This window comes from Symsagittifera roscoffensis, chromosome 2 (genome assembly GCF_963678635.1).
Source record: "Symsagittifera roscoffensis chromosome 2, txSymRosc1.1, whole genome shotgun sequence".
Taxonomy (NCBI): Eukaryota; Metazoa; Xenacoelomorpha; order Acoela; family Convolutidae; genus Symsagittifera; species Symsagittifera roscoffensis.
Genome location: NC_087063.1, coordinates 59,802,617 through 59,946,795, shown reverse-complemented (window position 1 = coordinate 59,946,795; position 144,179 = coordinate 59,802,617). Strand labels below are relative to the sequence as shown.

Below are 144,179 nucleotides of genomic sequence, written 5' to 3'. Positions count from 1 at the left end.
CAGTTCTTCTCAGAAGCTTGCGTCCACTCAGACTCTTGCATCAGCTTTTTTGGAAAGGATTCGAAAAGTTCAAAACTCAATGTATGAGACTGATTTGTTGAAAAGAGTTGATTGTTTCATTGATGGTTATGGTACTGTAAATAGTGAGCGTAACAATTTTTCTATTAATATTTGAATATTTGTTTATAAAAATCTTGTTAAAAATTGTTTTCATTTAAAATGAAAAGTTTTTTCAACGAATAAATTTGTAATTTTCAACACGTGTGCAAAAATTATCTCAGAGTTTTTTCGCAAGATGCAATTTTTGATTTCATTTTTTCAACACGTTTGCAAAAATTTAATTAAACATTTTTACAAGATGCAGAAATTGTTTTGGTTTTTTAACAAGTGTGCAAAAACTTTCAAAAATTTTTTGTGTTAGATGCAAGTTTTTTTCGTTCGTTTTTAATTGTAAAAACTTTAATTGTAAAATTTTTGTTAAATTAAGGCTAAAATTTTTTCATAATTGATGACTTTGAGTGCTATTCCCTATCTTAGTACATCGTTTTTCCAAAATTTTTGATCAATATACCTGCAAAAAAGGGATTTTTTTATGATCGAAATTAAAACAAAGTTTTTCATTTATTTCAATTATTAACAGTGCAAGAAAAACCTCTTTCAGTTTTCTTTAAAATGCGAAAACCTTTCTTGAAATTTTTCGTATTTTGTGAGATGTTCTTTGATTTTTTGAAAAAGTGTGCCAGAAATATTATTTAAAATTTTGCATGGTGCAAAAATTAATGCAAATTTTTTAATATGTTTGCAAAAATGGTTTAATTTTTTTGCCATCTTTCTAACAAATTTCTGTAAAAGCATTTACCAGTTGCTTAATTAGTTTCATTTTTAACAAAGTTTTACAACAAATTTAAAAAAAAAGCTTTACCTTTGGAATTTCGTAACAAACTTTCTCATCTAGATGATCTCATCTCTTTGTTCCTATCTCTTTAAAATAAAATTACTAGATGCAAAGAAATTAAATTACAAAACACAAGACAATAACTAATTTATTTGCAAATCAAAGAGCTGTCGAGCAGCTGAGTTCTCAAAATTTTGCAAGTTCTCAATAGAGCGCAAAGCTGGTCTTGTTACCATCACTGGTGGTTCGCTGACTGGAGTTCTTGGCTCAGAGAATCCCTCATCCTCTTCGATGGTAATTGGGTTGTCCACAGATCCCGCTTCCCAAGGAAAGAGGTAATCGTTGAATGGTTGAGCCACATATCTAGAGTCAGGAGTTTCGGGGTAGTTCATTCCCACATGCTCCGCCACTTCCTCCATCATTTGCATTTCTCCAAGTTGGTTCACCGTAGGGGGTACTTGCGTTATATGATGTTCGTTGAAATCCCTGCACATCACCTCCACCATGTGCCAGACTTGGATTGGGATGTCCATTCGTGCCAGAAAAACTCCACAAACTATTTCTCACACTTGGATTTGTACTAAATCAGCCAAAAATTCTACCGAGAAGATAAGGTTGTTGTTTTGTACTGAGAGGATCATTTTGAGCAATAAGTTGAGTAAACGATACAGAGTAAAACAAGATTTACAGTTGAGAGGGAGGTAGTTTACGGTGGTTAAGTTGGAATTAATGTATTTAGAGAAGAGAGAGGAGGTAGTTGACGGTAGTTAAGTTGAAAATAAAATGATTTTTAGTTAAGAGAGAGGGGTACCTTCAACTGTGAATGTGTGGGTTTAACCAATCAGAATGGATTTTCCTTATTTGGATTGTAGTCGTGTCCAATCAGATTTCAGTTTCCTTTTCTGGAATTCTTATAGAAAACTCGTGTCCAATCGGAAACAAAGCTCCATTTTACACATTGTCGTTTCCAAACACAAAAATATTCATTTTTATTCAAGTTGTCGTATTCAATCAGACAAAAGGTTATCTTTTAAGGACTTAAATCTTCCAAATAAATAAAAATATACACAAATGCAATCGCAAAAATAAATGATCAAAAGTTGTTTGCTGTAAAAATAAGAAATATTGCCGATATAAGTAACAAAAGAAAGAAAATTCATAAAAGTAGCATCTCTGCAAGTCTTCTCATCAAGTTAATTGAATTTTTTGTATTTAATCCATGCGCAATTGCTGATTTTTGAGTAGATAGTCAAGTTCTTTGTTTTTGATGTAGATTTGAGAGGATAACTCAAAGTTGATGAATTTTTCAAAGCAAATCTCTGGAAATCTGATTCTAAACCTGATCATGCAAGATTTTAAACTTTGAAAAACTTTGAGGAAATGGAGGAACTAAGAACTTTGCTGGGGAGTTTTGACAAATTTGGGAGTTGGGTAGGGAATAAAAAGAGTCTTTGAAAATTTATCGTACGACTTTTTTTATTAACTTCAATTTTTCTAAAATAAATAAAACTTCTTTTCTAGTCAAGTGTAACTCAGCAGTAAGTTTATAGCGTTGATAAGCAATATGTGGATCAAAAACAAACTCTTTGGTTGAATAAGTTTCCCTAAAGAGACCTCTACTTAGTCGGAGAACTCTATTTTGGACAACATAAACGTCCAAAAAATTATGAAAAAAGTAAGAATCTACATCTATTTCATCAATAAGGAAATCACACAAAATATTTTATTTTTTCTTGTAATTTGAGGAAATTCAACTGTTTTTTAATTGACATTTTTCAAAAATGAATATTTTGGATCCAAAGTTATGTCTAGAAACTGCTTAGTTCTGATTGGTTGAAAAATTTTCTTGAAAATTCTAGAATTTTCGAAAGAATAACGTAGGCGATGACGTCATTACCATAAAAGGATTGTTGCGTGGGTGGTGACATCACTTCTAATTTTAGAATGTTGTCATTGCCATAAAAGGAAAATTGCGTAGGCGGTGACGTCACTTCTATTCAAAGAATGACGTCATTACCATAAAAGGATAATTGCGTAGTCGATGACATCATTGTTAGTATGAATACGCTTACTTTATTGGGTTGAATCATTCATTTTGTTTGGCAATCAGAAACAGTCAATTGAATTTTACTTCAAACTTTACATTTCGTTACTTTACGAAAAGAAAAAAGTAAGTATTTTCTTTCAATCGGTACTTCAAATTTTTAATTTTGGAACATTTGTAATGTTCTAATGTCCCAATTTTTTTAGATAATGCCTGCCCTTAACCAAAACGAGAAAGCGAAGTGTGAGGACTGTGCTCAGGAATACAGGAGAGCTGATGCTGCGAGACATCGAAAAAGATGTGGAAAACAAAAGGAACATAAGCGTCCAAACTGTCATTTTTATACAAAGAGCAAAGAGGAGATGGGTTATCATGTTGCGAAGAAGCATGCTCATCCAAGTTCAAAGCAGTCGACAGTTTGTCCTTTTTGCGAACAAGAGTTCCCAAGTTACTACTCTCTCCAACAACATCGAAGAAAGGAACATGGAGCAAAACAACGGAAACAGATACTGTAGCGGACTTGAACAAGATTGTGGAGGAAGAAGGAAAAATGGTAAAAAACTAAAGGAGGAACATAGAAGAGATGGAAAATGGGAGACATAAGGTATTTAATTTCCAAATGTCCAAGTTAGATACTAAAAAAATAAACGAGAAACTAGAGGAAGTTTTCAATAAGCTTGATTCTGCCGCTAAAATCAACATTGCTCTGGGTTTTGTTCTTCGAATAATTGAGACTGGTGAATATCGATATTTCTACGCCCATGAAAACAATACTCTAATGGAAAAATCCCACTTACTTTGTACGAAAGCGGATTTGATAACAATCCAAGGAAAAGTAGAAAAATTTGATATTGTGGAGCAATGTACCCAAGAACGCCAGAACACAAAGTTCAAGTTGATTACTAACTGTACAATTTTTCTGTTTTGCTGAAAAACATCCCCATGGGATGTCCGGACACTGTCTTACCGAACCTTTACTACGACATACGCAGGTGGACTGTCTGTTATCTAACAAATACAAGGAACCTTACAAAGATCATTTGTGTCTTTTCCGCGCATTGGCTTTGTACATGAACGGACATAATGATCTCGATTCTGACCTTTCTAGATACTTTACAGAATTTATATCAAAGTCTGGTTATGATCCTAAGAGTTTTCGTGGAGTTTCAGTAGACGACTTATCTGTTGTCGAGGAAATTATGCAAAGAAACATTTTTATATACGATTTCGATATCAAAGAAGGAGATTATGTAGGAGAACTAGCTCGAAGAAGTATTGGAAGATTTGATAAAACAGTTAAGCTCATGAGGTTTAACAATCATATCATTCATACAAATGATATTGATTTTTTCTTCAAGTGTTTCCGGTGTCCTAGCTGTGACACTTTCTTTAATAAATCCGACAATTTTAACAAACATCTTCTGAGATGCATGGACCGAGTGAAACTTACTTACCCAAAGAACGTCTATGAGCTTCGCGAAACGTTGTTTGAAAAGCTAGAAGAATTCAATCTTCCAGTTTCTGAAGATAACAAGCTTTTCAATAATCTAGCAATTTTCGACTTTTCAGTCGATTTGTGTTCCTACCTGGATCGCAAAACATGTACCAATTTCAGTCTCTATATCATCAAATCTGATTGATGAACTCATCTTTTTGTACAACAAGGCTCCACACAACTTGATAATTGATTTTGTATCCAACCTCGAGCTGTTGACTGAACAAAGTAGGCTGGAAATGAGAAAAAAAATTTCAAAATATTGAAGTAGCTGTGAATGAAAGAATGAAAAAGATCTTTGATCAGCTGAACTAACGTGGTAAAAACAATTCAAGTAATAAATTTGAGTACGAAGACGAATGTATTGAAGATTCGGAAGAAGCAGGAATGTCAACACAATTCTTGCGAATTCAGAAAAATCAACTCATTGATTTGAAACAACATCTGAAGAGATATGTATATACTTTACCGGTTTTTGGATTTAACAGCGGTAGATATGATTTGAATTTGATCAAGTCATACTTAATCCCTTTTTTAATTCGCGATAAAGAACAAAAAACATCCGTAGTAAAAAAGCAAATGACTTTATATCTTTCAAGTTTGGAGATGTACAATTTCTCGACATAATGAAGTTTCTGGGAGGGGCAACTACTCTGGACTCCTTTCTCAAAACCTATAAAGCTAGCAAAACGAAAGGATTTTTTCCCTATGAGTGGTTTGATAACCCAGACAAACTTGTTTTTCCCGAATTATCACCATATGAAGCCTTTTTCAGTAAACTTAGAAACAAAAAACCTCTGGAAAAAGATTTCCAGGATTTCGAGAAGCTAAGAAAGAGTGGTTTTGACGAACAAAAGGCACTTAAAAAGCTTCAAATCAAGACTGTTCCTCCATCTGGATTGGATAGTTACAATTACTTGCAAAAGACTTGGAATAAAAACGGAATGACAGTGTTCAATGACTTTTTGAAGTGGTACAACAACAAAGATATAGTCCCAGCCCTGGAGGCAATGCAAAAATTGATTCAGATTTATCATAATACGGGGATGAATATGTTGAAACTTGGATGCACACTTCCAATTCTAGCAAACATATGTCTACACAAATCTACAAATTACAAGTTTTATCCATTTTGCGAACGTGATAAAGACTTGTGTGAAAAAATTAGGGGGGCATGACTGGTGAACCTTCCATTGTTTTCACTCGAAAAGCTGTAGTTGATGAAACATACATCAGAAATTCATCAAATGTTTGAATTTGGAAAATCATTCGTTGGAATTGATGCAAGCCAGCTTTATCCTTTCTCAATGTGTCAAGATATGCCAACAGGACTGTACACGAGATGGGAGTTTGACACTGATATGCAGAAATTCAAGGCTAGACATAATCGAACTCGCAACTTTGAGAATATGCTCATGTCTTTATATCAAGAATCAAGACCACAATGTAAAATTGAGAGCTTTTTTACATCTGGAAAACAGAAAAAAAAACATTTGTTTTAATGTTGATGGTTACTGCGATCACTGTAAGACAGTGTTTGAAGCAATGGAATGTTACTACACTTCTGTTCCTGTCAAGAAGCTCGTCCCTCCTTAACAGATCAGGACATTGAACGAGGTAACAAGAAGAGAGACATGGATGATATGAGACGGGAATACATAAAAGAGAAAGGATACAAAGTTGAAGAAATGTGGGAGTGTGACTGGTGGGAAAGTTTAAAAACCAATGACAAAATCAAAAATTACGTTAGAACCCACTTTTTTTTATAGAGGACTTCTTTCTACAGACTCCCTTCTAGCAAAAATAAAAGATGGATCTCTTTTTGGCTACGTTCAGCGCGACTTAGTTGTTCCAGATGAACTGAAATCAAAATTTGCGAATTTTCCTCCCATTTTCAAAAACACTGAGGTTGGAAGAAACGATATTGGAGACTACAAGAAGAAATATGCAATCGAGAACGAAATGTTAAAACATCCTCAGAGAATGCTGATATCTAGTTTCAAGCTAGAAAATGGAACAGTTATAACTCCTCTGTTCAACTTTTATTTGGAACTCGGCTTGCAATGCACCAAAATTTACCCTTTTGTTCAGTATACTCCACGGAAATGTTTCAGTAATTTCGTTCAATCAGTGGTTGATGCTAGAAGAGAAGGCGATGAAAACCCTCTACCAGCAGTTGTAGCAGAAACAATGAAACTTTTGGGTAATTTCTCGGATGGATATCAGATCATGGATAGATCGAGACATACAATCACAAAATATCTGAACGATGAAAAAACTCACAAGGCAATCAATGAATCATTGTTCAAAAGATTGAATATAGTTGAAAAAGACTTGTATGAGGTGGAATTGTTGAAATCAACCATCGAACATAGAGAACCCATCATCCTTGGAATTTTCATACTGCAGTATGCGAAACTGAGAATGTTGGAACTCTACTATAACTTCTTCGACGAATTCTGTGATCTAATTAAATTTGAAGAGTTAGAGATGGACACAGACTCGCTTTACTTAGCTCTTGCTGAAGAAAATTTATACGACTGTATCAAACCAGATAAGAGAACTGCTTGGGAAAAAATGAGGGAAAATGACAGTAGAGACTCTTTCAAGGCGGATGCAAAATCTAATTTCTTCCCTCGAACGTGTTGCAGTACGCATTAAAAGTATGATAAACTGGAGCCGGGACTTTTTAATGAAGAATTTAGATGTACAGAAATGCTATGTTTGTGTAGCAAGACATATTGCTGCTATAAGAACAAGTCAGATAAGTTCAAACTTAGCAGTAAGGGATTAAACCAGCGAGTTCTCGAAGATTCTGGAGATGGTCCCATGTCAAAATACAGGAGTGCATGATGAAGCAATTAACCTTACATCTACTAACAGAGGATTCAGAACTATAAATCATATGGTAGCCACATTTGAACAGACAAAGAAAGGACTATGCTATTTTTATCCAAAAAGACAAGTGCAAGATGATGGAATTCATACAAAACCATTGAACTTATAAGAACTGATCTGGTGTAGTAAATTTATTCATGATGTCGTATTGTATTGGTTTTTTGATATTAAAATGTAAAATTTTGCGGTAAATTTAATATACAATGCAGTAATTTATATACTTTTTTTTGTAATTTAATTTTTTTCTCACAAAATTTAGTTTTTTTCGAAGACTCAGTAGGTTTTAGAATAGATTCAGATAAATAGAAAGTAGAAGTATCTAATAAATTTTTATTAGCTAAAATTATATCAAATCTTATCGTGTTTAAAAAATTTTTTGAAAAAGTTTCAACTTTTTTTGATAAAAATTCCAAGTTTTTGCACAAAAGCTCTTACCATTGACTTACCATGCACCAAAAAACTAAATACAAAACCTTCATTCTCCAATCTACACGTAATTAACAATTAATTGTTCCCAATTAGATAACGCGCGCCAAAAATTTTGCGAAAAAAAACATTTCCACACAAAAACATTTTCTTACCCTTATCTTACCATCGCACAAACCATAAAACCTTACCATCGGTATTACCTATCTTAATACATTGTAGACTCTATACCAATCTTAATACATAGCATGGCGGACCGGAAATCTATAACGTATTTTAATACATGGGGATCGCCATGCACCCCCCCCCCCCCCCACTTCAGCTCCAACATCTACTACTAACAGAGCTATTTTTTACTCGAGTCGGTCAAAACACAACTCGAACGCTTCAACCCGGTTTCGAGCATACTGGAATCTTTTTAAAGGAACAGTGTGCCAATTTTAGGTAATATTCGCTAGAAAACTTGAGGTTTTCGTTGACTTAAAAAAACGGTTATTTGTCCTTTTAAGTTGATTTGACAGGTTTTCTTCAAAAAGCTTGTTAAAAAATTTATAGTTTTGTAATTTTTAACAAAATTATCCGACAAAACTTGAAGTTTTGAAAAATTTCGAACAATTTGAATTGCATTTGAACTGTCAAAAGAGCAATGCAAATTGATTGCGCTTTTTCAGAGACAACTAAGTTTGAATAATTTCAAAACCACTTTTTGAATTAATTACAATTTAACAATAATGTGATGTGCTATGTTTCAGGCAAAAAAAAAACGAAAAAAAAAAACAACTCAACACGAAGGCCAACACGGATCTTCAAAATATAATTTCAATTTATTTGTTGGAAAGTCAAAATTACTTCAAAATGCAGAACGTTTTCCAATAATTTTGTTATTGTTAAAGAGTGCTGACTTAATTTAATCGGACAAAATGAACTAAGTTGAAAACGTAAACGCGTTTTCCTCAAGTTGGGTTGTTTTGAGGCAAAAAACGATGGAGACAAAACTCGCTCAAAATTTCGGCAAAATTAATATAGTGCAATATTTCATAAATTTTGGCTTTTTAGTCCATCACAAATTACGCAACAGGTATCTTGTCAATTACTAACAAAGACTCTATCAAAGTGAGCCTCTTACCTCACCCAACAAAACTAAAGAACAGTACCATTAGCTCCAAAAATTACGCAAAACATTTTCAAAAATTGTTGTTGAATGAAAAATTGTAGTTTTATTTTGTAAAAAAAGACATTTTTGGTTATCAAACAAATATAAAATTACAAACTTTTGAAAACTATATTTTTATTGAATTTTGTTGAGCTATGTAAGAGGCTCACTTTGACATAATTTTGTTGTTTTGACAGTAATTAACTTGGTACTTGCTGGAAATTTTTTGGTTGACTGAAAAATCCAAAAACTTTATAGCTTAAAGTAAGCTTTTGGAGCCCAGGTTTGCAAAATAAATTGCAGTATATTATTTCTGCTCTACTTCTGAGCAAGTTTTGTGTCCAGTATGTTCTGTCTAAAATCAATTTGTTTGAGAAAAACTTTTAAATTAAAATTTCGACTTTAGTTCCTTTTGTCCGGCAAGTTTAATGGAGAAGGTCTCCATTACTGCTCAAGGTCACCGATATTTTCAACAGTTTAATACGTTGCACAAAGTTTAAACAGACAAAAATAATTAAAAAGAGCCAGTTGCCAATTTGACAAATTTGCAAGCACATTTTAAATTATAATTGAATTTGAGACATACTTTCTGTCAAAAAATTTAGCTTTTGCATGCAAAACTTGTCTGAAATATGTCATTCGTTCTTTTTAATAATTTTGTCTGTTCTAGAGAGTTGCAAAAAGTTCGGACAGACAGAGTTAATTAAAAAGATCAGCTGTCTGGACATCAACGGAAATTAAAACTGAAATAAACATAACGTCGAAAGTTCATAAAGCAGAGTTTCGCTCAAAATCTATAATTACGCTGGGCAATTGCATCCGAAGCGTCGAATAGTAAACCTTGAAATAAGAAAACTATTGCTCAGAAAAACTTATGTTTTTTGCGATTATTTTCCAAATTTTGAATGATTTGATCAACTTCACTTCTGTTTTTTGGGGCGTCCTAATCAGTTTTTTTTTAAACTCTAGATTTCGTTTTTTAACTAAATTTGCTTACTGTTTCATAATAAAATCTGAAAGTTCATCGCAGTATTTAAATATTAGGCACGCATAATCATCGGATAATCGACGATCTCGCGTTTTGATCTTGATATGACAAAAAAACTCAAGGTCGTTCATCTTCAGATTTTGCATGCAAAAAAAGCGTCGAAAAGCACTGATTGCTCATTTTAATTAGTTCTGTATGTCCGAACTTTTTGCTACTAATTATCCCAATTTTTGCAATTCTCTACAATTCTCTGAAGCTTCAAGTTTGCTCTTTTGTCGGCATTTCATGCGTTGTTTTCGCTAGAAAATTGCAGGCAGATAGTCCTAGGGATTATAGCAGACCGGTTTTTTAGCAGACCAATCTTTTAGCAGACTCAGAACAATTGTAAAAGTGTGATAGCTAACTTCAAACGCGGCATTGGCGATTAGCGAACGCTTGCTCCGCTTCAATTCAACACGAGTGTTTTTGTGCGCGTAGATCTTTGTTATGGCGCTAATTTGGACTGTTTTGTTTTTGAAGTTGCTAGTTTTGTTGACAAATTGCGAGAAATCGAGAAATCGTGAGCGTCTTTTTGAGTCTGTCAATCAATCATCCATCATGTTTCTACGTTGGTCTGCTAAAAGACTCATTTTTCACTTTTTATGCTAAAAGATTGGTCTGCTAGACGATCGGTCCTCCAGGCAGATCTAGAGTTGCAAAAAATTCGGACTGAGAGAAATAACAAAAAAGAGCAATCGTTCCATTTTGAAAAACTTTTGCATGCTACTTAGATTTTTGCGACAGCCTTGAGAGACAAATTGGGTCTGATGATTTGGATTTTGCGTGCAAAAGTTTTCCAAAATAGGTCAATTGCTCTTTTTAACTAATTTTGTCTGTCCGATTTTTTTGCTACTATCCATAGCTGCTCTGAATAAAAATTGTTTTGAATTTATGGTCTTGAAGTTATTCAAAAAATTGGCGTCTATATGAAAGCGCAATCTTTTTGCATTGCTCTTTTGACAGTTCAAACGAATTTTTGAAAACTTTCAAGGTCTCAAGGTCAGAATAATTTCAAAACTTAGAAACTCATTTATGGAATATTGGATCTCAATGGGTATGCATGGGTTGCATGAGTGGCCTAAGTTTTTGAGCCTCGCCAATATTTCGCTAATGGTACTACCCTTTCATATTTGATGTCAAATATTATTCTACAAACCAAATGCACCAACCATTGATAAGCAGTGATTATAGAATGTAAACACACCTTATCTTGTCTTCACATAAGATGTCAAATTACTCAGCCTTTAAGACTGTTTGGAGTTGAAATTAAATTGTAGTTTTGCAGTTCAGATTTGAGGCCCGCTGTCCTAATTGTGTTCATTTCTAATTATACATTATTAGTCTTTGGTTCTTGCAAAATATTACATTATTAGTCTTTGGTTCTTGCAAAATATAATTATGGTGAGAATATTCTGAGTAAAAATTTTTCGAAATTAATTTTTTTGGCCGTTTGCGGAAATAATAGTTTTCTGCAAGTGGGCAGCCACTAAGTCAAAAAGTATAGTCAAAGTTAAGTTAAATGGTGAAACTAAATTTTTACCGGCTGCTCATCGAAAAAGTACTCTTACAATTTATTTTGTGCTTCAACCTAAACATACAGCTTAAGTGTGAACCTGATTGTTTTCTTGAGGCAATAATGCACCTACTTCAAATTGGGTCCATGGAACATCATGATCCCTTCTCAACATAATACTTTTCCTATGAATAAACTTCCCTCTGTCTTTCAGTCGCCTTCTGTGGTGATCAGAGGAGGAAAGGTGGTCAATCATGACTTCACGGAGAAGGCGGATGTGTTGATTGAGGGAGGTAAGATCAAAGAGGTGGGGCATGATCTACCAGTACCCAAAGGAGCAACAGTGCTAGATGCCACTCACAAACTAGTCATTCCGGGTAAAAAATTTTCTATTTAAAAAGTCTGCAGTCCCATTGTTAAGTTTAATATCAATGAAACATATTTTTCAACTAGTGCTGATTTGAATCATCCGGACAAAACAAATAAAAATTGAATTAAAAGATTCTGAATTGAATTTAAAAAAATATTGAAGACAAAAGATATTAGAGTTTTAGCAGAAAAGAAATGATGCGAATTTATTTTGCAACATTTGGGCATCATGAGACCGGAGGGCCATGCCTTCAGTAGACCAGAGATTGCAAGCACCTACACGAACAAGCTAGCCGCCTAACTATCCCAAATAAAAGTTAAATTTGAGCAATTTTTATAAAATCATGATGAAAATTTTGGGCAAAATTATTTAAAATTGTGAATGCGTTTCTATGCCTAATAACAGATATATATATTTCAATTTTATCCATGTAAAACTTTCAGATAGTGGTTTTGTTGTAGGCATTTTGAACAAAAAATTTTGAAAACAACAATTTTTTTCAAAAAACCTAATTGAACGCAATTAAAGGTGGATTTTTATTTTGGAGATCAACATAACGTTTTTCTTCTAGAGAAAACCCAATTTGATATAAACGCAATTTAAATTTCATTGAAACTTTTATTCAGTTTGTCCGGATAATTTATATCAGCACTGTTCAACTTGGTTGTCGCTTCATTGATCTTCGCCACGCTCTTTGAAATTCAGGCAAATTTGAAAACAATTTATTAAAATGAACATTGAAAGACGAACATGCAAGCTCTACAACTGGTATCATTCGGGGTGCAATATCAAGTCTAGTAAACGCTGTTTTGTTTCTTGAGCTTGCGCACAGCCTGATGAATCGAGTAACCCAATAGTGCTGAGCAAAATATATAAGAAATGACCGCCTTAAAAAATCTCTAAGCCCCGGGCTGAGGTGATCGACTCATGATTCGACCGAAACGGTCGAACGATGTCCGTTTTCGACTTTTTGTCTTTCGTGCAAAAGAATGATTTTAATGTGATTTAGGAGGTATCGATACCCATACCCACATGCAATTGCCCTTCATGGGCCAGGTGGCCATAGACGACTTCTACTCCGGCACCCGAGCAGCAGTGGCTGGAGGCACCACCATGATCATAGACTTCGTCATCCCCCAGAAAGGGGAGGGGCTACTGGGGGCTTACGACAAGTGGAGAGGGTGGGCTGACCCGAAGGTGTGTGTGGACTTTTCTTTCCATGTTGCAGTCACGTGGTGGTCGGACGAGGTGAAAAGAGACATGGAGACACTGGTTAAGGAGAGAGGTTACTAGTATTTATATCCTCGATTTAAGATTTGATTAAAATTTGAGCATAAAAAGGCTAAAAAAAATTCGTCAGCAGAAAAAGGCTATTCTTCAACTAAAAACTTCACTGAAATAATTTAATGGAATGATAAAGTTGACTTCCAAGCAGGAAATTCAAAAAATCTGAGCTCGTTTGTTGAAGGGGTCAAATTTTTAGATTCAACTATTTGGAACTCAATACTTTCTTTCATAAATTTTTTTCTGTAAAATTCGATTTTCATTATTTTCATAAATCGATTAACTTAAATCAAATCCAGTTACTTCCCGACCATTTTCAAGATTATTTTGTGAAATAAGATGCATTCGTACTATTAAATATCAACTCGTACAAATGCATCCTACCTTACCAGTGGTGCCCGAGTCCGAAGGTTCCTTTAACTCAACTCAATAGGCGAGAATGTTCAAGGCGTAATAATATATGAATATGATTGGCTTCTAGGTGTGAACTCGTTCAAGATCTTCATGGCGTACAAGGGTGTGTTCCAACTGGACGACTCTCAGATGATAGAAGTGTTCAAAACATGCAGGGAGCTGGGTGCCCTGGCCATGGTCCATGCGGAGAATGGGGACATGGTGGCGGAGCTGCAGCAGAAGATGAAGACACTGGGCATCATGGGACCCGAAGGCCATGCACTCAGTAGACCAGAGATTGTAAGCGCCTACAATTCTAACTAAACAAGGTGGAATAAAACTTGCCTCTCCAAACGGGCTTGTCTTTGAGTGGCACTGTCAGGAAAAGATTGTGAGGGAATTTTGCGTCTCTGTTTTTTTTTAATATTGCAGCTGTTTTAACTAAAATTGCAACTAAAACATAACACTAAATTATTTCCCCTGGACGATGATCAGTTTTTTTTTAATATTATTTTTTAAAAAATACCGTCGTTTTTACTGTTCGCTTTTCTTCAGGTGGAGGCGGAGGCGGTGAACAGGGCAATCATGTTGAGCAACCAGTCCCACTGTCCCCTCTATGTAGTGCATGTCATGAGCAAAAGTGCCGCAGACTCCATCACACTCAACAGACAGAAGGGTAAGAAAAGAAGAGACTGGCGTGAATGGTTTCATTTTTTCTGAAGATGTAGGCTTAGTTTGTTTTTAAAAGCGTCTACAGAAAATAATTTACTGGAGAAAATTTTGTGAGTTTGAGCCATATTTTGCGAAAGTTTGCACTTTTTTCTAATAGCTGGCAAAGTCTCCGTTTTTTTTCTGGTGAGGTAGGTTTAGTAATTCAAAAATCCAAAGCATAAAGTGACTAATTAGGGAATACTTTATGAATTTGAGCCGCAGGCTTTGACAAACTTTGACCATTTTCGGAAAGTTTTCCAATCGCATTGCAGAGATAGCGATTAACTCAAGCAAAAATGGTTCAATTAACGACTTGATTCAAATACATTTTTGGGAAATGTTAACCCGAACAAAGTCACGGATAATTTTGAACACTTGGTTATTCATTGAAGCTGCATCCTCAACTCAAACAAAGCGTTTGAAAAATCTATGATTTAGTTATGGGGGTTCGAAGCTGCAAGAGGACGTTGATTAAATGAGACAGTGTGTTGGAACGAAAAGACTTCCATTTCAGGCCAAGTGGTGTTTGGTGAGCCGATTGCGGCCAGTCTGGGCACGGATGGCACCAACTACTTCCACAAGTGTTGGGCACATGCAGCAGGTCACGTGCTCAGCCCCCCTTTGAGACCAGACCCCACCACACCCATGTACCTCATGCAGCAGCTGGCCAAGTGAGTGGGGCTAAATACTTCAAGTATAATTTAAAAAAAAATAGTTTTTGTAGTCAAATTTTGCAGAAAGTTGATTTCGAAATCAAATTCAACCATAAGCTCAAATTTCTCATTTTTATCCAATCTTTTTAAACAACTTGCAGCTAAGTTTTCGACTAAAGTTAACAACCGTTCAAAACAAGAAAAGAATTGTTTTTTTTTAGCGGCAACTTAGACTGTGTAGGCACTGACAACTGCACATTTAACACCGCCCAGAAAGCAGTAGGGAAAGACGACTTCACCAAGATCCCCAACGGCGTCAACGGAGTCGAGGACCGAATGTCAATCGTGTGGACCAAAGGAGTCTGTGCCGGACTCATAGACGAGTGTAAATTTGTGGAAGTCACTTCGTCCAAGGCAGCTAAGATTTTCAACCTGTACCCGAAGAAGGGGCGGGTGGCAGTAGGGTCTGATGCGGATTTGGTGGTGTGGGATACATCGGCTAGCAGAATGATTTCAAAGGACACACATCACCAGGTTGCTCAATCTGGCTTTCATAGAAAAAATTTTGGACAGGATTATCATCTGCGATGCAAAGCATTTTTTTTCAAAGTTTAGATTTCTTCCGGTGAATCGTCTCCTGTTAGCACGCTTTCACTCTCTTAGCGGCCGCGGAGTTTATCCCCTTTATACCGTGTAAAAACGGGGGACACTAATACACGATATTATCCACAATCCCGAAAGGATTGTGTTGGTGGTAAGACTAAATCGGCCGATCAAAGGATTAGGCAACTTCTCCCTTTGATTTATGCTCTTTTCGGCTCTCATCTTGCGTTTCTAGCTAGCTCAGCAAATTGTGTGCACAATAGCTGAAAACAATTTGCAATGCCCTTAGCCAGCTAACTACTATTTAATAACTTCTATAACGAAGCCCGTATTTCGTGTCGTTCAATCGCTTCGTTAACTCACTCTTTAGTTTTCGGTTGACTCGATTCAAAGCTAGCCTACTCCAGCAGTGCAATTTGATAACCAAACTAATTCAACCCGGTTCGAAACTCGGGTTCAAGTGCAACTCGCTCACACAACTAATTCAACCCGGTACTAAACTCGGGTTCCAATCAGCTAGACTAATTTCTAACAATTGGGAGACACAACTAGCCTCGCTTCAAGCAATAGCTTCCTCCACGGACCAACTATTGCTTCTCGGCTTACTCAATCGTTCTCTCTCTCTCTCTCTCTCTCTCTCTCTCTCTCTCTACTCAATCGTTCTCTCTCTTACTCAATCGTTCTCTCTCTAGCTGAACCGATTATTCGGCTCACTAGCAATAATCGTTCAGACTCTTAAAGGATCTCCGGTAGCCTCCAATTACTTATCTTTCTTTACACTTAAGTTTGGTTAAGTCACGCTCTTCCCTATCAATCCTGGCTTCAACTTAAAGCAACCGTCTGCACATGTTTTAAGACTATTTATCTCCCCCTGTCAACTCTGTCAACATGTGCCAAACTCGGCTTCTTTTATCAATCTTTTCACGCTTATTAGATACCCAGGTAGTTGTCACATTTTGACCAAGAAAACAAATGTCATACGATTCTAATCAACAAGTTCTTGCCCTCCATGACTTCAGCTTTTCAGTTCAACTCAACCTCCAAACCATGCTGTGTTTACTCAGTGTCACTCCCAATGTCTTCATTTTAATTATTCCGTTAACGTTCCGACCTCCAAAAGGTAGGGGGAGAACCTTTTCATGGGTAGGTAGTTCATTTCAGGCATCTAAAGTAACTATCTGTACTCTATTCAAATCCCGACCTTCTAGCTTTCAGGGGAACGTAGTATGTCTATTAGGGGCCAAATTGAACCAAAAAGTCACCTCCCGGAATTCAAATAAAATCCCCATCCGTTCATACTATTTAGGAGACTTATTTCTCATGCTGCGTTCCTAATACTATCAATTTCTTCTGGGACTACTTTTTTTTTTTAAATCTAATTGAAATGCTATTAATAGATCATTTGCCACCTTAAACTGAACTCAATATTTATCAAGTCCACTTTGAATTAGCTCTACTACTCCAAAGTTGCAATGGAAAAGTTATATTGCTATCATCTTGTGCTCTAGTTCTCGAATTTTATGTTCCCTCCCAATTTTTAGCAAGGTGACACATTCGCTTTTTCAGGGGCTGGGCTGGTGAACACGCCTTGTTCCAGTGTTTTTCCTGGGGTTTTCTATGCATTTTTGGGGTCAAAACGCTCAAAGATCAACTTAAGATCACATAGGGGTCAAACTTCCATATTTGGGTTTAGAAACTTATGAAGGTCCTAACTAGCAAGTTCCATCCATATCCCATTAATACTTTCCAAGTTATACCATTTCTAGGGTCCATTGCCACTTTTCCTGGAAAAAGGCTACTAACACCGGAAGGAGTTGCCGGAGGGGTGTCACTCACAAGGTCTTTCTTAGGGGTTCGTATCTTATGTCGATTGCCACAATGAAATCATTATACCACCGTACATTATTCTGGGTAAATTTCCTATTTCCGGTCTAATGGGGTTTTTCAAAAGCTAATAGCCTCCGATCCACCCGTTGGAAAAAGTTGAAATGATAACACGATATGTATCTTACCACTACCTATCATTCCGCAAAATTTTAGCTCCTTGCATTCATTGGAGGCCGAGAAACGACCTTCGGAACTTAGGGGTGGGTTTGTATACTTAAGACATAAAACCAGAAGTGGGGTCCTAGGGGTCTGGGGTTCCAAATTTAAGTTTCCCTCAACAAGGCCTAGAATATAATTAAATTTGAGCCCAATACCTCCGCTAGTTTCAGAGTTATGATAGGGCCATTTACACTTCCAGGGAGCGTTATCACTTGCCCCCCCCCCCCCCAACAGTCTGAGGGTTCCCGTCTTTCGTATGCCCGGGTCAAATCATCTCTGGTATCGCTCCTCTGGGGGGGGGGGGGGGGCGGCGTAGGAGGGACAATATATTCTGGCGTAGGAGGGACAATTTTATTTTCTGGCGTAGGAGGGACAATATATTCGAAGATTGATTTTTGAATTATTTCGAGCTTATTGCTAACCGATCGTACACACAGGTCACTATAGCATGTAATTCGGTAGAATCGCCAATTCTACATAAAAGATTTCATTACTGATTGAAATGGGTTTAGAAGGTTTCAAAGTTTTTAGATTGCTTTTATTCGCTTTTGAGCATACCTCAACTTTTTCTGGCAACTCAAAAAAAAAACATTTTTAACGGTTCCCCCTAAAAAAAACAAACCGTGATTTTTTTTTGTTGCCATGAAATGGCTGAAACGTTTTCAATTGAACTTGTCATTTACAGCGTTTTGGGCTTGTGCTAAATTGTAGTCGGGTTGTTTTATAGAAAGCACCTGACCTGTGTTCTATTATTCAGCTTTTAAAATATTCAAAAAATGCGAAACTCAAATGAGAAAACGTAACGAAGACATAAATTGATACCAGTTTTGCACAGGCTGTTAACTTCAATATCTTCGAGGGTCAGACAGTTTTTGGAAAACCAGTACACGTGATCAGCGGAGGTCACGTGGTACTGCAGGATGGAGAGCTGAAGGTCAGCAGAGGTCACGGCAACTACATTCCAAGACAGGCACATTGCAGTCACGTGTACAATATACTCAGACACAGGGAAAAGGTGAGTCAATCGGGGAAAACTTTACCAAATTGGCTGCATATTGTGACAATCGCTCTTGAAAAACAAATCAACTCGGGGTTTCTGATTCGGTCAAAAATTGATATAATCACGATTGAAGACGTTATAATTGACCGAAGTACTACTTCTTTACACAAACATGAAAAATCAATGCAGAAATCTGAAAGCTGTAAATTCCTCAATTGCAGTGGCATGTGCAGATTTTTAACCAGGGGCGGATCTAGGATTTTCTCGAGGGGGGGGGGGGGGTGAGGTTTTTCTAAAAATTTTCGAAAATATGGTCGACCATTTTTTTGAAAAACAGGCCAAAAAAGGCGTTTTTAGGCATTTTTTTGGAAAATTTCTATCAAAAAATTACGTTTTTTTTGCGCGCTCCCCCTTCAAAATTAGTATATACTGGCGACGAAGGCGCCTTCAGAAAACTTTTAGGGTCCGTCACCAGAAATGGATATCACAAAATAGTATAAACGGGGGTCGGTCGGCTGGGGGTCGTATAACTGAAGGGGGCGTTAAAAGTTCTGACGAGCCATTTTCTTGATGCCGAAAAAGCTCGGAAACTGTTTGAAATTAGCATGAAATTTTTAGCAGTCGAAGATTTGTATCTTTTTTTTAGACTGAACAACCAGTACCCGTCACTAGAGGTCCCTACACTGGGCCTGTTGCTGAACCCGCCAAATAGGTGAACACTCAAGAACAGAGTTACTAAAAACTGATTATCAAATAGCCAAGCCTAAGTTATGTAATTTAGTATGTTTATTTTATTCGTCTGCAAAATATGCATAGTCCCAAATCTGTTTTGAGTCGATGAGACCTTTGATGCAACCAAGGTGAAAATAAATTGCCTTTTTCTCAGGTATAGATTTTACAAACTGAGACAAATTATAAATATTCAACACTCCATCCAGTCTTCCGTGTAAAGTACGCTGAAAAACGAAAACACTGAGACAAATTAGAAAATTTCAACACTCCATCCAGTCTTCCATGTAAAATACACTAAAAAACGAAAAAGTGCAGACCCATTTTTTTTCCTCACAGCACTTTTCTAGACCTTTTTTGAAATCAGAATTATTCTTAACCAATCAGTATCAAGGTATCACACTCGATTCTATGTGAACTATTCTTGATTCGATGTGAACTGGTATCTAATTAGGAAATGATAGTCAAATTAAGAGTAAATAAAACGCAATTCACAACAATCTACAATGCAGGAAAAACCTATTTCTGACGTATATGCTCAGTATCGAATCATACAAACTTCTTTCTTCCTTCACCCCACGGGAAACAGGAGTCTGAGACAAAATAACGAGCTTAAAAATCACATAAACATGGAGATGTTATGGTCAAAACTATACAGGCTGCATGCAATTCACTACAGATATAAACATGTCGGTAATGTGAAATTGGGGTTGTGTATATGAAAAATAAAACAGTAAAATGCAACTAAATAACTAATCTAGACTAATGATACGAGATTGGAAATTTTTCAACGGGTGATGTATCAAATGTAACATTAATAAAAAACAAAATGAAATCGATTTAAGCACCAATGGGGAAATATGGTTGCTTTTTAGTTTTGAGTTGAATGAGTTAAAACAGGTTATGTTAACTTTCTTATCGAATAAGTCGGCCTCCGTTCTTGTTTCGGTATCTAGGAAGGATGAGATGTTGCTTTCTTGGTCTTGATCGTATATCTGTGTTTCAGTCAGTTGAAAAGGACCCCTCCATTACAAATTGAGATTCCATCGAGGAGTTCGGCATTGTGGAGCAGTCAATTGTTTCGTCCATCAGTGTAGGCTGAGATCCAAAGTCGCTCAATGGTGTCAAAATTGCGGAAGGGGGAATCAATTTTAAATACACCCTGCCCAATTTTCCGTGGTGTCTTGGATGGCGATACCATTGTTATTAGTAGTTGTTCTGTCCCTTTGTCCAGGTTGAAGATAACCACTGGAGATACCCCGTCAACAAAACTCCTTTCTCCATAAAGTTTGGGAGGACCCGCGTTTCGTCTGGGGTGAGCCGAGCTGCACTATCAGATGGATGACGTGTTCTCCTAGAGTTTCTCTGGCGAGCTATCTATTGAGATGAGGTTTTCGCTGCTTTCTTTTGGGTGGGCCTGTGATTGTTACGTCGTCGTTAATGGTGAGCCATGAAGGACCTGAAAAACCTCCAAAAACGACAGACTTTTAAGCTGGGTTTGCACCCAAATCAAAACCAAGTAGTCGTCAAATACGTTATCCCAATGGTATAAATACAAGATTGAGGCATGTTCAGAATTAAATGAAAAAAAAGTTTTCAAAGAACAATTCTCAGCCTTTCGTTTTTTGGGCGATACGAAGTTTGCGTTTTTTATCGAAGATGAAAGTTTGAGATACATATCGAGTTTCTTCAGTGAGAATTTTTTCATACTCTTTCCTGTTAGGTTATCATGATTACATAGGGTATTCATTTCGCCGATGAAATTTTTTGAAGCCGTTGGGTTATGTTGTCTGAAGGCGAGATCGGATTTTCTGAGGATACGTCCGTTTTCGAGAGTTATCGGGCGTCTAGAATCCGCTAGAACCCTCCTTTTTAACGTTTAAAAAAAATTTGACCCTCTTTCCTACGGACAGGTATCCTAAACCAGTTACTTCGTTTGGTGAAGGAGTTCGACAGCGAGTCTCTGGGTCAACTGGTCTTGCCCTCTCCGTTGGGTCGCTCTCCTGTCCTTTTTAGTATGGTTTTGTCTCAACTTATCAGTCTTCAACTTGTCATTCACTCCCCAGTCTTGTGCTCACGACTTGACAAGACTATTTTCTGTTTATATAATTCAATTGCGCGTGAAACGAGGTTTTTTCAGTAAGTGTTGGAAGATCTTTTGAAAAAAAACTTAAAAGGTGTGCACTTGATTGATGGTTTTTTGGATGAACGAATGTTTCAAAAGGTTTTATCGATTCTTGAGGTTAGTGTTGATTTAGGTTCATTGAACAACATTGCTAATAATTTTGCTTTTACTGTGTAAATTAAGTGTTCTACTACTGCATTGGATCTATGATCCCCCAATATACATGAAATTAGATTACCATTGTTCTTCTTGCATAAATATCGATATTATTGAAATAAAACACGAACTGAGGTGTGATTTAACAATTTCGCCAGCGAAATTTTTGACTGAGGCTCGATGCGTACTAGCAGGTGTATGGATGAGCCCCAAGTTTTGTCCAACGGGCCAGCTAAAACCAAGTAGATTTTTATTTGGGCCCCTCGAGCTTGGGTTGGACGCTCTTGGAATAACTTTCAGTTTCCTACCGGCTTCTATGCACTGAGAGTCCTTTCTGCCGTAATGGTAGGTTTCCATGTTGAGATGGGGGCACATCTCCGCGGAAGCTTTCATGCCGGATTGTTCAGGATGAGTTTCGGGACAGAGCATCTTGAGCGGAGATTTCAGTGCTGCTAGCGCTACAGCTACAACGGTCTTTAGTGTGCATATCCCGTGTGAAGGCTTGCAAGTATGCTCACACTTTTTCCAATGGTTTTCCATCTTCGACCACGTTCTTAATTGCCCTTCGGATTTTTTCGTCGTTTGATATAAGCTTAATAAATTTGTTCGAGTTATGGTCGCTAAATGCGATTGAGAGGGTGGTACCATGAGCTCCCTTTTGTATTTGATTAACAACTTCAAATGGCTTAGTGACATTTTATGGTCCACGATATTCAAAATTATTCCCTCGTTTTCGACTGAGATTGTTATTTCCTCTTGAATTTTCAAATTAACTCAAGACAATTAACTCGATTTTATCTGCTTGGCATATGTTTGATAATGTAATCAATGAAATACAAGACTCTGAGCGCGAGTAACCGGAATAGCGGATTAGAATAATAGCAAAGAACGACCGTTGGGTGTGTAAAAGTATTTTCACACTTTCTACTCGACGGAAGTATGTTCTCAGGGTAAGATATACTATTACACTATTTACGTGCAATGGATTGCTTATGTACTACACTTTTTATTACAGTTCTTGTGTTTACAGCATGTTTTGACAAATAATTTTTCGGCAATTTTGTTGAAATTTGCATTTGCCGTCAAAAATCTTGTGTAGTAATGAAAAGTTTGAAAGAAGTTTGAATGTTAGTCTGTAAATCCCTTTTAATTTCATGGGATGTGTCTCGTTTTGAAATTAAACTGTGTCAGTTGTGTAACTCAACCTGTCATTTTACTGTGCATTGACGCGTTTTCATTATTTGCATTTAGTGCGGACAGGAGTGCTTTCTGATCGGTTATTAAATTGAATTCCGACCCTTACGATTAGTTTTTAAATTTTTCAGTTGCCCAAACTACCTCCAGAAGTTCGAGTTCGTTTTTTGAGTATATCTCCAAGTCCGCAAAAACCGGTGAAAAACAATGTTTGCTTTAAAAACAAAAATTGCAATGTTTGCTTGATTTTTTTGCATATTTTTAGATGACAGTAAGAATTTTTTAGGTCAAGATTGCATAAAAACTACTCGTTTGATTTTTTTATTAGTGAGTTGTAGCGCAATATTGTCGATTAGTTTATGAATGTTGGGACTTGATATTCAATTATGAAAGTTTGATTTTTAGCAATTTCGAATCAAATGCCAATTTTATTGCGCCGTCGTTTTTTCTTGTGATCACTGTTGAGCTCATGAAACAGTTTTTGCCAAATTTATCTAGTTTTAGTTTTATATTCTCCCTTACGAACCGTTTCATTTTGATGTTCACACTCTCTAGTGAATGAAGCTGGTCGAGTTCACTTGAAAAATTACATTTAAAATTGCTTCCTCTCACTAAGTCCAAAAATTGAGTATTTTTTTCGTGTCTCTAGGCCATTATCGTCGCAGATGGTTCTGAGGTGGAGTACTAAAAAAATTGTCGATTTCACTGATTCCCTCTTCTGTCCAATCGCCTATCACCAACAATTTTGCTTTTGACTCAACTGTGGTTCCGACGGGGAATATTAGCAATTTTGGAAGTGTAAGTTTTTGTTTAAGAAAATTACAGCCAGTTTTTTCACCTTTGATTTACGTGAAGTTCGCAAATGGCCTTATATCTACAAACATAACAGGTTATTTCTTTCGCCGGAGAAACGTTATGATGACCCTTGGTAATCGCATTACCATATTTCATAAATGAGCTGGTTATTTCTATACTCAGTCTTTTTTCTCTTTTTACAGGGTTGAAGTTTTGTACACTTTGCCATTGTGGTTGGCTCTTGTCATGTTTGTAAGTTTAGGGTGGTTAAAATACCCTTTTTTATCAATAACCGCCTAACTCAATACTTCCAAAGGAGTTAACATTTCCCATAAAGTGTCCAATGGAGGTCGCAATTTCTCATGTTGAATGTAAAAACGCCTCGTTTCCAACAATTTTCTCCCTGAACTCTAATATCGCACGATATTGCTAAATCTGATAAGGCTTTAAGACTTTCGCTCCTTTTTCTTCCTGCTCATCAATTTAGGCCGTTCAAATTTGATTTTTTCTAATAATAGAAAGCGGTTTTGAGCAGTTAGAAGACATCTCCAAGCGTGACGAACAAAATGTTCACCCGAAGGTGTTTCTTTGAGATATCTTTTTTCCATCAAATTCTAAAGCCAGGTACAAATTTGAACTGACTATTTTGTCTGATTCTTCTTTTCTCATGTCACCGAAATTTCGTTTTTCCTCCGCAATTCTACTTTCCTCTGCGATTTCGTATACTTGCGTAACGTCTTTATTTCTGGCCTCCCTAGCTTCCCTCTCGTGATCATTTTCTGCATCTTCGGAACCTTCGAGGTTGGTATTGTTGTCTCCAACGCCAACGTATCCTGTCGATGTCTAATTTCTATTTAACAATGTTTGCCAAAGGAAACTGATGATCCAGTTTGTCAATTGGGTGGGAGTTCTATAGTCTGATTTGGCCAAAAGTCGGGAATTTCCTGCAGATTCGAATGAATTGGTTGCGCCATGATAGAGAGTGATTTGAGACCACTGGTACCCTAAAATGTTACTAATTATTTGTTAAAACAATAAACAGAATGAAATCGAATTAAAATGGATCTTTTATATTCAAACTAGAAAATTTCCGCGAAGACCAAGTGACCTAGACACTAACAGGTACCTAATTAAAAAATGAAGGTCAAAAAATAATAATTAAAACTGAACTCACAACAGAGGGTAACAATTGTTAAATTTCATATCAATTTTCTCAAGGCTGAAACAACTTTTGGGCAGGTTTTCTTTTCAATTGATATCACGATCATGGGCTTGGATATAAAATTTAAACCTGACGTTCTACAAACTTTTTGGGGTTGTTGGAATTGAGAAAAAATATCCTTGAACATAGTCCCCCCATTTCCCGAGGAGATCAGAACAAGGAGAATTGGTCAAATGCATATCTATTAACAAAAATGGTTTGAGAAGCATTCCTTAGAAGGCATGAGATGATAATTGAGATACTTGAAATGAAAAAATTTACCGAACAAAAAATTGAAGCTCGATGCATACTAGCAGGTGTATGGATGAGCCCCAAGTTTTTTCCAACCGGCCAGCTAAAACCAAGTCGATTTTTATTTCGGCCCCTCGAGCTTGGGTTGGACGCTCTTGGAATAACTTTCAGTTTCCTACCGGCTTCTATGCACTGAGAGTCCTCTCTGCCGTAATGGTAGAATTCCATGTTGAGATGGAAGTATGTTCTCAGGGTGAGATATACTATAACACTATTTACGTGCAATGGATTGCTTATGGACTAAACTTTTTATTACAGTTCTTGTGTTTACAGCATGTTTTGACAAATAATTTTTCGGCAATTTTGTTGATTTTTGCATTTGCCGCCACAAATCTTGTGTAGTAATGAAAAGTTTGAGAGAAGTTTGAATGTTAGTCTGTAAATCTCTTTTATTTTCATGAGATGTGTCTCGTTTTGAAATTAAACGGTGTCAGTTTTGTAACTCAACCAGTCAATTTACTGTGCATTGTCGCATTTTCATTCTTTGCATTTAGTGCGGACAAGAGAGCTTTCTGATCGGTTATTAAATCGAATTCCGCCCCGTACGAGTAGTTTTTAATTTTCTCAGTGCCCAAATGACCTCCATTCTATGCCTTTTTGAAAATGTATCAGTTTTCCAATTTATCCGCTGATAATTTTGTTCTGGAGATTGTTAAATATTTTCTATCAATTGGTTTATGTTCGTCTAGTGACAATTTCAAAACTAATAAATTGTCATCGATGTAATAGTTAGTAAAGAGGATATCCTCTAAAAGTGAATCAATGATCCGTTGGAGTTCTCTTGGCATATCTCCAAGTCCGCAAAAATCGGTAAAAAACAATGTTTGCATAAAAAACAAAAATTGCATTGTTTGCTTGTTTTTTTTGGATAGTTTTAGCTGACAGTAAGCGTTTTTTAGGTCAAGACCGCATAAAAACTACTCGTTTAGTTTTTCTTACTGAGTTGTAACGCAATATTGTCGATTAGTTCATGAATGTTGGGGACTTGATATTCATTATGAAAATTTGCTTTTTAGCAGTTTTGAATCAAATGCCAATTTTTTTGCGCCGTCGTTTTTTATTGTGATCACTGTTGAGCTCATGAAACAGTTTTTGCCAAATTTATCTAGTTTAAGTTTTATCTTCTACCTTACGAACCGTTTCATTTTGGTGTTCACACCATTTAGTAATTGAAGCGGCACCCTCCTACGTTTGGCTTGGATTGGCTTAAAACGGGAATGAAAGTGAGCGATTTCCCTGTCCAACAGGATTTTCCCCATTCTGTTACAAAATTATTTGAAATGTTTGCAGCCACGAATACTCTGGAGTAATGAAAAGTTTGAAAGAAGTTTGAATGTTAGTCTGTAAATCCCTTTTATTTTCATGGGATGTGTCTCGTTTTGAAGTTAAACTGTGTCAGTTGTGTGATTCAACCTGTCATTTTACTGTGCATTGACGCGTTTTCATTATTTGCATTTAGTGCGGACAGGAGGGCTTTCTGATCGGTAATTAAATTGAATTCCGACCCCTACGATTAGTTTTTAAATTTTTCAGTTGCCCAAACGACCTCCAGAAAATCGAGTTCGTTTGTTGAGTATATCTCCAAGTCCGCAAAAACCGGTGAAAAACAATGTTTGCAATAAAAACAAAAATTGCAATGTTTGCTTGATTTTTTTTGCATAGTTTTAGCTGACAGTAAGAGTTTTTTAGGTCAAGACTGCATAAAAACTACTCGTTTGATTTTTTTATTAGTGAGTTGTAGCGCAATATTGTCGATTAGTTTATGAATGTTGGGACTTGATATTCAATTATGAAAGTTTGATTTTTAGCAATTTCGAATCAAATGCCAATTCTATTGCGCCGTCGTTTTTTCTTGTGATCACTGTTGAGGTCATGAAACAGTTTTTGCCAAATTTATCTAGTTTTAGTTTTAAATTCTCCCTTACGAACCGTTTCATTTTGGTGTTCACACCCTCTAGTGAATGAAGCGGCACCCTCCTACGTTTGGCTTGGATTGGTTTAAAACAGGAATGAAAGTGAGCAATTTTCCTGTCCAACAGAATTTTCCCCATTCGGCTAAAAAATTACTTGAAATGTTTCTATGGGTTTATATTTGTGCTTGCAGGGACTTTTCATTTACAGAAATCTGGAAGTGTCGTTTAATTGATCGGTTAATGGCATTGTTTCTGAGGAATCTCACTGCCAGTTTTTTGATAAGTTATCGTTACCTAGGTTGCTTTTCTTGTGACCTGAAGTGATGAAAAATAAGTCCTGTTAAAAGTCCACCTAATGGATTAAGATTTCACAAAATTGCCAATAATATCCCTTGTCTCGTTGGTGAGTCCATAATAAAGTGCTCGGATATTCTTGTCGACTGGTAACATCCTCAATAGGGGATCCCTTAGATTCAGTTCATAAATGTTGTTTTGTTTTAAAAACTGACCGGGCTGGTCGAGTTCACTTGAAAAATTACATTTAAAATTGCTTCCTCTCACTAAGTCCAAAAATTGAGTACTTTTTTCGTGTCTCTAGGCCATTATCGTCGCAGATGGTTCTGAGGTTTAGTACTAAAAAAATTGTCGATTTCACTGATTCCCTCTTCTGTTCAATCGCCTATCACCCACAATTTTGCTTTTGACTCAACTGTGGTTCCGACGGGGAATATTAGCAATTTTGGAAGTGTAAGTTTTTGTTTAAAAAAATTACAGCCAGTTTTTTCACCTTTGATTTACGTGAAGTTCGCAAATGGCCTTATATCTACAAACATAACAGATTATTTCTTTCGCCGGAGAAACGTTATGATGACCCTTGGTAATTGCATTACCATATTCCATAATTGAGCTGGTTATTTCTATACTCAGTCTTTTTTCTCTTTTTACAGGGTTGAAGTTTTGTACAATTTGCCATTGTGGTTGTCTCTTGTCTTGTTTGTAAGTTTAGGATGGTCAAAATACCCTTTTTTATCAATAACCGCCTAACTCAATACATCCAATGGAGTTAACTTTTCCCATAAAGTGTCCATTGGAGGTCGCAATTTCTCATGTTGAATGTAAAAACGCCTCGTTTCCAATAATTTTCTCCCTGAACTCTAATCTCGCACGATATTGCTAAATCTGATAAGGCTTTAAGACTTTCGCTCTTTTTTCTTCCTGTTCATCAATTTAGGCCGTTCAAATTTGATTTTTTCTAATATTAGAAAGCGGTTTCGAGCAGTTAGAAGACATCTCCAAGCGTGAAAAACAAAATTTTCACCCAAAGGTGTTTCTTTGAGATATCCTTTTTCCTTCATATTCTAAAGCCAGGTACAAAATTGAATTCACTATTTTGTCTGATTCTTCCCTTCTCATGTCACCGAAATTTCGTTTTTCCTCCGCAATTCTATTTTCCTCTGCGATTTCGTACACTTGCGTAACGTCTTTGTTTCTGGCTTCCCTAGCTTTCCTCTTGTGATCATTTTATGCATCTTCGGAACCTTCGAAGTTGGTATTGTTGTCTCCATCGCCAACGTCTCTTGTCGATGTCTAATTTCTATTTAACAATTTTTGCCAAAGGAAACTCATGATCCAGTTTGTCAATTGGGTGGGAGTTCTATAGTCTGATTTGGCCAAAAGGCGGGAATTTCCTGCAGATTCGAATGAATTGGTTGCGCCATGATAGAGAGTGATTTAAGACCACTGGTACACTAAAATGTTACTGATTATTTGTTAAAACAATAAACAGAAAAAAATTGAATTAAAATGGATCTTTTATATTCAAACTAGAAAATTTCCGCGAAGACCAAGCGACCTAGACACACTAACAAGTATCTAATTAAAAAATGAAGGTCAAAAAAGAATAATTAAAACTGAACTCACAACAGAGGGTAACAAACGTTAAATTTCATATCAATTTTCTCAAGGCTGAAACAACTTTTGGAAAGGTTTTCTTTTCAATTGATATCAGGATCATGGGCTTGGATATAAAATCTAAACCTGACGTTCTACAAACATTTTGGGGTTGTTGAAATTGAGAAAAAATATTCTTGAACATAGTCCCCCCATTTCCTGAGGAGATCAGAACAAGGAAAATTGGTCAAATGCACACCTGTTAACAAAAATGGTTTGAGAAGCATTCCTTAGGAGGCATGAGATGATAATTGAGATACTTGAAATGAAAAAATTTACCGAACAAAAAATTACCGAAAAAAGTTTACCCAACGTAGATTCCGTTCTTATACATTCAGTGAGTGACGATTTTGCTTTCAATTATCAGAACAACCGATTTGCGTTTCAAGGGTAGCATCAAACTCATGATGAATTTACAAATTCATTATGAAAAAACTTCGAATTCATAATTCATAATATAGAAGAAACCCATGCATTGAACCAGGGTAACCATGGAAGAAAACATTTTTGCAAACCAAGTCGATGTAGAAGTGGAGTTTTAGCAGTGATTTTCCGCCAATGTTATTCCCATATCTTTCCAAGTCATTCAAAGTTTACATTGAAACATTTTTTGTAACCTTCGTTAATCCGACCATTTAAAATGGCGAGGAACTTAGTAATCGGAACTATGTTTGACCTGAGATAAATTTATTTATCAGCTTCTGGAACAATTATCACTTCGATCAAAGGGACTGTTTTTTGAACTATTTTTGGGACTGTTTTGTATGGGACTGTTTTTCTTGTACTTAGCTATGATTTTTCGGAATGTTTCGTTATGAACTGTTTTGTACAGACACGTGTTTGGTCTATTCAATAATATGCTATTTGCGAAATATAACACTTTGTACTTTGTCTGCACTATTCATTGAAACCAAAATCTAAGATTTGGTAGGTTAATTTTTGCGAAAACGAAAAAAAAGTCAAATATTCCCTCAACAGACATTTTTGAAGACTGTAGACAAAGGGGCAACGCAAAAGAGACCAGAGAAGTATGCAGGCACACAAAGACTTAAGCAGTCTTTCTATGTTTACCCTTTTTTGAAACTCAGTAGACAAACTTTTTGAGAAAGTTTTTTTTTGCAAAAAACGATCAAATCGAAAGATCCGTCTCAAAAAAATGAAATAAAAAACCCAATCCCATACATTTTCAATAAACCTATTTTTAACAAACAGTAATTCTAGGAAAACATGTTGTCAAGCTGGACATTTTAAAATCAATTTAGCTACTAAACAAAACTTGAGAGATGGAAACAAGGCCGATAATTTTTGATCAGACATCAGTTGAGTCGAAAACAAAACTGATTTTGTGAAAAATTTTTAAATATTCCAAATCCCCTCTGAAACTACCCTGTAGTGATTATTACCCACCCAGTAGTTAAATTCGAATTTCAGTGAAATTGAGCATGTCAGGTGCATATCAGCAGGAGGGGCCTTTGTTTGTAAAAACTATGTTTGGCAAAATTAAAAGTGTTAAAATTAGGCGAAAATTTTGAATCAAAAAGTGTCTCTTCTAGCAGAAGCTGTATGCGATTAATTTCGTCAACCCAATGCTACATACAAAATACACGTAATATGGTTCAAACAGCAAATCAACGGTAAAAAAGTGACCGCTGCATTCGCGCCAACGTGTTGCGAGCTTGCCAACAGAGGGTATGATTCTGTACAAAAATTAGGGCCTGTTATCGCCGCGAAGCGGCGACGTACGCGTAGCGCGCCCAGCGGCGACCTTGAACCGACAAACAGCTTTGTAGTATTTAACTGCTTCCTGTCCTTGTCGAGTGGAAAACTGGAGGGTTTTTTGCTAAAATATATTTTATTACCAAAATTTTCGCCTAACTTTAACACTTTTAATTTCGCCTAATTTAATTTTCGCCTAAAATATGGAGCCCCCAGAGCAGCATCATAAGTGTTTCAACTGATTTTGTTAAACTACTTGTGAACACGAAAAAAGTCAACATTCCGATTTGATACCGCTTGCTAACTAAATTGACTATAACTTTTAAAGCGCTGAAGTGAGTGTGAGGTAATATAACACAAGAAAAGCTAGGCAGGAGATTATGAGTGTTTCAATTTCGTTGATACTTTAAGTTGCAAATAATATGATAATAAAGTTCGAGGATAACTAATACCTCAAAAAATTTTGGACACAGCAGTAGTCTTAACTGTTACAACGCAACAAAAATATTAGGAAATGACTATCTGAAATACTTGATTATGTAACACGAAAAATGGAAAAACTTTAATTTTTGTAAACTTTTCAAATTAATTAATCAGAACTTCCCATCCAAAGCACAACGAATCAAAAATAAAATAACGTGAGCAAAATAAGTTGAATGAATTGCTTCAAACTTTTTCCGACATAAAATCAGACGAAAAAAGCTATGCATGTATCAAGATTGAGGGGTTTATTTGCAATCAAAATGTAAATTTTTTTTTTTGGTTTATCGGACTCAGATCCTAAACATAGCAATACACTCAAAAGTTTTTCTAGCATGCCTTACAACCTCACTAATTTTTTCAAATATAAGCCAACGGAATGATAGCTGAAGATTTAAATTTTCAAAAATTTTCGTCAAAAAAACTCAAAATGTCAAAAAAATTGAGAACGACATTGCTCATTTTTAATTTTCTAACTTTTAGTTTGCTTTTGACCCTTGAAACAAATCAGCGAGATGTAATTTGAATATTTGAAAACTGCTTCCAACGCAATAATTTAGTCCGGTTTAATTATAAATATAGGATATAAAAAAAGAAAAAAATCAAATTTTGTGAATACACCTGCAAAACTAAAGCGGTCACCCAATAAAATAACAAACTACCAAAACTTTTTGTCGCGCAAAAAATTCGCATTGAAAGAATGCTGGAAAAAATAGACACTTGAAAAAACAGAATAACTTAAAGAATAAAAATGTTAAATTTTGAAAGTTCGATCCATATGTTAGTCTAATTAATAATCAGTTGTTTCAGCGTGAAGACTGACAAAAGGCTTTACAAAAACTGGAACGAAAGTTTGTCCATAACATTAGATTAGCCAAAAATTAGAAAGACAACCGCGGATTCTGCAAAAAATTGAAACAGAAGCGTGGAAGAGTTAACAGAAAATTTCTCTCGACCCTTTCTTTTCACAAATTTTGATTTTTTACTAATAACTTAGGATTTAGAATTGACATGATTTTTTCAAGAAATTCAACTTTCTTGAACAGTCTATGGGTCCGTTATATCAACTAGCTACTACTTTTCAGAACGGCAGATTTTATCTTGATTTTAATATCTTAGCTCGTATTTTTTTAAAGTAAAATCAAGCTATTCTTTTATGATTTTTTTAGTTCAAATATTGTGCCAATGTCACTGTGGCAAAATAAAGCAAACTCACAGTTATTTTTACTAGAAGCGATTAATTTTGAAAAAAACCTAGGACAACATGTAGAAGAGATTAGAAAAACTGTTAACTATCATTAAAATGACGGATTGTTGCAAACTACCCAGAGTTAGACCAAACTCTCAAACACAAGCAAAAATAGAAGCAAGTTGCTTTAAAATAACACCTCATGCCGAACAAGTCCTCTTTTTTAACGAGCAACACTTAATTTTTCCAACTTAGAAGTTAAGTATTTCTCCCCAGAAATAAAGAATTTTGATCGGTATGGGTTGTTATCTTAACGCTACTTCTTTTTAAAACTGTTATATTAAAACTTATGAAGGCGAACCAAATCATACAAAAATCCAAAGTTTTTGGTACTTGACCTAAAATTGTGAAAAGAAATGAATGAAAGAAATTTCTGTAATATTTCTTCCACGCTTGTTTTTCAATTTTTTTTTTACTTAATCCATGCTTGTGCTTCTAATTTTTTGTTTATCTCGTAGTTATTTCTGGCCAGTTGTGATCTAGATTTTAAAAAACCTTTTGTCATCCTTCACTGTGAAAATCCAATTATTAAAATAAGTAACATATGGATAGCATAAAAAACTTTTTAAAAAGTTAATTTTTTTGTCCTTCATTTTGCTTATCTTTTTAGTGTCTTTTACTCTCAGTGTTATGCTAATCTAAACATCTGATCAGACATTTTTTCAAATTTTTCTCAAAAAGTAAGTAATTTTTTGAAACTTTTTTTCTTCTAGCTAGAAAAAAGTCTACTGGTGGTGCTCGAACCCCCAATCTCTCGTTAGCTGAACGCTTGGGTAAGCCGTTAGGCCTCATGTCGTGAGAACTTATAATAGTTGTAATAATGCAGTGAAAAGAAAATCTATTATAACAAGTAATAATTAGCATTGTTTTGCGCCGACTATTGTGTATACTCAAAACATATAGAACAAACTTTTATCTTGTTGCGGTTGAGTAGTGAACTAAACTTGGGTCAATCTGTCTAGAAATTATGTATTTCTAATGTTAGATGAGAAAAAAACAATTTCCCTACAGGAAACCTAAAACTAATTTAGATTAAATTCATTAACCTTGCCATAAGCAAGAATCTTGCAATCGGGTACTAGATTTTTTTCCTACAAATAGCTCTAGGGACAAAATTTGCAGATTAAAATGTTACACTTGTTTTACTGAGGGAAAAATTTAGTGGGTGCATGTTAGGCATGGGCCTTTTGTGCCTGTTATGATTTCCTACAATATTATTTGTTTTTCCGAAATTTTTTGGTATCTTTTCGGCGCTTGAGTGTCGGCTTCAATTCTGTTGGCTTATTTTTCGAATAATTTTTTAAAGTTATTTCTTGTTTTTTTCTTAAGAAACGATGAAATCTTACAATATGTTTTGGAAAAATCTAAGTCAATTTCCCGGATTCTTTTTAATAAAAGTTAAAAGTTTTTGAAATTTTTCTTTTTTTAAGATTTTATTTTTCTTTTTTGGTTATTTTTTTGCAGTTTGCATAATAATTTTGGTAAAAACTTTTGATACTTTTCATTGGTCAATGAGCTGTTTTTTTTCAGATTTTTTTTCTGTTGAATTTATGAGTTTTTTTGTTTATTTTTTTAGGAAGTTTTTCTACAACAAATAAAAATATCGGTTCATTGTTTTTTAGTCCACAGTTTCCAGTGAATAAAAATTGTTCAAAATGAAAATTGGTACAAAATCATTTTTTTTCGTTTTCTTTGGTGTGTTCTCTGCTGTTATTATGATCGTGTCGTTTTCTTTCATTTTTAAGGTGCTTTTTGATCATTATCGCCAAAATATCGTACGAAAAGTTTTTTCAGATATTTTAAGAATTGAGTAATTTAATAACGCCAAAATATCGTACGAAAAGTTTTTTCAGATATTTTAAGAATTGAGTAATTTAATAAAGACAGAGTTATGAATTTTTTGACGATTTTTCACCAAGAGCAAAATGCACTCAATGAAGATCTATAGCTGTATAATGAGCATTGTGATATGTACGATGATTCTTCTGCATTCAAAACACCACTTTGAGGAGCCCCATTTGAATGACCAAAAACACTTAAAATTTTTCTATTCCGGTTTCATCCTTTAATTAACGGCAGTGGATTTTTATGGGAAATAATCAATTGTAATGGATCATATTTGCAAAAAACTTTACCTATGTAATCGATTTTTTTCAACCATGCAACCAGTTTTAGGGGATTACAAACAATTATTTTCATTATTTTAAAATCCATGAAAATCTTTGTTTTTTTCTGTAAAAAATTGTTTACAGCTAAACAAACTGTTGAAAAATTTGGATAAGAACTTTGGAAATTACATTTTGTACACAAAGACCAAACGGAGTTTCGCGCCGCTTGCGATACAACGCAACCATAAAAAAGCATAAGTCGAAGCAAAATGAAAAATTTTAAAAACTAAGTGAATCAAAATTTTCAGATGGCTCTATGAAGAACACTCAGGACCCAACTAAAGCTAGAGGTACGCCTTTGATATTTTTTGAATTGGTTATACTGATGCTGGACTACATAAGTAATTTTAAAAATTGAACTTTAAGCAAAACCTTAGCTGTTTCTCTTCTTAATTGAGAACCGAACACTTTTGAGACTTTTGGTTTTTGCATAACATTTCTCTAATAAAAAACTAAGAAGTGACCGTTTCTGCAGGAAAAATTTTGTGCAACAACTTCGTTCGATTGAGCATTTCATTTCAGATTTGATAGGGTGCATTTTAAGAAAATTCAAAAAGCTTCTAGAAAAATGGCAAAGTTCAAATGCTTGACTTTCCGAAATCTGTAATTTTTTGCTAAAAACAGGTCGTGGCCGGTAAAGAGGACAAATATCTTAAATTCAAGTTTTTCGATTAAACGCACAACCTGAGAACGGCACGGTATTTTTTGAGTACGGTAGGAAAAACTTCCAAAAACGGTCATAGTTTCAAAACTTTCACTTGATTGAAGGCCATATTTTTTCCTTAAAAATGAACTTAGCAAATTATAAAAGTAAATCTTCAACCATCTGCTGTGTTGAATAAACCCCTATGATATCAGATTTAGCAGGATACTTATTGAGAGAAGAACGTAAAACGGCCAACAAATTATAAAGTTGACATTTCAAAGATTCGGAGAGTTTTTTCAAAAATTTGCGCGTAGCCGCTTTCGCAGAAAAAATACACTCAACCTGTTATTTTGGTTGAACCCGAAAACCCAGGTTTAGCAGGGTAGTTCTCAATAGAATTCAAGTTTCAAGAAACGGTAGAAAACCAATTTTTGACTTTTCCGAGGGCCAAAATTTTTTGTGTCAAAAAATAGGGCGTAGTCGCGTATGCAAAAAAGCTTCTCACAAATCGTTCTTTGGATTATCTAAAATCACAGATACCGGAGGATTTTTTTGGTAAGTTTCATAACATTTTGGCGAAGTTCATAAAATTCATAAATCATAAATTTGCCTATTCGGCCATAATTTATTGGAAAAAAGAACAAACTGGGCGTATCTGCTCATTGAGGGAAACTTTTCATATCTTTTCTATACGATGAAAGCAAAATCTCAGACTTGATATATCAATTTTCGAAGACTGTAGACAAGGGGGTGAAGCAAAAAGAGATCAGGGCAGCATGCAGGCACATAAAGGTGTAATAGTTCTTTCCAATTCTTTTCGAAAATCAGTAGACAATTTTTTTTGCAAAAAAAACTAAAAAATGGAAGCGTCTCAAAACAAAATAAAAAACACTATCACATTCCTTTTCATAATGCCTGTTTTTATCAAATAGGAACTCCAAGCAAACATGCCAAGCAGAAAATTGAAATTCATGATCAGTACTAATTGAGTTTGAACTTCTATAAATAATTCAGCTGATTTTGTTAATTTAGTTGTTAACACGAGAAAGAAGTCTACATTCCAATTTAATATAGCTTGCTAATTGCAAGCGTCAAATATCTGCAGACACTTAAATGTTATAAAACCAGCGTTCTGCAAAATCATAACCCGAACGAACATGTTCATCCAATTTTACCTCCCCCTCCTCCTGTACCCCTACCGGCGCAGACAATTCAGCCAGAGACAATTCAACAGGTTCTCAATACGCTAGTTTCGACCAAAAAATTGGAGTTGGAGTAATTTCTCGGTTTAACGTAGCCGTGAAGACCGACTCAAAATTTCGGATAGAGTCCTTCCCTCTGTTGGCAAGCTCGCAACACGTTGCGGCGACTGCGACGGCCACTAAAATTGGCCGAATTGTCTCTGGCTGTCTTGGACGCGCCCCCACCACTTACCCTACCACCTCCACTTCATCTATACCTTCCAGCCCCCCCCCCCCCCCCCCCCCCCACACACACACAGTTTTAATTCCCCGACGACTGTTTGCTCAAATTGCGATTTTATTTAGAAAAATATATGAGCAGTTTTTATCGAAATTGAAATAAAATTTTGAAACTTTAAGATTCAATTAATTGCAATTGAAAAGTTTTTCTATTAGATCCTTTCAACAGCGTAGATATTTGAAATGCTTGATTTTTGTTTTATCTATTGAAAATGGGGCTGAACTTTGTATTCGGATGTGTTTTAGTTTTTTTTGTTTTCCAAAATCAGATACAACAAATATTCATCGAAATGGGCCGCGTGATACATCACAATAAAATATTTTTAGTCATGTTTCGATCAATTTTAAAATTTTACAAAAAAAGGTCCCAGTGTCGAAAAAACTGGTTGGTGTTTTAGTTCAATTTAAGTTTTGAGGTCTATGTTTTGAGTTTTAGCTCAATTTAGAGCGAGTAAAGAGAGCGAGCAGGCAATTTTTAGAAGGATAAGCCGTGAAGAAGTTTCTATTTAAGACTTGAAAATTCAAATTTTACTCCAGTAAAATCAACTTCGACCTTTAAGCGCCATTTTGGGAATGAAAAACTTCAGGAAAAAACTTCACAAAAACTCAGAGCTTTCATTGAGATCCTTTCATCACACCGCATACTGAAAACATTTTTTGTAGTTTTTCAAGAACATGGTAGGAAAATTATGTGCTAATTGCACAGAAATTGGCTATTCTTGTTAATAGCTGTTTTTGGTCGGTTTATTCTAAATTTCTGATTTTCATAGTTTTCATTTTCACATGAATTTCACCGGAAAAAAGTGGAAAGAAAAATGAACAAGCTGTCTTTGAACAATACATGTCTACTGGAACCAGATCTAAACTAGTATTTATCATTGGTTTTTATCATGATATTTTATCTCTATAAAATATTAAATACTAACCAATCATACTCCATCAAACTAACAACCCACTTATTTGTAAGTGTTGAAACTACTTGTAGTTTCAACACCAGAGCAATTTGAATTAAACTTAGAATACAGTTGTTCTCATTCTGGAACTAACTCGCGCAAACCGGTGTACACTAGATCTATTGAGACTAGGAGATATAAGAGTAAGAATAAGATCGGTATTAGGCTACGAAGTTGAACGAATCTATCCGGCCGAAAATAAAATAGCGTGACGAGCAGACGGTGTACCTTATCTGAAATTACTCTATGAGTTATAACCAAAAGGATATAACTCATCTGGTGCGACCAAAAGTCTCAAACAGACCTTAACTAACCTGGATTTAGAAAAAATAGATTAGAGTTAGACAAATACAACATTTAAAACATCTCCACGACTCAATAGATCAGAGCCAATTTTCCGAACAATACGAGAACTACCCGGTATTGGAAGAAGATCTCGGACAAGAGACAACATACGACTACGAAGAAATCTACCAATCGATTTCATGATTGTACGACAAAAACGAGATCAAACTTTTATATTTAGAATACTTCCAGCAGTAAATTTAAATTTTCATTTACTGACATAAAATTTTGAAGAAACATCTTCAATAAACTTTCACGGCGCTAAACCTAATAACTATTCAATATCAATTGATATAAACAACTCTAGTCGTTCTCCTTAAAAATCTCGACTATTAAAAACATCTTGGAAAAAATATTTATTGAATTTACAATACAAAAATTAGTTAGTAAAAAGCATAATTGTTAGTATATATAAGTCATCCTTTCATCCCATCTTCATCACCTAAAATATAACAGCAAACCTCAAAACATTAACATCATCAAAACTAAACAATTAACCTTTTCTTCATTTAAACCTTTACCTAAAAGTTAACAAGGCTTATCCTTGTTTTCACTTAAATTAATTTCATTTAAAATAACAGATCATCAAGGCTTCCCTTGGATCTTTAAATTTATTTCACTTAACTTAAAACAAAATAACTTTATCTAACTATTCTGATCATCAAGGCTTTCCTTGGATCCTCAAATTAATTTCACTTGACTTAAAATAAAATAACTTTATCTAAATATTCTCATCATCAAGGCTTCCCTTGGATCTTTAAATTAATTTCACTTAACTTAAAACAAATTAACTTTATGTAAATGTTCTCATCATCAAGGCTTCCCTTGGATCTTTAAATTAATTTCATTTAACTTAAAATAAATTAACTTTATCTAAATATTCTGATCACCAAGGCTTTTCTTGGATCTTTAAATTAAATAAACTAAATCAAAATTTCTGATCATCAAGGCTTATCCTTGGATCAAATAGAACAATTTTGTTCTCCCCCTCCCAATTTAATCAGTGTCTAACGACCTCAAACGTCGATTTACTACCCAACCCTTATCATAGACCCAGAATTAACAGAAATTTTTCAAGAACTAACCATTCTAATTAGGATAAACAGTGAAGAACTTCGGTTACTCATCCTTCACTTGATCCCCCCTCTTAACTGACCCAGGATAGTACTTATACTTAATTAGACATAAAATAGTATCTAACGAACTAATTGCATTCTAATTGAACCTTGTGGATCGATTTACTATTCTCCAACCCTTGATCACAAATCACAACCCCTAAATAAGATTAGGTAGGTCTATCTTAGCTTAGAATTAGTCACGAGAAAGTAAAAGTCATTCTCAGGAATCGATATACGCTTTTCTCTCCAACTTAAAAACACGACCCAATTTAAGCTAATCACAAAAAACTGTAAGAACTAACAGTTTAAGACATTAGAAATCATTAACCCAAATATTGCATCCATCATCCTAAACCATATGTCAAGAGACAATTTAGGAAACAAACAAACAATCATAGCACACAATTGTTTAATTAACGATGAAAAATACGATCTCGTAATCACAACACACAGACAAACAATAGAATACATAAGGAAAAAAAAGACAAAAACTAAGAAAAAAATAATTAACAAACAAAAACAAATTATTATGAAACGTTTTTCAAAACGAAGAAACGCAAGTAATAAAAAACTGAATATAGAGGTGACACAAAACAAAATACAAACACTCCGCAAATGGTTGTCCGTAAATGCTAGACACCATTTTGAGCACAAAGAAAAAGTTTAAGACACAAATTGCACGAAAAAACGTCAAAAAAAACAGGCCAAAATTGGCACAATTTTTAATGGAAATTGTAGGTCAAAATTTTCAACTTTTTCAAAAAATCGTGAATACTTATTTTGCCAGGCGCAAGATATACCCTATAAGACCCAGATTAATTAATAAAAGCAGCCCAGGAAGACCAACATGAGAAAAATTCGCGTCCCAACCGAAACCTCTGAAATCCACCAAAAAACAAAGAATTTGGGCATATTTTTCCAATTTTTTCAGAACTAGGGTTAAAAAATCAACATTTTAATAAAATTGGGCCCTAGAAATGATTGTTGGCTATGATTAGGATAAAAAATAAGATAAATATATTTTAAATTGCGCTAGGGAAAAGTTTTTTAATATTTCAATATAATGAAAAACAAAGAAAAGGCAAAGTGAAAAAACATTTATACTAACAGAGTTTGAGCGTAGCAATTATTTAGGCCCCGATAAACACGCACTGCAACCTCCACCGAATATATGGACACCTATTTAGTATTTTGCAAGGATTGCTTAGCATGCCAAAAATACACAAGGTTATTGTCAACCCACTAAAGAATCAATATGTTATAATCTACCACTACATACCCACGATGAAGATCACTTCCATCATCCACAAGTTTTAAAATTAGCTTCCGGTACACACACCGAATGGTTTTTAAACAGAGACAAAAACACAACGAAATTTACCAGAATGTAAAAAAAATTATTTTAAAGACAAAATATTAATTCCCAAATAAATTCCGGGTTTACCCCAGCTACAAATTTAAAAATCGGAACATGTTTTGAATCCAAATTTTACAACACAAAAAGGAATTTATAAAAAAATACAAGCACTCCGAAAAGGACCGTATCAAAAAATTGATAAACCCACTGATGTAACATACAAACTTACAGACTTAAACAAAAAAGAAATTGTTCAACATCGAAACAATCTTTTTCCTTATAACCCGAAAGAGTACGCCCTTCGAGAACTTACTCAATTATACTCTTTTACAGGACTTAAATTTATTCAAAATAGCCCAGAACAACTTAAAAATCAAAGCACTGATATGTATCCCATCCAAAAATAATTAGATAAAAAGGACAAAGAATTTCCCAAACAAATATCAAAAAAATTAGACAACAAAAAAATCACTCAAACAAAAAGAAAAATCTCCACATAGACAATCATCGCGACTTGGTAATCAGCCACGAAAAGATTACAAAACATTCATCCCGCAATCTAAAATATTAAAGAAAGTTGAATTTCAAAAACCACTTTAAATTAATTAACACTTTCACCTCTTGAAGATTTTTTCATGGACCGAAATTTTTCTCAAAATTCATGCTGGAAAGCACATGAACAAACTAATTCAATTTCAGCCAAAAGGATCCTTTCCGAATCATCACCCTTTTTTTAACACGACTTCTTTAGCCGACAAACAATCACCTTCAAGCGTATCTCAAACTATAACTTTGAGACCTCCAGGTCAAAAATAAGCAACCCGCTCAAATTTGACAACTGAAATAAACAAAATCTCAATATTACGACCCTCCCCTATCAACTAGAACAGAAATCAACAATATTATCCCAGCTTAGACCTCGAAATACCCTCAAGTAAAATTATTAAGTTAGCCGAAAGAACAAAACGGACATGATGATTTAGCCTAAAGTACAATCAACTCTCAAAAACCCCCGATCATCCAACAAATAAAAACTAAACTAGGAAGTCCCTTAACAGCCCTCCAAACTTCCCCTCGCCAAAAATTGCTTAAACCCAACCTTGTTGTCAAAAAACCAATAAATAACCCGTCCACACTCGAATTGCTTTGGCCACTTCTCCATACTAAATACATCATTCGCTTACTAACTAAACTAATAACATCATCAAAAATAATCCACGACGTTTTTCCCCATGACTTCTTCCCCGACGAATAAGGTAAGTACGAATTAAATAAATTAATCTAGTAAATTCGAAACCAAACTAACCATTCTTAAAAAATGTTTTCTCTTTTTCTTTAGTCTTCACAGGCACGATCATCAATCATCTACAAAAAAGAAAACAGAAAACTTTTTTCTAGAATCATAAATTCAAATTAACCAATTACTATAAATGAAGCAGTAAAATTTACCCCCAAAACAGCAATAAATTGATATATGAACTCTTTTCCCATATGCAGTAAATATTCTCAAAATGAAAATAAAATGATAATTTCAACCCCTAAATAAAACCGTAAAATTGTTATTTTCAAAGTAGTAAATTGATAAAAGTTTCCTATAAAAATAAAAAAGCAGTATTAACCTTTTCAAAGACGCTTCTTTGTAGTTTTAAATATTCACTCGCCCACAATCCTATCCACAATCGCACAGCTCGCCCACAAAGACTTGTTTAAAATAATGAATTTAACTTTTACTTTTCACTGATAACAACTCTAACCAGTTTTAACACATTTCAAACTTTCCTGTAACCAGGTTGGAAAGGAATTATATAATAATCTAAACTAACCAACGCAAGCTTACTAAACACCACAAACCACAACCTAACAGCATGACTAGGAAAAAAATGCACGGTACCTAAACCGGATTAAAACAAGCTTGGAACAGGATAAATTATTCTCTTAAAATTAACCGAACTAAGCAAGAACGCTTTTGCGATAAAAATTAATACAAGATCATAACTAAAAACAAAATTAACAAAGATTTGTATATGTAAAAAATACAATGCAGTATATAGATTACATACAGCCCAAAGACGAGCAGTAAGGAATTTGACAACCCAATCACACTCCAACTACGGAAGGGCAAACTAAACCCGATATGCTGCCTACAGTCACTACACTCAACGGATTTAAAGTACGACTTGGCATCGCAGCAAAGGAAACCCATTGCAACAGAACAATGGCCATCTCGATGTTCAAGTATACGTACAGAATGTTCAAGTATATGTACAGATCCAAGTCACCAGGCACTGCATCCAAAGTCGAACTACACGACACTCTCGAATGTGATTAAACCATTCTTATTCTCTAAAATCAACCAGATCAACACTCATCACAACCGATCAGAAATCATAATACGATCTCCCGAAACTATCGTGATAACATCTCGTCTTCCAAACCAGAAAAAAGAATATTGGTTATTGTTATGATATTTTATCTCTATAAAATTTTAAATACTAACCAATCATACTCCATCAAACTAACCACCCACTTATTTGTAAGTGTTGAAACTACTTGTAGTTTCAACACCAGAGCAATTTGAATTAAACTTAGAATACAGTTGTTCTCAATCTGGAACTAACTCGCGCAAACCGGTGTACACTAGATCTATTGAGACTAGGAGATATATGAGTAAGATTAAGATCGGTATTAGACTAAGAAGTTGCACGAATCTATCCGGCCGAAAATAAAATAGCGTGACTAGCAGACGGTGTACCTTATCTGAAATTACTCTATGAGTTATAACCAAAAGGATATAACTCACTACTCACTTCCAAAATGCAAGATTTATCATTTTATTTAAAATCATCGTAGCTGATTATTACAGTGAAAAAATTATTTAAGTTTATTGCTAATCATTGGGTTGCGGGCATGTTGAATGATTTTTTCCAGCTGATTTTTAATCGTTCTCATTTAAATAACTGCGTTTTTTGTCAAGGTAGTCAATTTTCTTTTTGGGGAATAACGGGGGAATCTTCAAATGTCTGATATTTCAAAAACGTATAACGTTTAGCAAAAGATTTTTGGGATTTATCATAACATTTCGAATTCTTGAGCTTTCATTGCACTGCGATTGTTTTTCGACACGGTAAAATCATTTTTGATTGGTATAAGTCAGACTTTCAGGGTACAAATAGTATCCAAATTCTGTTCTTTTTTTCGTGCGTTGTAATGCGTTGCAATGCTGCTGTTTTCCTGACGAGAAGACACGATTTATTTTCCAGCTGGGGGCGTCGGTTTTGTGCTAGCTGTAGATCTCTGTGGCTTCGTGGTTCTGCCAGCTACAGTGGTGGTTTTGCTGGGGATTGAGTTCGGCATATTTATGACCTCAGAACCGCAATCTTCCTTTGTAAACTGCAAAAACTTGCATAGATAGATGACTACGTTTGAAATAACCAATTTATACATTCTACACATTTCAAGCTAACACGCATGCATGGTGAAAAGTGCAGTTTGCTAGGCTGACCGAAATTTGTCACAGAAAATCAATCAAACGCGAAAACCAGAAGTATGAAAAACTACTGACAGCGACATGTATATGAATAGAACGTTCCAAATTCAGCATTGATGGCTGATTCAGATTCACAGACTCGATGATTATATTATGAATATTACTTTCCTCTTTTTCGAAGAATAATGATTTTCTACGAGTTTAACAGCAATCTAAAACAATTTTTAATAATTATTATTATGATTTGAATATAATAATTTGATATTTTTAGGTGCTAAACAAAAGAAAACAGCCTTTGGTGCTCAATGGTTTTAAAGTCCCGGTTTTTTACAAGAAAAAAAGAGAGCATTCAAATTGAACATTTTTTCTTTAAAAAGAAGATTATGATAACTATTCATATCTTGTCTTTATTGAAGCCTTCAGGATATTAAAAAAACGCAGAAAATAGAAAATCAATTACCTTTAAAAGGTGAAAAAGATAGCCAACGGAAAATTCTAATGATTTGTAAATCAATGAAAGTATGGTGTTTTACCCCCATCTCAGCCTTGGCATTGCGTCCCTTGTTTTGTTCGCTGGCCTTGACGAAGTCGTTGAAGATAAGAAAAGGGCAGCCTTGGTTTCCAGCTACAAAGTCTTCCGTGTCCTTCCATTTGCCAGCCCTCACCTGTACAATTATCAGAGCAGATCCACAACAGTCCAACGCATGTCAAAACACATGGCAAAACGCTTGTTAAAATGCACGTCAAAACACATGTCAAAAAACGCATGTCAAAAAACGCATGTCGAACGCATGTCAAAACGCATATCAAAATGGTTGTCAAAGCGCACATCAAAACACATTTCAAAACGCATGTCAAAGCGCATGTTAAAACGCATGTCAAAACACATGTCAACACGCACGTCAAAGCACATGTCAAAACGCACGTCAAAACACATGTCAAAACACATGTCAAATCACATCTGAAAACGCATATTATAATTCACATGTCAAACACATGTCAGAACGGGGGCTTTTCTCATGCGCGAAGGACCGAATGGGCGAAAAAACTTGTGGGCCAAGGATTGAAGTCAAAATTAGCCGAAAGTCAATTTTTAAAAAGAAACAGTTGCCATTCAGTTAAAATGAATTAAATGAAGCAATATTTTGCTTCTTTCATTACGAAACCCTTGAAAATTTGTCCCAATTCTCCGGCGGTCAATGACAATTTGAAAATTTTGCATATATCTGCCGTTTTTATATTCGGCCAATATCAATACTCCAGTCCCTGGAAATGATGACTTTCTTTCCAATTTTTAGATTACTGAAATCTGATTGGTTGATTTGTTTTTTCGCGCATTTGGTCCTTCTCGCATGAGGGATTCCACCTGTCAGAACACATGTCAAAACGCATGTCAAAACGTTTGTCAAAACGCACGTCAAAACAAATGTGAAGACGCATGTCAAAAAATGCATGTCAAAACGCTTGTCACAACACATGTTCAAACGCTTGTCAAACACATGACAAAACGTTTGTTGTCAAAACGGTTTCCCCCCTTTTTAACTCTAAACAACTTAACACCCTACAATTTCACTCCCTACTTTTTGTTGCCTTAGCAATATAACATCGCTACATTTTAAAACAATTTCTATGACTTAACACCGTTTTAATCCAAAATGAAAAGAAAACTTACTTCAAAGGGGATTTCGGTAACCATCAAAGAATTAAACGAGAGAAATGTTTGCCATTTAAAGCCAGACAAATTTGCGCTACTTAATTCGCGTAAGTTTTGAATAGAAATGACCTTGCAAATGATTTCAATGAAACGTTTCAAACCAAAATGAAATAGCCTTGCCAATATTTTCAATGAATAATTCCAAAATGAACCAAAAACAAGCAATAGTTCAATGAATATCAAAAGCCCGCAAATAATTAGACGTCCTTTGACTATTATGGCCTGATTTTCTAGACATTTTCAGCCGGTATAAAAATTTTAAAAAGGTTTAACCAATGCCAGAAGCCTTAAAATCATTATTTTTAGAATCTAACTTATCTAACTTCTCGAACTTAAACTTATGACCTGATCGATTTGTCAGCTTTTTTTGAACTGTTAGCACATAAACGCAAAGCTAAAGGGTTTGCCAGCCCGTAGTCCCAACCTAGCATCCCGAAAATAAGGGCGATTGTCCTGGGAGTAAATTGCTAAGGCACGAGTCATGTTCTTGCGTTTAGTTACGTTTCCGGGAGTCTGCAAGGAAACGTCTTTTCAAAAAAAGCTGACATAAATTTCAGTAGGATTAAAATTTGAATTTTAATAATACGAAAGAATAAACAAAAATGAAATAAAATTTACAATGGTTTAGCACAAACTAGATAACGCTCTGAAAAAGTACAGATCAGTTTTGTCTTCGTAAAAGGACATTATGTTTTATACTCTTTCATTTAAAACTCGATACTTTTTCTTTTTTGTGAATTTATGGCCACTCGATGCATCAGAAAAGTTGAGTTTTTGTACGGAAGCGTCTTTTTGCAGGCTACCCACTACTTTCCACATATTTGGGTGGGCTCCGCTGAAATATGATTGAATCACGGCCGCATCTCGCTGGTTCCAAAGGCGTAAATGCAGGCTGGCGCAATGCCAGATACACTAATATGAATTGAATAAAGCTGATAGAACATTTTTGGGGTAATTTTGAAAGTTCCATCGGCTAACCAGAAAGATGACTTCTCCAGAACTCTCAGCATTTCGGGGTCGCCGCACAAAATGATTCGCTCATGATCATTTGATCCACTGTCATACCGGATAAAATTTTCAAAAACTTCAGGGATCTCGAAATTTCGCGAAACGGGGATGGGCGGCATATTTACATCTAGCTGCTTACGAGTGCGAGCAGCCGTTCGGATCAGTTTGTCTTTACTTGGGAGAGCAAACTGAGTAGCCAAATCGTTGGTAATTGGCAAAACCGCACTGACAACTGCAACAGTCGGGGTAAATCTCTCGCTGAGATCTTTTATATGCTTTATGACATTTCGGGCCTCCGATTTTCCCGCTGAAATGTCGTGATTATGCTCTCCACGCGTCTCGATTAATTCGTTATTTTCAGTAATGGCAGTTGCTCGACATTTATGTGTTTGATATTTTGAGCAAATCCAGTTTTCTGTAAACTTATTTTTTCGCTTGAAATAAAATTCATGGCCGGACGCTCTAAGAATTGGCTTGTTTTTAGATGAAACTGTGAACTCGAAAGAAGACTCAATCATAATGTGTTTATTGTGTTTGCGTTTGTTTATCAGTTTGAGTAAAGTATAAAGTGACTGTCAGAATTTAACTTTTGTCAGAATTTTTACGGCAAATTGTTTTGAATTAGCACAAGCAGCTTTTTTAGTAATCATAAAGGTTTAGCGAAAAGTCTAATTGAAAATAAATTACAAACCTGTAGATAAGAGTCTTAAGTAAATTGGGAAGCCTCCTTTTAGCATGTATAACAAAGATAAACCAAGTTTTTCATTATAGTGCGCGTGTTAATTGCAGGATTAACTTTGGTGTGATAAGAGTTAAGATAAGGAATTCATAAAGCATTAATTTTAATAGTGAAGTGACTAGGTGTTAAAATGTACTGTGTTAAACTGGAAAATAGGGGTTATATTGTTGTCGATTTAAATTGTTTAGTAGTGAAATGACTAAGTTTTAAAATGTACGGTGTTAAAGTGTATGTCATTAAATTGTAGGACACCGTCAAAACATCTGTCAAAATTCAAGTTTCATCAAAATTTTTTATCGTCCGATGACTGAAAACACTTTTGACACCATGGACAAAATTTTTTATCGATTTCACATATTGATTTTCCATAACTTTACTTTTCATCAATTTTTTCTGGTTCACTCAATTTACTCTAAGGGAACAAAATAACTTTTAATAAGTTTCCAAAACATTCATCAGACAAAAATCAAGAACAGGTACTTATCATGTTTTATAGAATTTTCCAACAACATATATTGACGAAACTGAAAATCTAATTTTTTGAGTTTTTCATTGAGGGATGTTCATTCAGGCTTCAAGAAATGGTTCATTACAGCTAAATTAATTTTAATTATTTATGAAAAATTTAAATGCAGTTGACAAAAGGTTTTGAATCAAAAAATGAAAAACAGCTGGCTTGGATTATGTTGCCTGTTTCTCCTAAAAAGTTCATTTTTCGGAAATCAATCGGCTCACTTGAAGAAAAGCTACGAAATTTTTCCTTGAGAAAATACCTTACCTTGAGTCCGTATGACAATTCAGCCCCTTTTGAGACTCCTATGGCCCAGATGAGTACAATGAGAACAAGCAAAATAGAAAGAGCGAAGAAAACCAACGGCAAAATAAGACACGCTTTCTGTGTAGTTGCTTCTCCCATTTTCTGCAGAGTCAGAACTACTGATCAAACGAGTTTTGATTTTTTGTATAGTTTCTCGAACTCTTAGAAAGATGCTAGAAAGTGTCAAAAGTCATTTGATTAGAAATTCTTTTCGGAGAAAACAAGTTTAAAAAGTCAAATGTATGGTAAGAAAAATGCAACTTTTTATCTTGAATGACTTTGGCTTGACGTTTAATGAGCCCAAAGTTAAATAGAAGCACAGGGAAGGGATTACATTAATTCGATTTCGATTCCATTCTAAAAATTTCCAGCGTGCGCATACCCGAATCGACCCATACTTCAAAACTTCAGAATGGAGCCATATTCTCATTATTCAAAATAGCGATTCGTCATCAAGCTTCATTAAAAAGAAATCGATGTGTCCTAAATCTTTGATTATTTATACTGCGAGCGGCTTACTATGATGCTAAGCGTCACTTTTGGAAAAACTGTTTCAAAATTTTTATTCGGGGTGTCAAAAAATATCGGGTAAGTTTTCTACATTCTACAAAGGGACAGTTTGTGTTTGACATGCTTAGCTATAGCTATGAAACATAAGAGATATGGCTGATTAGTGAACTTCTTTGGTGCTCTTTTTTCAGCTAATTCACATCATTGGCAACATTCACTTATTCAGGCTGTCGCTGAATACTGTAGTCGCAACTCCGTTTCCGTTAGCAGTTATCTCATTCAATGTTCCATTGGCAGCCAAGGGATTTGCAGTTGCCATTGCTCGATCAAGTTCATCTTTTTTACTCGAAGGACAAGTCTTGTCTTTGGCAGTCCTCGCAATGCGCACCACAAAGAACAGAAACGATAGCACGATTCCACCTAGAAACGTGAAAAACACTCCTTGGATCTCCTCGAAATCAATTGTGTCCACGAAACTAGCCAGTTTCTTTTCTTCGGAGCATTGAGATCTGGTTTTGAACCACTTGGTATGAATTCCAGCAAGAGTTCCGTCAGAAAACATGCGCAGTACTTCAACCGAGAAATTGCGAGCCAATGGGTGGTCTTTTGGAAAGGCGAATCCGTATCCAGCTCCTGATTTAGGACTACTGGAGCTGAAAACCAGTTCTAAATCACAAGGAGCAAACGTTATGTCGTACTCCAAATATGGTGATTCCCGAATGAAAGCGTAGTCTTCTCGGTCTCTCACTCGTTCAACTCCTCCAGCGCCTCGGAAGAAAGCAGTGTCCTTTCTTTTAGTCATTTCTGCCCACATCATTTGAAACGGTGCGTATTTTGAATTTTGGAATGCATACTGAGTGGAACCTCCGGGCTCGATTCCATAGTGAAACGCCTCGTAGTTAAGTAGATCTTCAATTGAGTCGATTGGCAAAGTTGCTCTGTTGACAGTCAACATTGATGTCAAGCTGGCAGTGTAAAGCGTGAGCATCATAAGGGAAAAGAACCACCAAGAAATAGCTGTGACTCTGGACGCCATAGATCGTGGGTAAGTCTCTGGACCCTGTGCAAAAAGACAGGCCAGTCCAAAGTATAAGCAAGCAGCAACACTTGCTAGAGGGTCGTCTTTGGAGTTGTAGATTCCAAAAACATAGAGAGACATTGAGGTTGCAACCAAGGATCCTAAAATGACACACCAAACTTGGGTTGAAAAGGGCATCATGAAGGCCAGCATGTGAAGTTGCACCGATGGTTTCTTGTAAACAACTCCTAAGTCGACGTTCATAAATGGCTGTGAAAAAGTCAAAATTTCAGTCCTTGGAGCGTTAATAGTCAAATCAGCGGCTGCCATATCTGCGCGCCCATATAAGACTTCCCCGACCATGCCATTCCAGGTTCCATTTTCATCCGGGGCTCCGTAGTTGCCTCCCGGAGAAAGGTAGAAATCATAGTCGAACGGTATCCGAAGTCGCATGGCTTCTAGGAGGTCTTTGATGTAGCCGACTCGCCTAGTGTTGTTTTCTAGGTCAACCAAGTCGAAAAGAAATGGTTCCCGAAGCACTGTAGTGACGTTAAGAAACAGAGCTTCGTCATCGGACAACGAGGAGCTTGAAATCACAGAAGGTCCGAAAAGGAACATAGATGCCAGAACAAAAGCTGCCATTTTACATTCACAAATAATAGATGCAATCGAAGGTTGCGCAAGACAGCCACAAAAAGAATTATTTTTCTTTAACTGATTTCATTTGCGGAATTGAGATTTATATGTCGCAGCTATGGCCTCCTGATTTTGAAGATTTCTAAAACACAAATTAAGCGGGACCTCAAACACTTCAGAGGTACCACAAGGCACTATTGCCCATTCGTATAACTGTTGAGCGTTAGATCAGCGTAACTTAAGATTTGATGAGAATTTGAAATCGTACCACTTTGAAAAGCTATTATTTTTAAAGTGTGTGGTGTACAAAAGACAAACCGCCTCAATTAAGAATATAAAAGCCCTTGCTTTTGTCCAATGATGTCAGCTAGAAATCTAGTATTCTAATTAGAGCGACCGAAATTGTTAAATGTTTCATAAGAGTCATTTTCAAGATGCTCGTTTTCAATTGGCTACTTCATAGCACCATAATTAGGTAAAATATCGGAGCAAGTGTGGAAAATCGACTAATATTTATTGTCTTAAAATGTATAGTGTCTGCTTCGATGAGATTTACTCTGCTAGGGAGATAACGTTTTGGAAATAACTTTCGCAATCTGAATGAAAGCGTGATTAAAGCATGATTGAAATCGTTATAATTTTCCTTCGAGCTTTTTGTGAAATAATACAAGTTAGAAAAGGCCAATCGTTGATTAAAAGAGTCATTTTCACGGGAAGCATTTTGCCTATAGTAACGTCATCTCCAGTTTGTTAGGAATTTGGATCCTAATTTTTTATTTTTCATATAATATACTTTATTTGAGTTACCTGAGAATGTATACTCCGTGAGAAAGGTGATAATAACAACATGAAAGAGAAAAAATTGAAATAAAAGATTCACGGCTACTAAGTCAGTGTATCACAACAAGTGCTGCGCTATAAGCATTTGGGAAACTAAGACGTCGGATGGTTATACTTGGATTCAGATAAATGATTTTTGCCAAAATAGAGTCTTTTAATTGTGTTTTAAAACCCAGAAAATCAGTTTAGCCGAACAGAAAAACGGTCATCGAATTCAGGGGCAGGGGAGGGGGGACGCCCCCTTTCAGGGATTCGATGCCCTGCCGACCCAAAGGGTCCCCTTATTAGGGTCTTATGCACTAAACGGGCCAAAATCAAATTTTCTACATAGTAAGCTGGAAATTATGCGATCGAATCTGATTGGGTAATTTTAGCCAATCAAATTCAAGTTAGACGGTCAGGCATTCCGATCAACCTTTCCAGCAGAAAAAATATTAACCGAAAAAATTTCCGAAAAGATGGAACTTTGTAAAATAATCAAGTTAATTTTGAGTTTCTTGTGAAACCTAACCCAGACAAGAAAAACTTAATAAATGGCTTGACAAACGAAAATGTCGATGGAACTTGATTGGCTAATTAGCCAATCAAATTCAACCACATTAATTTCAGTTCAAGAGATGTAGAAATAATGATTTTGGGCCATATAATGCATAAGACCCCCCTTTGTACTATTTAGAGACATCCATTTTTTGTGACAGACCCTAAAAATGTTCTAAAGGCGCCTTTGGCGACAATATACACTAACTTTGAGGGGGAAGCGCGCGCGGAAAAAACACAATTTTTTTGGTCAAAAAGTGCTTAAAAAACACCCTAAAATTTTGCCTGGGCGCAGAAAAATTGGCCAAAACAGGGCCTTTTTAGTTCCTTGGGAGAGTTTGGGAAGTCAATTCGGTCGACCTAAAAAAAGTCCCCCCCCCCCCCCCCCCTCGAGAAAAACCTAGATCCTCTCCTGATCAAATTAATCTTTTTTTTCTCGAAAATCCGCCCACCTCTTCAAAAAAATCCTATATCCGCCTCTGATGACAACTGAAACATAAACTTAACAGGTTTCGAAATCAGTAGTTGTACTTTTTTTTTCTGTTATTAAGTTGAACAAATCATGTTAAGCAAACTGCACACAACATTTCTTCGAAAATTGGTAAATGAAGAGTCGAAATTGTCTGAATAAACATCTAAGGCTCATCCCTTTTTCGAAAATCGTTCGGAACAATGCTATCGTATAGAACAGAATTCCTGATGTTGTTCTTATGCAAATAATAAAATCAATTAGATAGTTCCAAGTTTTCCTCTTCTTTGGTGTGCGTTTAATAAAAGACGACATCTTGTCACATGCCTATGGAGATCAAACCGTATGTCTAAAATCAAAATCAAAACTGCTCGTATCAGGGCAAAGCCCTGATCGTTCCGACTGCCCATTATTGTTCCGACTTTCGAAAAAAACGGAATATTTATGCTCGTTGTGGTTTTTTTATTCAGTCAATTTTCGCCGATCAAAATAATAGTTTTCAACAAAAAACTTTTATAATCTATTGAAAATATCAACTTCCTGGGTTCAGATTTAAAAAGATATTTTTACCTCCGCTTGTTTTTTTGTAAAGTTCTAGGGGTTTAAAAATCGCCAAAATGGCCATGTTCTGGACTAAACTCTGCACGCCTTGAAGAAATTATTCATGATGCTGAGAGTGTAACGCATATTTATGCGCGGCAAATTATCCCGCACAACAAAATTGCATTGAGCACAAGGAAATCGTTCCGAATTGAACTGAGGCTAGCTAATCGGTCATATTAATTTCTTACGACCAAAAACCTCACACTTTGATACTGTTCAAAATTTACAGGTTTTCAATATTCTTTTCCCCAAAAACTATTCGATTTAAGTTAAGGGACAGTCGGAACATCCAGGGCTTTGCCCTGATATACGAGCAGTCTTGTTTGGTCTCGAATCATTTTTGGAATATAAAAATTTGACAAACAACATATTTTAGGCTGATAATATCAAAATGTTAAAATTTGAGCCGTTTATGGAATTAATTAGACCAATTAGCTTGCCTCATTTCAAATTGGAACGATTATGAGTGCGGATAATTTTCCACTCATAAATAACTCGATTGGACCACGAAAACAAACGAAAAGAAATTTAGACATGGCCCAAAAATTGAATTTAGACGTCGATGTTAAATAACAAATATGGGAGATAAGAAGTAAATGTATTGTTAACGTGTGTGACATCTGTTTACTGAATACAATTAACTTTCACTGACAACAATTAACTTTCGCTCGAGGTTTTTTAAATGCGAATCAGTTTTTCACACGTCGAAATTGCATAAATGTTTTATATTATTTGGATTAACAATTTATATATCTTTTATAATAAATATTTTGATATGCAAAGGGATTATTTTTTTGTATTTGTGAAAATTTGTTCTAAGCAATAACTTTTGTTAGCCCTTTGCTTTTTGTCTAAAATGCTAGTTTTTGCTTTAAAAAATTTGAGCCGTATAATTTGCTTGTCGTCTATTTTGCTAACCCCCATAATTCGCGTTTTGAATGAAGCTATGAAAGTATTATTCCATATTGGAGCCGTCTAATTTGCTTGTTGTGTAACTTCCTAGCCCCCATAATTCGCGTTTTAAAGGAAACTATCTAAGTATTATTCTAGCAGCAAAGCCGTAAAATTGTGAAAAGCAAACATACTCGCTTGGCAATCACAAAATTTTCGGATCGATGCCTCTACGGAGTCAACTTTTCTTACTTCAAAGTTAGTCTGAATGAAAAAAAAACCAGCTGGGCATTTCAATTCCTCGCTTTCTTCCTTTCTTCGAAAGTCAGAACAAAACGATTGCTGGCTCAAAAACTCTAATGCATTTATATTTGTATTTGATTAGATAATATATAATTGTTCATTCCAACACAACAAAAAGTCCGTTCCAATTGAAATTTTTCTGAGAAATCAAAATATTTCAAAATATGCAACTACAAGCCCAAAATCATAGATATCTCATGCAGTTTTGATCATTTGCTAGTTCTGAACCAATAACTCCGAAAAACTGATGAGTCAAACATTTATTCACGCACACAATGCCCATCTTCACCAACATAAGCGCAGTGGAGCATGCGGTCGCTCTTTGCCAAAGCACTTTACTTTTGAGATTTGGTTGTTTTTTTGGCGTGTCGATATAGCTTGCTTAGAAGATTCATGATAAATATGAAAATGTTGATTTTTTCTACAAAGATTCACGATAATAAGTATCCAGATTTTTAATAAGCTCAATTAATGAGATGTATATTTTTAGAGTGTTCTTATGGTTCAATAATCAGAAATAAATAAGGCCAGTGAAACTTTTTGAAACTTTGTTGCTTCCAATCAAAAGTTCATGGACTTAAGCAATGAAACAAGTTTCAGTTTTGATTTTTGAGACATCCTAATTGATGAGCAACCGTGGTTTCTTTTATTGTTTCAGTGAAATCTAACTTGCCAAAAGTTTATATTTTAAAACTGGAATTGTGATTCAAACTAAAAAGAATATGTCAGTTATAATCTTTTTTTTTCTCAGCTAGCTTCTAAATAAAAAATGATCAATATCCCAATTTTCAAGAACACATTTTCTAGAAAAATACGGTTAAGCAAAAGAGGGAATTTTTCATGGAATGTAGGCTAAACTAGCATATATACATACATCTATCTCTAAAGATTTCGATAATACTTTCACGGTCCAATATATCATAGTCTTCGGTAACAATAAAAATTTGGATAAAAATTTGATAGAATTGAGATGAAGCCTTTTCGTAAAACAGAGGCTAAGCAAAGCTTCGCTTAACTTGCGATATAAAAATGTCTGGCAGGGATCAGGCGCAGGAAAATTGACTGTAAAAACAATATTTCTCGTCTTTTTTGGAAAACTTGAGAGAAGATACGATCCAAACTTTCTATTAGGAGTCTTCAGATTGATAAACTTTTTTGAGAAACTCAAAAGAGAAAAAACAAATTATTTATTAAAAACGGGATTAATCGGATTCTTTTATATATCACGTCAAGATGTCAAAAGATTTGCTTATGGAATAAAATTTTACAAGATTTTTTGTTTTATAATGACTCAGCAGAAAAAGGATTTAACAAAATTTTTAATCAAATCTGCCTGATTCTCGGATTTCAAACACTTGCACCACTTCGAGATCTAAAAAACATACCCCATTTTCATTTCATCAAAAATGCCTTCAACAGGTGGAAATAGTGCAATTATTTTATCAAACTCGAAAACTTTCAATTTTCAAACAATAAAAAAAGTCCTGATGGACTCTAATCATAATTTTTTTGTACCACGAAAAATTTTACTTGTGCACAATCATACGCTAATTTCGACTTCTAAATCAAGATATCAAAAGATTCAGTAATTTGTCTGACCATTGAAATGTTTTTGAAAATGTTTACCAAATTGTTTTTTGTTTTTTAGTAAGGGTAGAAATAAGTGCAAAACTGCAAATATTAAATTTAACAGAATTTGGATTTAAAAAGAGTTCAGTTCCAGTTGTAAGCTCCATGTCATTCAGTCGGAAAATCAAGACAAACATTTTGAAATTTTTCTTGATAATCAAGCAACGTTTTTGTAATTTTGTTCGATTTTGATTTCGTTGAAAGGTCAATCTTGTCGGAACAAAGTGTTTTGCCATAGAAAAAAATTTGTATTCAACCCGGAGGAAAAAAATAAAATGTCTAACTTAATATTGAATGTGAATAGGCTCTAATAACTAGTATAAATTATCAGCATGAGCAAAATAATTGTTAGGAGAACTTAAAGATATCAGTACTTCTAAAACGGACGTCCAAAAGCCTGATTATTCCAGAAAAAAAGCGAGCGATATTCTAAAAAAATGGTTTTTTTATTTTCTTAGCATTTTGTGACCTTGAGAGTTTTTATTGTGAGCTAATTTATAGTTCTAGTTTATTTTGATATTTACGCCAAACAATTCAAAAAACACACAATTATTAAAATCAAAAACCGTTCTTATATATATATATATATCACATAATTCTAGTTTTAATTCATGTTCATGCAGTAGAAGTCACAAATTATATATTGATTTGAACACAAAAGTTGTTTAATTTTCCCTTGTTAATTGAGCATTAGACCAGTTACTGTCCTTGTTCCGACCATTGAAAAAGGGGAGGAACATTGTATTCGGGTGTGATCAAGTTTTTTTTCCACTCAAAATCTGCTACCACAAATAATTGTCGGAATGCGTCAAGTGATATATCATAAATCATAATAAAGCCCTTTCAGTCATGATTCGAACGACATTAAAAGCTTTTGCAATTTTTCTCACAGTGTCAAAAAACGGGTTTGTAGTTTTTGAGTTTTGCTCTAATTTCGAGCTACTAAGGTGACCGCGTACACTTACAATAGCTTATTTAAGCCTTGAAAGCTTAATTATACTCAAGTATAGGTAGTTTTTGGAGTTTTTAGCGCAATTTTTGGAATTGAAGACTGGAAAACGTTTTAAGTTATTTTCGTTTTGAAGTCATTTTTCTTCAAAAACTGTTCAATTGACTTCTTTTTTATGACTTTCAGATATTCTTACGTTCTATTTTTTCGTTCTAACACAATATGCAACAGATTTTTTTAATCACAATATGCAGAAAAAAAACGATACCAATTTGAAAAAACTTTTTATAAGACTGTGGTCGAAACATTCTGTGCTACTTGCTCAGTGACTGGCTATCCTTGTTTTGTTTCGAATCTCTTTCATTTTTTTTCATTTTCTTTGACTGTCAACATTTGCAAAAATAGGCTCTGCCCTGGTTCCTTAGCATGCTTTCAAAACATAATGCATATTACATGGTGCTTATTTTTAAATTTTTCGAAAAGAAAAATGGTTTCTGTGCGGTATCGTTTTTATTCTTTAGCAAACTTTCAACTAAACAATTTTGATCAGATCAGAATTTTAAGAAAAAATAGTTTTTCTATGATAATTGCTATGGGGACTCGAAAATGGCCTGTTTAAAAGTTTTGAGATAATTTAAGCGCAATACATATCCCATTTTCTGCTAGCGCGGAGCAAATGGTAACGAATGAACCCGGCTCAAAAAAAGGCTGGCAAAATTTGAGTAAAATGAACCTTTAGCGAGCACCCTTAGTCAGTTTTTACAGGAATAACTTATGAAGTTCAGGCGTGTGAAGGCGCAAAACCTTTCTTGAATACCTCCGTTGGCATCATTGACTTTTTTCGTTACTTCATAATACCTACTGCATAGCTCTTTTCCTAGAGTCTTAAATCAGGGGTAGAAAACTAAGTGATTTTTTAATGCTAAGTTTTTTGTGGACTGAAAATTTTGATATGCCTTCTATATGATATGATTGTTGCTCCTATTCTCAAAAACAATTACATTTTCATGCTCGAGGATGAATTTAAATCAGATCCAAGTTCAGCGGTCAAAATTGTAAAAATTCAATTTTTATTTTATACACCCGAATGTAGACATTGACTACGATATCAAATTAAAAGATACAAATGATGCCTCCTGTTTTTTTCTTCAAAAAATTTTATTGCTCTTGTTGAGAGCATGATCCTATATCAAATCAAACCCTAACAAGCTTGTAATTTAAGATTTTTCCATGGAGAAAACGAAGCAAAACATGGTGCTTCGCCCAATTGTTTCAATATCATATGTGAATAAGGATAGCCGGTTACTCTGCAAGTAGCACAGAATGTTCCAAGTCTTAAAAAAACACCAATTTTTTTTCAAATTAGTGTTTTTTTTCGGCTTGGTGTGATAAAAGAATGTGAACTAAAAACAAGAGCTTAAGCATATTCGACAATCATAGTAAAATACACAAATTGGAAAACATTTTTTATAGAAACATGACTTAAAAAATAAAAAAATTCATTTTTTTGGCAGTTTTTTGAATGTTTGAAGTATTGACTCCAAAAGGTGCAAAAATATTCCAAAAACACTAACTTTAAATGAGTGAAACTAAGTTTGTACGGCTTAAAACAATCTACTGCAACCCTGCTCGCTCGCTTTATTCGCTCGCATCAAGACAATCAGAAAAATCAAACCAGTTTTTCTTGACACTGGTAAAACTTATCTCAACTTTTTAGCGTCGTTCGAATCACGATTGCAAGGGCTTTAATATGATATATCACTCAACTCTCTCCGATGATTATTCCTGGCAGCTGATTTTGCGTGGAAAACATAATAAACAAAAAAACTAAAACACCCGATTACAAAGCTCCTCCATGTTTATTAAATGGTCGGAGCAAAAAATTTAATTCAAAAAAGAGAAGTTTAAATTGTTTGGTTTGGGGATGATAGCTTTACTTTTAAGGTAAAAAACCAAAAAAGTCCAAAAACTAGCATTGAGGGAAATTTGCCTACATCTTAAGTTGTTTTTGGATGAGCTTATGCTTCGGGCATACAAAAAAGATATGAATTTTTGACAAAACTCAGAATCTTCCGGCTCGGTAATAATTGAAAACAAGGAATGGTAAATTAATTTCTGTAGAGCATCTAGGCGCAATGAAAGACAAAAATGTTTATGAGAGCAATTAAATAAGCTTCTCAGCATAGAGGCCCGCCGCACTCGGTCAATTCAAATTGGACGGCAAAAATTCCCATAAAAGCGCGTATCGGCGCATTAAAAGTCATTAATTGGTCTCACTTTTTGTTATAACGCCCTACGTTTGGCAAATTACAAGAACTTCAAAACTCTTGTTACTGCATACTTGTTATAACAAAAAATTTTGTTTCAAAAACGTTGATCTAATGAATGAAAAAAATAATCCAGGAAAAACAAAAACTATTAGAAAACAGCAAAAAAAACAACGATAGCTGTTTAAGCAATAGCTAAAAAATAATAGTACTGGACGGGTTCTGTTAACGTTATCGGTCAAATTTTTTAATTGCAAGAGTAGCAAAAATGGACTGCATTACCTCAAAAAGTTTCATAAAAAACATATAGAGCTGGGGCTCGTTTGACAGTGATAGTAAATTGAGCAAACAGGACATCAAATTTTGTAGAAAACGTTTGGAAAGAGAAAAAAAGTAGTAAGATTCAAAATTTCAATTTTTTTCTGAAATTTTTTGAATTTTAGATTCCCAAAATGGCGTTAAAAATTCCAAAAACTATTATGATTTGTTAAAACTCAGATTAAGCTAAAAGATGCTATTATAAACGGCTTAATTGACGCAGAATTGAACCTGCTCTTTCCGCTCGAAATTAGACAGGTGAAGCTGAGCTTCGCACCACTTGCGATACAAACGAGAACGTTTTTTTTTTGAATTCGGAAATGTTGAGAAAACTAGATCTATCAAAATGATTAAGACTTTTTCTCACACAAAACATGCCAAGTCAATAGAATGAGAAATAAGCATCGGAACATAAGGTACATATCGGAAACAAAGGCGAAAATACCTGGTCAGAAACCCTTCAAGCCGAAAAAAATAAAGACTTAAGATATATGGAAAACTGTTAAGTCCCCATCGCCCTCAAATTACGCAAACAACTTAGTTTTTCTGTCAAATGAAACAATATGAGATCACTAAGCCGATATAATAAAGACCGAAACCAATCAAGCCGAAAAAATTTGAAAAAACGAAAAATTTCAAAAAAGTTTGGACTAATGAGAAGTTACTGTTACCCTCACGCTCAAAATACAGACGCGAACACACGATCATTTTTTGCTCGTCGAAACACGCAATATGAGGCCAAAAAGTCAATATAATATACGCCGACACCTATCAAGCGGAAATAAGCAAAAGAAACTACAACTAAAAACCTTCAAAATGTTGTCTGGGATGATGTTCTTTTTGCTTAAAACACGTCCAGAAACACATTTGACGGCAATTAATGAAAATTGAAAAATATTTTGAGCTATGAATTTCAGTCTGAGATTTTGGTTTCTTCGAACGACTCAGAATTAGGTGAGTAAGCCAAAAAAAATATCACCCGAAAAAATTTAGGCCAAAAACTTTTTAAGGGAAAAATCCGCCGTCATGATTTGTAAAATAACATACAGCAGAGGTAAATCAGAACAGTTAAAGCAGTTTAATGTCTACAAAAAAAAAACAATTCTACAACATGGCAACTAAGCCAAAACGAAAATGGCCAATCTGATACTTTTGAGATAATTTAAGCCCAATACATATCCTATTTTCTGCTAGCGCGGAGCAAATGGCAGCGAATATCCGGCTCAAAAAACAAAGGCAGGCTGAGTTTGAGTGAATCGAACCTTAAACGAGCACCCTTGTTCAGTTTTTACAGGAATGACTTATGCAAGTTCAGGCGTGTAAAGGCGGAAAACTTTTCTTGATTGCCCTCGTTGGCATCTTTGACTTTTATCGTTAACTGATAATGCCTACACCATAGCTCTTTTCCTAGAGTCTTAACTCAGGGGTAGAAATTTAAGTGATTTTTTAATGCTAAGTTTTTTGTGGACTAAAAAATTTGATATGCCTTCTAAATGATATGATTGTTGCTCCTAATCTCAAAAACATTTACATTTTCATGCTCGAGGATGATTTTAAATCAGATCCAAGTTCAGCGGTCAAATTTGTAAAAAGTCAGTTTAAATTTTTTACACCCGAATGTAGACATTGACGACGATATTAAATTAAAAGATACAAATGATGCCTCCTGTTTTTTTCTTCAAATAATTTTATTGCTCTTGTTGAGAGCATGATCCTATATCAAATCAAACCCTAACAAGCTTGTAATTTAAGATTTTTTCAAGGAGAAGACGAAGCAAAACACGGTACTTCAACGATTGTTTCAATATCATATGTGAATAAGGATAGCCGGTTACTCTGCAAGTAGCACAGATTGTTCCAAGTCTTAAAAAAATATATATTTTTTTTATTTTAGTGTCCTTTTTTTCGGCTTGGTGTGATAAAAGAATGTGAACTAAAAACAAGAGCCTAAGCATATTCGACAACCATAATAAATACGCAAATTGGAAAACATATTTTATAGAAACATGATGTAAAAATCAAAAATTCATTTTTTGGCAGTTTCTTGAATGTTTGAAGTATTGACTCCAAAAGGCGCTGAAATACTCGTAAAACACTAACTTTAATCGAGCGAAACTAAGTTTTTACGGCTTAAAATAAGCTATTGCAACCCTGCTCACTCGCATCAAGAAAATCAAAAAAACTGAAACCAATTTTTCTCGACACCGGTAAAAATTTCTCGACATTTTAGCTGTTGCAACGCAAATGTAGAGTATAGATGCAAATATAAAACAAGAGTATATATGCATATAAAAGACGCTTTAATGGCCGAGCGGTCTAAGCTAACGTAACGCGAATTATATGTGTGACAGAACAGTTGACGTAGGTTCGAGCCCCCCACTTGCCCATGTATTAATAAACTAAAAACGGGTGTTATATCCTATTTTAACTGTTTTTTGGTTCTAATTCGGTTCAGCCTTGATTAAGGCTGACCGCCAAAAAGAGCAATTTGTCTCAAGGACATTACCGACAGGTTCTTGTGGCTATCTTGCGCCGATTTGTACCAATAAAGAGCTGATGATAAAAAGTTATATGATGTTTTTGATCGATAGAGAATGCCGAAATTTATCTGTTTGCCTGAGTAATTTACCGAGAAAAATCTCTTATTAATTTACTGATTTGAATCAGTTTTTGGAGATTAGAACAAGCTTATTTTGGCGCCCCACAAGGGACCTTAGTGCCCTAATTGTTCGGTTCATCAGAGCTTCGTCATATGAGTTATAATACTAGCAAAACCGGCGACGTAATTTACTCTCTATTCGCTGGTCTCCATAAATTACCCGATATTCGCTAGCCCCAAGCGTATTTTCTCCAGAAGCTTAGTGTATCGTTAACCGAGGTGGATTTTCAGACGCTGTTTGTTCTCAGACGACTTGAATTTGCAGATCACGTTTAATAAACGACGCTTGTTCTCAGACGACGTGAATTTGCAGACCACATTTATTAGCTGACGTGTATTCTCAGACGAGTATTCCCAGACGAGGTTTCTTCCCTGACAAGGTGTCTTCATAAACGAGGTGTTTTCTCAAGTTACGCCAAGGCGCGCACTTCCCGTCGTGGTGTTTGAGACCCACAGCAGAGGCCAACAAGTCAATGAATGAGTACATTCCTGAGAGTTAAAGAGAGGGTTTTAGAAAAAGAAAACAACTCAGGCCTGTTCCCAACCAATGACTGCCCAATCTCCAAAACTGCAAGATTCTACTAATTTGAAAACATTCTATTTGTGCTATAATTTTATGTACGATGTCCTAAAAGGCAAATTTTTTCCCGCAAGCTAGCAACCTGTAATTTTTCTCAATACCCAAAATTTTTGGACAGTTCCGTTGAACTGAAATATCTTACAGTCGGTACATAGACAAACTGATTGACTTTTTTTTCTCGATACCAAATTTTTCTTCGATTTTTGTGAACGGAATATAAATCCGTGAAATCTGAAAATAGAAAAGATGTACTGGACTAGTTTTTTGGATTGGTTTATGACTCAAACCTGCTAATCGAAATTTTCCGAAAAATTTTGTAAAAAAAAGTTTAAAAAAAAATTACCAAAAAAATCCTCAAAACGTCTCCAGAATTCTGCAAAACTGTGCTGTAACATGACACCAACCTTATGCTAAGTGGTCTGGTAGCGGAATATCAGGCAAATTTAGTTGAGTTTTTTCATCCTCAGGTTTCTTCCGCGTGTGTTGTTGGAACTTAACCAATTTGCCTGATCCCCCACCCACCTTGGTGAAACTGAAAGCCAATTCGCTTCAAATAAAAATCAAAGCCGTTTCAGCCCGTCCGATTTTTGACTTCGTTGCGTGACAGTATTTTTAAGTGGTCAGGTACGGTGATATTAAGTGAGTTATGTTGAATTCTTTCATCCTCAGGTTTACTCCGTGTGTGTTGTTGGAGTTCAACCGACCTACTTAAATTTCCAACCTCATTGGTACTCAAGCGTAACGTAGCCGTCACATAGGTCCCTTAAGTATATGGTATTCATTCTAGGAGCTAGTTCCTTGGATCACGCGCTCCGAAAACTTCCCGCTGCGTCCCAGAACCGCGTCAAAGATACTTGCTTTACAAGGCCAGGTTTAAGTTTGAACTTTAACGCTAGGGACTCTCAGAAAACAATAAAGGTACTACCTTAATCACTACTTGTCTCACCGTAACGGCCTTGTAATTTAGCACGACGCCATTAATAACTATATAAGTAGGCACCGCACCAACAATAACTGCAAGCTGAGTAGTGAGCAAATTGTCAATTTATTATCAAGGTATAGGAAAAACGTTTGTGCGATCGTATACTGTAGACGGAACGGAACCGAGGATATAAAGGAAAGTGTAGGTTCAACAGGCATTCTCGTTCTGAACGTCGTTAAAAACTTTATCTCTAAGCGTAAGGCTAAGGACCAGGTAATAATTGAGAAGTACAAAGAGCTTCACCAGCCTCCTTCCCTTGAGTTAAAGACTCTCCTCCTTCTAAGGCGTTATAGCGCTATCTTAACATCCTTAAGACTCGTAAGAAGCGGAACCGCTTACCACTCAAAACTCGGAAAGCTATAAAAAATAGGCTTCAGGCAGAAGCTTTGAGACGCCATGTTCCCCCATCTTGTAAGCTAATGTTGATATATTAATGCAAATTTAATTACGTACCAAAACAGTATCAGTAGTATATGTGTGAGGTGATCAGGGGGGGGGGGGGGGGGGGGGGGTGGTTGGAGACCCCCATGTATTAAGGTAGGGAATAGAAAAACCGGTCTCCAAGCTATGTATTAAGATAGGGAATAGATTTCCTATGTATTAAGATAGGGAATAGGTTTCCCATGTATTAAGATGGTAGGTTTCAGATGGTAAGTTTCAGAAAAATTTTTGGCGCCCGAATTTTTTGAGCTCAATTTTGCCAATACTTGCGTTTCTTAGTCAACTTCTACGATTTGTGATATGTAAGGACTATCTTGTCTTACAAAAATTTGGTATGGTAAGTTTCAGAAGGTAAGTTTCAGAAAATTTTTTGAAAATTTTTTAAGTTTTTCTTGTAAATACATTTTTATCTTGAAAAAACAATTTTATATTAAAAAAATGAAAAATTTTTTGTGGATGGTAAGTTTCAGATGGTAAGTTTCGACGAAAATTAAGTTTCGATTTAGAGTATGGGATAATAAACTAATATATCACAGAATATTTTTTTTCTCGAAAGAATCTTTTAAATTCTTATTTCATGTTATTTATTTTCCCTCAGGTTATCTGGGGAAAATTGTCAAGAGGGGATTATCTTTGACAGGTTAGTTATTCCGCTCCACGGGATATCAGGGGAATCTTGACAGCTCCTCACGGTTGATTACTTTTATATCCTACTTAATCTTTTTTCCCCAGGTTATCTGGAGAACGGATGACAGGTTCATTACGCTTGTTAATTTTATGACTTATTTTATCTTTATTCACATACTTATCTCACTTATTTTTACCTCAACTGGTTTATTTATTCTGTCATATTTCTTGCTACGATTCATTCCAGTTCTCTTTTATCACTTTGTCTTTAATCTTTAAAAACTTTTTTGAAATTTCCAAATTTTCCAAAAAGTTCTTTGAAATTTCCAAATTTTCCAAAAAATTATCATCCAAATTTATCAATTGCTCTGCCACGGTAAAAGTTTACACTGAGAAAAACATAGTATCATATTTTTTTTGGTTCTGATATTTTTGTGTAATAATTTTTCCATCTTTCTCAGAATAAACTTTTAAGAAAATTATACAATTTACTAGAAGTTGGTTACAATTTTCGTAAATTTATCTACTCTATCGTTAATTCTTTCAATTGGGGGACTACAACATCCATTTTCCATCATCATTCTCCGTATTCCATCAAAGGGTTAGTTCCTAAGATGCTTTTCGTAAAAAAAATTTAAGGAATTTAAAAAGTTAAATTACATAAATAATCAAACAATTCACTACATCGTATAGTAAAATTACTGCAAAAATTTACACTTACAAATAAAAAATTCATTTCAACATAATAAAATTACTGATAAAATTCAAAACATACACATCATGAACATTATTCAAGTTCTTCTGGAATAAATTAAAAAGGAGAAATGCTGAATAAATTGCGTAAAAACCACACAAATTATCAGTTTTTGTAGCTTTCGAGGAACCATTCGTCGAAACTTTTTTGTCAAAAAAGGGTAAATTGATCTCTTTCTTCCCAAAGAATCAGCAAAGTAGTAGCTCTTATCCAGTCGAGCAATCATAATCCAGTGTTCTCCTCTATCATTGCTTGGGGCTGAGTTAATAATTGCAAAAGAGTATTTTGTTAGTTGAAGTACTGTGTCAGAAGGGTATGATCCCACGTACTTGAACCTGAGCTCTGGAATTCTTTCAATAATTTGCAAAAGAGGAAAATTATCCATCTTTGCAATTGTAGGCTGATTTACAACTAAAAAAGAAATTGATAATTTGATAGTGTACTTTAGGATAAAAAAGAAAAAAAAGAATAATGACTTACACACATTTAGGAATTGAATCAACAAAGACCCATACACAAACCTTATGTAACTGGCAAAGTTTATTGAACACTGTTTTACAGTCTAGGTTGAAGAAGTGTCTCGGGTTTTCAACTAAAAGCTTTCCTTCTCTATTTTTTCTGGAGCTTTAGGTCTGAAGAAAAACAATATAGATAATACAGAGATAATAACAAAGAAAAGTCTCAAAAAAGTTACAATACTTTTATAGAAACCTGAAAACTCAAAAAAATTAAACATTTTTAGCGACTGTTCCGAATTTGTCAATTTGAATATTTGATAGTCTTTCTCCCAAGACTATCACTTCCGTTACTTGATCCAAGGGAAATTGGAAAAACATTTCTAATCTCAAGCTTTCTCCACTAAGTTCTGGATAATGCAAGTGTTCAGCGGCATCCTGTAGTGAAGTCAAGTCGAAAACTAGAATATAGTGATTTTGAAAATCTTCCATAGGAAGAGCTGGAAAATCTTCGTTAAACTGCATTGCTTTCATTGTTGTAACATAGGGTCGACAAGGAGAAGTTGTATCTAATGAAATAATTGCTCTTCCACCCCGAAAAATTCTAAGCTCTCTCAAATGATATTGTTGATAATTGAAAGGATTTTCATGAAAAGATCCCGCAACAGCCGAATTTGTATTCATTGCAACAGCTATCCTTCTGATTGGGGCATTATTGAAAACATTTTCCTGAATAAACTGGTTTTGACGAGATGGAATGATAAAGGTTCTTGCTATAGTTTCCATGTAATTGTAATGAGTAGGTTCCCTTTCCAGATTCCATTGCAAAATATGATGATTAGGTTCAGCTACTAAAATTCTTCTTGTAAACAGTGAACAATGAACAATTTTCAGACTGACATTTGGATTATCAGATAACATGTAAAATTTAGGTCTAGCTCGAATAAGTTTAATTCGAACTTTGGTATTTGGTAGCAACAGTTTTTCGCAAGTAAACAAATCAATGGCGAGCCTCCCATAGAGTGAAAAAGTTATCCCTGTTCCCAAGAAATTTGCTCTATCAGTGAATCGATACATATCAAATGCATCAGGATTTTCTTCAAAACTGTATCCATGAAAAGCAAGAATTCCTTTAATACTCACTGCTGACGAGTTCAATTCGTTGGATATCTGTGCCTTATGAGGACATAACCCATTGGCATTGTAAACCATTGTATTGCTAAAATAAACTTCACAGTTGGAGAAGAGAGAACGTAGTAGATTGTTTACATAAGTTATGTAAGTTTGTGGTTCCTCATCTGAATCTTCCTCCGATTTTGCTTTATGTTGTGCTTTTTCTTTTTTGAAAGCATCAAACAATCTTCCTTTGAATAGTTGAAGCTTTAAGCTAAGATGGGTATCACGCATATCCAAGTAGAGATTACGATCCGTTTCAAATTCAAACTCAATACTGCTTTCATCCAGAGAAGTACTGTGGAATACTTCTTGTATGTAAGATGACATAATTGTTTTCAAAACTGGGACTTTATCAAAAATCTCCAAAGAAGAATTTGTAAACGCTCCGTACCGAAAATGACTACTTTGATTTACACTCATTTTATCTTGTCAAAAATGTCTTTGCGAGAGCGACTGATTTTTGAACTACTCTTTCAAGAAATGGTTCTTCTTGTTCTACGCTTGGATTTCTTTTTTCCACCTCCCAGATGTTTTCGAACTATTTTTGTTCCAACATCTTTTACAAACCTTTTGAGTTTTTTTCGTCCACTGACAACTTCTCCAATCTCTGGAGCGGCAATTTCAAATAAATCTGCTCCGATTCTTTTTGCAGCTGGGACTATATTTTTTAATGAAGGGAATTGCAGTTCTCCCAAGAGTTTGTGCAAGAGCACCAAAACCTCTTCCACGCTGCCTTGCATGTCCACGAAAAATAGGAAAATTAGCTGAACTTTGAGCAACCATTTCGTATGAAGTATAAATCAAAAATGATTATCCGAAATCTTGCGAAACAAGAGGACAACTCGTGTAATTCCTACGGACACAAAAGGAAGTTTTTTCACCTGTAGTATCCCTTAGTTCTATTTTTATGCTGTTGAAAAAGTTTTTTAATAATTTTTTAAGTTGTAGATTTGTGAAGGATTGATAGTTCATGTACTGTCCTGTAGATATTATGTCTCCATTTTTTACTTTGGAAATGAAAGGAACACAACGCATTAATGGAGTTTTTGTATCGCCTACTATATTATATTCTATAATATCACTATAAATCATTAAGGAATGTATTCTTATAATGTCGTAAGAATACTGAGGATAATTTAGTCCTTTTCCTTTCATTATAACACCTGTCTGATTTTGTTCTAAATCACAACCAAAAATGTGACTCAAATCAGCACTTTGAATTATAAACACTGATTGATCCTCAGGTAAATGAATGGCAACTTTTTGTGTAATCTTATCTACTGATACATAAATTCCGTTATATTCATATTTTTGTGCGCCTATACTTTTTCGAACTTTCTCATTCATGGCTACAACTATATCAACAATACTTGGATACAATCCAGGTTCAACATGCATCGGTTGAATTTTTCTTTTTTCTTCAGGACTTTCTCGTCCATCTACGAAAGTAAACTTTCCTTCTGTAACGTTTTGGTACAAAGAAGGGTACGATATTTCTGAAATAGCAACCTCCCATTCTCCTTTTAGATGTATTTGTTCCGGTAGAAAATTTGTAAAGGAACTAAGACTGTTATTCGGTAAACAATTAAAAGAAGCATTAGAAACTAGCTCAATAGTGAAAGAATCCATGACAACTGATCGATAGAAACTCAATTTAAAAAATGACTTACCACTAATCTGAACATTTTCTCAGCTCTTTTTCATAAAATTTTCCCAGAACTTCTTCTTTTTCGAGATATTTGATGATGTATGTTGGAGGTTTTTTTTGTAGATATTGCCGAAATTTCAAAAATTTCATCTGTAAACTGTGGCTTGTATCCTTTTCGGAACGGAATATAATTTTTCGAAATTCTAACTCTATCGCCAATTTTGAATTTTGGTTTAGTATATTTCTTGAATGATTTGTTATACAATATTGATAAAAAATCACTGTTTTTCACATCTCTAGGAGATTTTCCAATTGATCGATTTTTGCGGCAGTTCAATGCAGAAACAAATTGCTGCAATTTGGGGACAAATTTTTCACCATGATCTTCAATGTAACGATATATTATATGGTTTAAAGATTGAATTGCTCTCTCTGCAAATGCAGCTTTTGTGCAGCTGAGGAATAATTGTTGAGTAAACTTCAATGTCTTTCTCCTTGCAAAACTTTTTAAAAGTTCCCCCATGTTCTGTTCCTTTATCAACCCAAAGTTTTTCAGGAGTGTTTTTTCGAGAAATCTTTTTTCTAAAAGCTTGTAAAGTGTCTGTGGCATACTTTGTTTTCATTGTTTGAACTCTGACAAATCTCGAAAAAATATCTACAGCAACTAATAAATACTTGACTCCATTGTTTTGACTAGCTAACTTGTCTACAAAAGCCAAGTCCATACACCAGATTTCCTTGATATATTTAGAAAACGCTTGAAGTCTTCGGAAAGACCGGATTGGTGGACCAAATTTTGTATACGATGTCTTGGTTTGTCAAAACTTTTCTACTTTCTTTTTTGATAAACCACTCGCTTTACTCAAGTTTTGAATAGAACCGTACGCAGCTCTGCCCCTAGAATACAATCTGTTTAGTCTAACCTTTTCAGATTTTGAAAGGGATCCAAGTTCCTCTATCTTTTGCTTTGGCATTCTTGTTAATAACAAGTTTAGGAGGAATATGTGTTGCTTCCAAAATAGTAAAGTAAATATCTGGAAAATCGGTATTTTTTCGCTTTAGATAAACTGAGTACGGAATTTAAACAAACGTTTCCATACTATGTCAATCGTTTAATGACAAAAGGTGTGATGATAGATATCAATTGTAACCCTTTAGTTGAACTTAAAATAATTCTTCTTTTGTGTAGAGGAATTCTTTTTTGTGTTAGTTCTGAAATTTCTTTTCGATATTTTACTACGTCTTCTTTCCGAAGATCTCGAAGCTCTCCTCTTAATAGGTTTACTAAACACTCGCTCAGAAACTGAATGAAATCTTTTGGGCAATTGAGAATGAATTGTTTTCGAAGCCTTAGGGAAAATTTTTGAAATATTGGGAGAATAGAGACGTATTGTGTACTCATCGTCCAAAAACTTTGTCTCTATTCCAGCTGGTAAGTAAAATTTTGTTGGAAATTAGCCACTATTAGTGCAATACCTGAGTGAATCAACTGTTTTTGGGGTTAAATCAATAAGTAAATGACCATAAGGAACGGATGTTGCATCTTGATACCACTCTTTCAATTGAGATCCTAGACCTAGTTGTTGACTTAATGTATTGATTTGTAAAACATCCCTCGGCGACTTGAACAAGACTATGTGTGTATTTTGTAACTCTACATCTCGTCCTAATTTGCTTTGATGAAATAAATTGTGTTTGATGTATATTGTATTCAGACCCCTGTGTCTCCCCGCAGTAGCAATTTTCACAAATTGTTTGGAGTTTGAAATTTCTTCACAAGAATCATCAAATATAAGCAAATACTTAGTTCCATTATTGGGGAGATTTTCAATCAAGTCAAAATCTACTCCTTGGATAAACTTAAGGTTTTTTCTTTGCATTTGACTATAAAGAGGTTGATAATGTTGATAAAAATAAAAAAATTTGTCGAATGCTGGTTAAAAAGTACCAATTTTCAACCAATCAAAAATAAGATGCGACTTTCCAGATCCACTTGGTCCAACTAGGGAAATAAAAATTCGTTCTTTGGTAGATATTATTTTATTCATAGCTTTGGAGAAGGTAGAATATAACCGACTGTACTTGACAAAATAGCTACCCAAACTGTTGTTTCTTCACATGCTGTGGATAACATAATTCGAACGATTGCACATACTAGCATCAAAACTATAACAAAAAATTGGCACAAAAAAACTAAAAGAGATCTATTACATGTACGTCCAAACAATTTCCATGATTTTCGTTCATGATTTTCTTCATCAAAAACAAAATTTCCTAAATTTACGGGCTTGTCACATTGATCGACTATCTTAACTCTAAAAAGAAAAAGTTGACAATGAAATTTAATTTAAGTTTGAAAATGGTAGTACATTAAGAATAATATAATTTACAATTTGTTAAAAAACATCGAGTCCATGTTCCGTATGCAAATGCTTTTCTTTCTGCTCAGTGAAGAGTTTTTGCATGACGAAATGGGTAGTTGCTACACCTCCAATCATATTCTTAATCTTTGAATATCAAAAACTGAACTTTAGGGCAAGCGTAGTCATCCAAATTAATAATCTATGTTTCCAAAAACTCTGATAGAATCTTACATTTTTCATAACCTTTTGCAAAAAATTCCGTGTCTGTGGCTTCTAGATTTTTCAATATTTTTTCAAGTTCAGTATAGTTTTTGTAACCACTGCTCCAATTGATTCCATGAACATGCTGTGTACACCAAAAAGATTGGAATGTTGGTTTGAATTTTTTGGGTGAAAGAAAGGAATATCCTTCTGTTCGTCCATCCTTATAAACTCCTAATTCTTTCACGATATTGCTTTCGATACATTCAATATCCAAAACATTCCAAGACTCATTCTGTTAACTGTTTTATCTGGAGTTTTTTGGTTAAAATGATTAACAATCAAACAATGCATATACTGATGAAGCAAATATTTTAACATATAAACAGAAAAATAATCCAGTCACGTGACCAAGAAAGCATGAACTGGGGAGACTAGGTGCAACATAACAATACCCAGGTCCTTTTGTCGTAGTAGATTTCACAGATCCAGCAGAGTCATGTAGAATTGCATGTAGTCTAAAAATTTTGGACTTTGCAAAAAAGTAATCCATACAGGAATTTCCGTATCCAATTAGTCCTCCAAAAGGAAATTTTTGAAAAATGTGAAAAGTGTTTTAATTTTTTTGACAAGCTGCGAAAAGTGTTTTACCTTTTTCGATAAAATGCGAAAAGTGTTTCCATTTTTTTGACAAGATGCAAAAAGTGTTTAATTTTTTTCGACAAAATGCGAAACGTGTTTTACTTTTTTTCGTCAAAATGCGAAAAGTGTTTTACTTTTTTTCGATAAAATGCGAAAAGTGTTTCAATTTTTTCTACAAATTGCCAAAAGTGTGTTCAAGATGCAATATCGATTAGGTAACTTTTTAATGTGTGTACAATTTTTTTAGTGTTTTTCCGAATATGTGTGCAAAAATTAGTTCGGAGCTCTAAATTAAGTTCTAATTGTTTTTTAATGGTTTACCTTGAACCTCTCATCTATTCTCATAATTAAAATGAAATTGAAGAAATTAGTTACAGAAAACGAAGTCAATACCAAACAACTTTTATTTACAAAAACACTTAATCAAAGAGCTGTCGAGCAGCAGACTAGTTCTGGAGGTTCTCTATTGAACGCACAGCTGGACGAGGTTTCATTGCTGGTGGTTGTTGTGGAGGAGTGTTTTGAGGCGTCATTGTTTCTGAGAAACCCTCATCTTCATCTATTGTGATGGGGTTTTCGACTGATCCTTCCTCCTCCCAAGGAAAGAGGAAGTCGTCGACTGGTTGAGCCACAAATCTTGAGTCCGGAATCTCGGGATAGTTCATTCCCACATGATCAGAAACTTCCCCCATCATTTGCATTGTTCCAAGTTGGTTCTCTGTGATGTTCGTTGAAATCCCTTCGCATCACTTCCACCATGTGCCAGACTTGGATTGGGATGTCCATTCGTGCCAGAAAAACTCCAGAGACTGTTTCTCGCACTTGAATTTGTACTAGATCAGGCAAAAATTCTACAGAGTACATGAGGTTGCTGTTTTGCACTGAGAAGATCATTTTGAGCAATAAACCGAGTTAGAGGGTAAAAACAAGAAAGAGCTGATAGAAGGGTGGCTGACGGATGACAAGTTGAAATTAAGGTATTTAGAGCTGAGAGAGGAGGTAGTTGACGGTAGTTAAGTTGAAAATAAAATGATTTTTAGTTAGGAGTTAGGGGTACCTTCAACTCGAATGAGTGGGTTTGACCAATCAGAATTGATTTTCCTTATTTGGATTTTCGTCGTGTCCAATCACATTTCAGCTTCCTTTTATGGCGTTCTTGGATAAAAGTCGTGTCCAATCGGAAACAAAGCTCCATTTTGGATACTGTCGTTTCCAATCACAAAATCGTTCATTGTTGTTCTGGTTGTCTTATCTAATCAGAGAAATTGTTAAGGACTTAAATCTTTCAAATAATTAAAAATTTTTACACAAAATCAATTGCAAAAATAAATGACCAAAAGTTGTTTGCAGTAAAAATAAGAAAAATTGCTGATATAAGTAACAAAAGAAAGAAAATTAATAAAAGTAACATATCTGCAAACTTTTCATCAAGTTAATTGAATTTTTTGTATGTAATCAATCAAAAATTGCTGATTTTTGAGTAGATAGTCAAGTTCTGTAATTTTTATGTAAATTTGGGTGGATAACTAAAAGTTGATGAATTTTTCAAAGCGAACCTCTGGAAATCTGATTTCAAACCGAATCAAGCAGGATTTTGAACTTTAATAATCCTTAAAGAAATGAAGGAATAAAGAACTTTGTTGAGGTTTTTTTGCAAATTTGGGTATTGGATAGGGGATAAAAAGAGTTTTGATATATTATCGTACGACTTTTTGACTAATTTCAAATTCTCGAGAATAAACAAAATTTCTTTCCTTGTGAGGTGTAATTCAGCCGTAAGTTTAAAACTTTGATACGCAATTTGTGGATCAAAAGTAAACTCTTTGATTGAGTAAGTTTCTCTGATGAGACCTTCACTTAGTCGGATAACTCTATTTTGTACAATAAAGACGTCCAAAAAATTATGAAAAAAGTAAGAGTCAACATCTTTTTCATCAATAAGAAAATCAATTGGAATTTTTTCCTTTTTCTTGTAAAGTAACTCGAGGAAGCTCAAATGTTTTTTGATAGAAATTTTTCAAATAATGATTGAGCTTTGTTTTTTAAATAATAAACAGTTCACTTTTAGGAAATGCTCGATTCTGATTGGTTGATTTCCAACAAACAGTGTTTTTAAAAGAATACTCAATTCTGATTGGTTGATTTTCTCTAACAAAAAGTAAAAAACTTTTTTCATTCTGATTTTCTTTTACGTTAAAAGCAACTGCTCTATACTTTGTATAACTACTTGAAATAAATTTCAAATACTTTCAACAATTCAAAGTAAGTAAAAATTATTTTTATTAAATTTTTTGGAACAATTTAAATCTCCCAATTTGATATGTACCAAGTACTAACTGCTTATATTAATACTTAACAATTCTCCCATTTTTAGATGCCATCGCTAAATAGAAACGAGAAAGTGCAGTGTGGGGATTGTGGAAACATGTATGTTTGTCAACATGCAGCTCGACATCGGAAAAATTGCGTGCGAGGAGTTATTTCTTTTTCCGAATGTAGGTATTTCACTTACAATCAACAGGAAATGAATTATCACGTGGCCAAAAAGCATGCTCCATCAACTTCCAAGCAATCAACGGTTTGCTCGTCTTGCGAGCAGGAGTTTCCGAGGTACTACTCTCTCCAACAGCATCGAAGAAAAGAACATGGGGCGAAACAACGGAAGCCAAGTGATACGGTGGCAGACTTAAACAAGATTGTAGAGGAGGAAGGAGATGATGGAGAGACCCTCAAAGAGGAGTTGAGTGCTTGTCAACACTTCCTGGTTGACACTGAGATGGAGAATGGGAGACATAAGGTATTTAACTTTCAAATGTCAAAGTTAGATACCAAGATTATCAACGAGAAGCTTGAAGAAGTCTTCAACAAGCTAGAGTCCGCTGCAAAAATCAATATTTCTCTTGGATTTGTTCTCCGTAATGTCGAAACGGGAGAATATCGTTATTATTATGCACACGAAAACAAAACTTTATTCGAAAAATCGCATTTACTGTGTACAAAAGCAGATTTGAATTCAATCCAAGGAAAAGTTGAAAAGTTTGATATCGTGGAGCAATGCACCCAAGAACGTCAGAACACAAAGTGGAGGTTCAAGTTGATCACAAATGTTACTATTTTTGCTGCACTACTGAAAAACATCCCAATGGGATGTCCGGACTCTGTCTTGCCTGAACCTTTACTGAAAAACCATTCAGTAAACTGTCTTTTATCGGATAAAGATAAACAACCATACAAAGATCAACTTTGTCTTTTCCGTGCCTTAACAATGTATTTGCATGGTCATAGCCACCTCGATGCTCATACATCTCTGCTGTTTACAGAGTTTATATCAAAATCTGGATACAACCCAAAGAACTTTCGTGGAGTGTCAATCGGTGATTTACCTCTTGTAGAGGGAATAATTGAACGAAACATATTCATTTACGATTTTGATATTCAAGAAGGAGAATATGTTGGAGACTTAGCCAGGCGAAGTATTGCAAAATTTGAAAAAACGGTGAAATTGCTAAGATTCATCAACCATATCATTCACACGAATGATATTGATTCCTTCTTCAAGTGTTTTCGATGTCCTAGCTGTGACTGTTTCTTCAACAGATCAGACAACTTCAACAGACATCTTCTAACGTGTAAAGATAGAGTGCGACATATTTATCCCAAAAACGCGTACACACTACGGGAAACAATATTCGAGAAATTGGAAGGCTTCAACATACCCTACACTGAAGATCAGAAATTGTTTAGTAATGTTGCAGTTTTTGACTTCGAATCGATTTGTGTTCCCACAGAAGAATTGAAAGCAACCAAAACAATTACTTGGATTGGAAAACATGTTCCTATTTCCGTCTCAATATCTTCAAATCTGCAAGATGCTCCAATTTTCTTGTGTGAAAAAGATCCAGAACTTCTAATAATTGCTTTTGTTTCCAGCTTGGAATTTCTGGCTGAAAAAAGTAAAGTACAAATGAGAACCAAGTTTCAAGCAATCGAAAACACTGTCAATGATCGAGTCAAAAAAATCTTTGATAAGCTGAATGCTAGAACTTTAACTAAAAGACTAGAAGTCTCGATTATGAAGATGAATGTGTCGAGGATGGCGACGAAGATGACATGTCGACACAATTCTTGAGAATTCAAAAAAATCAGTTGATCGACTTGAAACAGCATTTAGAGCGCTATGTTAATACCTTACCGGTGTTCGGTTTCAATAGCAGCAGATAAGATCTGAACCTTATCAAATCTTATTTGATTCCATACCTAATATGTGATAAAGAAATCGAACCAACAGTCATTAAAAAAGCAAATGATTTCATATCATTCAAATTTGATATCTTCATATCATTTGAGACATTTAGTTTTTGGACATAATGAAATTTCTTGGAGGGGCAACAACATTGGATTCGTTTCTGAAAGCTTATAAAGCAAGTGAGACCAAAGGTTTTTTCCCTTACGAATGGTTTGACAGTCCAGAAAAGCTTGACTGTACGGAATTGCCTCCATATGAAGCCTTTTTCAGCAAACTGAGAAGTCACAACCCTCTCGAGAAAGATTTCAACGACTACCAAAAACTGGTTAATGGAGGACTTGATCAACAAAATGCGCTGAAAAAGTTGCGTATTCAATCAGTTCCACCAACAGGTTTTGAAAATAACTGTTATTTGAAAAACATCTGGGAACAACACAGTATGATTACTTTCAAAGACTTCTTACAATGGTACAACAACAAAGATGTTGTTCGTACTCTTGAAGCTATGCAAAAAATGATAGAGTTTTACCAGTATAAGGGAATTGACATGCTGAAACTTGGATGTACGCTTCCAAATCTTGCAAAAATCTGCTTACACAAGTCGACAAATCACATATTTTACCCGTTCTTTGAAGGAGATTAGGATTTATGTGAGAAAATTAGAGAAGACATGACTGGTGGTCCATCAATAGTTTTTTCGCGAAAAGCTGTTGTCGATCAAACTTATATTCGTAAGTCGTCAAATAATTGTAAGACAAAAGTTGGAATTGACGCTAGCCAATTATATCCATTCTCATTGTGTCAAGAGATGCCAACCGGACTTTACACAAGATGGAATTATGACTCTGAAACTGATCGTTTTAAAGCTAGAAATTTCGAGAACATGGTTATGTCTTTTTATCAAGAATTGAGACCAGAGTGTAAAATTCAGAGTTTTTACACAACCGGAAAGCAGAAGAAAATTGACTGTTTTCATGTTGATGGTTACTGCGATCACTGTAAAACAGTATTTGAAGCTATGGGTTGCTTCTATCATTTCTGCTCATGCCAAGAAAAACGTCCATCGTTGTCAGAACAAGATATTGAAAGGGGAAATAAGAAGCGAGAAATAGATGAGTTGAGACGAGAGTACATAAAAGAAAGAGGTTAAGAAATTCAGGAAATGTGGGAGTGTGAGTGGTGGGAGCATTTCAAAACAGATTCTTCAGTCAAGAATCATGTGAAGATAAATTTTCTCTAAAAAAGACCTCTGTCTACTGATTCTTTACTTGAAAAAATAAAGAACAGATCTCTGTTTGGTTATGTGCAATGCAATTTAATAGTTCCCGACGAGTTGAAGCCTACATTTTCAAATTTTCCTCCAATAATCAAAAATATTGACATCTCCCGAAACGATATGGGAGAATACATGAAAAACTATGCCGAAGAGAACGATTTGCTGAAAACACCTCTTCTTAACTTCTATCTAAGTCTTGGACTTCAAGGTACAAAAATTTATCGTTTTGTTGAGTACACACCTAGGAAATGTTTCAACAAATTTGTTCAATCTGTTGTTGATGATCGACGAGAAGGAGACGAGAATCCACATTCTGGAGTTGTTGCTGAGACGATGAAGCTTCTCGGTAACAGCTCGTACGGTTATCAAATTATGGACAGATCCAGACACACGATAACCAAATATCTCGGCGACGAGAAGACACACAAAGCAATAAATGAGAAGTTTTTTAAACGATTGAATGTTGTGAAAAAAGACTTATATGAGGTAGAACTTTTGAAGTCAACAATTGAACATAGAGAACCAATTATTGTAGGTTTTTTCATTCTTCAATACGCCAAACTTAGAATGTTGGAGTTATACTACAACTTCTTCCACAAGTATTGCGATGAGAATAAATTCGAGGAGTTGGAGATGGATACGGACTCTTTGTATCTAGCATTAGCAGAAGATAACCTGGACGATTGTATATTACCAGAGAAGAAAGCTCAGTGGACACTAATTCGTCGAAATAATTGTAGAGATGACTTTATAGCTGATGCAGATAAGAATTTTTTCCACGTACATGCTGCGTTGTTCACAAAAAGCATGACAAACGAGAACCTGGATTATTCAAAGAAGGATTTCGCTGCACTGAAATGTTGTGCCTGTGCAGCAAGACGTATTGCCGCTATGATAGGAAGAGCGACAAATTCAAATTTAGCAGCAAAGGTATCAACAAAAGAACGCTAGAAGACACTGGGGATGGATCAATGTCTAAATACAGACGAGTTTTTGACGAAGCTGTAAATTTGAAGTCGACCAATCGCGGATTTAAAACCTCCAACCATTTAGTTGGAACATATGAACAAACTAAAAAAGGAATGTTACTTTTACCAAAAAAGGGAGGTACTTGATGATGGAATACATAATAAGCCATTGAATTTGTAAGTTTAACCTATAAACTGTAGTAAAACTTCTCAACTTCTCAAAAAAAATTTAACTTTTCAATTGTAATATAACAATTTACAGTAATTTATTTTTTTTGTCTGAAAAACTTTATTTCTTCTTTGAAGCTTCAGTTAGGTTTCAGCATAGTTTCAGACACTTTCAATTTAAACTCTAATGGTTTAAAACAAAATAAAAATCATATCTTAATACAATGAAAAATCTATAACCTATCGCATTGGTGTAGAGAATCTTAAAAAATGGTAAGATCGGGCGCCAAAAATTTTTCTGAAACTTAACCATCTGAAACCTACCATCTTAATACTCGGGAAACTTATTCCCTATCTTAATACATAGGAAATCTATTCCCTATCTTAATACATAGCTTGGAGACCGGATACTCTATTCCCTATCTTAATACATGGGGGTCTCCAACCACCCCCCCCCCCTGATCACCTCACACATATACTACTAGTATCTCATTTTATTTATTGTTTTCTATAAATGAGCATCCGTAGAATATTGTCAATTTGTGAAAAACATGGACGAAAATTTCCAAAGTAAGATACGCAAGTTATTTGAAACCCGTCTAAATCTAGAAAATGAGCTGCTTAAAGGTCACTCATTATTACTTGAGTACATTGAGATTAATCGTCGCACCACAAAAACTGACAATGCTGTTTACAAATGTAAAATTGCGTTGGAAAAATCTGTTGACGTCAATGAGCAATTAATTAGATTAGCGGGAAAAACGGAAAACCCTGAAAAAATTATTGCTCAGCAAGACCTTTGACTTAAGAAAGTAACCGAAAAGAACGAGAAAAAAGGCATAAAGCTCAGAGTTACAAGATGAGCCTTGAACCTTCGTCATTTCCAGCAGCCGTCATTACAGGGAGAAAGTGATCTTTACAACAAACTAGGTCTGAGACATACTCACGCTCGAACAAAACAAGAGATTCAGAAGCTCGAGTATCTGAAAACAGGTCTAAGGTCTCTAATAAGTCTAAGGATAAGAGAAAGCTTGACTCACATAAGTCTGATAAATCTGCTTCCACTCGTCATACGTCGACTGTTACCACTATGTCATCAAATGAGAAACGGCACGAATTAACTTTAGTAAAACGACGCCATGAGGAGCTGGAAAGGCAGTATCAAGTATCTTTAAGACTTAAAGAGCAAGAGAACCGTCTTAAGTTCGAACAAAGTCAGCTTGAACTAAAGTAATTGGCTGAAAGTCATAAAAAGCAACTAATTGAAATGGAACTGAAAGCGTTTGAACTTGAGGACAGTTCATCTGAGGTTAGCGAGAAGGTAGCGGAAAGCAACTCGACAGGAGTAAGTCAACCTATTTCAAAAGTAGCAACCGATCGGACTTATAATTGGGTAGACTCTGTTAGTTCACAGGCACGTCCTGACGTTGTTAGTGCGCCAGGTTTGCCGGCCTTCACTTCTGTACCAATTTCGTCAGAACCGGTGACTTCCGCACTCCTCGCTCATGCCACAAACACAGGTTATAGTCATAACCATGAGCACATTGCCTTGAGTGACCCTGGAATCCATAGTTATGGACATCGGGCTATGCCTCAATTTGGCAGTGCAAGCCTTTTGCCATTGCAAGCTTATGTTCCATCTGTTTCATTCCCAGTTAACAATATGCAATCTAGTGTACACGTTTTACCACCGCCGTCTGATGTTCCTTTACAGACCATGAGTTCGAACATAACTAATGGTAGTTTTGCCATCGGGCAGCCGGAATCATTACCTGTCCTAATGTTACCGGCACAACCCGGTTCTGGTTTTGTTTCTTTGTCGCCTGCCTTTGCAGGTGACAAAGAAATCATCTGGAGTAAACCCAACGCCGGTTTTTTTTCGGCACCTAATTGCCATGCAGCGCCAGTCCAGACGCAACATAATCTTCCCTCTGTTCCGCATACTGTGTCACCTAATATCAACGATTACTACACACGTGATGCAAACTTATGGCGATTGGCAGCTACAACTCCAATCGTCACGCCTGCTCAGTGTTGTAATGCTGGAAACATTTTTTCTGATGTGACAACTGTTGTCTCATCGGGTAACACCGCCGCTCCGTAAACTAGCTGTGGAACTGTGTATTGTAATACTCCCCCAGTTCATCCAGAACATGTTCCGCATTTTGTCAATCATACTAAAACTGGTTATCAGCCAGTCAACGAAGACTACGCACCGTCTTCCGCTTATCCAAACCAAGGTTGTTCATCGGATCGACATCTCTCCGCTCGTGATTTGGCGGAATTATTGATGCATAGCCGCAAAGATCATCTTCCTGGATGGAAGTTAGCCCAGTTTGACGGCAACCCGTTAAACTGGTACGAATGGTTTGGTCAGTTTAAGTCGACCGTTGATTCCGCTGTTCTCACCAATGATACGAAACTGACATACTTAAAAACGCTCGTCACAGGCAAAGCAAAAGCCGCAATTGCGGAGTCTAGTTATAGTGGCGGTATGTACAAGGATGCACTGGCAACCTTGCAACGGAAGTTTGGGCAACCACATGTCATTGTTGGTGCGCATCTTGATAAGCTGAATAATTTTCCTCCACTTGAGATGCACAATTCGGAAAATGTCATTAGTTGCTCCTCTGCCTTATCTGGCCTCGTAGCAGTTTTCAAATCATTATCATTCAACGATGATCTAAAGAGTGTTAACGTGTTAAACCAAGCTGTTAGTAAACTTCCGCCTAACCTCAAGGAAGCTTGGTAAATGCATACTGTTAGTTATAATTGGCAGCGACCAACACTCTTAGACTTTAATAAATGGTTGAAAGAAAAGGCCGAGGGACATGAAAGATTACGTGTACTCAACTCTAAGGCAAAAAACGAGTAGCCAATTAAATCAAAAACAACCAAAGTTTTTGCAGCCAATAGCCAAGTAACTAATAAGTCTAAGTTTCCGCCGTGCATTTTGTGTAAGTGTAGTCACGCATCCTGGAACTGTGCCGTTTTCAAGGAAAAGAATGCTACTCAGCGAGCAAAAAACGTAGCTGAACAGAAACTTTGCTTCGCTTGCCTCAATGGCAATCATAGTTTCCGGCAATGTTCTAGAGCGAAAAAGTGCCCGAAGCCAGAGTGTGATAGCACACATATTGCCTTGCTCCATGGAGCCGAGAAATTTTTCCTCGGAAGGAAAATTTGAATGTGTCATAAAAAGGCTGGAACAAACAAAGCTAAGGAGAATACAAACACTTCCACCCATGCCGCTGATAGTGATGTACATGACATTGAATCATCTAAAGGGTTGTTGCCAATTGTAACACTTTGTGCATCCTCGGATGTAACCAGTCTCCTGACGTTGGTTCTCTGTGATAGTGCATCGACTCACTCCTGGGACTCACTCCTGGGTGTCTTCGTCACTCGTTAACCGTCTCGGCTGAGTAGGTGAGCACGTCACTCCTGGGACTCACTCCTGGGTATCTTCGTTTGTCACTCGTTAACCGTCTCGGCTGAGTAGGTCAGCCCGTTAACTTGTCAATTATCGATTTCAATTCAACCACCGTTGTTGAGACTCAGAGGGTCAAGTTTACAGTTTCCTCCGAGCCTAATAATAGTGATTTCGTATTTTCTCTCTGTGCATATTTTAAATACAAAATTCGGATTGGTTCCGAATTATTCAATATTGCTGATTTGCAGAACAAATATCCACAATTAGCGCCTATTAAGCCCACTCAGTATACTTATGAGGACGTTGAAGTTATTATCGGACAAGACTACTACCACGCCGTTAGACCCATTGAGTTCATCTTGGGAGATGATAAAAACTCACCGTGTTCCGTTCGCCTACCGATAGGTTGGGTCATAAGTGGTCCGTTGCCGCCGTCCGTTAATTCTACTTCTTCGTGTTTCAAGTGTGCTGTTGAAGATTCTTCTTTGACCGACCAGATAAAATTCCGGTACGAGTTGGAATCTTATGGTGCTTTCAAACAAGTCGATGCCAGTTCCGCCGCGGATAAACCTACTTTATCCATCCTAAATTCTAAAACCGTTCACAATGGCGAAACATACATTGTGCCTACGCTTTGGATTGATAGTAATGTCAGTCTACCAAACAACTATTACTCGTCACTCGCCCAATTCAAAACATTGGAGAGAAGGTTAAATAAAGACCCTGAGCTGCGCGAAAGATACGCAGAAACAATTAGAGAGGACATTAGGAAAGGCTATGTTGTTACCGTCGAACCGCATGATCCACCTAAGCGTTCCGATCGCGAGTGGTATCTTCCGCACCATCCCGTCGAAAATTCGAATAAGCCGGGTAAGGTGAGCCGAGTCCTTAATGAGGCTTCTAAGTTTCACGGCACAACCTTAAATGAGTCCTTATTGGTGGGTCCGGAGCTACTCCAAAACTTAATTTTTGTACTTTTGCGATTTCGTCAACACAAGTACGCCGTCTCCGCGGATATAGAGGGTATATTCCTACAGGTAGGAGTCCTTGCCCGCGATCAAATTTCGCTCCGTTTTTTTTGTGGCGGGGGATACCACTTCCGATGTGGTAGTTCATCAGTACAATCGCCATATATTCGGCGCACGGGATTCGCCTACGTGCGCCAATTTCGCGTTGCGAAAAACAGCAACTGATAATATGTCCAAAAACCCTGAGGCTACCTCAGTCGTTAATGAAAAAATTTACATGGATGATTACTTGGATTCGTTCGAGAACGTTACCCATGCAATTAAATTTAGCCGCTTAAATTTATTCGTTTCCTTACTAAAGTTGGGAGGATTTAATTTGACCAAATTTGTCAGTAATGCTGATGAAATCACTTCAAAAATGAACCCCGAGGATTGCGAAATCTCGTCTTCACCCATCAAGGAAATATGTAACGGTGCCGAACAATTATCACACGTCTTAGGTCTTAAGTGGGACTATGTGAAAGACACATTGGTTGTTAGCAGAGGCGTGGATCGTCCTCTCGATAAGGCAATAACTCAACGAACCGTCTTGATTTTGTCTCCTCTGTGTTTGACTGTGTTGGGTTAGTAGCTCCATGCAGTTAGAATCCGTCGTATGCCTAAAGATATTTGGAAAATCAGTGGCCAAAGTTGGGACGACGAATTCCCGGAAGACATAAGAGATAAGTTACCGAGTGGCACTCTGGTCTTACTCTCTTAGGGCAATTGACTATTCCCCGTTGTTACTTCACAGAGCCTGTGGATCAAATTGAGCTCCACATGTTCGGTGATAGCTCGCAGGACGTTTTTTGTGCGGTTGGGTTTTTGCATGCGCGACTCTCGAGTTCGCAGAAAACTCAAATATCCTTCATCTTTGGTAAAGCTCGCGTTGCGCCCATGAAAGCGCCATCTATACCGAAGCTAGAGCTTCAAGCTGCTCTGCTCGCCACACGACTAAAAGATGATATACTGACCGCCCTGACTGTCTCTAATAATCATGTCTACATGTGGACAGATAGTACAACAGTTTTCCAGTGGCTAAACTCCACTGAAAAATTACCTGTGTTCGTCGCTAATCGTGTCGGCAAAATCCTCGAATCGACCACTATTGATGAGTGGCACCATGTTCTGAGCGGCGATAATCCAGCTGATACCGGTACGCGGGGGATTTCTTCGGAAGCCCTCAAGAATAGCAGCTGGGTTATTGGTCCGAGCATTCTCAGGACTAATGATTGGCCGTTTATACCCGACGAACGTGTAATCAAAAAAATTCGTTTAAAGGGTCCTTCTTGTGATGTTGATAATTGCTTGGAGACATCATCTTCCTTCGTCACCGATGTTACATCGATCAAAAATACCGAACACGGGTTCAATTGGGAAAGGTTTAGTTCCCTTACGAGATATAAACGAGTAGTCGCTTTTAAGTTGAGGATGCTGCCTTCACATAAGCATTTTTGTGGTGAGGACTTACGAATCACCGACCCCACTGAACTTGATATTGCAGAAAGCAAACTCATTCACCTTGCTCAGATGGAATCATTCCCCGTTGGGTTAAAAACACTCATCGCTGCCAAACCTATTAAGAATAGTAGTAAAATTGCCACATACTCGCCAATTGTCGGTACCGCTGGTATCATTCGTTCCACCAGAGGGATCGCGCGCTTGGTGAACACCGAGTTTGATACTAAGCACCCGATATTACTCGACGCCCGACATACCCTAGTTCGTTTGTTGGCCCGCAGCCTCCACCACAAGCATTTTCATCAAGGTTTAGACTACTTCGGTCTACCGAAAATCAATGTGTAACATGCCGTAAACGCAAAGCAAGTACCATTCAGTCTATTATGTCCAATTTACTTGTCGAACTTCTCGGATATAAGCAACCACCCTTTAATCATACGGGTGTGGATTAATTTGGACCGCTTTACGTTCCGGTTCGCAGAAGCACTGAAAAAAGATGGAGATTTCTTTTTACTTGCCTCACCACCAGGGCTGTACATCTTGAGATTGTACCATCTCTGGACAACAGTTCTTGTGTCATGGGCATTGAACGGTTCATTGCGCGTCGTGGTACGCCAAGCACAATCTGGTCGGATAACGGCACGAACTTCGTTGGTGCGGAAAAAGAATTACTTGCCTGCATCAAGAGCTGGAATGGCATGGCTCCGACCATTTTTGCACACAAAGGTGTAACTTGGAAACTTAACCCGCCAGGCGCACCTCATCATGGCGGCTCCTGGGAGCGCCTCGTCCGAAGAGTGAAGCGCGTCCTGTACGACATACTAGGCAGTAGGCGAGTCACCGAAGAGGTGTTAGGAACAACCTTATGCTTAGTTGAGCAAGCTTTGAATTCGAGGCCAGTCACTCCCGTTAGTACTGATTCACGTGAATTAGAAGCGTTAACCCCAAACCACTTTTTGCTTGGACAACATGCCACAAGCTTTCCTTCGCTTTTACCTGGGGAGCACTTCGAGCACAAGAAAAGGTACGTGCAAGCGCAGTCATATGCTAACGCGATTTGGTCTCGTTGGCTTCGCGAATATGTTCCCTCGCTGAATAAGCGTGTCAAGTGGCACACTAATTCTGACTTCACTCTTAAGACAGGCGATCTCGTGTGGGTGATTGAGGCCGATAGTCCGCGTGGGTACTACCCTCTCGCCCGAATCGTCAAGCTAAACTACGGACAGGACGGTTGCGCTCGATCCGCCCATGTTAAGACCGCAACCCGTGAAGTCACTCAGCCGACCGTTGAGCTCGCTCCGGTTCTTCAGGGGGGGGGGGGGAGGATTTTGCAACGCAAATGTAGAGTATAGATGCAAATATAAAACAAGAGTATAAATGCATATAAAAGAAACTTTTATGGCCGAGCGGCCTAAGCTAACGTAACGCCAATTATATGTGTGACATAACAGTTGACGTAGGTTTGAGTTCCCCACTTGCCCATGTAATAATATACTAAAAACGGGGGTTATATCCAATTTTAACTGTTTTTTGGTTCTAATTCGGTTTGTGCCAAAAACGAGCTGATGATAAAAAGTAATATGATGTTTTTGATCGATAGAGAAAGCCGAAAGTTATCTATTTGCCTGAGTAATTTAACGAGAAATATCTCTTATCAATTTACGGATTTGGATCAGTTTTTGGAGATTAGAGCGAGCATAATAGTGTCATTCGAATCACGATTGAAAGGGCTTTAATATGATATATCACTCAAATTTCTCCGATGATTATTCCTGGCAGCTGATTTTGCGTGGAAAACAAAATAAAAGAAAAAACTAAATTAACTGAATTTAAAGCATTTCCATGTTTTTTAAATAGTCGGAACAATAAATTTATTTAAAAAAAAAGAAGTTTAAAATTGTTTGCTTTGGGGATGATACAGCTTTACTTTTGCGGGAAAAAATGCGATAATTCCACTAACTAGCATTGAGGGAACTTTGTCTACATCTTAGGTTGTTTTTGAATGAGCTTATGCGTCGGGCATACAAAAAAGATATGAAGGTTTACAAAACTCAGAATCTTCCGGCTCAGTAACATTTAAAAATAAGGAATGTTAAATAAATTTTTGCAGAAAATCTAGGCGCAATGAAAGACAAAAATTTTTAAGAGAGCAATTAATTAAGCTTCTCAGCAAAGTGGACCGCCGCACTCGGTCACTTCAAATTCGACGGCAAAAATTCCCGTAAAAGCGCGTAACGGCGCATTAAAACACATTAATTGGTCTCAATTTTGTTATAACGCCCTACGTTTGGCAATTTACAAGAAGTTCAAAATTCTTGTTACTGCATACTTGTTATAACAAAAACGTTTCAAAAACGTTGATCTAATGAATGAAAAAATAATCTAGGAAAAACGAAAACCAATAAAAAATAGCAAAAAAACAACGATAGCTGTCTAAACAATTGCTAAAATATAATAGTATTGGACGGGTTCTGTTAACGTTATCGGTCAAAAATTTTAGTTGCAAGAGTAGCAAAAATGGACTGCCCACGATCAAATTTCGCTCCGTTTTCTGTGGCGCGAGGATACCACTTCCGATGTGGTAGTTCATCAGTACACTTGCCACATATTCGGCGCACGGGATTCGCCTACGTGCGCATTTTCGCGTTGCGAAAAACAGCAACTGATAATATGTCCAAATACCCTGAGGCCACCTCAGTCGTTAATGAAAAATTTTACATGGATGATTACTTGGATTCGTTCGAGAACGTTACCCATGCAATTAAATTTAGCCGCGATTTGGTTTCCTTGCTAAAGTTGGGAGGATTTAATTTGACCAAATTTGTCAGTAATGCTGATGAAATCACTTCCGAAATGAACCCCGAGGATTGCGAAATCTCGTCTTCACCCATCAAGGAAATATGTAACGGTGCCGAACAATTATCACACGTCTTAGGTCTTAAGTGGGACTATGTGAAAGACACATTGGTTGTTAGCAGAGGCGTGGATCGTCCTCTCGATAAGGCTATAACTCAACGAACCGTCTTGATTTCGTCTCCTCTGTGTTTGACCGTGTTGGGTTAGTAGCTCCATACAGTTAGAATCCGTCTTATGCCTAAAGATATTTGGAAAATCAGTGGCCAAAGTTGGGACGACGAATTCCCGGAAGACATTAGAGATAAGTTACCGAGTGGCACTCTGGTCTTACTCTCTTAGGGCAATTGACTATTCCCCGTTGTTACTTCACAGAGCCTGTGGATCAAATTGAGCTCCACATGTTCGGTGATAGCTCGCAGGACGTTTTTTGTGCGGTTGGGTTTTTGCGTGCGCGACTCTCGAGTTCGCAGAAAACTCAAATATCCTTCATCTTTGGTAAAGCTCGCGTTGCGCCCATGAAAGCGCCATCTATACCGAAGCTAGAGCTTCAAGCTGCTCTGCTCGCCACACGACTAAAAGATGATATACTGACCGCCCTGACTGTCTCTAATAATCATGTCTACATGTGGACAGATAGTACAACAGTTTTCCAGTGGCTATACTCCACTGAAAAATTACCTGTGTTCGTCGCTAATCGTGTCGGCAAAATCCTCGAATCGACCACTATTGATGAGTGGCACCATGTTCTGAGCGGCGATAATCCAGCTGATACCGGTACGCGGGGGATTTCTTCGGAAGCCCTCAAGAATAGCAGCTGGGTTATTGGTCCGAGCATTCTCAGGACTAATGATTGGCCGTTTATACCCGACGAACGTGTAATCAAAAAAATTCGTTCAAAGGGTCCTTCTTGTGATGTTGATAATTGCTTGGAGACATCATCTTCCTTCGTCACCGATGTTACATCCATCAAAAATCCTGAACACGGGTTCAATTGGGAAAGGTTTAGTTCCCTTACGAGATATAAACGAGTAGTCGCTTTTAAGTTGAGGATGCTGCCTTCACATAAGCATTTTTGTGGTGAGGACTTACGAATCACCGACCCCACTGAACTTGATATTGCAGAAAGCAAACTCATTCACCTTGCTCAGATGGAATCCTTCCCCGTTGGGTTAAAAACACTCATCGCTGCCAAACCTATTAAGAATAGTAGTAAAATTGCCACATACTCGCCAATTGTCGGTACCGCTGGTATCATTCGTTCCACCAGAGGGGTCGCGCGCTTGGTGAATACCGAGTTTGATACTAAGCACCCGATATTACTCGACGCCCGACATACCCTAGTTCGTTTGTTGGCCCGCAGCCTCCACCACAAGCATTTTCATCAAGGTTTAGACTACTTCGGTCTACCGAAAATCAATGTGTAACATGCCGTAAACGCAAAGCAAGTACCATTCAGTCTATTATGTCCAATTTACCTGTCGAACGTCTCGGATATAAGCAACCACCCTTTAATCATACGGGTGTGGATTAATTTGGACCGCTTTACGTTCCGGTTCGCAGAAGCACTGAAAAAAGATGGAGATTTCTTTTTACTTGCCTCACCACCAGGGCTGTACATCTTGAGATTGTACCATCTCTGGACAACAGTTCTTGTGTCATGGGCATTGAACGGTTCATTGCGCGTCGTGGTACACCAAGCACAATCTGGTCGGATAACGGCACGAACTTCGTTGGTGCGGAAAAAGAATTACTTGCCTGCATCAAGAGCTGGAATGGCATGGCTCCGACCATTTTTGCACACAAAGGTGTTACTTGGAAATTTAACCCGCCAGGCGCACCTCATCATGGCGGCTCTTGGGAGCGCCTCGTCCGAAGAGTGAAGCGCGTCCTGTACGACATACTAGGCAGTAGGCGAGTCACCGAAGAGGTGTTAGGAACAACCTTATGCTTAGTTGAGCAAGCTTTGAATTCGAGGCCAGTCACTCCCGTTAGTACTGATTCACGTGAATTAGAAGCGTTAACCCCAAACCACTTTTTGCTTGGACAACATGCTACAAGCTTTCCTTCGCTTTTACCTGGGGAGCACTTCGAGCACAAGAAAAGGTACGTGCGAGCGCAGTCATATGCTAACGCGATTTGGTCTCGTTGGCTTCGCGAATATGTTCCCTCGCTGAATAAGCGTGTCAAGTGGCACACTAATTCTGACTTCACTCTTAAGACAGGCGATCTCGTGTGGGTGATTGAGCCCGAGAGTCCGCGTGGGTACTACCCTCTCGCCCGAATCGTCAAGCTAAACTACGGACAGGACGGTTGCGCTCGATCCGCCCTTGTTAAGACCGCAACCCGTGAAGTCACTCAGCCGACCGTTAAGCTCGCTCCGGTTCTTCAGGGGGGGGGGGAGGATTTTGCAACGCAAATGTAGAGTATAGATGCAAATATAAAACAAGAGTATAAATGCATATAAAAGAAGCTTTTATGGCCGAGCGGCCTAAGCTAACGTAACGCCAATTATATGTGTGACATAACAGTTGACGTAGGTTTGAGTTCCCCACTTGCCCATGTAATAATATACTAAAAACGGGGGTTATATCCTATTTTAACTGTTTTTTGGTTTTAATTCGGTTTGTGCCAAAAACGAGCTGATGATAAAAAGTTATATGATGTTTTTAATCGATAGAGAAAGCCGAAAGTTATCTATTTGCCTGAGTAATTTACCGAGAAATATCTCTTATCAATTTACGGATTTGGATCAGTTTTTGGAGATTAGAGCGAGCATAATAGTGTCATTCCAATCACGATTGAAAGGGCTTTAATATGATATATCACTCAAATTTCTCCGATGATTATTCCTGGCAGCTGATTTAGCGTGGAAAACAAAATAAAAGAAAAAACTAAATTAATTGAATTTAAAGCTCCTCCATGTTTTTTAAATAGTCGGAACAATAAATTTATTAAAAAAAAAGAAGTTTAAAATTGTTTGCTTTGGGGATGATACAGCTTTACTTTTGCGGGAAAAAATGTGATAATTCCACTAACTAGCATTGAGGGAACTTTGTCTACATCTTAGGTTGTTTTTGAATGAGCTTATGCGTCGGGCATACAAAAAAGATATGAAGGTTTACAAAACTCAGAATCTTCCGGCTCAGTAACATTTGAAAATAAGGAATGTTAAATAAATTTTTGCAGAAAATTTAGGCGCAATGAAAGACAAAAATTTTTAAGAGAGCAATTAATTAAGCTTCCCAGCAAAGTGGACCGCCGCACTCGGTCACTTCAAATTCGACGGCAAAAATTCCCGTAAAAGCGCGTATCGGCGCATTAAAACACTTTAATTGGTATCAATTTTGTTATAACGCCCTACGTTTGGCAATTTACAAGAAGTTCAAAATTCTTGTTACTGCATACTTGTTATAACAAAAACGTTGACCTAATGAATGAAAAAATAATCTAGGAAAAACGAAAACCAATAAAAAATAGCAAAAAAACAACGATAGCTGTCTAAACAATTGCTAAAATATAATAGTATTGGACGGGTTCTGTTAACGTTATCGGTCAAAATTTTTAGTTGCAAGAGTAGCAAAAATGGACTGCCCACGATCAAATTTCGCTCCGTTTTTTGTGGCGGGAGGATACCACTTCCGATGTGGTAGTTCATCAGTACACTCGCCACATATTCGGCGCACGGGATTCGCCTACGTGCGCCAATTTCGCGTTGCGAAAAACAGCAACTGATAATATGTCCAAATACCCTGAGGCCACCTCAGTCGTTAATGAAAAATTTTACATGGATGATTACTTGGATTCGTTCGAGAACGTTACCCATGCAATTAAATTTAGCCGCGATTTGGTTTCCTTACTAAAGTTGGGAGGATTTAATTTGACCAAATTTGTCAGTAATGCTGATGAAATCACTTCAGAAATGAACCCCGAGGATTGCGAAATCTCGTCTTCACCCATCAAGGAAATATGTAACGGTGCCGAACAACTATCACACGTCTTAGGTCTTAAGTGGGACTATGTGAAAAACACATTGGTTGTTAGCAGAGGCGTGGATCGTCCTCTCGATAAGGCAATAACTCAACGAACCGTCTTGATTTTGTCTCCTCTGTGTTTGACTGTGTTGGGTTAGTAGCTCCATGCAGTTAGAATCCGTCGTAGTCGTATGCCTAAAGATATTTGGAAAATCAGTGGCCAAAGTTGGGACGACGAATTCCCGGAAGACATAAGAGATAAGTTACCGAGTGGCACTCTGGTCTTACTCTCTTAGGGCAATTGACTATTCCCCGTTGTTACTTCACAGAGCCTGTGGATCAAATCGAGCTCCACATGTTCGGTGATAGCTCGCAGGACGTTTTTTGTGCGGTTGGGTTTTTGCGTGCGCGACTCTCGAGTTCGCAGAAAACTCAAATATCCTTCATCTTTGGTAAAGCTCGCGTTGCGCCCATGAAAGCGCCATCTATACCGAAGCTAGAGTTTCAAGCTGCTCTGCTCGCCACACGACTAAAAGATGATATACTGACCGCCCTGACTGTCTCTAATAATCATGTCTACATGTGGACAGATAGTACAACAGTTTTCCAGTGGCTAAACTCCACTGAAAAATTACCTGTGTTCGTCGCTAATCGTGTCGGCAAAATCCTCGAATCGACCACTATTGATGAGTGGCACCATGTTCTGAGCGGCGATAATCCAGCTGATACCGGTACGCGGGGGATTTCTTCGGAAGCCCTCAAGAATAGCAGCTGGGTTATTGGTCCGAGCATTCTCAGGACTAATGATTGGCCGTTTATACCCGACGAACGTGTAATCAAAAAAATTCGTTTAAAGGGTCCTTCTTGTGATGTTGATAATTGCTTGGAGACATCATCTTCCTTCGTCACCGATGTTACATCCATCAAAAATCCCGAACACGGGTTCAATTGGGAAAAGTTTAGTTCCCTTACGAGATATACACGAGTAGTCGCTTTTAAGTTGAGGATGCTGCCTTCACATAAGCAATTTTGTGGTGAGGACTTACGAATCACCAACCCCACTGAACTTGATATTGCAGAAAGCAAACTCATTCACCTTGCTCAGATGGAATCCTTCCCCGTTGGGTTAAAAACACTCATCGCTGCCAAACCTATTAAGAATAGTAGTAAAATTGCCACATACTCGCCAATTGTCGGTACCGCTGGTATCATTCGTTCCACCAGAGGGGTCGCGCGCTTGGTGAATACCGAGTTTGATACTAAGCACCCGATATTACTCGACGCCCGACATACCCTAGTTCGTTTGTTGGCCCGCAGCCTCCACCACAAGCATTTTCATCAAGGTTTAGACTACTTCGGTCTACCGAAAATCAATGTGTAACATGCCGTAAACGCAAAGCAAGTACCATTCAGTCTATTATGTCCAATTTACCTGTCGAACGTCTCGGATATAAGCAACCACCCTTTAATTATACGGGTGTGGATTAATTTGGACCGCTTTACGTTCCGGTTCGCAGAAGCACTGAAAAAAGATGGAGATTTCTTTTTACTTGCCTCACCACCAGGGCTGTACATCTTGAGATTGTACCATCTCTGGACAACAGTTCTTGTGTCATGGGCATTGAACGGTTCATTGCGCGTCGTGGTACGCCAAGCACAATCTGGTCGGATAACGGCACGAACTTCGTTGGTGCGGAAAAAGAATTACTTGCCTGCATCAAGAGCTGGAATGGCATGGCTCCGACCATTTTTGCACACAAAGGTGTTACTTGGAAATTTAACCCGCCAGGCGCACCTCATCATGGCGGTTCCTGGGAGCGCCTCGTCCGAAGAGTGAAGCGCGTCCTGTACGACATACTAGGCAGTAGGCGAGTCACCGAAGAGGTGTTAGGAACAACCTTATGCTTAGTTGAGCAAGCTTTGAATTCGAGGCCAGTCACTACCGTTAGTACTGATTCACGTGAATTAGAAGCGTTAACCCCAAACCACTTTTTGCTTGGACAACATGCCACAAGCTTTCCTTCGCTTTTACCTGGGGAGCACTTCGAGCACAAGAAAAGGTACGTGCGAGCGCAGTCATATGCTAACGCGATTTGGTCTCGTTGGCTTCGCGAATATGTTCCCTCGCTGAATAAGCGTGTCAAGTGGCACACTAATTCTGAATTCACTCTTAAGACAGGCGATCTCGTGTGAGTGATTGAGCCCGATAGTCCGCGTGGGTACTACCCTCTCGCCCGAATCGTCAAGCTAAACTACGGACAGGACGGTTGCACTCGATCCGCCCTTGTTAAGACCGCAACCCGTGAAGTCACTCGGCCGACCGTTAAGCTCGCTCCGGTTCTTCAGGGGGGGATGTTGCAACGCAAATGTAGAGTATAGATGCAAATATAAAACAAGAGTATAAATGCATATAAAAGAAGCTTTTATGGCCGAGCGGCCTAAGCTAACGTAACGCCAATTATATGTGTGACATAACAGTTGACGTAGGTTCGAGCTCCCCACTTGCCCATGTAATATTATACTAAAAACGGGGGTTATATCCTATTTTAACTGTTTTTTTTTGGTTCTAATTCGGTTCAGCCTTGATTAAGGCTGACCGCCAAAAACAGCAATTTGTCTCAAAGACATTACCGACCAGTTCTTTTGGCTAGCTTGCGCCGATTTGTGCCAAAAACGAGCTGATGATAAAAAGTTATATGATGTTTTTGATCGATAGAGAAAGCCGAAAGTTATCTATTTGCCTGAGTTATTTACCGAGAAATATCTCTTATCAATTTACGGATTTGGATCAGTTTTTGGAGATTAGAGCGAGCATAATAGTGTCATTCGAATCACGATTGAAAGGGCTTTAATATGATATATCACTCAAATTTCTCCGATGATTATTCCTGGCAGCTGATTTTGCGTGGAAAACAAAATAAAAGAAAAAACTAAATTAACTGAATTTAAAGCATTTCCATGTTTTTTAAATAGTCGGAACAATAAATTTATTTTAAAAAAAAGAAGTTTAAAATTGTTTGCTTTGGGGATGATACAGCTTTACTTTTGCGGGAAAAAATGTGATAATTCCACTAACTAGCATTGAGGGAACTTTGTCTACATCTTAGGTTGTTTTTGAATGAGCTTATGCGTCGGGCATACAAAAAAGATATGAAGGTTTACAAAACTCAGAATCTTCCGGCTCAGTAACATTTGAAAATAAGGAATGTTAAATAAATTTTTGCAGAAAATCTAGGCGCAATGAAAGACAAAAAGAGAGCAATTAATTAAGCTTCTCAGCAAAGTGGACCGCCGCACTCGGTCACTTCAAATTCGACGGCAAAAATTCCCGTAAAAGCGCGTATCGGCGCATTAAAACACTTTAATTGGTATCAATTTTGTTATAACGCCCTACGTTTGGCAATTTACAAGAAGTTCAAAATTCTTGTTACTGCATACTTGTTATAACAAAAACGTTTCAAAAACGTTGATCTAATGAATGAAAAAATAATCTAGGAAAAACGAAAACCAATAAAAAATAGCAAAAAAACAACGATAGCTGTCTAAACAATTGCTAAAATATAATAGTATTGGACGGGTTCTGTTAACGTTATCGGTCAAAATTTTTAGTTGCAAGAGTAGCAAAAATGGACTGCCCACGATCAAATTTCGCTCCGTTTTTTGTGGCGGGAGGATACCACTTCCGATGTGGTAGTTCATCAGTACACTCGCCACATATTCGGCGCACGGGATTCGCCTACGTGCGCCAATTTCGCGTTGCGAAAAACAGCAACTGATAATATGTCCAAATACCCTGAGGCCACCTCAGTCGTTAATGAAAAATTTTACATGGATGATTACTTGGATTCGTTCGAGAACGTTACCCATGCAATTAAATTTAGCCGCGATTTGGTTTCCTTACTAAAGTTGGGAGGATTTAATTTGACCAAATTTGTCAGTAATGCTGATGAAATCACTTCAGAAATGAACCCCGAGGATTGCGAAATCTCGTCTTCACCCATCAAGGAAATATGTAACGGTGCCGAACAACTATCACACGTCTTAGGTCTTAAGTGGGACTATGTGAAAGACACATTGGTTGTTAGCAGAGGCGTGGATCGTCCTCTCGATAAGGCAATAACTCAACGAACCGTCTTGATTTTGTCTCCTCTGTGTTTGACTGTGTTGGGTTAGTAGCTCCATGCAGTTAGAATCCGTCGTATGCCTAAAGATATTTGGAAAATCAGTGGCCAAAGTTGGGACGACGAATTCCCGGAAGACATAAGAGATAAGTTACCGAGTGGCACTCTGGTCTTACTCTCTTAGGGCAATTGACTATTCCCCGTTGTTACTTCACAGAGCCTGTGGATCAAATTGAGCTCCACATGTTCGGTGATAGCTCGCAGGGCGTTTTTTGTGCGGTTGGGTTTTTGCGTGCGCGACTCTCGAGTTCGCAGAAAACTCAAATATCCTTCATCTTTGGTAAAGCTCGCATTGCGCCCATGAAAGCGCCATCTATACCGAAGCTAGAGCTTCAAGCTGCTCTGCTCGCCACACGACTAAAAGATGATATACTGACCGCCCTTACTGTCTCTTTTAATCTTGTCTACATGTGGACAGATAGTACAACAGTTTTGCAGTGGCTAAACTCCACTGAAAAATTACCTGTGTTCGTCGCTAACCGTGTCGGCAAAATCCTCGAATCGACTACTATTGATGAGTGGCACCATGTTCTGAGCGGCGGTAATCCAGCTGATACCGGTACGCGGGGGATTTCTTCGGAAGCCATCAAGGATAGCAGCTGGGTCATTGGTCCGAGCATTCTCAGGACTAATGATTGGCAGTTTATACTCGACGAACGTGTAATCAATAAAATTCGTTTAAAGGGTCCTTCTTGTGATGTTGATAATTGCTTGGAGATATCATCTTCCTTCGTCACCGATGTTACATCCATCAAAAATCCCGAACACGGGTTCAATTGGGAAAAGTTTAGTTCCCTTACGAGATATACACGAGTAGTCGCTTTTAAGTTGAGGATGCTGCCTTCACATAAGCAATTTTGTGGTGAGGACTTACGAATCACCGACCCCACTGAACTTGATATTGCAGAAAGCAAACTCATTCACCTTGCTCAGATGGAATCATTCCCCGTTGGGTTAAAAACACTCATCGCTGCCAAACCTATTAAGAATAGTAGTAAAATTGCCACATACTCGCCATTTGTCGGTACCGCTGGTATCATTCGTTCCACCAGACGGATCGCGCGCTTGGTGAATACCGAGTTTGATACTAAGCACCCAATATTACTCGACGCACGACATACCCTAGTTCGTTTGTTGGCCCGCAGCCTCCACCACAAGCGTTTTCATCAAAGTTTAGACTACTTCGGTCTACCGAAAATCAGTGTGTAACATGCCGTAAACGCAAGACAAGTACCATTCAGCCTATGATGTCCGATTTACCTGTCGAACATCTCGGATATAAGCAACCACCCTTTAATCATACGGGTGTGGATTAATTTGGACCGCTTTACGTTCCGGTACGCAGAAGCACCGAAAAAAGATGGGGATTTCTTTTTACTTGCCTCACCACCAGGGCTGTACACCTTGAGATTGTACCATCTCTGGACAACAGTTCTTGTGTCATGGACATTGAACGTTTCATTGCGCGTCGTGGTACGCCAAGCACAATCTGGTCGGATAACGGCACGAACTTCGTTGGTGCGGAAAAAGAATTACTTGCCTGCATCAAGAGCTGGAACGGCATGGCTCCGACCATTTTTGCACACAAAGGTGTTACTTGGAAATTTAACCCGCCAGGCGCACCTCATCATGGCGGCTCCTGGGAGCGCCTCGTCCGAAGCGTGAAGCGCGTCCTGTACGACATACTAGGCAGTAGGCGAGTCACCGAAGAGGTGTTAGGAACAACCTTATGCTTAGTTGAGCAAGCTTTGAATTCGAGGCCAGTCACTCCCGTTAGTACTGATTCACGTGAATTAGAAGCGTTAACCCCAAACCACTTTTTGCTTGGACAACATGCCACAAGCTTTCCTTCGCTTTTACCTGGGGAGCACTTCGAGCACAAGAAAAGGTACGTGCGAGCGCAGTCATATGCTAACGCGATTTGGTCTCGTTGGCTTCGCGAATATGTTCCCTCGCTGAATAAGCGTGTCAAGTGGCACACTAATTCTGAATTCACTCTTAAGACAGGCGATCTCGTGTGGGTGATTGAGCCCGATAGTCCGCGTGGGTACTACCCTCTCGCCCGAATCGTCAAGCTAAACTACGGACAGGACGGTTGCGCTCGATCCGCCCTTGTTAAGACCGCAACCCGTGAAGTCACTCGGCCGACCGTTAAGCTCGCTCCGGTTCTTCAGGGGGGGGGGGAGGTTGTTGCAACGCAAATGTAGGGTATAGATGCAAATATAAAACAAGAGTATAAATGCATATAAAAGAAGCTTTTATGGCCGAGCGGCCTAAGCTAACGTAACGCCAATTATATGTGTGACATAACAGTTGACGTAGGTTCGAGCTCCCCACTTGCCCATGTAATATTATACTAAAAACGGGGGTTATATCCTATTTTAACTGTTTTTTGGTTCTAATTCGGTTCAGCCTTGATTAAGGCTGACCGCCAAAAACAGCAATTTGTCTCAAAGACATTACCGACCAGTTCTTTTGGCTAGCTTGCGCCGATTTGTGCCAAAAACGAGCTGATGATAAAAAGTTATATGATGTTTTTGATCGAAAGAGAAAGCCGAAATTTATCTATTTGCCTGAGTTATTTACAGTAATTTAAATTTTAAACACCCGAATGTAGACTTCGACAAGGATATCAAATTAAAAAATACAAATGATGCCTCCTGTTTTTTTTTTCAAAAATATTTATTGCTCTTGTTGAGAGGATGATCCTATATCAAATCAAACCCTGACAAGCTTGTAATTAAAGATTTTTCCATGGAAAAGACGAAGCAAAACACGGTATTTCACCCGACTGTTTCAATATTATATGTGAATAAGGATAGCCGGTTACTCTGCAAGTAGCACAGAATGTTCCAAGTCTTAAAAAAAAACATTTTTTTTCAACTTAGTGTGATAAAAGAAATTGAATTAAAAACAAGAGCTTAAGCATATCCGAGAACCATAGTAAAATACGCAAATGGGAAAACAATTTTTCGAGAAACAGGACGTAAAAAATCGTAAATTCATTTTTTGGCAGTTTCTTGAATGTTTGAAGTATTGACTCCAAAAGGCGCTAAAATGCTCGAAAAACACTAACTTTAATCAAGTGAAACTAAGTTTTTACGGCTTAAAATAAGCTATTGCAACCCTGCTCGCTCGCATCAAGACAATCAAAAAATGAAACCAATTTTTCTCGACACCGGTAAAATTTTCTCGACTTTTTAGTGTCATTCGAATCACGGTTGAAAGGGCCTTAATATGATATATCACTCAACTTTCTCCGATGATTATTCCTAGCAGCTGATTTTGCATGGAAAACAAAATAAAAGAAAAAAATAAAAAAACCGAAACAAAAGCTCCTCCATGTTTTTTAAATGGTCGGAACAATAAATTTATTTTAAAAAAGAGAAGTTTAAAATTGTTTGGTTTGGGGATCATACAGCTTTACTTTTGCGGGAAAAAACCTGATAGTTCCATTAACTAGCATTGAGGGAACTTTGTCTACATCTTAAGTTGTTTTTGAATGAGCTTATGCGTCGGGCATACAAAGAAGATATGAATTTTTGACAAAACTCAGAATCTTCCGGCTCGGTAATATTTGAAAATAAGGAATGGTAAATTAATTTTTGCAGAAAATCTAGGCGCAATGAAAGACAAACATTTTTAAGAGAGCAATTAAGTAAGCTTCTCAGCAAAGTGGACCGCCGCACTCGGTCACTTCAAATTCGACGGCAAAAATTCCCATAAAAGGGCGTATCGGCGCATTAAAACACATTAATTGGTCTCAATTTTGTTATAACGCTCTACGTTTGGCAAATTACAAGAAGTTCAAAACTCTTGTTACTGCATACTTGTTATAACAAAAACGTTTCAAAAACGTTGATCTAATGAATGAAAAAATAATCCAGGAAAAACGAAAACCAATAAAAAATAGCAAAAAAAAACAACGATAGCTGTCTAAACAGTTGCTAAAAGATAATAGTACTGGACGGGTTCTGTTAAAGTTATCGGTCAAAATTTTTAATTGCAAGAGTAGCAAAAATAGACTGCATTACCTCAAAAAGATTCATAAAAAACATATAGAGCTGGGGCTTATTTGACAGTGATAGTAAATTGAGCAAACAGGACATCAAATTTTGTAGAAAACGTTTGGAAAGAGAAAAAAATAAGGAAGATTCAAAATTTCAATTTTTTTTCTGAAATTTTTTGAATTTTAGATTTTCAAAATGGCGTTAAAAATACATTTATTTGATTAAAATTCAGATTAAGCTAAAATTGTAAACGGCTTAATTGACGCAGAATTAAACCTGGTTTTCCGCTCGAAATAAGATAGGTGAAGCTGAGCTTAGCACCACTTGCGATACAAACGAGAACGTCTTTTTTGAATTCGAAAATATTGAGAAAACTAGATCTATCAAAATGATTAATACTATTTCGCACACAAAGCATGCCAAGTCAATAGAATGAGAAATAAGCATCAGAACATAGGGTAGATATCGGAAACAAAGGCAAAAATACCTGGTCAGAAAACCTTTAAGCCGAAAAAAATAAAGACTGAAGATATATGGAAAGTTGTTAAGTCCCCATCGCCCTCAAAACACGCAAACACTCAGAAAACTTAGTTTTCTCGTCAAATGAAACAACATGAGATCACTAAGCCGATATAATAAAGGTCGAAACCAATCAAGCCGAAAAAATTTGAAAAAAAAACTAAAAAATTCAAAAAAGTTTGGACTAATGAGTAGTTACTGTCACCCTCACGCTCAAAATACAGACACGAACACACGATCATTTTTCGCTCGTCGAAACACGCAATATGAGGCCAAAAAGCCGATATAATATACGCCGACACCTATCAAGCGGAAAAAAGGAAAAGAAACTACAACTAAAAACCTTCAAAATGTTGTCTGGGATGATGTTCTTTTTGCTTAAAACACGTCCAGAAACACATTTGACGGCGTTTAATGAAAATTGAAAAAAAGTTTGAACTATAAATTTCAGTCTGAGATTATGGTTTCTTCGAACGACTCAAAATTAGGTGAGTAATCCAAAAAAAAAATACCCGAAATAATTTAGGCCGAAAACTTTTTAAGGGAAAAATCCGCAGTCAAGATTTGTAAAATAAAAAACAGCAGAGGTAAATCAGAACAGTTAAAGCAACTTTAATGTTTAAAAAAGAACAATTCTACAACATGGCAACTAAGCCAAAACGAAAATGGCCAATTTGATAATTTTGAGATAATTTAAGCGCAATACAGATCCCATTTTCTGCTAGCGCGGAGCAAAGGGCAACGAATATCCGGCTCAAAAAATAAAAGCATGTTAATAAAATCGAACATTAACGAGCACCCTTGTTCAGTTTTTACAGGTATGACTTATGCAACTTCAGGCGTGTAAAGGCGGAAAACCTTAATAATTGCCCTCGTTGGCATCTTTGACTTTTATCGTTAACTGATAATACCTACAGCATAGCTCTTTTCGTAGAGTCTTAAATCAAGGGTAAAAAATTAAGTGATCTTAGTTTTTTGTAGGACTGAAAAAATTGATATGCCTTCTATATGTTATGATTGTTGCTCCTATTATCAAAAAAATTTAAATTTTATGCTCGAGGATGATTTTAAATCAGATCCAAGTTCAGCGGTCAAAACTGTAAAACTTCAATTTAAATTTTAAACACCCGAATGTAGACTTTGACTAGGATATCAAATTAAAAAATACAAATGATGCCTCCTGTTTTTTTTTCAAAAACATTTATTGCTCTTGTTGAGAGGATGATCCTATATCAAATCAAACCCTGACAAGCTTGTAATTAAAGATTTTTCCATGGAAAAGACGAAGCAAAACACGGTATTTCACCCGACTGTTTCAATATTATATGTGAATAAGGATAGCCGGTTACTCTGCAAGTAGCACAGAATGTTCCAAGTCTTAAAAAAAAACATTTTTTTTCCAACTTAGTGTGATAAAAGAAATTGAATTAAAAACAAGAGCTTAAGCATATCCGAGAACCATAGTAAAATACGCAAATGGGAAAACAATTTTTCGAGAAACAGGACGTAAAAAATCGTAAATTCATTTTTTGGCAGTTTCTTGAATGTTTGAAGTATTGACTCCAAAAGGCGCTAAAATGCTCGAAAAACACTAACTTTAATTAAGTGAAACTAAGTTTTTACGGCTTAAAATAAGCTATTGCAACCCTGCTCGCTCGCATCAAGACAATCAAAAAATGAAACCAATTTTTCTCGACACCGGTAAAATTTTCTCGACTTTTTAGTGTCATTCGAATCACGATTGAAAGGGCTTTAATATGATATATCACTCAACTTTCTCCGATGATTATTCCTGGCAGCTGATTTTGCATGGAAAACAAAATAAAAGAAAAAATAAAAAAAACCGAATACAAAGCTCCTCCATGTTTTTTAAATGGTCGGAACAATAAATTTATTTTAAAAAAGAGAAGTTTAAAATTGTTTGGTTTGGGGATCATACAGCTTTACTTTTGCGGGAAAAAACCTGATAGTTCCATTAACTAGCATTGAGGGAACTTTGTCTACATCTTAAGTTGTTTTTGAATGAGCTTATGCGTCGGGCATACAAAGAAGATATGAATTTTTGACAAAACTCAGAATCTTCCGGCTCGGTAATATTTGAAAATAAGGAATGGTAAATTAATTTTTGCAGAAAATCTAGGCGAAATGAAAGACAAAAATTTTTAAGAGAGCAATTAATTAAGCTTCTCAGCAAAGTGGACCGCCGCACTCGGTCACTTCAATTTAGACGGCAAAAATTCCCGTAAAAGCGCGTATCGGCGCATTAAAACACATTAATTGGTCTCATTTTTGTTATAACGCCCCACTTTTGACAAATTACAAGAAGTTCAAAATTCTTGTTACTGCATACTTGTTATAACAAAAAAATTTCGTTGCAAAAAAGTTGATCTAATGAATGAAAAAATTAATCCAGGAAAAAACGAAAACCAATAGAAAATAGCAAAAAAAACAACGATAACTGTCTAAACAATAGCTAAAAAATAATAGTACTGGACGGGTTATGTTAACGTTATCGGTCAAAATTTGTAATTGCAAGAGTAGCATAAATAGACTGCATTACCTCAAAAACTTTCAAAAAAACATATAGCTGGTTATTGTGCAAGTAGCACAGAATGTTCCCACCATAGAATTCGAAAACAAAAAACTTTAAAAAAAAAATTAGTGTCATTTTTCTGCGTGGTGTGACAAAAAACCTGAACCAGAAACCAGAGCTTGGGCTTATTTGACAGTGATAGTAATTTGAGCAAACAGGACATCAAAATTTGTAGAAAACGTTTGGAAAGAGAAAAAAATAGGAAGATTCAAATTTTCAATTTTTTTTTCTGAAAATTTTCGAATTTTAGATTCTCAAAATGGCGTTAAAAACTCCAAAAACTACTTTTACTTGATTAAAACTCAGATTAAGCTAAAATATGCTATTGTAAACGGCTTAATTGACGCATAATTTAACCTACTTTTTCCGCTCGAAATTAGACAGGTGAAGCTGAGCTTCGCACCACTTGCGATACAAACGAGAATGTTTTTTTTTTTGAATTCGAAAATGTTGAGAAAACTAGTTCTATCAAAATGATTAAGACTATTTCTCACACAAAACATGCCAAAACCATAGAATGAGAAATAAGCATCGGAACATAAGGTACATATCGGTAACAAAGGCGAAAATACCTGGTCAGAAAACCTTTAAGCCGAAAAAAATAAAGACTGAAGATATATGGAAAGTTGTTAAGTCCCCATCGCCCTCAAAACACGCAAACACTCATAAAACTTAGTTTTCTCGTCAAATGAAACAACATGAGATCACTAAGCCGATATAATAAAGGTCGAAACCAATCAAGCCGAAAAAATTTGAAAAAAAAACTAAAAAATTCAAAAAAGTTTGGACTAATGAGAAGTTACTGTCACCCTCACTCTCAAAATACAGACATGAACACACGATCTTTTTTCGCTCGTCGAAACACGCACTATGAGGACAAAAAACCGATATGATAAACGCCGACACCTATCAAAAGGAAAAAAAAACTTTAACTAAAAACCTTCAAAATGTTGTCTGGGATGATGTTCTTTTTGCTTAAAATACGTCCAGAAACACATCTGACGACGTTTAACGAAAATTGAAAAATAATTTGAACTTTAAATTTTAGTCTGAGATTATGGTTTCTTCGAACGACTCAAAATTAGATGAGTAAGCCAATAAAATATCACCCGAAATGATTTAGGCCGAAAACTTTTTAAGGGAAAAATCCGCAGTCAAGATTTGTAAAATAAAAGACAGCAGAGGTAAATCAGAACAGTAAAATAAACTTTAATGTTTAAAAAACAATTCTACAACATGGCAACTAAGCCAAAACATATGCAGACAAATATAAGCCGACAATTTTTTTTGAAACGGACTAAATCCCGTTTGAAAAAAAAACAGATACCGTCAGATTCAAGCCCAGGACTTTGTCGTCCCAGGCGCATTCGTTACTTCCACACTAGATATGCACAAGACGCAAACAAATTTGAATTCATTGTGAGCTGAATTTAAATTAAACATCTGATTATGACCATTCTGTGAACAAAAATATTTACGGGAAAGAAGTCTAGTATCCGATTGCAATACCCTTGCTTATGGCAAGGGGTAACGAACAAAAATTCGAGCAGGTTTTCTCAACTCAGAATTTCAAAATTCTTTAAGGTCGTTCCAGTCACGACTGAAAGGTTTTAAATATGATCTATCACTCGACCCATTCCGATGATTATTTGAGGCACCTCATTTTGAGTGGAAACAAAAAAAAACTAGAAAAAACCCGAATACTAAACTCCTCCCCATTTTTCAAATGGTCGGAACAATAGAAAAAAATTGAGCATAAATAAACATCGACACTACTACCTATACATTTCGTTGTTTTTTCTTGGTTCATTGACACCTCAAATAAAAGTTAAAATTCGCACACCAAAGACCTTCACATAGTTAAAATTCATAGCGAGATACCTATTTAAAGTGTCCCTTAAGTAAAGTCAATGTCACTTAAGTAATTTTCAAACTTGATCCGTAAAAATTTCCATTTACAATACCATGAATGATTTTTAACTGCCTCACGTAACTTCGTTCCTCGAACTTTAAAAACAAAACAGTACCCACCCTCAAGTAAAGTTGATATATCAGAACTTTACTAGAGGGTGGGGCACAGTTTTGTTTTTAAAGTTCGAGGAACGAAGTTACGTGAAGCAGGTAAAAATCATTCTCATTTATTTATGGTCAAAAATAAAATTTGAGCGTATTTTAAAAGTTTCCTGACGAGTTGACTGACAGAAAACTGAAGGTGACTCAGAACCCATTTTGCAAATCAACGAACACAATACTTTAACGAGTCATTTCATTTATATTTAAACCCAATTTTTTTTTCAATTAATTAAGTTAGTGTTAAGTAGTTGTAAAAATGAAACTGACTTTCATTTAAAAGACATAAATTACTAACCTTAAAGATAAAATTCAGTAAATTGCTCGCGGGTTGCCAATTCGTTGCCAGGATCTATTGTTAGCCATGCAAAGTAAAACAAAAAAACAGAATTTGTCATAAATTCGAGAATACATGACTTCAGATAACGAAGTTTCGAGTTCAAAGGTGAATGATCGAGTTTTAGTTAAAGAGCACTTTTGTCGTTTATTGTGCTGCGTTGCTGATTAGCTTTACTGGCCACTTATGTGATTTGGAGAACAAGCTCATAATGATAATTAATACATGTCATAAAAAATGTGAAAATATGCAATTCACGAATGAAAAAATTGTGTAATCAAAAAATATATAAACTAATTAACATAATCCGAAACTAAAAAAAATGACTGAAACATTAAAATATCTTAGTAATAAAGTGTTCGAGTTTCTAAACTGCTGTTTGATTAGATGACCGGAACACGAAGCAGATCGAGTAAAATATGTCGTTTTACAGCAGTTTTTTCGAGACAGCAACTGCTTTTCAAACGCTACTGATTAGAAAAATGGCGTATCTAATTTATGAGACATTATTTTGAATGACAAAAAATCAAATTTTGTGCTTTTGAAGTAGAACTTCTACAGCCACAAAAACACAATAAATGAAATCATCTTTAATGTATGAGCTTCAGTTCCGTCATCCGAAAAATAAACAATTACTGATCAGAGAGAAGCGGAAATAAATTAATGATATTCTCCAATCCCAAAATGATCCGGCGAAGTACATTTGCATAAAATATTCATTTATCGCAACCAAATGATAAAATAAAAAGCCATTCTTTTGTAGTTTTTTTTTTCATTGACAAAACGCACAAATAATTGGCAATGCATCGGAGTGAAAAGCGAGGAATTATGACTGCAACTTCTTATTGTAGTCGGCCTTTATCCTTCGGTCAATTGTCTAGTAAATTTCGTCACCTTCTTCGCCCGAAGGGTCTAGTTAGTAATACAATATCGTTAACAGAACTCAAAAGCGATCAAAAACTAGGAAAATGTGGGCAGGAATAAATAGCAAAATTCTGCTATCAATTAGCTCCAAGTTAAAAAACAACAATGACCTTTCTCTTTCTGATGATTGAGACTGTTTTACGTGGGAATAGTTTGAGCAATTTAAGAGGATAAAGGAATTCGTTTTTATCTCTATTATTGCCGGTTATTTCTGACAAAGGAGATTAACTTACTTTTGTGACATTTCTGGTGAATGAAAACAAGATTAAAGAAAAATCAACATACGGGGTGGAGCGAACATGTGACGTCATTGTTTTTTATGCACAGCCGAATTATACTGCTAGGGATTATGGATTTAACTATTTCAAAGCCTATATTGTGAGAATAGATGCTGTAAATTCACTTTGGTACGAAACTGAAACTGGTCGGAAAAAGCAACAGAATTGGTTTGTGAAAAAAAATAAATCAAGCTGTAACGCTACTTTGACAAAACAACTTTCAAGAATTTTTCCAGTCGAGAGTAAACCACAATATTAGGATTAATCGCACAATACCACCTTAAAAGAAAAGGAACGATTATTTCCGCGCGGGATCAATGCACCATTTCTGCATTGAAAGTATAGATAAATAGAAGACGCACAATTTAGCACGGCAAATTAACCCAATTGAGAATTGAGTTTCAATAATCTCATGTTTTTCAATTTACAGCCAGCACATCAATATACTTAACGATGATTAACAACCTCTCTTTAAACTTGTCTTGAAAAAAAACAGCTAGCAGTTGTACTACAATACTTTTGTTCAAAAATAGGCTCTAAAAAGATAAATATGACCGTTGATTTCTAAAAAGTAGTTTGACTCCTAAAAAGTAGTTTGGGACAAGTGATTTGGGAAGGAACATAAAATAACGTACGAACGTACCGCAGGATTTGTAAAATAACGTTCCACAAGAAAACTACACTGATTTCGATGGATCTCAAAATCAAGCCCTTTTATTTCGATCAATATTTATTTGAAAAAAATACTGTTTTGAAACACCGATTTGAAAATTTTGAGTTTTACTCTCAGACTAAAACAAGTAAACCTAAAAACTAAGAGCGAGTAGAGAGAGATAGAGAAAAGCTGTCCAATAAGGTGTAAAAAAATTAGTCTTTAAGCTTCAGTAAACGTTTCTGAATAAATTTGAACAAGTTGAAAACAATATCTTGTTAAATTTTAAAGAAACGCCAACTCTTGAGCGTCAACTGAATTTGCGATAAACTAACTCAAGTCGTATAACCAAATTACCGCTTCAAAAAAACCTCTTCTGATGAAATTAACCCAAGAAAAGTTTTTTGAACAAAAATCAGGAAGAGTTGGATTTTCTGATTAACTTTCTAATCAGATTAAAGCAATATCAAAAAAATTTAGTTTGTAACATATGCTCCCATTAAGTCATGCTACCAAGTGCGAAAACAGTTCACAAAAAAAAACGAATCAAATAAAAAAGATATAAAATCAAGAAGACCTTTTATTTCTTCAGTAAAAACGGTTCATGATTTCTTCTTCGTTTCTTTGTTAATGGCCGCCAAAAGCAGATGTAGACGGCTCTGATGAAATTTTCAGCTCATTTTAGAGTGGGTACGATGCTTTTGACCCCCAGCTCATTTCTGAACCGGAACGACTGACGACGTATGTGCAACTGACTGTTTTTTAACAGCACCGAACTGCAAACACCTTTGAAGACGAGAAATCGGTGTTAAAATAACATTTGTGATGATGGTGATGATGATGATGATAATGATTATGAACTCACCAGATATGGTTTGAAACTGTAAGCTAAAATATTGCAAAAAAAATTGAAAAATGATTATCAAAACAATAAATTATAAAACTAAATTTAGCAAAAATGGCAACCTCGAAAGTTTACTTTCATTCCACAGATCTTTGTTGAGTGAAGCTAGCTTGCTTGAAATGAGGCTGATGCAGAATGGAAGAAAACTGCTCTTCTCGAATAAACCATTTACACATAGGCAGGCAAAGCTGAACTTGCCAAGCACAAACAAAACAACAGGGTGTATTGAAATGTAAGAGCAATAAGTAACTTAACTTAGAAAAATAGAAAGAAATTTCCACTTACGGAGATCTCAGATGTTTAAAGCGCAAAGTGATATCGCAACATTCAAAGCGCAAAAATGAAAAGTAAAAATGAGATATTATTAATTTTTTAGTCTGATTAAGGATTGAATGCTAGATAAAGTGCTGTAAATCAAATTTCCTTAAATTTGACCCAAGATGATACCACAATTAGAATATTCAATTTTCATTACAATATATTCTTGCAAATCTGGAAAGTCTTTAAAAAGGCGCCCCAGTCCAAACCAGAGCGTCTAATTCGCCCCGGAATTCGTCTAATGCAGAAAGAACCCAAATTCATAGATCAGGCTGATCAACAATCAGCTCGAGCAGGAAAAACTCATTAATCAATTTTATCGGGTTTTTACAATCGAAAAATAACTTGAACGAAAAATCATGAGATGTAACTTCCACTTACCTTTCCGATTGACGTCTAGCAAAACTGCCCAAAAAATGAACGTTTAAAAAAATAGGTTTGAAGCGACAACTAAATGGATTCATTCTATTCTGATTTATCTAACCATTAGAACTTGATATTAAATTCAGTTATCAGTTTAAATGTTTGTTTATCAATAAGATTCCATTTATCAGAAAAAATCACAGCTCGAAAAGACGCATTAAACCGAAAATGGTTCGAGGGAGCCTTACCGATAAAATTTACCGATTAAAAACGAGAAATTCTTGGTCATCTCATAGCAGCTGCGATGCTTTGAATAGTTCAAGAATGACTTTGAATAGTTCGAAAATAAAAACTAGAACTTTGAATTCAAATTGATGATTCGAAGCTAATTGATTTGAACGACCATAAATTGCCATTAACAAAAAGATCAACAAATTAAACACTTGCTGCACAAAAATACATGCAAGTAATCAAGCTTTAGAAAATTGACTGAAAATGGCTCAAAATTTCAAGTGCAGACAAGAGCGTGACATTCTCTAACAAAATCGTGATTCATATAAGCTCATTTTTTAAACTCGAAACAGACGAAATAATCATAAGTGAACAATTGGAGTACCCGGATTTTTTTGCTTCACATTTTTGTGATCAACTCAATATCATAACTTGGAAAAGTATAAAACAAAGCTCCTTTCATTGCTTTTGTGACTAAAAGGTGACTGAAAAGACAAAAGAAAAACTTCAGAAAAAAACGTCAGATAATTGCATATCAAAAAGTTTTCAACAGAACTTCTCGGAACTCAATTATCTGCAACTTTTACATGAATATATAATACAAATGAACATTAAATTTATTCAAACATGCCTAAATCATAAGTGAAGTCCGTGGCAAATAAGCGGACAAAAATAAGCAGACAAACGATATTCTGACAACTTTTTCAAGCTGAATTATTCAGATTTTTAAAACAAATGGTCCTGACCGGACTTAGACTTAGACATATTTCACCCCCTTAACTATGGGCACGCTTGGGGTACGCTCTTCTTCTGCCTGGCGTTTTATGTCTCAAGTTTTAACACAGGCGAAGCTTCGCTTCGCAAACACTTAGCGAGAACAGGACAAAAAAACAACTCTGTAAAGTGCAATAAAAAATAGAAAAAGGCCTCGAATGAGTAAAAATTCGGCTAAGTCTGATATTCGAACTTGCAACCTAGAGATCAAGAGTCTCACACAATAACTACAAATAAAGCAGAAAAGATGCTATGCAATTTCCAATGCTACAGTAAAAATTTCAATTAAAAGAACACTTTTATTTGCGAGTTAGGTTAGAAAAAAGAAGGTTCGCAGTAATATACTCAGTTGATCGTGTAATCATAAAACAAAGTAAAAAAATTCAGCAACTTTGTTATCAATTTTTGAGCAAATTTTTTGTTTTTCTTTGCATTTTTTTGTTGTTGTCAAGACGCCAAAAAATCTTCAAACATTGGTATTCCTCCATTAAAACTATGTTTTTACTTCTTATTTTCGTTTGACAGGCCTGCTCGCTCACTTTATTCGCTCGAAATTAGATCGAAAAGTAAAAAAAAAACTTAAACCTACTTTTTCTCTACGCTTAAAATTTTAATAGTGTTCGAATCAGAACTGCGAGGGCTTTAATATGATGTACGCCTCGACACTCTCCCGGCTTTCATTTGCGGAATCTAATTTAGCGGAGAAAAAACAAAGCGGAAAAAAACATAATAATTTACCAAAATGCATTTCAGCAGTACGCCTACTATACTTGAGCACAAATGTAATAAACATTTGGGCGGAAGAGGCTGGAAAAAGCAAAGCAATTAAATCAACTTAAACAGCTGATAAAACACTGCTAGTCAATTTTTGCTAGCTTCTACTTTTAGCCAATAATGGGAGGGATCTGAAACAAGCAAGTGAAGAAAAAATATTGAACGAATAATAGGGAAAACCCGACTAATAGGCGCTTTTACTAAAAAGTGTACCAACAAGATTTCGTTAAAATTTTAGAATACACTAACGCCTATGGAAACTACGCCGACAAAGATTAAGCAGACGTAATTTCCGTCTGCTTAGTGTTCGAAATCTACTTATTTTAGTTATTTTCTGAAGTCGTAATTTCCAGTTCACAAAAACTGCAGACCCTGGCCATACTCAGGCCCTCAGCCGAGGTCGTTAAAAGCATGGAGCAGCGTGACCGTGTGGGTAACACGCGCCGCCTTTAACACAAAGGTCGTGGGTTCGAATCCCGCTTGTCATGATTCGAGGGGTCCCAGTGTCATTCGTCTCCTCAAGGTAGGACAGGATGCGGCAAAATGGATGAAATCTCTTGGCCACGCCGAATAAAAGATCCAATGATGAGAGATGTGAGCTGGGACGGGGATTAATAAAAAAGCATGGACATTCCTTCTAGACTTAACACACAAAAACGGTTGTTGAATTTCAATAGATAAAAAAACCAAGCTATAGATTGATTCAGATACTATTAGAAAATTTTGAATCCCGAAAAATCTGATGTAATGCTTGCTAATCACCAGCGAAAAAAATATAAACTTGGTTTTGAAAACTTTGCTACAAAAAAAACAAAATTAACAAAAAATCACTACATGTTAACTTCCTGAAAATTATTTGATTGCAACAATACGAAATATTAAAATTGGGTTGGTTCTACAATAAGTCAATGAAGTGCATATTTTTTGAAGCAAAATCCATACTGCAATTTGAAGGCCGCAAAAAAATAGCGGACAGGCAGTAAACCAAAATTGATTTCTGCCAAAGCGAAACTTACCGTTAGCAAAAGCATTTATATTCCCCCAAAAATCACAAGCTAGTTTGACACACGGGTTTGAAAAAGAAAACATGACCCATTCAAGATAATTTTGAGTCCAATAAACCAGAAAACCAGCGAATTAAAAATGAGATGCAAATCACTAATGAAAAAAGAACATTTTTTCTAAAAAAAGAAAAAAAAAGTACCTACACCTTTAGTACCGACTGTATCACTTAGACGACAATACTTGTGTAGGCGCCCGTTGAGCCAAAAGTAAATTGCCACAAAAGCCATATTTGTCATAACAAATTTTAAACTACTGCGTCATAAACCATTTACGCGAAAAAAATAAATGCAACATCAGAGTTGGTAAAACCGCAAATTACAGAACCATTTCAATTAGGAACTGTTTAAATCAGAAAAATTTCCACGCTGTGGACGGCCAAAAGTATTCAGACAAACGATAGTTCGACTATTCAAAATTTTCCACAAAAGAAAAAATCATGCATACCGAAAAAAATCAAGATAAGGCCGGGATTCCAACTCCTGGCCATAGGATTCAAAAGCGCGCTCTTTGCCGCCACAGCAAGTGGGAATAGGCCGGCCTGGAAGTTGTTGACGTTCCATAATAAACCAAGTCCATCTTCTTACAGATTTGTAGAATATTTGTTTACGGGAAAAGCCTAGTTCCGCTGACAAATGATTCCGAAACTCACTTTGTTCATCACCACTTGAATTATTTCAATTACGTAATAAACACAGAGGCGAAGCGAGAAGACACTTGCGAGAACACGACCGAAAAGCAGCTCTATCAAGTCAAATACGAAAAAGTAAAAAAAGCCTCGAATTAGCAAAAACTTGGCTACGTGTAGGATTCAAATCTGCGACCTACTGCAATCGAGAGATTTTGAGTGTCACGCACTATCCCCTCAGCAACTCAAGCCTAACAGCCGACAAACACTAGTCACGAATAAATTACCTATATATGATAACAAATTGCCAATGCGATTCAGCACCAAATATAAATAGACTCAATTTTGCTATTAATAATTTGGAACATTTGAAGGTATCCACACCAACTTTGCATGTAACAAATTGCAAAGCATAAAACCACATTATGTATAAATTATGCATTTTGAAAATTTCGAGATATATTGAGTCAGAAAATTTCTGAAATCGAGTTTTTATTATTGTGATGTTGTTTGAAACAAATAGCTTTTTTCGGTTCATTTGATGGATTAAAAATGCATCAACTGTGTTAATTTATTACTTCTCGAATGTCAAAGCACATGCTATCAAAAAGCTGTAAAGGTGCCCCACCATTATTGGGGTGCCGCACAAATATTTGCGACAAATAGGTTGGAAAAAAAAGAAGGTTCATACTAATACACTAGTTTCGCATTTGTAAAGAACGTTTTAAAAACAATCTACAAGGTTTTTTCATGTGTTTGTTGGCTATCACAAGAAGTTGTCGTTTTCAGAATTCAGCTAAACGGCTTTCCCCATTTCTGAACATGATGTCGCTTTTGCTCAAAATGATTTTTAAGCCATGTGATTAAAGTGAACGGTGATACAACGCTCGCTGACCAAAGTACGCACATACGCAAGGTGACTTCTTCTAAACGGTTACACCCAGCAGTTGGTTGAAAAAATTGGAAGCATCCTTATCTTCATCAGCATTTGTCAATGCGTAGATTTTTTGTTCCCATACCTCCAAGCTTTAATACGCTTTATGAAATCGATGCTAGTGGTGATAAAAATCGTTAAGTAGCTGTTTGCAATACAAGAAGCTTGCGACACAAATGTAAAAACTTTTTATTTATGAAGTGCGCTACAATATTTAGTAGCTTCGACTAAATTTTTGCTTTCCAGTTCAATAAACTATTCAATAAACAGCTATTTAAATTTCAAAACTCAACTTAACCTACACTCATAATTATCAAAGATTAGAAGAAGATGATTAGAAGAAGATCACAATAAAACATCACACAAATTCAATAAATCAATCCGTTTTACTGGTTTCCCAGAGTTCTTTTAAAGATCTAAAGTTGTCTTTATGAGAATCAGAAGTGAGGCAAAAGCTCAGCCTTCTATCTTCTTCTGTCATTAAGGAATCTTCCATTTTCATTGGCAGCTGCACATCACAGATCGGTCCAATGCCGTTAATTATGCAATTCGGATCAACATTTTCGCTGTCATCAGTCGGAGGAAATTGAAAATTACATTGCACTTCATCTTCAGCTATGCTGCAAAGAAAAGATTTGGTTAGAGCGTCTTTAGCTTTAGCGCCCGATTTAGACACTGTTTCTGTTGAAACGTGCCTGCTAGCACTAGAACTATTTTGTGCACACTCAAAATTTGTTTCTGACTCAGCATCGGAACGAGTACTACACTCATCGGTAGAATCGCACATGAAAGACTGATTCAGGTCGGGTTGTTTTGCCAACTTTGATGGATCTTTTGTTTGGTTCCTTTTTGAAACGTTTAGCTTTTCCAAGCGATGCCGTGTGGCCTTTGCTGCTGTTGCAGCGTTTAAAATCAAAGGCGTGTTGCTTCTGCTGCCACATGGCGAATCTTCGGGCTCTGAATCTGTATTATGCTGTGCATGTTCTGGGGGTGAGTCAAATGTAACGAAATTCAACTTCGATAAATTGTAGAAATTATCGTCGTATTCCTCGTTTAGGGAACTCGATGCACTACAGTCAATTTTATGCTTCCGCTTTCTCACACTCGAAACTGACCTAGGTAGTTCCGGTTTTTCAGAATTGGAAAAGCTTGCTCTCCGGATAGCCTTTCTATTTGGCAATGCTTTTGTGCTTTGGTTACTCAAATCACAAGAAGTGAAGCTAGGTGACAGTTTCAAAGAACCTTCATCTGTCAAAACAGGGCCGAACATTTTTGTCGTGTAGTTAAAACCAGGTGATATCAGCCCTTCGTCAAAGAACAATCTTCTGCCTGAACCTGTGCAAAGTTCAATTTTAGATCCACTTTCTGATTTTGATGAAGAGTCTGGTGCAAGTTTTTTCACCTTTGATGCAGCCTTTCTTCGTATCTTCTCCGACATTGTTACTTTCTTTTTCCCCTCGTGAAGTGTAGATTTTTCAACCGACTTTATGGCCAGTCCATGTATTTCTGTAGTAAGTGCGCCAATTTCCATGTGTTTGCCGATCAAGTAATGAACTAGTTCATTCAAAGCACTTGCTGTAACTACCTGTGTATTCTCTAATGTGAATAAAGACATTGAAACACAAATTGCAATGTTTTTGGCATCCATCTTGTTCTTTTGCCAATTCAGGGCTACAGTATTAAAACAATGGAAAATTCGTCGACATAACTTCAGGTACGAACAGGGCAATAGAAGTATCGTTTCGAGTATCAGCGTCTCGCGCAGAGCATTTTTTGTGAATGTCTGCCAAATATATATTAACAATTTTGTGAAATAGTTAGAAAACAGATTTGGTTTCATTTCCCGTAAACATTGTTTCAGAAGTGCAGCAGCTTCAATTCCACTCATCCGTACACCTTTTCCATCCATCATGCTCTCTTTCAATGTCTGAATTTTAGCATCCGAGCCGTTTTTACGAAAAAGCCCTTCGCATTCACTCTGACTTTCAATATATTCGCACAAAAAAGAAACCCAATAGGGAAAATTATCATTATTTGTCGGATCAGTAGCATAATTTCCCACATTGTCAGCGGAGGCAAATTGAGGATCAAGCTTTTGTAATTTTTTAACCTGAAAGTCGCAATTCAATCGCTGCAAGCGATTTTTCACAACACCTGCAACAACATATTTTGTTTCTGCCGGCAAGTTGAAGAAAAAAATACCGGAGCTTGTCATCAAATTTACCTAAAAAATGCGAGAAATGATTAATTTCATTTCATCATTTGACAGGTAAAACAAATGGTTAAAGTGCAATTTTAATTGGTACAAATTATATACGAAGTTGATTTTATTGGCTTTTAATTTCGAACACTCAAGAGTTTTGTGAAACTATTCATGAAGAAGTGTCGGGTTTCTAATTCGATTTCAGGTGCGTCAGAGAAGGCTTGAGATTCATCGACTGTGAAAAAAATCAACACCCTTTCCGTCTACCAAAAAGAGCGAATAATCAAAGCAATATTTAATGAATCAAAACTTTCTGAAATAACTCATCTAAAAAGAAACACTTTATTATACACCGAGGCAAAGCGGAGCTTCGCACTACTTGCGATACAACACAATCATGAAAAAGCATGTCGTTTCCGAGAAAATTCAAAGACTTTAAACAACGGTCAAAAACTCAAAAACTTGACTGTTCAGAGGCTCATGACGCCACCTCAACGCTACAACATCGTAAAACAACTTGAACTTTGTGTCAACTGCTTAAGCCCTCATCACCTCCGAACTACTTGTGTCTCAAACAACCGTTGTCAAGAGTGCAACGGATTTCATCACACAAGCCTTCACGACCCAAACAAGTTTAAAAAATCAACTTTCGTTGTCAACGCCCATCATGACTTGTTTCACAATACTATGCACCCAAACTTACAAGAACCAGTTTGGAGTTCCGACAATTTTTGTAAACCCGCACCCCAGGAAACCCGAAACTTTAGTCAGCAGTCTGCAGATTTTAACCAAAAAAGCAAAGAGTACAAACCTAAAAGTAGAAGGTTTCCAAACCAACCAGACCTAAGCCGATATGGTGCCCAGCACTCTAACAAATCAGAACATCAGCAATCAAAAACAGAGATGTCATCGCAACAAAGCAAAGACGCAGCATGCGCAGAAAATCAGGGAGGATTCACTGCCTGTGAGTTTTCGAGTTTTTGTTCAGAACAACCTCTGTGACATTCGACCAGAATGTGAAAAATGCAATCTCTGCAGAATTCGGAATTTTAGCAGTAAGCCTTCCGGATTGGTGGTTTTTAAGAACTAAGGGCGTTATTGGAACGTTTAGCCAAACGGTGAGGGCTGGAATATTCTAGTATTTTAAAATTTCAAAAATTCGAATGATGACGTCACATTTCTGAGAAATGCTGAAACGGCCATTTTAACAAAAAACGAGAGAAAAAACACAACAACATTAGTTGCGCTGACGATAGCAACGACAATCGTGATTGAAAAACAGCAGCAGATTGCAGAGAACGTTCCGAGTTGCAACTATTGTGCTGCTACAATAGTTGCAAGGCCGTTGCGAACAACGGTGAAGGGTAAGAAACCAGCCTTCCGGATTGGGAAGAAATCGAGATCAACGGGCTTGATTCAGCGGATTCAAGAATCCGGAAGGGTCTCGGGACGGAAAACTTTTATTGACTCGTGTGAACTTTTAGCATCCTGTCATGTCCTGACTTGAATTTAATTGATATTTGGATTAGTTTTGACAAGGATGAGGTGCTAAGAGTTGGGGGGAAAGGGTTGATCCATCTTCGATGGAGATGATGGTTTTTATCTACTGAACAAAAACAATAGTAATATAATAAGTAGTAGCCCTGTTTTTAGGAGTGACCTCGTGCTCTGGGGATACTGAGACCCAGCCATGAGCTCACTATCTTTGCATGTAATTCAGTTAATTAGAGCGTTCTGGTCGAAGCCGGAGAACAGTAACGTTTTTGTCGACCCGATGTTAGAAAAGACCACCGAAAAGTACTGGCTTGGTAGAGACGGTGAAAAACATGCAAAGCTCTGTTTAGACGCTAGCCAGTCGTCTTAAGACTTAGTTTTGTTATCCGTCGATATGTATCTTCCGGGCGAATGTTACATGTATGTTTTTATGGCGCTCCTGGGTGTTATTCTTTTATATCATCATGACCGGCGGAACCGTTAACGAGCACTCCGCGCCGAGCGGATGCTCACATTAACGCCCTTAATAGGCCCAAACCGCCGGGGCGGAAGGGTAGTTCGGAACGCGGAGGCCTTCCGGATTGCCGTGAATAGTTTTTTAACCTAGTTAAGACCGAAAATTCACGAACCAGGAAGGGTGGGGGGATCGGCCGTCTCCTCGTCCCCTGAGTGGTTGGTGACCAAAAACACTTAAAGATATAAGTAAAACCAAACAAAAAATAGTATAGTACCCAAGAAAAACAAAAAAACATAAAAATTAACCGAAAAAACCAAAAACAGTAAAAAAGTAAAAAATCAGTAGAAGTCATCCCCCCAGACAAGATGTGATTCAACCCCCCCGTTTGTTGTTGATAGATATATTGTTGTTACAGGCAATTATATCAGTCAGGATCGTTACGATCAATTTTGTGGCCCGTTTGTGAGGCTTGTACTGTAGGTTTATTTGAGCATTTAAGCACGTTAATGATAAATTGCGCTCAATCCGGAAGGGTCAGCTGATTTGCGCTCAATTCGGAAGGGTCCTGGGTGAAGACCGATCCGGCAAGCAGTACAAGGAGCAACAAGAAGGGGCTCAACGACAACAACAATCGACTGTTGGGTATCGTTAACAAGTTTTGTATCCCTTTTGGTACAAAAAGTAAGATAGTAATCTGTGGGGGGCTCGACAGTGCTGCACTGTAGTGACCCTTCACCGAGCTGCGAATATCCGAGTTAAGCACCTTAATTCGGATAATAAACAAACCCGGAGTGGTATAGTGTTACTAATATTATTACTTATATAGCCTATATTAATAGTCTTATATCGTTTTTCAGTGAAAAGCAACGAAAACAGACCGATTTTTAGGGTCAAAATAGCGATATTTTGATCCCCCCACAAGTCGCGATTTTTGAGATATCGATATTTTTTGAAACGGAAAAAAGCGCTAAGTTAGTGTGTTACATCGTAACTGCACTACTGTAATAAGGTGAACCGGTTAACTTTAGTTCGGAAGTAGTTGGAACTAGTTTGGTACCAAAAACCAAATTTTCCCATTTTTTGATAGTAAGAAACACTATAAAATCAGAAAATTTTTTGAAATCTTTGAGTTAGGACAGTAAAAATAGTTGTTCGGACAACGTCCACTAGTGAATCTACGAGTCTTAAAACCCGCTACCCGAAAGCCTTCCGGGTTGCAGAGAAATCGAACATAGCGTGTTTGATTTGGTGGATTCATCAATCCGGAGGGGTCCAGGTAGCATAGTTTTTCGCAAATTTTTTCTACAGAAGCGTTTTAGATCGGGTCTTTTGCATTGAACTAGAAGAGTATAGGCCTTCTGAGCTCAGATAAATAATTTTTAGGTCGAAAGGACCAGATTTGCGGAAAAAGTTAGGCGGAATCTATAAGAGAGAAAATTTTTGAGTTTGGAAAAAAGACGTTTTGGCTAATAACTTTGGAACTACAGAGCATATCGAGTTGATCTTGGTACCAATAGATCAGAGATTAGCTGAGCTTACTGACAGGATTGGGAAATTTCCCGGAAAAACGAGCGAGAAAATTTTTTGAGATTGTTTTTAGCAAATTACACAGATCCGGAGGGGTACACCCTTCACGTTTTATAAATTTTTCTGAAAAACCCTTATACCCCTACCAAAAGTAGATAGCGATTGAACTAAGTAACTTAGGACAGTTCTAGACAAAAAGGGAGGGCTGAAGGCACAAGACAACCATAATAGAGTCGAAATTAGGCAAGTGATAAGACCTTTCACCGTTAGTGTGAATTGTCAAATAAGTGCCTTAACTTCAATCCGGAGGGGTCTAGGAAAGGACCCTATACCCTTCCCAGTTAATTCAAACAGCATAAAAGCAACGCAGAACGTATCCGGAGGGGTATAAGCTGAAATTAAGAAAACTACGAAAAGCTACTTTGACAGAGCTAAGGGCTCCGAATCCGGAGGGGTCTACTTTCCACAAAACCGGAGGGGTCCGAATCCGGAGGGGTCTTATAGTTGCTAATTCGGAGGGGTCCAAATCCGGAGGGGTCTACTATTAAATAACTCGGAGGGGTCCCAATCCGGAGGGGTCTATATTCTGACAGTCCGGAAGGGTCCTATTTGTGCCAATCCGGAGGGGTATTATTTTATTAAGGACTTAGGTAAACGAAAGAAAGACTAAAAAGCGAGAGGTATTAGGTTATTAATACACAGGCTAGGTATCAGTGACTGCACTGGTAACTTGCCTTTCAAAAAGAACCAGACTAATACAAAACAGGTCCGAACTCGGATATTCGCGACACTAAGTCTAAATTAAAAAGAGCGTGACTCATTGGTGTGGATTGAAACATAATACGTTTTTGGGAAAAGTGACTGCCCTGAGGATTTTAGTAGGTCTAGCTCGGGCAGTCCGAAGGCAGATAGGTAACACAGTACTCGGTGGGTGCAATAGACGCCCACTTGAGAAAATTACTGCCTTCAAAGTTTTGTCTGTTTGGTGCAGCACCAAGCAGGGAAAGCTTTTTCTTTAAAAGACAGGTTCGACTATTGTACTGCGACCGACTAAGAGTACAAGACACATACGTTTTTTTATATATACATTCATATTGTGTCAATATATATTTTTGTTTTTGATTTTAAATCAACGTAAACTGTGCTTGATTGGGTAGTGAATACACTATCTTTTAAATTGACTGATAAGATCATATTGTGCTAGTTTCCAGATCTTTGGACCGATAATCGGTTAGTGTGAATAAATTTTATACAAACTGTACTCTGACAACATACAGGGATTCGTGGTCACGATTTAATAGAATCTGGTGAAATTTATTGTGTTGTGTCATTATTATTGTTAATAAAACTATAAGGTCTCTAGCAATTGAGTCAAGAGTAGGCATAGGAAAGTGACAAATAGAGAATGAGTTTAGACAAGTCAAGGATACCAAAACGAGGTAATAGCTCTAGGAAATTCATACCTGAAAAGCAAAGAAAAACGATGACCGATCCTTTTGTGGATTGGATCAAGCGATCCCGGTCTGACAAAAAGGGGACGGTTTCAGGCAGAATGGTTGAAACGAGAAGTCAAAAGACCTCAGAAGAGCAAAGAGAACTGTTAGAAGTGGAGGTCAATACGGACCATACCATGAATGACAACCAGGAAGTAAATGAACTGGAAGGGAGAGGCAGAAGGCTGGCGAGTGAATCTACCCCGGTAGAACAAGGCCATGATTTTGCCACTTCCACCGGGACATTGGATCGAGAAGAGATGTCGGAACTGTCCGACATCTCAACTGAGGTAGCGGCAACGAGAAGATCTCCGACAGACAACACTATGATGGCAAGCGGAACTGGGAAACAAACGACATCATCATCGTTCTCAGAAAGAATGAAGAACACCTTTGGAAACATCTTTCCATTCAGCATGGGAGGAGGAGCAGGAAACGATGGTGAGTCTCAGGAGGAAGAAGATGAAGAGGAGCAAGGGGACTCTGGATCTCAAGTAAGCCTCAATAGTTCAATCCAGGAGAGTGAGGCACACGTCGGAAGAGAGACTGGAATCATGGACAAATTTGGTGTAGTGACAACGATAAGCAAAGAGGCAAACACACCAGGCCAGTCAAAAGACTTCGCGATTAGAGCAATTTCGGAGCCACAACCTGATGAGAATAAAACCAGAGGGCTCGGCAACGCGTTAATTGATCCTGAAATAAATAAAGAAAAGACGTTGAAGCAGAGAGTCAAGGCCCGGATCTCGACAAGCACGAAGTTACCTGGGACCGACAGGGTTACACCACCACTAGTAACGCCACTCGTGGATAACGGGGCAGCACTAGAGGAAGCCTTAAACAACATAGTGGACAGTTTAGGAGAACAAAACGAGCAAATGTCAATAAGGATGAGTGATTTAGAAAGAGCAGTTCACATTGAGAGGGAAAGGCTGCGGGAAGAAATAAACCGCAACAGACAAGAAGTTGACAGGAGCGAAAAACGCTTGAAAGAGAGAACGGATGAACACATGACGAGGAACTTGTCGCGAATGACAAGAGAGGCGGAACAGAGGGAGTTACGCTTAAGAGCCGACATGGAGAAGTTAAGAATTCAGCAAGAGCAGTCTCTTGGGACTCTTGACACAAAGATAGATGCGATGATGGAGAGGCGAACTCAGGCTATCATGGATAGGTTGGACGGGCTACTAAGCAGCAAGAGTGGACCAAAAGAAGGAGAACCGAATTCGGGAGGTCCCAGCAGGGAACCGAAGGTGAACTTCAATGAACATCAAAAGAGGAAGACGTATGGATCCACTAGAGGCAGGGGCAGTTCATCAGGCTATGCCACAAGGGATAATGAAGCATGGGGCCCGAACAATAGAGCACGTTCAACGGGGAACAGACAAACCTCTAACGAACGACCAACGCAAGGCACACATGCGACTGGGAGAAGTGATTCCGGCAACAGGGGGCATGCAAGCCCGAGGAGGAGTCATGTGGGCCAAGCGGGAAGTGCTCACGGTGATTCGGATTGCAGGGATGCACCGCACACAGAGCCTTCGACGAGGTGTGAGGACACTCAAACGGGACACTCAAGGGATGCTACTGCAATTGCCACGGCATTTGAACCCCTGAACAGGTCTCTGGAGACATTCCTGACGAGGTTATCTAAAACCAATGAACGCAGTGAGAAGTCCAGAAGAGTCTTTAAGAAGCCAAGATGCTACAAAGACGAATCTGATGGCTGTATTGATACCTGGATAGAGGTAATGAAGCTGCATTTCGAGGAAGAGGACTTGTCTGAGAGACAGGAATGCAGCGCGCTCACCAGCAACTTAGAAGGGACAGCCCTGAACTGTGTCATGGCCAAAAAACAGTATCAACGTGACACTGCAGAGAAAATCTTCGAAATCTTGTTAAACCGTTTCGGATCAGGGGTGCAGGGGCACCAGGCGATGATGCGCTTCGAGAAACGGAGGCAACGGGAGGATGAAACCATAGACAAGTTTCTCGATGATTTGGAAATGCTGAGAAGACGCAGCCAACCGGATGAGTCAAACCGAAGGATGAACCTGGCCGTAGCCTCAAAATTCATCGATGGTGTGAAAAATGATGAACTTCGTACGATGCTAGCAACGCATTACACACCACTATCAACTAATGCGCCAACACCGGAGGAGTTGAGGCTCAAATCAAAAGAGTATCTGTTGTTGAAACCTCCTTCGAGATCTGGATATTACAAGAACAATTATGGCAATTTTAACAACGGACCAGCAAACCAAGGGAACAATTGGTACAAACCGAGGGATGATATGGACAAGAGACGCTCTTGTGCTAATTGTAGTTCAACAGACCATCATGTGTCAGCATGCCCAGCTTACAAACAATGCATGAAAGCAATAGGCTTTAGCCTCGAGGACGAAGATGCGTCAGAGTTGGACCATGAGGATTTCATGAGAGGAGTAATTGCGAAATTCGGCCCGAGGTGCTTCTTTTGCAACTTGGAAGGTCATTTTAAATCAGATTGTCCGCAATTCTGGGATGCAGTGGCAGACATCAAGCATCCAAGACATGAAGAAGCTTTGTCAGGAGTGAAAGCCAGCAAGGCTCGACTTTTGAGCGAAGCGGAGGCACGCAGAAAGGACAAACCTCAAGAGCTGGCGGCAAAGAAAATGCAAGCGGTAACAGGGGAGACACATGAGCCGGAACCAGCAACTGCGGCTGAGGACTTCAAGATCGATTATAAGGCAGCCGCAAGGGATGCGCTAAATAGAGTACAACAGGAATTGGTCACGAAAGAGATCGAACAAAAAGTGAAACTTGAACTGGAAAATGAAAAGCTTCAGGAGCAATTGAATACCCTCGTAGCAACGGAGGTCGAAGAGACGAAAACACCAAGCAGTTTAGATATGAAACTTAAAGTGATCTCCGGTAAGAGGTTCGGCATGGCGCCGCAAGGAAAGAAGATACAGTCGATAATCTCAGTGGCTGGACACCAGGTAATAAGAAATCTGAGTGAACCATCAGAGTTCACTTTAATGCATTTGGACACATATGCAGATTATCTGAGGCAGGTGGAGCCACGCACTGAGTCGAGAGCTGTGCGAGCACTACTAACGACGGGTGGCCCTCGCATGAAGAAACTTCATGGACGCTACCTAGAAGTCTACGGGCCGTATCAAGTGATGCTGAACGTGGATGGAATTAATATCTACACCAGGACTTACATAACAACAGATGATGACCAGATGGGGCAGATCTATTTGGGTGAAGAGGAACTCAAAGTCCGCAGGATAGGCCATGACGCCATGATGGAACAAGACGCGGTACACATTGGATATGAAGCAGATGTGACAGCACACCTGCTCGACACCAACGGAACAAAAATCGGAGTCACAGGGCTTCTGGACACAGGAGCGGTGGTGAGTGTGATGCCGATAAAAACTTGGGAAAGAATGGGCTTCACACGGGAAGATCTGATTCCTACGAACCTCCGACTGGCCGCCGCAAATCGAGGAGCCATCTACGTAGCCGGAAGAACACCGATAACGGTCCTTCACATGGGAGGACGAGACCTTTGGATGAGCTTCCTGGTGGTAGAGAATCTGGACGACGCCGACCAATTCATCTTGGGCAGAGATTTTGTCAGGAATTTTGACGTGATGATTGACTTGAACAACGGTCTAATACGGATTAGAAACCCGGACCGAAAGTATGTTAAGAGACCAATTAATAGGATAATAACAGATGAAAATAAGGTACCAGTTTTTTTGGATAGGAAAATAAAGTTACAACCAGGACAAGCTGTAGTAGCAATTTTTAGAATGAGAAATTTAAATTCGTTAAGTGATAGCAAACAGGTTTGCTTAGTACCGAATCCAAATAGTCAGAGTTCGGTGATTTTAGGCCGGAGCTTCTCGGTAACGCGAAACGGACTGTATGTCAGTGTGTTGTTGAACACACTGGACACCACGGTTTCAATCCAGCGTGGAAAGAAGCTTGGCTACGCTTTGCCGATGAGGACCGACTATGAGGAGACACAAAACTTGAAGAAACATAATGTGAAAGACTGTCCTTATCATGCCAATAAAGATAAAATTTTAAAGAGGATTAATGAATTAAAATCTATTCATAAGTTGTTTTCAATGAAATCCGAAACGGACGACGGCTTATCAAGCTGCTCGAATTTTCCGGAACGCCCCTCGTCATACGAACTAGAATCTGACAAACCGGTTTTGCCAGAGATAGAACATTTAAAAGGAAAAATAGGTGAGGGAGATTTCGAAAAATTGCGGGACCTCCTAAATCGGAACGCCGAAGTATTTTCAAAACATAAGGCGGACATCGGTTGCTGTAATTTCGTCGAACACGAAATCGAACTAGAAGAGGGCGCCGTTCCCCATAGGGAAGGCGCAAGGCGAATGACGCCACATAAATCGGAAGCGTGCCGAGCGGAAATAGAAATGTTGCTTGAATACGACATGATAGAACCCTCGAAATCGCCGTGGGCTTGCGGGGTAGTCATGGCGAAAAAGAAAGGGGGCAGCTTAGATTTTGTTGCGACTTTCGTTACTTGAACGCGGTAACGATTAAAGATGCGTACCCGATACCGCGAATAGACGAGAGCCTATCTAAACTTGGTGATGCAAAGTTCTTCACCACATTGGACTTGGGTTCTGCCTTCTGGCAGGTTCCTTTGCGGAAGAAGGATAGGGAAAAAACCGGTTTCGCGTGCGAATTGGGGTTGTACCAGTGGAAGAGGATGCCCTTCGGCTTGTGCAATGCAACGGCCACTTTTCAAAGACTGATGGCTCAGGCTTTGACGAGAGTAACCAAGAAGTACGGGAATCTCGTGATGTGTTACGTGGATGACGTGGTCATAGCGACACCGACCCTGGAAGACCACATTGATAGACTCGATGAGGTCTTTGGATGCATGAAAAGAGCAGGATTAAAGTGCAAACCATCGAAATGTGAAATCCTTAGGGATTCGATAAAGTACCTAGGAAAGATGGTGGATAGGCATGGCGTGAGGCCGGACCCGGAAGCAGTGGAAGCAGTGTTGACATGGAAAGCTCCTAGAACGGACACACAGCTCATGAGCTTCCTAGGGTTTGCCAATTACTACCGTGAATTCATTAAAGGATATGCGGACAAGGTGTATCCGATGCAGAAGCTGATGCGCAACAAAGGGAAGAAGTTCGAATGGAACGATGAGGCACAAGTTGCTTTCGAGAACATAAAGCGGGAACTATGCGAAGCGCCAGTGCTGGGCATGCCTACAGAAAAGGGCATGTATGTTCTTGACACAGACGCATCGGTGGTGGCCATCTCAGGAATATTGCATCAAGAGCAAGAATGGAACGGAAGAACAGTTCTCCGTCCCATTGCATACAGCAGCAAAGTCTTGAGTGACACAGAGATGAAATATGGCGCACCAAAAGCAGAAATGTTTGCAGTAGTCACCTTCGTGGAGAAGTACCGTGCATACTTGGGGAGCGCTCCCTTCAAGTTACGCGTGGACAACAGAGCGTTATCCTGGTTGAAGACCTACTCGATGGATCAGAATTATATTGGTAGATGGATAGTAAGACTGGATGGCTACCATATGATAATCGAACATAGGATGCGTGATAAACACCAGAATGCTGACAGCCTCAGTAAGAAAACTGAGTTCTATGAAAGATTGGAGCAGAAGCAGGCCAATCAGGCGGAAATAAAGGAGGGATTCTCGTTTCTGGACAAAGAAACTTATGAGGCGCTTCCCTTAACGAGATGGTTGGATAAGTCTGGACATCCAATTCCAGGGCACCCTGAGTTACCTGTAGAGAGAGCAGCCGAGATAAAGATCCTGTCAAAGGAGGACCCGGTCCCCTTGGATCTAATGCTGCGCTCGAACCTGGTCCAGGAAGAACTCTCTCGCATGAATATAAACAGCCTCTCATTATTGGATAAAACGGTGCAAGTCACACCCCAAGTGATGCGGATGCTGGGTGGATTGTTAGAAAGAGAAGTGACCAGAGATAACCCCGAGTGGACAGCAGCAGTGGCATCGCTAACAGTCAGTGAGAAGGTCAAGATCATGCCGTCCAGACGACAACACGAAGAGAACGAGAGGGATTGTAGGACAATAGTTCAGCAACTAGTATCCTCAATACCCCAAGAGATTTTAACCAGTACTTCCTACGGACAGAAAGGACAGGAGAGCGGCAAGCAAAAGAAAACTGTCACCTTTGTAGACCGGGATAAAGAGGGTGAAGTTGTAGAACAAAATCGGCTGCAAGACTATTTGTCCGGGGAGAAGGATAAAGAGAAAGATCAAAGATCACAAGATCAACACCCGGGACAAGAAAATTTGTCCGGGGAGTCCGAGATAAACGAGGAAATTCCTGATGACAAACAGGACCTAGAGAACAAGGTTTTGTCCGGGGAGTTCAGATGGATGCGAAGAAAGTACAGACATGATCTGGAGGAGAGCGCAGTCTCCAGCACAACCTCTTCGACGGATGATGATTCCCGAAACTCAGTAATGGATACCTATTCCGACAGGAATTCGACCTCGGGATCAGAACTGTCAGAACTAGCGATACACACGCTACTAGTGGAAACTCGGGCGAGGGACCTGGACAGAGAAGTGTACCAGGATCCTGACAGTGATCGCTACCTAATACCAAGCGAAAGAGTCTTTGACAACGCAGCGGATGACTTAGAAACAATAGCAGTATCAAAGCGGTCGATGAGCTTATTGCCACAGAAAGAGGCAGTCAGGACTGATCTTCAACCGTTTCAGCAAGAAACACAACCGTTGGCGAAGATTTGGTGTGTTAAGATGGAAGAAGACACACATCAGCCCAACGAGCTGAATAGTCAGATGAGGGTCATGAAGACGTACTTGAAGGCGAGATACAGACTCTCGGACCTTCTAAGGGCGCAGAGAAATGATCGCATGACAAGCAACCTAAAAAAGTGGATAGAAAACGGTGCACCAGACAAAGGTGACCTGGAAGAAGACAGCTATAGGATCCTGAGACAATACTTCATGCAGAAGGAGGGGAGATTATATCTGAACAAGGACGGGATCGTGGCTTGCAGGAGAAGAGAAGAAGAGAAGGTCTTATACAAATATAACGCGATAGTGTTGCCGCAACTCTATCAGACAGAACTATTATTCAGGTCGCATGATCAGATGGGCCATCAAGGGATCGACAAAGTGTATCAGAGGATCCTGAAGCGCTTTGAGTGGCCTGGGATGAAAAAGGCATGCGAGAAATGGGTGACAGCATGTCTGTCATGCCAACAGGTCAAGGATCCTAGGAAGTTGCGATTTCCTTTACAATTGATTGAGTCGTCTGAATTCAACGAGGTGGTGCAGATAGATCACCAGAAGATATGCATGACAGACAGCGGTTACAACCAAGTCTTGGTCATGATAGATCACTTCACGAAGTATGCAGAGGCCGTGCCCTGCATAACTGCCTCGGCGGAAGAGACATGCGACCACCTGATCAATACGTGGATAGCAAGACATGGTTGTCCAATGACGTTTCAATCGGACAATGGAACGGCTTTCGTAGGCGAGCTTACGAAAGAGCTTATGAGACGGTCACAAGTCGCTCAGGCTCACTCCACGACATACCACCCTCAGACGAATGGCTTAGTGGAAAGACAGAATAGGACGTTAGTGTCGATGCTGAGGGTATATTGTTCCAGGTACATGACCCATTGGGACAGATACCTTCCACAGGTGATGGGAGCTTATAATAGCACGCAACACTCCACCACTGGAGTTAGTCCACACATGATGCTGACGGGACACGAGAAGTCTTTACCCTTGACATTCTTCTACCCAGAATATGAGGGAAATAAAACGTCCCCACAGGTCTACGTGAGGAATGTGATCAAACGCCAACAGGAGTTGAACGATTTGTGTAGACGAAACACTCAGCAGGCACAGGCAAGGCAGAGGAAAAGATTCGACGAGAAAGCAGCTGGTGCAAAGGCTTACTCGGTGGGAGACTACGTATGGGTACTTCAGAACGTTATACCACCGAAAGGGACAAAGAAGCTTCTAAAGAAATGAAGGGGACCCTTCATGATTACAGAGGTGCACCAAGAGGGACGCTTTTATAGACTGAGTACTGGCCGAGCCGCCCACTACGAAAACATCAAGCCACACAATCCATCGACAGAAGACTGGTGTATACCTGCAGACATGGAAGAAGGGGATTATCTAATGATGGATCCTGCTTGTGAGGTCAATGAAAAAGGCACCAGGGAGAAGAACGATGGAAACGAAATCGTAGAGGAAGGTACGGATACACCGCTGGACCTGGATCCAAACGAAAAGATCGAAGCGGACGATGAAACCTTACCCTACGCAGAAGAGGATTGGCAGGATCCCGAACAGACAGAGGTTCCCAAGAACTTGGAACCAGATCTTCCGTTCACGATTCAGACTCGTCAGAAGGATGAGACGAGACCAAGAAAGAAATACAACCCTTACGGTGACGACTTTGTAGTGGATGGGATAGATCTGAAGAAAGTAGTGGAGGAAGTAGTGGGTTTAGAAGAAATAACTATGTCACAAGACATTGACATAGTCGATGATCATAACGATGAGTGGGTTGACGATTGGTCGAAACCCGAGGTAGAATTTGACGATGAGCAACAGCAGTCATATGAACAAGACCAGACGAACCTGCGTGTCTTAGAGTGGCTGAACGAAATGACATCAGACCCTAAAGAGACCAGCGTTACGATTCAAGACGTAGATCGTGAAAGCGCGAAATACATTAAGACCGAACGAGATGATCCTTCCTGGGCTGCCCAGGAAGGACGACTACTCATTCCAGCTTCTAATCTTGACTTAATACCCGGTATGCGATCGACGGGGACGCCGATGGATATTTTTGTCCGGGGAGTGGGGGTAGGACTTACCCACACTGAAAACTTGATAATAAAAAAATTAAGAATAGCAAGAGAAACAGGAGACTTAGAAGCAGAAACAGGCGAAGAACCTAAGAAACCTGACATAGGCAGGGTAGTTGAGTCATATTTTAATTTACCAAATGAATATTCTAGTAACATAATGCTAACAGACAGTGATTTCATACTCACAAACAGAACATGTGCGGTAGCAATCACCGCAGACATGAGTTTTAGGACGGCGCTAGCGGCAGATTTTAAGAGGGAATACAAAAACGTGGAATTCCTTTGGAAGCAAAGACCAGGGATAGGGGGCGTAGCAGCCTTACCTCCGGCGGTGTCGCAGATACCGGGAAAGTACTTGTGCTTCTTGGTAACGAGGGCGACGGAGAAGCAGCACGTGGACCCAGAAAACCTAGTCTTGTCTTTGACGAGGCTGAGGGACTTCCTTGTGGAAATGGACGTGAAGGAGCTCTCGCTTCCAGTGTACGATCCAAATAGAGGAAGACTGCATCCTCGGGAATTGTACGCGCTTGTACACGTGATATTCTCTGATACGAACATACAAGTGTATCTACATAAGAAATATTACTTAAGTATAGGCTGAGTGATGTGCGAGAGGGTGTTAGGCCAAAGACCAAGTTGCAGGTAATATGTGATATGTGTGTTATGTTATGTTATGTTATGTGTTAGGTTATTAAGATCATGGGTAAGTAGGCGTTAGTGACCATGAACAACTAAATGACGATCTTGAGAATAGATCCAAAGTTTGGACTGTCCAATCTTAGGTCGAATTCCAAAATTTTAGAAACCAATTGATTTTAATAAATTTTAGGATAAATATCTTTTTATCTGAACTGTTTTAAGCAAGTTTTAACGATATATGTTAAGGTGAAACTGACAAGTGTGACATTCGTGATCTCTTTTCTAGATCTTGATTGATCGTTTAAATTACTCACTTGAGTCAAATTATCAAATTGAATCAAAATCAAACTTGGAAAGAACAGTATGGACAATTTCAACCTGGATGAATTGATGGACCTGGCAGAAGCATATGTAGGACCGATGGTAGATGCGATCTATCGTCGGCTGATCGAACGAGACTTCGCTCTGGAGGACCCAGAGGTGGTCATGTTGCTGACCGCCCTGATCAACATCTTGGGGCACGACAACCGTGGGGACCGCCCCACGGAAGTCCTGTTGATGGCAGCATATGGAGAAAGAGGAGTACTAGACCGCCCGAACATGAGAGTGATGAGGTGGAGAAACGGGGCTCTCTCAGGGAGTGACTTGGCGAATGAACCTGGATTGGGAAGTTCTAGGACTTACCAACCAGGTGAGATGCCAATGCCCTCTAAGCCTAAAGCTGGGCTGACGAGAATGCATCGGGAGATGAACAGCGAGGCGACCTCGTCTGGTTCACAACTGAGAGCAGCTGTGCCACCAAAAAGGGCGAAAGTAACACAGAAGGTTCAGACGAACCAAACCATACAAGATCTGGACGAGATGAACGATCAGCTGAAAAGTACGGAGAAGGAGTTAGACGATATGACGAAGACCGTGCTGGCGATGGAGGAAGACCGGGACATGTGGAGAAAGTTGTTTGAAGACTGCAACAAAAAGCAGGGTCAAGAGCTCGAACGCTTAAGGCAGGAATACAAAGAGCGATCGGAACAGGCGGCGTTGACAACGGCCATTGAGAAAGTGATACCTGCAAGGGATATTCCTCGTGGGCAGTCCCCGATGGAGCTCTTGACACCTCGAGAAATGAGTCAAACAACGGAGACACGGCTTCCAGCAGAGACGAACCGAGTAACAATCCCGGATCCTAGTGACACCTTGGGTGATCCCGTCGTGGAACAGACAGTGAGAAAACTGATAGAGACAGCTGGACAATTGGTCGCTAACAAGAATGCACCAGGTTCCGGGGTGACTGCACCCTATGGAACGATTGACGATACGGGCAGAGTACAACTCTCCCAGACAGTGATCAGACAAGGGATAAGTAACGTGACACCACTCATGGGGAGCTCGAGAATCCCAGAGAGGAAAGTACGGAAGATGCCAGCGAAGAAAGTGTCTCGTATAATAGACGTGCAGAAGAATAATCAATTGAAGTATAATTTCACGGGAGTTCCGGAGACAGATCCGAGAGCCTGCTTCAATCGAGCTACCTGGAGCCCGGCTGTGAACCTGCAGCAACCACCACTCGGGACATCTCACCTGATATTGGGAGACAGCTTAGTCAGAGTGCTGTCGAATTTGAGGACCTCATGGGTCACCACGGTGATGGCCTTTGGAGGCGTGACGATTGCCCAATTATATCGGATGGTGGAACTGATGAATCCAGGGAAGATACCCAATGTGATGATCTTAGTCGGGACGAATGATATCTCCAGAGGATCAGACGAGCAGGAAGCACTGTGGGAGTCAATGATGGTGTGTTTGTTCACTACTCTCTGGCAGAAGTTCAGTTGCGCGGTGCTGACCGTTTGCACGGTGCCAATGAACGCAAGAAGCCTAACAGCCTCAGGAAGAAGGCACAACGAGGGAGTCATGAGATGGAACAACATCTTGAGAAACCTAGCAAATCGAAATGCCGGAAGAATGATCCTCATGTAATTGAACATGAATTGAGAGCCATGGATCAAGCCAGACTGACCACGGATGGCATCCACTTCGACAGCATCGAAGGACAGGCTTGGTAGAATCGAGTCTTCCAAGAACGGTTGGATGAGCTGGAAGCAGAACTCTTTGACACAGGAGTGCTGAAGGAAGAGGGAACGGTGAGTGATACGGTGATCACCACCTTTGTGCCTCCTAACCTGGAAACGCGCTTGGGTACGGTCCCAGCCGTCACGAATTACCGGCAACAAAGCTCCAGTGAACCAGGTCGAAGAACAGACGTGCAGGATCGGTTGGGAGAAGCACCGATGAGGAGGACAATTCATCCTAGGAGAAGGATAGGACCTGTCAACCAACCAATCGAAGAAGTAGCAGGCACATCTAGATCGGACACTAGATCGGAGACGACGAGTACCAGCCGAGAGGAGAGACCGAGCAGGGGCTCATTGTTGTGGTCTCGATCCATACCGTCTCCCTGGCATATATACAAAGACGAACTGATGAAGCTGGACCTACAGAGAGTAAGCTTCATTGAAGATGCAAGGAGGATGCTGAATGGAGCGACGCTATCCGTCAGCAGATTATACTCAATAACCGGCGTAGACTGGTTGATAGCCGCTAGCATAAATTTCAGCTCCACGACGGCCTTGAGATTTGCCGATTTGGAGGGACTGCCCTCCAACAACACAATGGGACCTGTGAATGCAAGACCGTTGCAAGATGTGAGATTGAACCATGATGAGAGGAATCGTGAAGAAAGACCAGGAAGATTCCTGACGGCGAGAGCGCCGATTGGACAACACGTGAAGATATTTAGGCAACTGACGACACCACCTGGTCATGTGAAGGAGAGAGTGTACCCAAAACTAGTGAACCAAGATGGTGATGCCCAGAGATATGGCGGATTGACAGCGATAAAGAAAGATGAGGCCATCTTCGCCGCCTACGACAAAGCAGAGATGAGAAAGGCCAAAATCATGGTAGTAGCGAATTCAGAGTTCGTGTACACCTCTAAGTCTTTGCTTTGGCCGGACGTCATAATGCTGGCCGCAGTTGACCTAGACCTGTTGCAATCAGTGTCATTGGCTATAGGGGTACAAAGGCAGACAGAAATGAACCCGATAACGATTGTGTTTGCTGGCATCAATGACCATCTACACAGTAGAGGTTTTCTGAGCAGGCTCAGAGATCCTGCAACAGCAGAAAACGCAGTATGGCCAGCGATAAAAGACATCCTGGAGTCGATGGGTGAAGTGGTGGATGCGACGAAGGAGGGATCATTCAATAAAGTGACGTTGAGAGTAGTATTTGCGTTGTCTCCGGGATATGCACATCTCGCGGATGGACTGAAATTTGTGTATGCAATGGTAGCCTTACTTTCGGAAGGAAAACATTATGTGATCATATCAGCCCCGAATCGCATGATAGAAATGGAGAACCTGAGTCCACTTAAGGCTGAACTGCCTGCAGTATGGTCAGATATCTCAAACGCGATGAGAGGATTCAAGGACCACGCGCTACACATGTTAGTGTTGGACGAAGTGCTGGGGTTGGAACTGTCCAACTTCAGTCGGCAACTCAAACTGAAACCAGGAATAGATGACGACCATCGAGTGATCACGGCAATGTCCAACGACTTATGGTTCCGAGCAATGGAAGTGGCGAGTGAAGACACGAGAAGAAAGAGTTCACTGGAGACGAGAGCTCATCTGGAGGCGATGGTGCTGAGAACCAAGCCGGAAGCAAACCAGTGGCTATATCTGAATCCTAGAGTAGCGGCATTGGGTGCAGATGCTTTTCAGCAAGGCCCAGTAATGATCACTAAGATACACGCCTACTTGTTGAAGGAGGTGAACCTGGCGGAAAATGCCGGAGAAAAGACAGCTGAGTTCGTGAACAGAATGTGTCAGATTACTCTGGAAACCTTCTGGACCCAGGAAGTGAAGGGACAGGAGGGATTTGAAAGGACAGACAGCATGCTAGAAGGGTTGGGAGCCGGATGGACCGCGTCCTTCTTGGCAAAAGTTTACCCGAAGGTCTCGCACTATTTGATAAAGGAATTCCTCCAAGCAGTAGTGAAAGTATCGATAGTGGAATTAATAGCCTTGTTCGTGACATTCGGAGCGGAGAGTTTCGTGAAAGGACCGGCGATACTGCTTACGGATGGAATACAGAACCTGCGACTAGATGGACTTCTGACATTGATCGCAATAACCCACGGAAACTTGGGAGGACTAATGAAACTGGCAGGTTGTCCAGAGCAGATGAAAGAGAGAGTGAGGAATCTGGATATGAAGAAATCCACGGACTCGTGGAACAAAATAAGAGACCTGAGACACACTCTTATCCAATATCTCTTGCAGCAAAATCGCTTTGGAACCGGAGAAGACGAGACAATTGAAAGAGAGGAAGATGTTAGACGACATGTTGGAGGCATGCCACTATTAACAGATCTGAGCTTGGCTATGAGGACCGATCCCTTGGCGCTGATCAGAGGAGTCACGGAGTTCGTGACAGTGGTCTATGGACCAGCAGTCACCTTTGCGTTCCCTGACGTTAAAGTGGAAGCATATAGGAGGTCGATGCTGCACCTGAACCTCATATCGGCAGTGGACGGTAGTACACTGAACTGGTGTGAGCAGCACACACTGCGGGAACTCATGAGTGAAGATCTGTTATTTGCAAAAATATCGGAGCCGGAGATGACAGTCATCAATTTTGACGATCACTTCTGTGACCGCATGGGAGAAGTAGAAAGAGGACACATCGAGGTGTTTCCAAAGCTTTGGAATCTGAGGCCCTATGACAAAACGAATGGTGAAATGACCAGAGTGCCTCGTCTCACAGCAGCCTATCACAAAGTGAGAGAAGAGACGAAGGACTGGGGCGATTACAAGAAGCTACCGGAGGCAATCCCTGAATTCCCTCTGATAAGAAGGATGTTGCTCGGAGCAGTCTCCGTGGTACAAACTCCTAGGTTGAGAGCATTCGAAACCAATGAAAGGAGAGTAGGGAATTTCGTGGGAACGATGGATCCATACTTCGTGGGGAGAAATGCCGCCGTGTTACAGTACACACGATTTGCATACACGGATCAAGCGACGAGAAGGCGAATAAGCAACGCCGCGACTCCCAAGCCTGGAAGATTTGATGAGGAATGGAAGGGATTAGGCTTAGCTCCGACGAGAATGAGAGGCATGACCGAATTGCCTGAAGCCTCATTAATCCTGACCAGTGTGAAAAAGGAGATGAAAGTGGGAGGAATATTGCAGACGAGAACTTTCCTAGCACCCTTCGGCTGCGAAGAAATCAAAGTGGTCCATGGAGAAGAGGAAGATAAATCGGCCGGTACATTGCTCATACCGAGATTCCAGGAAGAAGCCGACAATGACGAACAGGGACCATCGAGCCCGAACAAAGATGAGCCAGAAGGAAATGACGGACAGGATGGAAGTCGTCAAACCGAAGAACCCATGCAACAAGATCAAGCTGGTGGGGAAGACGACAGGGCATCGACAGGAGGAACATCCAGCCTGGATTTCAATATCTTCAGTGATCTTGAGAATAATGCAGACACGTTGGAAACGACTGAGCCAGCGGATGAAGGCATCTCGACACTGGAACCTCCGTCAGCCTTTATGGAAATGAAACGGAATTTGCCGGAGAGCAGCTCTCCTGGCAATTCAAGAAATAACGACCAGAGAATCCTCATGGAATCACCTCGGAGGAGAAGAATAGAGGCCTCAGCCAGAGTACCTTTCTTGGGGACGTTGCCCGAGGAAGAATGGGAAGTACATCACCGAGACCACGAGAGCAGGACGGGATGTAAATTGGACAGAGTGGCGTTTATGGAGGAAGTCTGGACCGTGATTCAGAGCTATGGGACCCAGTCCATCCTCAAAACAGGTCTCAATCAACCCTTGATGAGAGAAGTACTTGACAAGCTTGATGAGTGTGAAGGGAGACTGAGTGAGTTATTGATCGACTCAGCCACTGATGAGAGTGAAGCGAATTCTCCCATCAAGATGACACCGCAGGACGATGAAGGAGAGGTGGTGTACCTGTCAAGAACCAGGAGAGGGACGATGCGATCGAAAATGGTGATTGATAAGATCAATGCGATGAAAATGAAGTTAGGCAGCAGAGTGATGCCGAGGAGAATTGGGAAGACGAAAGTGGATTCAGAAATATCGATGAAAGCTGGTAACTCAGCGAAAAGAAAACGAGTCGAAGAAGTCATGGATTTGGGGCAAGGTGATTATCAATTGTCTGGCACAGATAGAATATTAACTGACATAGCGATGGTGCCACCCATTCTCATGGCAGGGATAAAGTCAACCGGTTATAAATCCAAAAGGAGTGACCGCACTCTGACTGGAGCAACTTTAGAAATGGAAATACTCAGTCAATGTGGAGAGAGTAAAATGAGGGACTTCAAACCATCTCCCATGAATCATGGAAAGGGAAGTGTTGCAGGACAACTAACACCAGTGGAATACAACCGACTAACCGTGTCGGAGACAGTGTCGATGGATGAACCCACCGGTGGATACATGGAGATGTTGGAATACCGAAACTCGGCTAGAGGGTATGTAATGGCCCTGGAAGACGAAAAAGCCATGGAGGGTTATCTGGAAATGATGTTGCAAGGCACCACCCTCAAGCAGAAGGCGTATGGAACTTTGGCGTCGTCTGACGTAGAGGCGGAAACGATCGAGCAGTTAGTGAGCCTTCCATGGAAAGCAGTAGTATTGAGGTATTTCGAAGAAGAAATGAGGACTACGCCAAGAATACATGCTCTCGTGGCAGTACCTTACGTAAGGACAGAGTTACAACTCAGGTTCGCCTGGTGCATGATGGGACTGACTCGCGAAGAATATGACTCAGAGGAAAGAAAAAGGTCAAAAGAAGAAAAGGTGTTCCTTATGACGAATCTGAGGGATCTGATAGTCCAGGAGGGAGCAGCAGTAGCGTGTGCGAAGCGGAGAGATGCTCTCTGTTTCATTCGATTCCTGATAGAGCAGATTTCAGTACCTGCATTAAACACTTGTGTTAAAATGTTGAGGGAAGGCGATGAGCGAACGAAAGCCTTGTTCTTACTAGCAATACTGGATATGCAGCAAAGTAAACCGATGAGGGTGAACATGAAAGAACCTGAAGAATTGGAACCCATGAAAAAGATAGACGAGATCAGGAGATTCTCAAACAAGGAGTTGAGACTCACTAAAGAATCTATGGGAGCATTGCCGAAATCCAGTGAATACTGTGGACCGATCAAGAAGAAGTCATATAGCTACGTATCCGGGATCATAGGGATAGCGTACAATCCTTTCCTGAGTGAAGACATACGCGATTGCTTCTTTGATTATGAGCAGGCGGTGTTACTAAGATTCTGGACGTCCAGAATTGTAACGATTAAGAGCGTTAACAATCCACAGGCCAAATTGCGATTGGTCTTGGAAGAAGAGGTGACTGCACCTTCAGTACCAAAATCCGACAAGAGAGTGGAGTTTGGGTTGGGATTCTCAGATGAATTACTGAGAACGAGCTTGATGGCAGTGTGGGAATTGATGAGGCCATCATGGTGTCCTAGTCCCAACGCTGACTCAATATTACGTGCGACACAAGACGTACAGAGGGAACTGAATGCAGACTGTAACCTGCGTGACCTCAACATCATATATAATGTGATGATAACAGCCTCTAAGAGCAACGGAGAAGATAAGGTAGAGTTGCCTGGCTGGGGACCAGAAGACTGGGTCAAACCTGGTAGCTGTCTGGCGGAAGTCTGTGGACTGGAGGGTCATGTTTGTGGAGGTCTAGACTGTGTGAAAACCCTGGAGAAACAACACAAGCAATTGACAGTATTGTTTGGAAATGTAGTGATGAAAGCAAGAACTGAAACGGAACTGATAGCAGATTGCCATGGAGGAACCGATGTGAATCTAGTGACTGCACTAGGATTCTACAGCATGTTTGGTTCTTTAGAGTCACTATTGAATCTAGAACAGAAACATGAGATGGTCACAGCCATCAGCGTAGAAGTATTCCCAGGAGTTCTGCAGACTGAGCAGAAATACATAGGAAAATGGAGGGAAGCAATCGAAACAGAGATGAACATCAGACACAGCGAAACTTATTGTAGACCATCAGGAGCACGATATTTGGTGGGCTCAACATTGGCTCCAATGTGCAAGAGCAGATATCCTGTACATTTCGTAGCTGTGGACGTGAAGAGTACACGAACGATTGTGGATCAAGCCTTCTCAGTGCCGAAGTGTGTGAGATTAGCGAGAATGTCTGAAAAGTCTTACGAGTTACTAGGTAAGATGTTCTCGGCAATTCCAGAGAGAACCAAAGAAGAGTTGGAGTCAATACTAGGAAAGAAGTTCATGGGATATGTGAGCGGGAACTTCAGTGACTTCGAGAAACAGAAACAGAGAGGATCAACTGTCACAGATTACAATGCAGTAGATGAGAATGATGAAATCCACCGAGTGATGATGGAAGTGGAACCATTGCTGGAAGCTTCGGGAAAACGTAATTGGAGGAGCATCATGTTGAAGCATGACGAGTTTCCTTGCCACTGCTTGCTGCAGACCTGGTGGTATCCCAAGCGTAGTAATCTGATGTTGATCTGGGACTCTGAAGAGCTGCTCTCCATGGGTTTACCAGATTCATTACAGCCCGTAACGATAGTGATAGTGGGAGTTATGATGGCGATACGATGGCTGGAAGCTCATGTGAGAGAAAATAATAGACAGGAGGCTCGACGAGAGAACACTTGCGGAAATTAGATTGTCTAAAAGATTTAGATCTTTTTGAGACAATGTGCAAAGTTCTAAACATTCCGATGGAAGTGAAGAAGATATGGGCGAGAAAACGATTGATGCCATGGTTCAGAGCTAACATGACTGCATGGTTGTACGAGTATGCGAAAAAGCATATGTCGAACCATGGTAGAGTATACAGTGAATATCAGCTGGACATTGGGGCAGGAGCTTTCAAGCGAGCTTTCGTGACCCATCGGAATGCAGTGACCACCGCTGTGAAGACAATTTCCAGGACGAGTGAGCGTAGTGGAAATGAGAAGGCAGAGATGCTGAAAGAAGATCTGGAGGGAAACGTGACGTTGTGTCTCCACAATAGTTTCTGCAGAAACAGAGAATCCAACGTGGATCCCCTACCTTGCTGTAAACAGAGGGTAGAAGAGCAGAAGTGTTGGAGGACGGCTTCCAACAGCGTCAGGATAGCCAACGACGTGCTACAAGACACGGAAACCGAAAGTGCGGAGTCAGCATCACAGGAGGAGGAAATGGAACATTGACGAATGGTCGAGAAAACAAGAGGCAACAAGAACGAAAATTAGAAGAATTTAGAAGTTTTAGAACTTCTAAACGACGAATAAAGCAGAGAACAAAGGAATGATGAAGAAAAGTCAAAACTCAGAATTGTTTTATGTGTGTGAAAAACTCAAGTGAGAAACCAAGCAACCAAGTTGTAATTGAAAACTGAAACATTTAGTTGAGTTTTGAAATTGTTGCATTTATAAATTTGCATTTTGATTTTAGCAGAAGTGGCTTTAGAGACACTTATTATTTATTTAGAAAGGCTTAAGGGAAGAGTATATTTAAATATTCCAGCCTGCATGATTGTTTTTAATCACTTAGGAAGACTGATCACTTTGTGGTGACATGAAAAACTTGAGTAACTTCTTGAGGAGGGAGGTTGTTACATTGTTCTTTCTAACCACAAAGTTTCTTAGTTTTAATATTCAGGACAATAAACAAGCAAAATTTCCGAAGGGAAGGAGCATAGTAGGATAATTTTAGCTTGTTGGTTGGCAGGACTGTCCTGCAAGCCAACACCTTTTAAATCTAGGAGAAAAAGTTTTAATCGGGACATTGATACTGGAAGTCAGAAAATATGTTTTTATCTTAGGTTGTATCCTCAAAGTGCAGGTTAATGAGAGAATTTGAAGGCTATAGTGATGTAGTATGATGCCATTTATATTCTGCAGTGAGTCGATGTGACGTAGATAAAAGTAATTTCGTGCATTTTGCAAATTCTGTTCGATGACACTGTAACCATTTAGAACATTGCGCGATTCAATGAGGACATTGACCGGACTGTCCGGGGAGTATGTGACATTCGACCAGAATGTGAAAAATGCAATCTCTGCAGAATTCGGAATTTTAGCAGTAAGCCTTCCGGATTGGTGGTTTTTAAGAACTAAGGGCGTTATTGGAACGTTTAGCCAAACGGTGAGGGCTGGAATATTCTAGTATTTTAAAATTTCAAAAATTCGAATGATGTCGTCACATTTCTGAGAAATGCTGAAACGGCCATTTTAACAAAAAACGAGAGAAAAAACACAACAACATTAGTTGCGCTGACGATAGCAACGACAATCGTGATTGAAAAACAGCAGCAGATTGCAGAGAACGTTCCGAGTTGCAACTATTGTGCTGCTACAATAGTTGCAAGGCCGTTGCGAACAACGGTGAAGGGTAAGAAACCAGCCTTCCGGATTGGGAAGAAATCGAGATCAACGGGCTTGATTCAGCGGATTCAAGAATCCGGAAGGGTCTCGGGACGGAAAACTTTTATTGACTCGTGTGAACTTTTAGCATCCTGTCATGTCCTGACTTGAATTTAATTGATATTTGGATTAGTTTTGACAAGGATGAGGTGCTAAGAGTTGGGGGGAAAGGGTTGATCCATCTTCGATGGAGATGATGGTTTTTATCTACTGAACAAAAACAATAGTAATATAATAAGTAGTAGCCCTGTTTTTAGGAGTGACCTCGTGGTCTGGGGATACTGAGACCCAGCCATGAGCTCACTATCTTTGCATGTAATTCAGTTAATTTGAGCGTTCTGGTCGAAGCCGGAAAACAGTAACGTTTTTGTCGACCCGATGTTAGAAAAGACCACCGAAAAGTACTGGCTTGGTAGAGACGGTGAAAAACATGCAAAGCTCTGTTTAGACACTAGCCAGTCGTCTTAAGACTTAGTTTTGTTTTCCGTCGATATGTATCTTCCGGGCGAATGTTACACTCAATGGTTTGAACAACTACAACTAATGCCGGTTTCATTCTGCCATGGTGAAACGAGCACAACTACTTATACATTAATTGACCACGGGAGCCAATTTAGCTTCATCGTTGATGAAATAGCAGGTAAACTACAAATTCCATCTATGGAGCACACATCAATGTCTCTTCGTTATATCGACATTGATCATGAAATGCCAGTTGCAAAGGTTGGTAATGCTGTTCACATCTCACCGCAGGACAAACCGGATGTTAAGTTCTCAATGAATAATTTGTACAAAACACCTTGCTTAAACATACCGGCGGCAGATGTATCTAATTTGAACGAGATTTGCAGCTCTACCGACACACTTCGCCATATTCATTTTCCACACCTCGATCATGGGAAGATTGGAGCTTTGCTTGGTGTAAACTCATTCTTGTTTACATATCCTCTACACGTTATTGAAGGAAACAGCTTTATACCTCCAGCTGTGCAGACAAAACTTGGATGGACGTTAGCCGGCGAATACCAACTGAACAAAAATAGACAACAGCGACACTCATCCAAAACAAAACATGGGCCCTTTGTCCTCCACGTTTCTCGCAACAAAACATTAGAGCAACCTCTGGACTACCTTGTACAGCAATTTTGGAACCAGGAGTATTCGACGACAGCATACCATTAACCTACACTAAATGGACCCACGTTCAACAGATGATGAACCACCTGTGGAAGCGGTTGAAGAAGAAGTACCTACCTTCACTAATAAAACGCCCCAAGTGGAACGAAATGCAACCACCATTGAAGGTTGGAGACATAGTGTGGGTACTAAAAGACCTCACGCCGCGAGGTATTTGGCCGATTGGACGTGTGGTGGAGGAACATCCAGGAAGAGATGGCACAACACGAGTGGTGACCGTGAGAACGGCTTACGGCACTCTCAACCGCCCCGCTACCGCTCTTGTTAAGGTTTTTTGATTTTTTTGCAACGCTTTTTGCTCCGTTCCAGACAATTCGGGGCCCCGGGAGTATGTTGCCGAAGCAACTACATTTTCCCAATCTTTTTAAATCAAAAGTCACTGTGATTAAACATTTGTAATCTCTGTGATATAAACACTATCAAAACAAACCAGAACTAAGAAAGTTGACTCTTGGACCCATGTTTTGACCTAAAGTGACAAGTCAACTACAGCTCATAACTTTTTGTGAAAACAAAATTGGTCATCATTCTTCTCATAACCCGTTCTACTCATTGAAATCAAAATATTAAATAGATAACTGATTGATACGGAACAGCCGTGGTGGTCCCTTTAGTATTAATGCGATTCCATATCTTCAAGGATAGCCCTATTCGAAGCATATTGATTGCAGACTCACAAGCCAGACGTTTAGAATTGAGCAACATCAACATCCTCTGGTTACAAGGAGCTCAAATTCACGATCTGTACAGGTTTGTGCCAGGAAAAGGTCAATACGACAAAATTGTAATATTAGCGAGCAGAAACGATCTGTATAACGGCTACCTACCATCTACGGCAAGCGTAGAGGAAGTAACTGATCGTATAGTCAGCCTAGCAAACCATCTGCTCCACGTCTGCGATTTTGTCTTTGTACTTGGCATTCCTGCTGGATATCCCCCTGAAGCCGAACGCGAATCTATTTAGGACCACGATCTCATCCGACACTTCGCAGTAAATCGAAATATAGAAAAACAAGCAAACGTGTCTTATACGAAGACTATTCTGTAAGTGTCAGCGAGCGACGACCCAACACTTACGAGTGCAATCGAGCGACCGGTTGTCTGTGCCGATCCTACACGGGGTAAGGTTAGAGCCCTCGTTTCGAGTTAAACAGATATGTCTCCTTTTCTGGATTCACTGTTAAAGCCAAACCCCTCCCTTCCTTTTTCCGCTCCGCTGTTTGTTTGGCTTGGCAAATAGCGTCTCGGAATTCATCGCAAACAAGTCTTAAAGCAAACAATCATTACCTAGTTGACCCAAATCGATATAATGGATGAGACCAGGACGCGCCTTGGTCTTTGTATTTCTTTTTTTTTTCTCTTCTCTCTATTTTTTTCTTTTTTCTATTTTTGTAATCAGAAAGTCAAAAGTATCCTAGTAACCGAGGTTACAGCCAGGGGTCCCTTCATCAGGTAATCCAGTCAAAATCCTTGGAATTTTCTAGATATGGAAGTGATAATGACAAAAGAAGATGACAAGTGTTTAAGTCCTTTTCAATTAAAATCGATACGGATTACGTTTCTTCAATAAGAACAAGCAACTCGACACGAGATAATATAATATACAAGTGTTACAAATAAAAAATTTCGTCGCAAGTTATTTCGTCATTTATTGTTCCTAGTACGCAAGCGTCGTTCGCAAATTGTATTGCCAGGGAGATTCTCTGTTTTAAAAATGCGCCTTGGTTCGGTAGATGCGAACTACTATCCCTCACTTAATCAAATCCTGTCTGCTCACGAAGACGATCTAAAACAGTTCCTAAGTAAAACGAAAAAAGGTAACATTGTTTGTCTATTCAAAGAATTAATACTTAAGTTTAATGAAAAAGAGAGCATTCAGAACGACCTAAATGCTATCAAAATTTCAATAAAAAAGTGCACGTTGACTGTAACATTCGCTCAAATACTACACAGCAACGAAGTGGAGAAAAAGTACCTATTAACGACTGGCAGGCGTCAGTTACCTTAATTCTACTCGTTTTTCACCGTCTCGACCTTGCCAGTTGATTTTCGGGTCTGTTTAGGGCTAAGTAAAAAGTTACTGTTTTTAGGTCATCAGTCAAACGACTTTTGATCAGCTTTCGTTTACATGCGAACACAACCACATAGCTGGGTCTCGGATCCTCAGACTACGTGATTGCTATTAAAAACACGGCTCGAATGCCCTATTTTAATATGTTTTTGGCGACAGTTCTATATTAAATCCATTGGAGATGGATTGACCTTACCTCTTCCTAGCTACTCATATTCTAAAATATCAAACAATGCCGGTGTTAATTCAAATATCTATGGCATCAGAGTAGCTAAAAAGATAGTTTACTACAATCTTTCACCTTATATTAGTCTCTGGGGGGCCGAGCCTCCTCTTCCGTGATTTTCCTGTAATAACGTCGTTATTACTCCCAATTCGTGGCACGGGAGGGTACTGCTCTCCACTACCTCCCCACTGAAGCCTCCTTTCCCACTATCTTCTTCTGCTAAGGGTCTTATCGTGCGTGATCGTCACGATTAGAGTCTTCGTTTTTGTATCGTTATCGTCCGACTGCTTTTCACTATTTCAGCTGTTGTTCTGAATTTTTTACTTTTTTCAGTCAAAATGGCCGTTTTTTTATATTTCTGAGAAATATCCGTTCGACAATCGAAATTTTGAAAATTGAAAATTCTAGAATATTTCCACCCTCCTTCGCAGCACTTTTTCGTCGTTAAGGCCTTTTATAGCTTTTTCGTGTTTCTCCGGAAGGTTGAGCTGTGCCAGTCTGGTAGGATGGCACATACTCCCCGGACAGTCCCCATCAATGTCCCTATTGATCGCATAACACCGGGTTATCGTCAACTAGTATTGCAGTTCTCTATAATCAACCTTACAAATCGCATTAGAAAATGAAATTTATCTACTCCACCTCAACTCACTACGTGTCACAATTGGCATCATACTCTATCCTACTGCCTTTCAAGATTTTCACAAAATTTATACCACGAGGAGTGTCCTAGATAAAATTTCTTTTCTGACTACTCACGTCATCTTGCCATAAAACTTTTTTTCGCTCTTGCTGATTAAAAAGTTGGGACGTGGCATAGCCACGCGCCCGTTAAAATTA

General features: G+C 38.0%; 2 protein-coding genes across 2 annotated transcripts; one reads left to right on the top strand and one right to left on the bottom strand.

Annotated features, from left to right (window-relative positions):
- The first annotated feature begins 11,121 nt into the window (after window positions 1-11,121).
- On the top strand, window positions 11,122-19,334 carry LOC134839529 (dihydropyrimidinase-like). The gene is made up of 9 exons (XM_063855112.1): window positions 11,122-11,339; window positions 11,666-11,828; window positions 12,831-13,106; window positions 13,587-13,798; window positions 14,054-14,174; window positions 14,724-14,880; window positions 15,084-15,396; window positions 18,347-18,526; window positions 19,158-19,334. The coding sequence occupies exons 1-9, from the start codon at window positions 11,337-11,339 to the stop codon at window positions 19,221-19,223; spliced, it is 1,491 nt and encodes a 496-aa protein (XP_063711182.1). The 5' UTR covers window positions 11,122-11,336; the 3' UTR covers window positions 19,224-19,334.
- A 29,376-nt stretch (window positions 19,335-48,710) lies between these two features.
- LOC134839214 (glutamate receptor ionotropic, kainate 1-like) lies at window positions 48,711-105,937 on the bottom strand. The gene is made up of 2 exons (XM_063854691.1): window positions 104,717-105,937; window positions 48,711-50,470 (listed from the first exon to the last, which is right to left on the bottom strand). The coding sequence occupies exon 2, from the start codon at window positions 50,332-50,334 to the stop codon at window positions 48,889-48,891; it is 1,446 nt and encodes a 481-aa protein (XP_063710761.1). The 5' UTR covers window positions 50,335-50,470; window positions 104,717-105,937; the 3' UTR covers window positions 48,711-48,888.
- Window positions 105,938-144,179: the final 38,242 nt, after the last annotated feature.

Excerpts from the sequence above, each read along its gene's own strand:
- LOC134839529 (XM_063855112.1), top strand. Across the intron at positions 13,799-14,053 it reads CACTCAGTAGACCAGAGATT|GTGGAGGCGGAGGCGGTGAA; the intron begins GTAAGCGCCTAC and ends GCTTTTCTTCAG. Across the intron at positions 15,397-18,346 it reads CAAAGGACACACATCACCAG|GCTGTTAACTTCAATATCTT; the intron begins GTTGCTCAATCT and ends AGTTTTGCACAG.
- LOC134839214 (XM_063854691.1), bottom strand. The coding sequence starts at position 50,334 with ATGGCAGCTTTTGTTCTGGCATCTATGTTCCTTTTCGGACCTTCTGTG.